At 41.7% G+C, this 144,179-nt stretch overlaps 4 protein-coding genes across 6 annotated transcripts in view; 2 read left to right on the top strand and 2 right to left on the bottom strand.

Moving 5' to 3' along the window:
• Positions 1 to 8,230, bottom strand: part of akt3a (v-akt murine thymoma viral oncogene homolog 3a) — a 14,226-nt gene extending 5,996 nt beyond the window's left edge. Inside the window, exons 1-7 of the mRNA XM_030770702.1 lie at positions 8,119 to 8,230; positions 5,451 to 5,598; positions 4,974 to 5,105; positions 4,461 to 4,526; positions 3,812 to 3,880; positions 1,864 to 1,986; positions 1,069 to 1,197 (exon numbers count right to left, since the gene is read on the bottom strand). Coding sequence (XP_030626562.1) covers positions 1,069 to 1,197; positions 1,864 to 1,986; positions 3,812 to 3,880; positions 4,461 to 4,526; positions 4,974 to 5,105; positions 5,451 to 5,598; positions 8,119 to 8,219 — 768 coding nt within the window. The 5' untranslated portion in view covers positions 8,220 to 8,230. The remainder of the gene's footprint in view (positions 1 to 1,068; positions 1,198 to 1,863; positions 1,987 to 3,811; positions 3,881 to 4,460; positions 4,527 to 4,973; positions 5,106 to 5,450; positions 5,599 to 8,118) is intronic.
• Positions 8,231 to 82,740: 74,510 nt separating this feature from the next.
• On the top strand, positions 82,741 to 88,739 carry zbtb18 (zinc finger and BTB domain containing 18). 3 transcript variants are annotated; one of them, XM_030772498.1, is made up of 2 exons: positions 82,741 to 82,839; positions 87,103 to 88,739. In XM_030772498.1, the coding sequence occupies exon 2, from the start codon at positions 87,117 to 87,119 to the stop codon at positions 88,737 to 88,739; it is 1,623 nt and encodes a 540-aa protein (XP_030628358.1). In that variant the 5' UTR covers positions 82,741 to 82,839; positions 87,103 to 87,116. The 3 variants fall into 3 exon arrangements, with proteins under 3 accessions (XP_030628358.1, XP_030628359.1, XP_030628357.1); XM_030772499.1 differs by lacking the exon at positions 82,741 to 82,839 and adding an exon at positions 84,797 to 84,818; XM_030772497.1 differs by lacking the exon at positions 82,741 to 82,839 and adding an exon at positions 86,077 to 86,125.
• A 19,843-nt stretch (positions 88,740 to 108,582) lies between these two features.
• Positions 108,583 to 122,347, bottom strand: adss2 (adenylosuccinate synthase 2). Its single transcript, XM_030771369.1, has 13 exons — positions 122,150 to 122,347; positions 116,958 to 117,060; positions 115,932 to 116,000; positions 115,797 to 115,847; positions 115,373 to 115,439; positions 113,872 to 113,979; positions 113,573 to 113,654; positions 113,101 to 113,227; positions 110,625 to 110,779; positions 109,845 to 109,969; positions 109,315 to 109,412; positions 108,965 to 109,114; positions 108,583 to 108,644 (listed from the first exon to the last, which is right to left on the bottom strand). The coding sequence occupies exons 1-13, from the start codon at positions 122,345 to 122,347 to the stop codon at positions 108,592 to 108,594; spliced, it is 1,386 nt and encodes a 461-aa protein (XP_030627229.1). The 3' UTR covers positions 108,583 to 108,591.
• Positions 122,348 to 132,674: 10,327 nt separating this feature from the next.
• Positions 132,675 to 140,485, top strand: desi2 (desumoylating isopeptidase 2). Its single transcript, XM_030770719.1, has 5 exons — positions 132,675 to 132,713; positions 138,551 to 138,623; positions 139,393 to 139,486; positions 139,663 to 139,804; positions 140,161 to 140,485. The coding sequence occupies exons 1-5, from the start codon at positions 132,675 to 132,677 to the stop codon at positions 140,401 to 140,403; spliced, it is 591 nt and encodes a 196-aa protein (XP_030626579.1). The 3' UTR covers positions 140,404 to 140,485.
• The last annotated feature ends 3,694 nt before the right edge of the window (positions 140,486 to 144,179 follow it).

The following is a 144,179-nucleotide window of genomic DNA, read 5'->3' as shown; positions in this document are numbered from 1 at the left end:
TTAAGCGCTTACAATATACATCGCACACCGAAAATGTCAAGCAGACCAAAAAAAATAAATTAATGAATTAATTAAATTTGGAAGCACGACGCTCTGAAGACTCGAAGGCAAGGCCATTAAGTAAGCAGTGGCTTTTACTGTGTATTTGTATTGTATGCGTGCGTCTGACTGAAGTGATTCCTGTGGTGACTGATGCTACATGGGGGGTTTTTCACTGCATGCTCCCTGTGAGTCACAAAAGCGTCATTTCAAGAGCTATTTTGCCACGGAGAAATGATGCACCAATGCTGTCATTGTCACATTCCTACTTTCCTCACTGTGAAAGCAAAGGTGGCAATAAATACATCTGTCATGCATGATTTTTCACTTATTTCAAAATATCTTAAAAAAGGATCCCTAACCCCCAGACAGGAGAGGAATCTTGGTGACAAACCCACGTATGCGCTTCCACCACTGGTCCACATTCTTAAACTGGAAAACAATGAGTCCATCGAGCGTTATGCTCTAGAAGGATCCGAGGTTGACCTCGAGGTATTTTCTCATTTTCACCTTTTCACAAATTCGTGCATGAACTAATAACCATGTGCTTAAGCTGCTTTAGCGCTGACGTCAATTAATACGATGCAACAAAAGTGTCAGTGTCCAGTTTCCTTCCCCAGGAATTGACTTTTGGAGCCCTCGTACCAGATTGCTTCAGAAAAATCTGACTACAGCATATTTACAAGGGCTGAGAACATTATTTCACATTGTCCTTTTCAAGATGAGTATGTGTGACCTGATAACTTCTGTACATTTTTGCTTTGAAGCGCTGTGGTGTCTGGAGTCTTTTAGCGTGACTGCGTATCCAATAAAAACATGGTATCACTTTTTTAATACTGAGGGGAAAAAAGCTGTTTTCAAACTAAATTAAAAAATGAATAAACTTTTGATGACAGGAGTGAATGAGTTCTTGATAAAAAAAAGAAAAAAAAATGGTTGGTTGTTATACAGATATGTAAAGTTAATTAGCTCCTTTTAACATATTTTAGTTGTAGGCGGAAAAGATTTTTTTTTTTTTTTTTTTTTTACCTCAGGTGCCAAGTACTCTGGTGTACCACAGAACGTCTTCATGGTAGCAGCGTCAGTTATTCCTTCTTTGCAGAGACCAAAGTCTGTTATTTTGATGTGACCATCTTTGTCAAGCATTAGATTCTCCAGCTGGAGGAGACAGAGAGAACAGAAGAACTTGTGTGGTCAGTGACATCATCCTTACTGAAGAAAACAGCTATGCTGTTACCAATAGGCGAGGTAACACACACAAAAAAAAAGATTCAAACTCTTTTTTGTGCAAATTAATATAACATATAAGCTCATTATTTTTCCCCTACACATAGTGGGCTTCTTTTTTCTCTGGATGTTTTGTGTTGGGTTTTGCAAATTCTCCTTGGCTACTTGCAGCATATTAGTGAATAAGTCAACAGCGTTATAAATAAACTATTCAACCCATCTACATTTCTTATACCGAGGCGCTGGAAAGTAACTTCGAGCTATTCAACCTTTCAATTTTAATGGCTGTGTCTTTTTTTTTTTTTTTCCCCATGTTTCTTGGCTCTTTCGTGAGTGGCTCGGTCCAAGGCTGCGAGCGACACACTGTGTCATCTTCTACAGCCGCAAGAGTTTGATGTTTTCCAAAAAAAAAAAAACGCAAGAAACTCGGAAAAGAAAAAACTCAAGAGCATTTCATTACATTCTCCCAAGCCTTTTCCCAGACTGTATGCATATGATAAAAGGAGCACACAGGACTTTTAAAGAAGCTCTCCAAATATCTGATTACTTTTCTCTCACCCCCTCTCACCCCCGCCCCCCCTTTTTTTTTTCGTTTACCTTGAGATCTCGGTACACAATCTTGGCGGAGTGCAGGTAGTCCAAGGCGGAGACTATCTCTGCGCCGTAGAAGCGCGTGCGGTCTTCCGAGAACACCCGTTCTCTCGACAAATGGAAAAACAGCTGCAGGAGAAACAGCAGGGACAGGATTGCAATAATTACTGATTTATTGGAGGAAATTAACACAACACAAACTGCCTCCCATCGCCATATTGAGATGATAGATGGCGAGGCCCTCGGAGGACGCCCGGCGAACCCAGACAGCAGCTGGCACATCATTCCCGGCTTTCCAGAGAGTAGCCGGCGCGGCCTGTTAAATCACCGTTTTAATCAATACACCAATCTTGTTAAAGGCAGCACAGCACTCGCACACACACACACACACACACACACACACACACACACACACTAGGCCAACGTCCCAGCAAAGTGGCACGAACACCCTCCCCCTACCCCCACAATCATCTTTCGGGGTTTTTTAGGTTTTTGGGTTTTTTTTTAAATAGTGCATTTCTCTCTCTCCCTCTGCTCCCTCCATCATCCTCTCTCTCTCTCTCTCTCTCTCTCTCTCTCTCTCTCTCTCTCTCTCTCTCTCGTCCCTGTCAGATGTCAAGGGTTTCTGTCAACAGTTTGGACCTCCTCTCCACTAGAACCCATCCTGTAGAAATTACACAGGGGCGCCTCACGGAAGCGTCTTCCATTAATTGCTGTGGGAGAGGTTTGACTGCAGCTGCCCGGGGAAGGGTGACGGCAGGGGAGGGGACGGCTGATACGCGGAGAGGAACCCGCGGTGGAGGACAGGTGTACCTTCATCAGCATACTGGCAGCTGTGAATGCGGCTCATCTGAAAAGAGGGTGTCAGCGGACAGATCGGGCGTGCGGAGGTTAGGCGGTCTGGCTGGACCCAGCGAAGGGAGCAGGTGACAGTTTAGGAGGAGGGAATGAGACGGAGATTGCCGCCTCTCTCATTAAGGAGCAGTCGGTCGGTGCCGAACTTTCATCTATCCAAACCAGAGCTCCTCAAGTCCAAAGCGCTCTGATTTAAATGGTCTTTGCCACACGCCATCAAAAGCAGAGTGTCTCTCCCTCTCTCTCTCTCTGTCTCTCTCTCTCTCTCCATTAGCCATTCATATGTAGTCATCCATAAACCCACATAACATGTAATTACACCACAAGTGGCTCTTCAACAGGCGTCATAAACGGGCACATATGGGCCATGAAAAGTACTGTAACTGCAGTGTTACCACACCATTACACATAACCTTCATCAGAGAGGGAAAACACTGGAAAGAAAGATGGAAAGAAAAGGACTCTTGACAGTGGGAGACTGTGGTTTCTTTAAAAACATTCAACACAGATTCTGACTTATTGGAATGACTTCAGGATTTTCCATGTTTTTTTTTTCCATAACAGAACAACAAAACACTGTCATGTTTCTTCATCCTACACTTTCTTCATTCAATGTACTGTATCTCCAGAGAACAATTTAATCACTCTAATCTAATAGTGTTACAGTGAATCACCACAGCAACTGCAAGTGAGTAAGCTAAGAGACAGCAGGGCTTCAGCTATACACACATACACATACACATACACATACACACACGCACACACACACAAACACAAAGACACACAAACACACAAACACAAGCTCAAACACAAGCTCAAACTCAAACACAAACACGCACGCATACACACACACACACACACACACAGGCACACGCGTGTGCACACACACAGGCACACACACAAGCTCAAACACAAGCTCAAACTCAAACACAAACATGCACACACGCACGCATACACGCACGCATACACACACGCACACGCACCCATACACACACACATACATACGCATACGTACGTACGCACACACACACATACACACACACGCACGCATACACACACACATGCACCCACACGCACACACACACACACACACACTCACCTCTCCTCCATTGACATATTCCATCACAAAGCAGAGACGGTCTTTCGTTTGGAATGAGTACTTCAAAGACTGAAACAGGAGGCAGAAAGACAACCATTAAACAACAGCTGCAGAGAAAAAAAAAATAAGCATGTGTTTTCACAATAAAATCAAAATAATTTACTAATGAATGGCTGAGAGAAACACACTTTTCCCAAGAGCAAATCTACACAAATTTCCCAAGAGCAAGTATATACATACAAACAAACAAACAAAACAAAAAAAACCCCCACTCAATCAGTTACTTTCTTGCAGGCCTTTATGATAGCTTTGAAAACAGGGTGGAGATGGTGATGGTGGAATATAAGAGAGTTGCGCTACTAAATTGTTTTGTGCAGCCTGGTGTGCGTCTTGTGTGACACAAAACAGCATCTGGAGCGTGAGTGAAATTACCTCTCATTGGTGACTTCTCAACAGATGCAGAGCTACACTTGGGCTGCTAATTTATAACAGTTTATTCACTGCATTATAATTAGGCTCTAGGGGATACGTGATCAGTGATCATCCATCAGAAGAAGATTGGGAATGTCTTTCAATGTATGAGTGAGTGTATGTGTGGAATGGGGAGGGATTTTTTTGGGGGGTTTTTTTTGTTTTTAACAGTACTCACAGTTAAGAAAGGGTGCCTGGTGTTCTTCAGAACTCTGCTCTCTGTAAGTGTATGGGCCACTTCATCCTATAGGAAAGACAGAGATAGTGTTTGTCTCCAAAGTCAACTCTCACAAAAAACCTACAAGGGGTCTGTTTCAGCAAACCAGTAACTCTGGCAGTAGCGGACAGCGGTTTATATGAGTTTATATGATACGTGCACACCTAGAACAATTATCTACGGATAGATTTAATGTTTCGCTCGCTGTTTGGCTAAAAGATAGAAGTTGTTGTATGTCAGGGGTTCTAACTTAATATTTGAAAATTTGACAGACAGAGGATGGAACAGAAATATTGACAGTGCTAAATGACTTTGAATACAGCAGGGCTGTTTGACGCTGTGGTTGAGAGAACATGTCTCGTAGAAACATTAACAAAATAATACAGTAAAACTATTTGAAGTTTTACGTCATCTTCCGTAACATCTCTATCACTGACACAAACACAGTAAAAAAAAAAAAAAAAAGTGATGTACCTTTGCGATTATAACTTCTTTCTTCAAAATCTTCATTGCATAATATTTTCCGCTCGCTTTCTCCCTTACAAGAATGACTTTACCAAAAGTGCCTTTGCCAAGTAGTTTTAAGTAGTCAAAGTCATTCATTGTCTGCAAAAGAATTGGAAATTGGTAAATTGTTTAACTTAATGTTATGAAGATCAGTAGTCTTCCAAGATCATCTCCAAGTATGTTCATTAATGATGCACGTTGTTAACGATATTTTCAGGATTTGAAACATCATGGAACTTTTAGGGTCTAGATGGGATGGTTATGCTGAACAAGTCTAGAGGGCAGTACATGCATGATACTATGCAGATTCTGTGCCAGGCTAAAACAGGTCACTTTGTTTCTCTACTTAGGCCTTGTCTTAAGGGTTGATTTGCATTGTAACTGAGTTCAGTTTCGACAGACGTAGAGTTCGTCTGTGTGTATACTGTATATGTGGCTATACACTACCTTCCGTTTATGGTGACTGGTGGAGGTGTCCATCTCCTCCTCCCCAATGTTGTCGATCTGCGATGTGGGGCTACACTGGATCCGCTCCTCCTCCTGTCTTTGGAGCTTATCTGCCACCATCTGAATCGCATCTGTCCACTCATCTCTGAGTCAGGGCACAAACACACACACACACATACACACACACACACACACACACACATCCACACACACACACGCGCGCGCACACACACACACAAACGCGCACACACAAACATACACGCACACGCACACGCACACAAGCACACACACACATGCACACACATACAGAAACACAAAGTGCAAATTTGCGATTTACATTTAGACCAATGTTACCATGTTATAGTGTATGTAGCGATAATGTAATGCATCTTTCAATAAACACATACACATGTTATGGACACTGAGGGAAACCACTGCTGTTCCGTCTCACTTTTACTTATGCACTTACTGTGCACATACAAAAAAAGCACTTACATCTCCATCACAGTGTCATCTAGCGATACTGCATTTTGATTAGGAAGGCTACATTTACCTAAAATTACCATTTTAGTCAACAGTTAGACAAAAATACCTGAGACAACTTTACTTAGTTACAATTTCTCACAATTCACTTCGGCCAAAGTAAAAAAAAAAAAAAAAAATCATTTCATCTTTCAGGGAGGGAAGGAATGCTAACACAGTGTAATCTGATTTGAGTGGGTCAGCCACTCCTTTCATGCTGACACCCTCCACTAAGTTTTTTATTTGTTGTGCTGAATAAACATCTGTTGTGAAAAAAATCAGTGGTGCATTTAGATCAGTGAGCACATGTGCGCATTTAACAATGATGAATTTATCCGAGTGCGTCTTGCAGTTTACTGTGTTCCTTGTGCATGCTTAATTTGCCGTTCTGCTAAAAATACTTCAACAGACAAGTTCAGGCGAGACTTGAGGAAATTCCAATACATAGCACAGACTGTTTCTCAAAACATAACGTACTGTTTTGGGGTGGGGGGGAGAACACACAGCAGTGCACTCAAAGCATCTCTGGGTAGTGGCAACACTACAGTAGGAAAAAAGCTTACATCCATTGACTGATATAATGAGCTGTGATCGTCTGTATTCTGAGGTAATCAATTTCAAAAACAAAATAAATGCAGACTGTGTGAAATAATTAAAACGCCACTTAATTCAGGGTTTTTAGTACAGGCAGAAAAAATATCCTGACAAACGCTATGTTTACAGTTAGCCTGCTTCGGTTAAAAACTTCATGAACTACAATACAAAGCCCGTGCACCAGAAACCAGAATTGAGAGCGAGACACCGTAACTAAAAAGTTAGATAAACAAGCATCGCTGAGTATCAAGGAAATATGTCAACCATTCAAAACATGGGCAAGGAAAGTTTCAACAGCGAAGCAACCACACACCCCCCCACCCCCCCTCCCCAGCTTGAGAATCCAAAACAGCCCAAACTCTGTCAAGGTCGTCTGGATGAATGGGAGCATCCATCCCTCCCTCTCTCTCCCTCCGCCATGCTTTTGTGGAGTATAATGAGCTTTTTTCACTAATGAGAGATAAAGGCTCTGACTACAATCGGGCGACATGCCAGGCAATGCCACCTCTCTCTCTCTCTCTCTCTCTCTCTCTCTCTCTCTCTCTCGCTCTCTCTCTCTCGCTCTCTCCTCCTCACATGTAGGCCTGCAAATTTTGGGTCTCTGCCAGCCCAATGTGTCCTACTCACACTCCCATATACTGTATGTGTGTGTGTGTGTGTGTGTGTGTGAGAAAGAGAGAGAGAAAGGGAGAAAGTATGTATGTGAGAGAAAGAGAGGCACACATGAGCAAGCTACAAAGAGAATATGTGTTAAACCGTGAGCGACTGGGAGACAGAGCAAATGCATCTCGTATCAAAAAGACGTAGAAGTCTACGTAAAAGTTCGCTTTGCTATTCGATGGTGCAAAGACTTACAGTGCTCAACCCCTCATCTAAACAAACTGCTATCATTCTCACTAACCTCTAAAAGGTCTCTAAAAATCACTCATAGTTCCATTTAGCCTCTCCCCTTACCAGCTGTTGAGAGGTCTCTTGCGCTCTCCAAAGTCCTTCACGATAGATACAAGTCAAACAACTGGCCCTTGAGCAGAGTAAAAAGGGCATAATGTTTGTATAACTCTTTAGGTTCCCAGCAGAGACAGTGTTGAGTAGGACAGCATCTGCAGCACTAGCTGGTCTCCCAGCCACTGCTGAATTCCAGAGGTCGCTATCTATCCCTGGCCTGAGTAAGGGAGCAAGTGCTCCAGTGTCTCTGTGCCAGATGCCAGCAGGCATTGGGTATTGTTTTAAATCTTATGGGCCAAGCTGTTTTGTCTAAAAATAGTCCCATCCACTCCTGAAAGGGGAAAACAGCTGGGTAATTTATGCAAGTGCTACTTAAAAGCTAACTTTCTGAGTCAGCTAGAAGTTATATGCTAATCATTGCGTTTGAGTTCCAGTGTCACATATGGCTGAAATGAATCATTTCTGATGGGTCACAAACAAAGTGCCTTTGTGATAGGGACACTGGACTAGAGACTTTGTAGGGGTCTAAGAAGATGACTACTTATGAATTATATTTATGAATTATATCGGTATTTCTGTAATATTGGGGAAGTCTGGGCCTCACCTCTCCTCTGGCGTGTCCACGTGAAAAGTCCTCTCAATGACAGTGGTCCACTGTAGACATCTAATAATAAATGTGTTGGGCTTTGGTCGTTCTGTTTTCATCAGCTGACATTCTGGGAAAGGGAGTGAAAAGGGGAGAGAGAGAGAGAGACAGAGACAGAGAGAGAGATAAAAATTAAATGAAAATATTTCGTAGTTGACGCAACACTCACAAACAGTACTTTACAGAACTGGCAGGCAAAATGTGAGGAATTTGGATGGAAACCTAAAATATCACTGATTTGCCAGGGCATGATAGCCAGCATGAGAGGGTAGAACAATAGTCATTAGCTGATTGGAGGGATGAGCAATGAGAGAGGATCTGTGGGCCACAGACAGATGAATAAGACTAAGAATGATTTGCTGGGATGTGAAACACCTCTCCTTTACATGCTGCTCAACCCAGCGGCAGCATCTGTTTCACTACCAGAAGTGGAGAAAAAAAAAAAAAAAGTTTATTCAGCTCTCTATCTTGGAAATGTATTGTACGGTTGCTGGGAGTGGTAGGTGATTTCTCAGCGTAGTCCACTGTCACCGTGGATATCGGGGACAATGCCCAGACGACAGGTGAAGTGCAGCCGCGGCAACCGTTGCCAGGCCCATAATGAGGGTCCTCAGCTGGCCAATGTCAGTCGCCGTTGAACGGCGGGACAACCTAAATTTAGTCAGGAAGGTTAATGACAACACCGCAAAGGTCGCAAAGTCTTGTACGGTACTGTGCCTCTACCTGGGCTGTCAGAGAGAGAAAAAAAAAAAAGAAAAAGAAAAAGAAAAAGAAAAAAAAACAAGGGGGGGGGGGGGATGGGATGGGGTAACAGCATCTCACAGCAAGTGCTGAAAATGAAGGTCGTGGCAGCCAGTGCACAACACCTCAAGAGGAGGAAGAGGAAAGCTGACAGTATTGTTTGCTTTGCCACTTTGGATCACAGATGACGAGCTTTGCTTGAAGCAAGAGCTGCTAAAGAGAGCTCGCATGCCAATTAAAGAGCCCAGGAGCTGCAGCTTTCACCGATGCGCAGAGTAACGTCGGGCATTCTCAACTTTTCGGGGGGAAAAAAAAAATAAAAGGTTAAGAGGCTATAAAAAGAGAGAAAAAAAAAGATCAGGAGAGAAAATGAGTTAATAGCAATGCACATACAACTTATAACTTTAAGCATGATAAGCTTTCATAGAGTAGTAACCTCAAGTTTGATTGGTTATTATCACAGTGTAAACCCAAGACAGTTAGGACAGCTAAAAAAATTCTCTAAAAAGTCTCTCAAAATAAATAAATAAATTGTAAAACTCCAAGTTTCAAAGAGTCAATAACCCTATTGAGTCTCCAGTTTTTTTGAAGAGGTTACCTCAGGTTTTTTGTTTGTTTGTTTGTTTGGTTTTTGACCTTATGGGATTATGGTGTTGCTGAGATGGAAACACGTCCATAAAGTTTAATGAATAAATGCTAAATGTGTCATAACAGAAATTCTGTGGCCTACGAGAAGTCAAAAGTTAAATGACTTCAAAGTGTGCACGTTCCTGAAGAGGAGAATTCTACGCTTCTGCTTTTCTGTTTTTAGATGTTCTTAATTTAGACAGATAAATGAGAAACATCACGCTTCTGTGATCTCCTGAATCAGTGGGCACCGAAGCATTACCCGTAGACCTGCAAACATGACCCTGACAAAGACATTTATGACTACTACGAATCACTGATCAGTTTTGTTAAAAAAAAAAAAAAAAAAAATCCTAAAAATGTACAAAAAGTAGTTCGATGAAGCGCATTCATTCCAGACTTAATACCCCTTTCGCTCAGTACCTCTTCAATTTCAATTTTACAAAACTATTTTCTCTTTCAGTTCAACAAACAAATGAACCATTTTTGCTCTGATGTAGAACCGTCGTCCTAATCCACGGTCAGCCGTCATTGTGAGAGGGGCTTACTGGCTCATATTGAAGACAGATGTTGTGTGGGTCAGTCTGGTGTAAGATGCTGTGTGACAGAGGTTCGTGGGCAGTTGGTGGCAGCTCCGGGCACCGGGGGGAGACCGGCCGTGCCATTCCGGAAAAGCACATTTCGACCATCAACCCTCAAGCACCACCTGGCCTCCCAGCTTTCTGCAACAGATGTGGCAATCCAGCCCCTCTGCCAAGCAGCCCGGGCCGGATGTATGACCACCCCTCTCTCCTCCAGCCTTTAGATTAAAATCTGGCCTTGCTTCCTGACGGATGGGAGGGAGTGAGCCTGGAGCATCACTGACTCCATGTGCCCCAGCGCCTGGGCAGAGGGGCCCGGATGTCTGTCCAGCTAAGGCGTGAACATATCAAGGGCTTCTATGCTGTCAATACTATGACACTGTGTAAACATCTTGTACTTTTAATGACAGTTACAGCGTATGTCATTTTACAATAGCTATGTTACTGGTCAGTTCAAACCTTGTCACGGATAGACTATTTTTCTTTAGTACCGGTGAATCAGGGAGCTCACTTAAGTTGGAGGTAAAAAAAAACAAAAAAAAATGCTGAGAACTTGCTAATAAGCCATCAAAATGATTGGAGATGTGTATTTTCTCCCTAAAACGATCAATAATTCATTTTAGTGTTCATTCTTAATGTCTTTCAAATACAGTTACATATCCCATCAGAAGCTTTTAGTGAAATACATCATCTAAAGGGTGCTTACATTTTTGATACTTGAAAAATGAAATCCATATTTAACCTCTCATATAACTTATATAACATGAAATGTTTTGCAGTAGTTAATAGAATAAGTATTGCTGTGTATTCAGCATTTGGTAATTAGATGTTCAAGCACTCACTTTAGAATACGACAATAGCTGAAATTAATTGAGGCTATTTTGAGCAAGCAAAAAGCCAGGTGCACAAACACACAGCTAAAGAGGAAAGGATGTCAAATTAGCTCATTCTGACTGTGTAAATAGATCCTGTTTAAGGAGTTAATGGGTCTATGAGTGCCCCACTTTTCCCACTAATTAAACCATAATCTTCCCTTGAATACCTATATTTTACAAGAAGAGAATTTGTATTTTGGTTTTTCAATGTTTTCAGTAAATGTGACTCGAAAAAAATCATCACTCACTTGCGACAGAGAAGTTATTGAGCGGGTAAGGAAGGTCTGCATCCTGCGGTTTTTCCTTGTACCCTATAAAGGAGCCATCCGTTTTCAGCAGGAAGTAGCGAGGTCTCCAATTCTTGATATATTCACCTGTCAAGAGGATACAGAGACAGAGAGCACACTCAGATTTTGGTTAATAAAGACTGACTGACCAGTCTCAAACAGCGCAATATTCTCTAGAAACTGAAAAGATTGTGGAACGTCTCTCAAACTTCGTAAACAACTCAATCGGTAGAGTTTCAAAATGAACTGAGCGAAATTCTTCTATGTGTCATATAAACCTGTTTTAATTCCTTGACCATTTTAAATAAGCATCCATCAGATGAAATACATACTGAATGCCACAAATCACTCAGAGAACTCCAACATGTGTGGGGTTTTTTTTGTTTTTTTTTTTTTAGATGCCTGTTGCATGATTGAAACAGACACTTGCTTACTCAAAAAGTCCCAGTCAGTGAACAGCTTTGATGTAGGCTTTGGTTTCACTGACCAAAACACTTGGATTATGATTTTAACATGTCAAAAACATGTTTACCGCCCCGTAACCGAATGTTGCCTCCAACATCATCTGCCGAAATTCCGAGGCAGGTGTCGGAATCGGGCAGCACTTGGAACGCGCCATCCAGGATTGGGCGAATGAAAAGGGGCAACCACATGGGGGGTCAGAGTGCTCGTAGGGGGCAGTGGAGACACCTTTAACCCTTCCAGGCTGGTGGAACAAAAAACAACATCTGCTGAGCAGCTGGTCGCGCCATATTACCACGCAAAACTTCTGGTGGAACAGCCTGTACAATCTAATAATCAACAGCAGGATTACAAGGGTGTCAACATCACCATGCAGGGGGCTATGCCTAGCACAGACACAGAGCTCGCGAACAGCTACCAGGAACGCCAAGGCACGTCGCGCTGGCACGTAGCGTTATTCACGGCAACTTCAAAATCAAACAAGTTTCTCCAACTTCATTAGCCGTTAATGCGCGCTTGGCATCCATAATAACTTGGGAGTAGAAAAAAAAAAACCCTCATCTAATCTCCATTCTGAAAAAGTCCATGGATCCATTTCCTAAACTGAAAATGCAGACAGAATGTGCCATTCTTGGCTCGTATTAATGGTTGGGTATTCAACTTCACTGACACACAGAGAACAGCACACAGCAAGACAAGATTCTTTGTGTCAATTTCGCAAACACGGTTAATAAGTGGTAACAATGAAAGATATGTATTGAGAAATTGTGTGTGACCATACAAGTGTTATGTTGAACACTTAGGTGTTTGGATAACGTTCACAAAAACATATCTAAATATTTTCAAACCGACACAGAGTACAATCGAGAAATAAACTAGTCAGGAATGAACGGTTCCCAGACACTTTCATCGACAGACACATACCTCTCCCTCTCTAAATGTTAAGTGCCCATTGTGACATCATCCCAAAGTGTGCAATTCAAATTAGACAAATTCTCAAATTCTGACAGCAAGTTTATTTAATAGCCCAGACAATCTGGTGTCCAAACAAATGCAGAAAGAAAAAAAAATTCCCCAAATATGTAATATCTCAATTTTTAACTCATTGCAATTAGCTGCTGTCTCCTCTAAGTGACACGCGAGCCTTGATGACAGTTCTGATCACTTTTTTTTTTTCGTCAGTGGAGAAAATAAACAACATGTTCTATTTGTAACATCCACTTAAAGCATAAGGACACCAGCTTCTCTTAATTAACACATCAGAGAAAAACACCTGCTCATGTTAATTTGAAGAGACGGAGGTCTCCGACGGTAATGCCTCGGTTGAGGCGAGCAGATTCGGGTGGGTAGGAGGGACCAGCTGAACAGAGGCAACCACCTCCCCTCAAAAAAAAAAACAAAAACGGAAGGATGGCGGTGAGGATGGTTGGTGGTGGTGGTGGTTTTGGGGGGGGGGGGGGGGGGGGGGGGGGGGGCGCATGAGAGGTAGCCGGAGGGACACGAGCTGCCGTCAAAAAATGTGGTGTCTCAGCCTAGCAGCTTGTCACAGGAACCAGATCTAACATATCTCAAAGAAAAATACATAAATGAATATATTAATCACTCTAAATATGAAAATATAGGTTGAGCATACATTTGAATTCAGAACGTATGAGCTGTGGAAGGAAGATCTCGGAGATCGATGTCACGAGACCAACTCTTGTGTGGTATTCGAGAGTAGCGTACAGATGGTAAAATGTACAAGATGTACTGGCAAAAAATCGTTCAAAAATTGAAGGTTCAACCAAGGGTATCCTCTTTCGAAATGAAACAGAAATTATTCTGAAAGGAGATTTAAAAATTCACGTTTTATCCACCACAGAGACTGGTCTCCCAAGCTGGTGTACGCGCACCGTGTCGCTGAGGTAGCCAGGGGTTGAACAGACGGGCCTGGATGACTACAGGCTAACGTAGCTCCTGCCCATCCAATGTTGGTCCATCAAACTATTTACACTGGTCTACTCAATCCTGATTTTGCCTTTGCTAATCCAAAACAGTAGGCAAACAGTTGGGCTGGCACCAATACTGGTGAGGCTCTCTCTTTTAAGTTTCCAGTGTGTTTACACAAACTGCAGGATCCAAATCTGTTGTTAAATTACCAACACAACTGCAGAGGCATCACACAGACCCCTTTTGGGGGGATATGTCTGCATCACCTATGCCCCCCCCCCATCCTCCTCCTCCTCCTCCTTCCCCCTGCTTATCAAGCAAAGTGGTACAAGATACAAATCAACCACCACCATGCGCCCAATAAGTTCTGAGCTAAATGCCTCCAATTGTGCAATTAAAATATCATACTGGATGCCATTCAATTACAAGCCCAGATTAATTGTTCATTTGTCTGTGGTCTGTGACAGCCTGACGGCTGCAGAGTGGGAATTGGACAAGCCAGTTCTAGACAGACGCGTTCCTGAGCAAACTTTCCCTCAAACATCCCTGTCACTCCAGAGACCTTTCGAAAACACTCATCTGCCCGTTCTACGCTCATTTAGCCGTGATCAAGTTTCAGCAGACGCACAAAAAAAAAAAAAAAAAAAAAAAAGAAGAGAAAGGGGAAGAAAAAAAAAAAATTACAAAATCATGAAACGCAGAAAAAAAACAAGGCCATTTGTTAATCAGCCCAAACAAGGATTTAATTTAATGCTTTGGCGGGGGCCGTACTGCTTTACAGATGGCTTAAAGATGGGCATGTGATGGGTGCCCTGGGACCGATGGGCTGCCGCGTTCCAGCACACGCTGGGCGCTCCAAGCGGCACCAGCTCGCCTGGGCACGGGTGGGCACAGCCGCTACAGTGCGGACGAGCACCAGCACGTGGACGGAGACGTGGGCAGCATTCGGCCTAAGCAGAAAGAGAGAGAGAGAGAGAGAAAGAGAAAGAAAGAGAGAGGGGGAGAGAGAGAGAGAGAGAGAGAGAGAGAGAGAGAGAGAGAGAGAGAGAGAGAGAGAAAGAAAAGAAAGAGAGAGAGAGAGAGAGAGCTGGCTGTTCTTGGGTCTGGTGCCGTTCCCTCAGCATGGAGCGCAGCAGCTTGCTGAAGGAGAGCGACTGGAGCCACTTTGTCAGTCTGGCAGAGCTGGCTGGAGCGTGGGCTCCGCAGTCTCTGACTCATCCACACATTGCAGAAGAGCACACAAACTCGGACAGGTGTTCGGAGAGTGAGAGAGAACAAACCGGAGTTTACACAGTGTGCGTCTGTGTAAATATGTCCTCGCCGGTACCTTTCAAAGCACACGTAAAGAAACCGAAGATATCGGGCCTCTAAATGAAGGACCCCTCACGAGGTATCAAAAGGGCGCGTAACCGTGAGCAGCACACAGCTGTTACATACATCAGTCGCAGTCTCTGTTCTTTACACTGACTTTCTTTACTCTTTTCTCCTTACTGCACTTCGTGTCAATGTGACCACCTCCGGGGCAGACACAGAGCTGCTAATCAGCTCTGCTGGAAAACAGTTACAGCTGTGAAGTTGTCAGGTGCAATTTCAAGGCTTGGCTAAGATGAGGGGGTAAGGCAAAACTGATAATACTAAAGAGTTGCAAAGCTCTTTGGGATTTGCAGTATTTCTGCGTGAATTGACCACAAAGACTTAAGCTCTGATCCCCTTACAGAGATGAAGGTCATGTCACCAGTTGAGACAGCCAGACACAACAAGACAGACTAGTCAGTGACTCAACATCGTCATGGGAACGAGAGGAAAAGTACACAAGGTGAGACAGTCTCACTGTGACTTCACAATGACGCCCATCCTAACATGCGAATTAGGTTCATGTTAGCATCAACTGGGCTCCATGACTTTCATAATAAGGGTGAATAAAACAGCAAAGGAAAGTGTATGTTTCTCTTACGTTACACAACAAAAGGCCAAAAAACCCTGTAGATTTCTCACCTGTTGTTCTCAAGTGATGTCAAATATGGGTTATAACTACAAACAGATGAATTAGATGTCCCCGAAATGGTTCATAGACTTAAAGAATTCAGTTGAAGTATGTGTGTGTATGACCTCTGTATGCCCTAAGGGGGTGCTGTGTGAGGGGGCAGGGGGGGGTAAGCCAGCGGCACAGCAGCCTTGGGCCCGACACGAGGGCTCTCAGACAAGTTATCCAGAGCTGGCTCAAGCCAATCCACTTACCCTGCATTAGTGTCATTAGCAGGCCTGCAGAGGAGGGGCCTATGTTTATGAGGGTGTGAGCGCATATATGGCTGTCTATAGGAGTGGGCTTGTTTTTCTAGACTAGTGAGTCCTCATAAGAAACATGTGGGGGGGGGGGGGGGTTGTAGGCCTTTGCTTATCTGTACCAACCCTTACATAAGGTTTGCGTGTTGTTTTGGAAACAAAAAGGAACTGAACTGTCTCTTGGTTATAGTTTGCCTCATTGGTCTTTAGTTACGATAAAATGGGTGTCAGTAATGTATCAATATCATGTGTTTGTGTATGTCCATCTGGACATATACAACAGCCCACCGTAATGCTACACATCCGTGTGTGCATGGGTGTGTGTGTGTGTGTGTGTGTGTGTGTGTGTTAGTACGTGTAGGAGAAGTGAAAGTCAGCTGGGAGGTTAAATCCAGAGGGAGAGTATTTTTAAGGTTCTGAAAAGGCTATGTGTGTACATTTCTGTGATTCTCCACATCTGGAGTTAAGTCCCAGAGCAGAGAAGGGAAGAAGAAACCGTGTGTAGAAAGCTCAGTTCAGTGAAAAACACAAGTCAACTATTCCTCTCAACTTGATTTTTCATGTGTTTTGTCAGTGTCGCGGAAGACCTTACAAGGGAGATAAAAACAGAACACAGCTCCTGAACATCCTTACACTACTGAGCAGACCACCTGCTGATTGGGGTTTTCTTGCATGTTATAAAACTATGGTAAAAAAAACCAAAAAAAACACAAAACACAAACTGTGTACGAAAAGATAAATCAGAGAGTGTGTGATCCTTAAGACTGGCCTTCTCCAACTGGCAATCTGTGTAGGTAGACAGTATGGTCAAATGCACCTACAGCAACATACAGCAGAGATCCAGTACACAGTTGTCAATGAGTATCCCATTGCCACTGGAAATTAATCGGGAGAATGAACAAACTTGAAGACCCTTTCTTTGCAATGCAAGATGCAAGTCCTGAACCAAAAAACAGTTTGTCACGCATAACAGAGTCAAATTCTCCCCAGGGCCAGTTTTTCTACGTCACAGACTCATCCGTTAACTGGGCACAGATGCCTGCTGTAATGCTGGCCTGATCCCGGCCGTTGAAGCGTCTGACAATGGGTGGGCACAGTGGGGGCGGCAGCCACAGGCAGACTGGGGTGGGGTTGCTGAGAGAGGTGGGGTGCCCTGGGATCAGGGTGGGGGTGGGGATCTGGAGGGGGGCGAGGGGGGGGGGGGGGGGTCCCACGAGGCCTGTGCAGATTTCAGGCCGCCAGCTGCACACAGCTTGCCCTCCTGGTACTCCTCCAGCCCCCCAGCTGGTGCAGCGAGCTGGCGCAGAGGGCCAGAGCAGAGGGGCCATCGCAGTGACACACACACACACACACACACACACACCCATACACACTCGTACACACTCACAGTCACACACCCATGCAAACACATGCACTTATAGTCAGAAGTGCACGCATGCACACAAACACACCCACTCAGAAGAAAACACGCAAATGCACAAGCACACAAATGTACAGTCATACATTCAGACATTAAACTGAGGATAACCAACACACACTTGGAGGAAACCATGGGGGGGGGGGGGGGGGGGGGGGGGGGTAGTAATATGATGGGATAATAAAGCAACTAATGCCATTGCAATTAGAAGGGGAGAAAAAGTTGCTGCAAGGTGTGAGGATTGGTTTCATACAACAACTTCTATAAATATTAGTTTTTATCATATTTATTTACTTTTCTATCTTTTAGGTGTGTGTGTGTATGTGTGCGTGTGTGTGTGTGTGTGTGCGCGCGCGCGCACGTACACATGTTGTGGGTTTATACAGTCACTCCAGCGTGATGAAAACTTCTTTGTGCATGCATATGTTTAAAATCAGAAAAAAATGTAAAAAAAATTCAAAGATGCAGTCTTGCTACATTTTTCATATTCAACATCTTACAACAGGAGATCTCTCAAACAATAAAGACAATACCAAAAAATCACGACTGTTCTATTTATGGAGCTTTTTAATGTGCATAACACTAATGACTTTATGTAATCTCCCTCTCCCACGCACTCAGTCAAACACTAGATGGCACTGGTCTCCTGATACAGGCCGTCAAGCCAGCACTGGCCCTACAGTGACTTAATGCGCATCTGAGTGAGTAAGTGTGTGCGTGCCTATATGAGCAATGGGGGGGGGGGGGAATCCAGCCGCCAGGAGCTCTGTCTAATCCCCTTCTTTCTCTCTATGGAATGACAGACAGGCAGAGAAGGGTGGGGTAAGAGATGTCTGCCTTGGCACAGGTGGTCCATGGCACCTCCCCTCCAGCTAAGATTCAAACTCTAATCTCGCCTGGAATTACCAGACACGGGTCCTCCCCGTACTGTAGGTCCCAGGGGTGAAGGTTGAATCACGACGCGACAGGAGCGCTCAAGGGGTTAGACAGATAAAGGATGTTCGCCGAAATGGCGGAGTGACACTAGACTGACCTGCGGAAGCTTCCAAGCCTGTCTTACAAGACAGCGAATAACAAGACCGGTCACCGGTCAGTGTTATCACGCTACATACCGTTCATGGGAGGGGGGGGGGTTTTTGCACTTTCTCCCAATTCTTACAAGGACTAATGGCTATAGTAAATCTGACACTTAAAGTTGTCAACTGAATTGTAAGTACCACAAAAAGTGTAAATGACCTTAAGCTGAACTTCCAATTATACGAAATGGCTCTCCGTGTTTACAGTAATATTAAAAGATCACACCAAACTCAAATGGTGTAAATAAGGGTGTGCTACAGTAAATACATCTTCTTTTTTCCGCCTATGTCCAAGAAGGGTGAAAAACTTTGGTAGTCTATATCTTTTTTTTCAATGAAATTTTATATCTCATCACAACTTCAAAAAAAAAAAAAAAAAAAAAAGAAAAGAAAACTTTTAGTTCTTTCCAAGTACAACAATGCTGAAAATGCCAAAAACACTGTTCACTGTTTACAGAATCTCAGAGTTAAGCAGATTAATTATGTTCATGGAAGCGTTACTTACTACACTCAATAACAGTGATAACGATGCTACACCAGTAGCAAAGGTAATATCAAGATGAATTGAGTTTACCTGCCCTCAAGATTAGAGATTGGAGCTGTTCAGTTAATGAGTGTAATTATCGGGGGAGTAAGAGAGTAAAATTTGAGTTGATCAAATATCAACAATTGCTTTTGTTCTTTCTATCTTTCTGGCTATCTAATTAGGTTTCCCTTTGAATTTGCAATAGTCAAATTTGTCGTGTAACCTGAAATAGTCTAAAGTATAAGGTACTATTACAATATACCACAAGAGAGGAAAAACAAAAGGCTCATTTTACATTAGGCATTTACATCAGGCGAGACAAATTTTAAGCAACCTCAAAAGTTCTTCCACAAAGAAAACGTAGTTACTCTTATTAATAATACATAACTGGCATATAATTAGAAGCAACACCCTTGTTTGTATGAGATATTTACAACAGAAAACCTTGAAATAACTCAGGAAGCATCTCGTGGGGTTGCGGTCCAGACATGTCATGTTAACATTTAAACTGCAGTGAAACATCTGTCTCTCGTTTCACCTCATTCAACACTCATAACCCCCTCGTGAGCAGTGTTTGTTGGCAGTGTTGACATCATCGTCATTTTATTCTTCGTGGTTTTCGAACGGGGCGAGGCTTTGAGTCGCTGATCTTTATAAAAAAAAAAAAAAAAAAAAAAAACAGTTGCTGTGGTAAGCGCAAACAGAACATAACTGTTAATGATAAACTGCCCACAGGCTTACGTCAGTCATCCAGAGAGGGAGTGGGAGGAGCCACGGAAAGCTTTTTCAGTTGTTGTTCCCATTGCTACGGTAGCCAGAGGTCAGGGTGCAGACTTGGGGGGGGGGGGGGGGGGGGGAAGGAAGGTGAGTTCAGCGGGAGCTGATTCAGATGACCTTAGGTTGGACCTCTGGAAGGGACCACACTGCGAGCGTGTTTGTTTGTCAGGGGAGGTAACGGGTGTGGGACTGTAATAGCTCTTCGGGGTGCCTGTCTGCGCCCCGGATTACGGGCGCAGTCCTCTGAGGAAGATATTATGTGGAACTGTTCTCTGTCTTCGTTCTTTAGGCTACCGTGACGACCAAGTCCGCACCTCGCTGGAGAGTTTTCACTACATCATGTTCTCTTACATTTTACATCTGAGCATGGCAAGCAGTCAAACAGTACGCTACCGTAGAATGAGTTACACACAACAGTTCTACCATAGATTCATTTACTGAAACAAACAGACACACATACACACACACACACACACAAGGAGCTCTAAATTTCTATCAGCTGGTATTGTCATTGCAGTCATTATTAATTCATCCATCTTGGGCAGTCTCTTACATGTGTGACCATGGCCTCAGCACCATACATAATGAATGTATGTGGAGGAAACAGACGCCACTTCTCTGAAACAGAGTCAGTTGAAAGGACAACTTCTTCCTACACGTTACACATACGACCAGCCCATTATAAAGCTCTGAAAATGAGCCGGTTCAGAAACAGCATCAACATTTCACAAGCACCCTCCCATGATTTGAAATCTTATTGTGATTAAAAAAACAGAAAAAAAAAAACGTTTTAGTGTTGCATTTAGCAGTTTTAGCAATGTTTCTCTAACAGAGTGAGAGCTGAGGGTTTGACATGACTTGTGCTAACTATAGCGAGACAGCATGGTGGAGCAGTAGCAAGGGGAGCTCCAGGACAAAGAGCCTGAAACACAGTAGCTGAGTTAAGCAGGCAGGGACAACAGGCTGCACTGGACTGGGGCCCTCCACCAGCAGGCCAGTGGTGAACAGGTGCGGGGGGGGGGGGGGGGGGGGGGGGGCCTGAACGTGCGCTCTCTGGCCTCGTCTTTCTGAATGGCCATTATAGAGGACTGGCGCTATTATTTATTCAGCAGGACGAGCACCAGAGCAAGCCACTGCCAGGCAGCTGCCGCTGTGGCGGGAGGGACAAAGCCAGAGCTCCTCCGGCCCTATTGTCAGTCCAGCCGCTGCTGCGCCCCATGCAACCCCTCCCTCGCACCCACCCACTCACATACATACACACACACACACACACACACACACTTTTCAAGCATGGCCTTTGTGAAGCATCCTGAGGCCCCCTTCTCTTTCAGTAAACCTAACCCCCACCCCCCCCCACCCCCCACCCAATCTGAATCACCCCCACAGAATAGAAAGTAAACAACAACGTGTTGCCCCCGGAAACCCATTCTACCCCCTTCACCCCCACCCTTCCTGTAAAGACACACAGAGAGCCATGCCACACCCATGTACTCAAGACTAATGAGCAGCGGAGAAGGCAGGCACCAACCCTGGGCCAATCTCATTCTTACAGGCCCATTCAGCGAGGGCAATGAAGCCTAGACAGATATGGCACTTGAGCTCACAAACGGCTGTCCAGGGCTGAGCTGGTGTTTTTGATGTAGTGTGTTTGACTATTCTCTGGGGGGGGGGGTGTCAACATTTTGTAAGTAGCTCAACACTTCAATAAGTGCATTACCTTTTTGAGTGGTTATCTACAATCATTTTGTTGTTGTTGTTGTTGTTGGTGGTGGTGGTGGTGTTGTTTTTTCAGAAAAAAAAATAAGATTTGGAATAAGAAGAAAGATTCAGTTCTACATGACCAGTGAAGTGCTTGTTTTCCTTTAAGCCTTCTCGACAGTGACGTTAAGATTTACTCGCAGATGTTTATCTACCTTCTTCTAAGATCTTTAAAAAATAAATCTTCATAGCCTATTGCTTTCTCTGGGATGGCTAGTGCTCTTAGCCATGGTGTCACTATACAATATTTTCGTAAGCCGGTGTTTGATGAAAGTAGCCCTGCTGTGCAGAAAAGATCAATATAACTGCCAGGGCCAGTGAGAGAGGATTGTTTTGGCACAGATAGGAAAGGCCAGTGTCTTTCACTTAATTGCTGTTGGCAAGCACCAAGAATAGAGTAGAGAAAAACGCTGGTATTCAATTACTTCCTTACTCTCCTGACAACCAAACAATGCCACTTTAGTTCACAAACACTACGAAATATTATATAGAGTAAACAATGAATCGACTCTGTCTGTTAGCTTGTAATGAAAAAATATATGTATGAAGGCCAGTGAGAGAGTGGTGCCCCCCCCCCCCCTCTCTGTTTGATGTCATGTGCATTAAGGAGGAAATTGAATGGGCAGACAAACTCAATAAAACAAAAAAAATTGCTTGAGTCATCAATTACACTCTGAGTGATGGTTTTTATTGCTTTAGATTAATAAGTCATTACAGCGTCCGGGGCTAGGGAAAGCGTCCTCGTTTGACCTCAGTATGTTGAGCCGTGTTCCCTAGAGAGATATGCAAGAGCGTTCGCTTCCCTACTCCCCAGGCCTGAACAAAGGGGTCTAATGGGGGGGGGGGTATGAATTTGGGGTGCAAATGTGATGTGTGTGTGTCTGTGTGTCTGTGTATGTGCGTGTGTGTGTATGTGATGTGTGTGTCTGTGTATGTGCGTGTATGTGAGTGTGTGTGTGTGTGTGTGTGTAGTTGAGCAGTGGGTGTTGGGTGTTTTCTGGGCGAGGCCACAGGCTGTCAACTCTGCTCCACTTATATATGTGTTTGAAGTCCATCAGGACGAACAGGGGGAACGGTGTGTTACCAACAATCTGTCGTAGCAAACTCATACAAACAAGCAGGACGCATGGCAGAGCGGATAGCATCTAAGAGCGATCAGCAGTGTCTCGTCTACTTTAATATAAACACACACTCTCTCTCTCTCTCTCTCTCTCCACTGGTACTAATGGGAGCAGCAGCAGCCTGGCACTGAATCTCAAGTTCCAGTCATTATGCCGTACGACATCTGCACATGTTTATGCGTCTGTCTCTCTCTCAATTCCACTCCCCCATTCACTCATTCCCTCCCACCTCCTCTCCTGCTCTCTCCAATACACAAGCTACTCAATGCTCTGCTATTGCTGTGGCACACACGCATACATACACACACACACACACACACAAACACATGTATACACACGCACATGCACAGACACACACGCATGCACGCTTTTTCTTGATGGCAGATGGTAAGTCAACAATCAGCACCAACAGCATCGGGGACTCATCACCAAATCAGCAGCCTCCCCAAACATACACACACACACACACACGTACACGTACGCGCACACGCACATGCACACATACACACACACACACACATACATACACACACACGCACCTCCTGTTTTTCCCCCCTTCCATCTTTCTCCCCACACCACCATCCCCTCACAGACACAATAATAACCCCTTTTGTTTGTCGCCCGTAATACAGCTGCGCAAGGCGCTGCAGTGCTTGCTGGGCCCCTCTGCTAGAACACATGTGCACTACATACACTGTCTTACACACATGCACAAACACACACACACACACACACACACACACACAGAGAGAGAGAGACAGATCATCGTCGGCTCTGCTTGAGAAAAAAAAAAAGGTGTGTAGTGCAGAGGAGACAGAGGCTGTTGCACAGCTGTGCAGCAGAGCAGAATCTAACAGTTGAACATGAGGTATGAGAAAGAGAGGGAAAAAAGGAGGTTGGGGGGGGGAAGGCGGGTACGGACGGGGGGGCAGAACATCCTTGTAGTATCTGTGGTGTGCTCCGTCTGAATGATGGACGGTTAATAAAACAGTTCATTAGGTCACTAAGGCAACTGTTTGGATGTACTCTACAGCACGGCCTCGTATGCTGAGAACTTCTACTAAAGATAGAGACCTTTTTTTTTTTTTTTTTTGGTACAGTGTGTCAGTTCGTATATTCACGACAAAGAAATCTCCACAAACAAAGATACTGAATGTCCGAGGTCATTCGAGCATATGCGTTGTACGTTCTATGGAGTTTCTAAATAGGCTGTGAATGATATGAGAACACATGTTCCTCAAAGGCAGGGCAACTCAGGACTCATCCTCCAGCTACACTGTCACACTCCAACCATGAGAAGCAGTATGATCCCAGAATGCACTGGTGGCAGGAGGCCACAGCAGCGTGCTGAGGCGCTGATGGATGTGATAGCTAGGCTGCGGTGGGAAGGAGGAGGTTAACACGTGACACCCCCCCCCCCCCCCCCCCCTCGCCCTCCCCTCCCGCAGACTGTGCAGGGTGACACACTCAGCAGTACAGCTGCACTGGCACATAACTGAGCTGAGTGGAGTGTAGCCTGAACATGAGCTTCATTCCAATTAACTTGTGGTTCCATATGAAGTACGCTTCTGAAGACTATGTACAAAATAAAAGTCACCCACGGGTCACAAGAGAAGAGGAAACTACACACGTACACAACAACACTTTCAAACAAACCTTTCTGCAATATTTCCATAAGATGTATGCTGTTCAATGAGCTTATTAATGGGATGAGTTTATATATTAAATCTCTTTTCTCTATCTGCTTATTCCAATTCTAAAATGTTTTTTTCACACCATCTAATGAGTAAGTGAGTAAAAAGTATGTTTTCCTGCTTTTTCTAATCCTCTTTCTGCCGATAATCTGATTCAATCTGACTGTCAAGGGCTCTGTGCAGAAGGGCTCAGAGATATCTGACATCTTCAGACAGGTTTTGGTGTAAGTATGAAAATGTATTACATCTTATTAATAGACCAATCATTTTTGAAAAAGCTTAATTCACCTGTTATATTTCAATTCATTTGTTCACTTGACTGTTGATTAGTCTGCGCGTTGCACTGTTAGGCACTAAACTGGTTTCAGGGGTCACAGAATTTTGACCAAAATTCAAAAATATCCAGCACAAACTGCTGACATTGATATGTTTTGTATTCACACCTGATTTCTAACTCATACTGATGAAACTCGATCCAAATCCCTCTTAAATATGCGCTAAGGCCTAAATTAAACATACACTTTCAAGTCCTCTTAACATGCCAACCATACATTGCATTGAATAAATAACAAGCCCCGTAAAAATCTCATAAAAAAAAAGTGACGAATAGCTTTTCACGAGCGGTGAAGTCGCTGATAACCTTCCGATGGCCAGCGCGAAGCGAGTGGATACTAAACCATAGCTACGCTAGAAATTACAGTAGCGGTTCCACAGCCAGGCTTATTTGTGCTAATGAGCCGGGCATTTTATTTGATTTCAAATGCAGCAGTAAAGCTCATCACTTATGACTGCAATAACTACTACTTTAACAGAAGCCGGCGAGACAGCCGCTGCCAGCCAGAGTCTCTGGAGCTTGCTGTATGAATTAGCGCCAGGGCAGCTTATCTGGTAATTTATGGCTATGTGCTCCACACTCTTTTAGAGCGCCGTCCAGCCGCTACCTTAGCCATGCATTAGACACCATCACCCCCCCACCCCCCTCCCTCCCCATCAGGAACAGCAGTAATGAGGGGGATGAGAGTCGCTAATTTGAAAACTTGGACACGGCCAGTGGACCATATGGCAAGCATTTATCCCTTCTGAAAGCCATGCTAACCGTCACTTACACGATTAGGACAAGATTTTGCCATGGTCTAGCTTTTCTCAATTTCTACCTCTCTCTCTCTCTTTCTCACTCTCTAACTAGGAGTCTAATTAATAACTACTGGGTTACAAGTGAAGATAGAGATAATGCTAGTGGTAAATGGGTCAAAAGGGTCAAATCAACTGCCGGGTGGCCGTGTGGATAATTATTTCTGTTAGCTAGTTCAGTGGCAACAGACCCTCTACCAGATCTGAAAAATGTATTTACTGTTAGTGACACTGAATTACTCCCCATATAAGATCTCTCATGGCAAATGCTAGACTAATACTTACCTATACTTGCTTGTGGCTACAACCACTACTAACAATCAGGCAATGCAGAGTTTGACTTTAATAGAATTTGTTGAGATTCTTACATTTATTGTACTTTCCAGATGTAACGGTCACTGTACAGTTAGTGTGTACGGTGCGGAGGAGAGAGAACTTAACGGATGGGTTCAAACAGTGGGATACACAAGGACATCTGTGAAGGCCACTGGCACACAGAGCACATGCCACAGAAGACAGCAGAGAAGAGTTCTTTAATGTAAATCATTCACTGTGTAGCAGACAGCTGCAGGCATTCCACACAAAGACTTGCTTCTGTTTGCAATCTGGACACAAACATATAAGCCTGGGAAAAAGGAGAACCATGAGGTTACAATCTCGGATTTCTTCGGGAGAGAGAGAAATAATGAAGTGTTTGAAGGTTCACCGAAGGTCTTGCTGCACCTGGTATCAATCTTCAGCAATGTACTATGACGTCTGACTCAACACTCGTGTCTACGTTAGGAGAACAAATATACAGTATACATCATATTACACACCAGAGAAGTGAAACTGTCGAGCATTTATCAAAATCCTCAAAACGACAAGACTGATGTAAATGAGATACTGTGCATGTGTCTCATGTGACATTCACATTCTGTATGTGAAGGAAAAGCCCTGTTGCAAAATCTCTCTCAAGAGCCAATATAGCTTTGTCAGAGAAGAAGAAGCACAGACTTTAAAACCCACATTGAGAGCCATATCACAGCATTAATGACTTCCTTTCCCACTCGAGAGCCATAGCTGTAATGGAGACAGAGATAGATGGCGAGATAGCGAGAGCAGAAAAGAAAACGAGAGAGGAGAGAGAGAATCTCCTGTCCTCATCTAGCTCTTACCGCCAAGGGCTAAAAAAAGAGAGGTCAGAGTGACCGTTACTGTGGCGTTCTGTTGTCACACTCCTCTCTGATAACAAATAATGAAGTGAACAGTGAAAAAGACCATTGTACGTGTCCATGTGACAGGGCGACACAGGGGCAGGAAAGATGAGTCAGAGTGACTTTCTAACAAGCACTGATCCATCTGCGCGTTATGTTCATGTGTGTGCTATATGTACGCGTAAAAGCCCTAAGCTTTTATTGTTCAAAATACTGATAAAGCTTAAGGCATACGCTCGTCTAAAACGTAAGACGTGGCCCCACGGAGACCTCGATAACTGAATCACATAAGACGTTCTGATGTTAGCGATCCAGAGGAAGTGAATGTCTGAGCTAAAGATCCCCAGGCACCAATGTCCTGACCCCTCACCTGGTTGTCCTCTTGTCTGTGGTCTGTCCCACGCAAGCATCACCTCTCTACAAATCACATTACCAGTAATGCCTGTAGCAACCGGTAGGGTCAGTCAACATTATGCTAACACGGAATTAGGGACACACACTGAAAGTGGGCGGTGCTAATCCTGTTCGTTACACTAATGTTCGCAGTGTCTTGTCTGGGCGGGCTGCTAGAGCTCTGGGGTATGTGCCAAATGTAATTGTATTTGTGTCCACAACAGAAGGGTAAGTGGAAAGTCAGCCTTATACAGTGATTACACGCTTTCCTTTTTTTCCTCCTACCCTCGTGTGGATTGCGCCAGCGCTAACACTAGCAAAGCACAGCCTGTGATTCTCTCCATCAGGTAAGCTAGGAGGAAAAACAGTACACACACACACACACACGTACGTGCGCGCACACGCATACACACACACACACACACCAAAGTAAAACCCCTCATCTCCTTCCTCTACAAAAGCCCCTCAATGCCTCTAATCCAAGTGCCCACCCACACTCCCGCCTTCCCCCGCAGCTCACTGCGATTGGCCTCTGTGCTTTCTTCTGCCTCTGTAATTAGCCTGCTCCAACTCGGTCTGGATTACCAACTTCTCCGTGATGTTTGCGCTGGCCACTATTCTGAAGGTTAAAAACAGATTCCATGCTCCTAATCTAGCTCACACAAATTGTGCCTTTTAATCCCCAAGGATTAGTCCAGCTATTCCTTCCTGGTCCACTGATGCAAGTACTCAAAGACTTGCCAGTGAGACCGTCAGCAACTTTCAGCCTTTTTCTGTTGACCCTGGAGGGAGTTCTAATATGTTCTCACCACAGTCATCAATAAGTGACTAACAACGTAATTCATTCGTTGATGGAATTGTGTAATTTTAAGTGGCTAAGATTGGAAATCGGGGAGAATGGACGGACAGGGGCCTGAACCAGGGTCTCCACGATAAAAATAGACCTCCCTAGAAACACGCCAGACTGCTAGTTATACGGCATTACGCCCATGCGTGAGGGACTTTCCATACTACCATAAGTGCATCACCAGGAGTGACTGTCAGTCTTCTATTCAGTGAACCAAGTCTGGATAATGGTGGTTAGCCTGCGTTTACAAGTCCTGATTCATACAGGCAGCTGTATCTTGGTAAAGAGTTTAGTACGGGGGAGGGGTAGGAGGAGAAGGGGGTCCACCAACGCCCTCAACCGCAGCAAGAGGGCAGTGTGAGCTTCCAACTGTGAGGAAACTACAATGATACTTAACACAGTTTAAAACAGCTCAAGAACCAGTCCTATCATTTTAAGCCCCCGCTGTTACAGTGGAACTGTGATACTGTGTTCCAACCCTAAACAGCTGAAGACAGAAAGCAGATGATGATAAATGTAAGACTATAAGGACAGGTCTCGAAGACAGTGGGACCTGTTGGTAAACATTAGTATTGTGTCAATGTCAAGTTGATTAGCATTGTCAGTATTTGCTAAAGATGTCTTGACAAAATCCTCAGTTGATGCCTCTCTGTATTTCCCAGAAAAAAAAAAACTGCCTAGCAAGAGTGCATAGAGTATCAATAATGCTCAAGAGAAAGAAGGCACTACAGAAGATGGGTCTGCAGCAGTGTCTTTGGTGTGAGCGAAACGACCGCCTCTTTCTTTTCAGTAGTCCAGTCGCGAGACACAGCAGCAGGGGGGCTGGCTTAGAACACGCAATGAGAACGAATAAGACCCCCCATCCCACCCCTTCATCCATGGGCTTTGGACAACAGCAGTCATCTGGAGGCCCCAAAACAAACAGGTGTTCTGTTTCACACACATACACACACACACACACACACACACACACACCACATACACACACACCTCACCCATGGTGCAGACTGTTAGGGAGGCCACTCTGTAAGCAGCTGCTGCAGCTATAATTAGCAGGAGGGTTGCAGTGGCTGGCACTCCAGAGGCATTGTGTAAAAGTTGGGTTAAAGACGAGACACCGAGTCTGGGGATGTGCATTATTTATGGGACTCCAGTGTTTCAGGAGTGATACCATACAAAGACATGTAAAATCAGCAGATGTGCACACACACACACACACACATGCGCGCGCGCACATACACACACACGCACGCACGCACAAATGCACGCCCACACGCGCACACACACACACACACACACGCAAGAGTTGACTTTGATAGAAATGGGAATAGGAATGACCTGCCGCATTCAGAAACACATACACACAATACCTAAGCCTGAATCTAAACATTCAGCGATCAAAGTTATAGAGGGAAACATAGCAATTTCTAATATCTTCCTCTGTAAACATCAAAGCCACTGCAGACAGAATTATATAGTCCATAACACACTAATACACATACTTCACTAATATCCGTACTACTTTTCAATGGCATGCCTTGGATGACTATTTTGAAAATAATATTAAGATTTTGCTCATTAAATCTTGATGCTGAAGGCAAAATGTAGACTAGAGTTTTGTGGAGTTTCATATTAGAATTCATTAAAGCAATGTGGATGCCTTCTCTCCTCTGTCTAGCACCTGTTATCGGCACACCGTCTTCTTACAGCTGCGGCCGGCGTAGGAACAGTATTTTCCTGTTCCATTTACAGTAACCAGCACCACCTCTGTGGAACAGAACAGCTCGTTCCTGGTAGTTCCACATCATGAATTACCTGCCCCCCCCCCCCCCCAATCCACTGCGATTAGTGCCTGCCTGACACAGTACACAACATAGCTTGCAGTCAGAGTTTCTAGAAATTGCTTCCATCAACTGAATTGTAAATTATTCAAAATTTTCACATATTTTCTCTAGGCATACTTTTTTGTTTTTTTGGGTTTTTTTATCTGTGCGTTGTCAGTGTCTGTGCACAGAAAGACAATGATTTGACACAGAATTTTCTTGGAAGCATGATACAGCTTCATCAAAAGCACACATTTTACATATTTTTAAAGCTCTGTGTGTAATTATGTAATTATGTTAATGAAACAGACTTACCTATTTACGCAGTCACACATCATTCCAGGAGCCAGAGAAAAAAAAAAGAGAGAAAGACATTAAAGAGAGTTAGTTCATTTAGCAACAAATATCTCAATGTACATATTTTGTGTCCTTTAGGAACACATCAGAACACACACTTATTAACCATGACATTCTGGTTAGTCTATCACACATAAACACATATCTAGACACAATCTATCTATGAAGAGACAGATAAAGAGAGCTGCCCGTACTCTCTGAAGAAACACATAACGTATTAACGGTGTTAGAGTGTGTTTGTGTATGTGCAACGGACTGGATCCCGACCAATTACAGTGGCAACACAAACAAGCATTCCACCATGTCCCACACATACAACCTTTTCAAGAGTTCCCTCAAACACGCGCTGACAAAGACAGGGCGCTTAAAAGGAGTCCGTTATATGGGCCCGCCACTACAATGGCCTGCTTGTCTACGCACACTTAACCGCCATTAAAAGCACATTGACCCTTGAGTGATGATGAAGGGGAGCATGTAGAATCAATAGCAGCGTGAACAGGCGTGGGCTGGGGCCGGGGGCCGGTGCCCGGGGCCGGGGCAAACGTGTTTGCCGAGACTTTCACAGACATTCTCTCCCTGCTGTCTCACTCCTCCACAGTGGACCTTCAATACCCACCAGATGACCCAAACAATATTTGAAGAATTTAAGAAGTTTTTTTTTTTTTTTTTTTTTCTCTGGTTGTTTGTTTTTCTTAAATATTCCAAAACTTTGAGTTTGCTCTTCAGTTTCCTGAACTGCTGCTAAAATTTGTACAATCATTTAAATACTTACAGATAGCAGGGAAGGTATACTGTGGCATACACAGGCACGTACAAACTCGTATTCGAGTAGGCTAAATGTTAACTTACTCTCAATTCCAATTCTGCTTTTGAAAAATGACAGAAGCTGAAGGGGATGTTAGTAAGTTCTGTGTTGGCAGTTCTGTGTTCAAATTAAGCCAAATCCATCTCTCGGTGTTAAGAAAAAATTTTTTTTTTTAATTGACCGCATGCCAGAGCAGCAGAGACCAACTTGCGCAGTTCCTGTTGCCGGGCTGAGGGTGGCGCTGTGGAACACTGAGCTTTACAGCTGTGCGTTCCTGTCTGAGAGCATTACCTCGCTGAAAGTCCCACAGTCAGCTTTATTAGCTCTCGCCCCCTCAGAGCTCTCTGGGCACAGTCAAAAAAAAAAACAAAAAAAAAATGTACCTCTGTGCTCGCTCTCCCTCCTCTCGCTCCTTACTTGCGCCATCGAGTTCGCTTTGACCTCTTTTGCCTTTTAATATCATCAGAATATATATATATATATAAGCTTTATTGCCTAATGAGGTGCAATAGTAAGATTTCAACCGCTGATGTCTGTGGCTGCCTGCCTATGGCAACCTGCCATTCACATTATCCTCAATGGCTTTACAGTTGGATGAGTATTCTGGTGTCATTCAAGGTAGGTGGCCTAAGAAAAGGACTCTGTGTTTGATCCAGTCATACACATCAAGCAAGATTAATCTTACGTGACACTGCAGCGGTTGAGGGCTCTTCTTTACTCTCTGATGGGCTTGAACAAGTTCAGCCCACTTTTTGAGAATCAAAGCAAACTGAGGCCGAGTGTTAAGCATATTGTTGTTTCAACAATATAGTAGTTTGTTGTTTATGATGGTTTATTGTTACCCCTGCCATTGTAGTAAGTCACCATGGCCTTTTAGTGAAGTTGTCTCATTGAAAACAGGAAATTGTGATAGAGGCGTATAAAAGAAATGTTTGTTTTGTCGGGTTAGCGGCACCACAGACTTCCTAATTTGCATCCCAATGGGAAAAAAAAACTTTCATTGGAAACACAAAGCCAGTTGTCTTTTTTTTTTTTTTTAAGGGAGAGGGAGGGAAGGGGGGCGGGATCATGCTAGGAAGACCACTGCTTTGCACCAAACAATTCACGTCTTTGTTTAATCCAGAAGAAATGCTAAGCCTTGTGCTGTTCATGGGCTGAATAACAATTAGCAAGAGTTTATCCTCCTTCTCAGACAATCCAAGACACGGAGGTCACCATAGGGTTAGGGAAACTGTCTTAGCCACTGTCAGATGCGAGGAGTACCGCAGACTACAGCCTACAAAACATCCTTCCGCAACCAGCCACTTTCATGCAAACAGCATTAAAAATAACTGCTTCTCAGTATGTTACTTCTCATCTAAAATGCCATGTTCCTGTTTTTGAATGAAATAGTTCACCGCAGAGAGAGAGAGACAACACATCTCACAGAGGACATCTGCTATCAGTTGTCCCTGACACTGTGTGCAGCGTTCTTTGGACTGATGCAGTAAAGCATTCTCAGTATTGATCCATGTATGAGCCTGACCAGGTAGGCTACCATCCATCAGTGCTTACAAACAGTGTGCAGTATGAAAAGGTCTGATTCAGGATCAGTTTTTGCCTGCTCAGTTCTGACATATGCCCTGATAAGCAAAAACCAGAGGGTTTGCCATTTACAACACGGGTGCTCGGTGCATCTTAAAGTAAATACCATCTCATTCTGTGCACTGACATGCTGTATTACAACGATTCTGAAGGAAGGATACCTTAACGAAATGACTAGGTAGCATTTGAACAGCAATTGGTGGTTTAGTTTTGTTTGGGTTTGTATGGAAAAGCAGCAGAACAATCTCAGCCAATTTGGGATGAGAAAAAAAAAAAAAAAAAAACTTAGGACACTTGTATCACTACTTCTTTTGGGCTGAGTCTTTTAAGGAGTTCTTGTCAGAGAACCCAGTTGTATTCTATTTATACACTACAAACAATAGCCCTGTGTCAAAAGAGATGTCATATGTGATTATTTGGCATGTTTTCAGAAAACACACCGCATCCTCTTTGAGGGTTAACAGTATCTTGCTCACAGGTTCTATTTGGAAGGAGGCGGAGTGCCAATACATGTTTAGCATTTACTTCATCTGTACCGTTCTAGTCTGAAGGAATCCGGAATGAGACACAACAAAAAGTAGGCTGTGCTAAAGCACATTAAAATTGCTTCTGGATCTTTCCTTCATCGTGAAACCAAAGCAGTTCCAAGGTCCAGTTTGCTAGTTGTGGAAGAGGCATTCATTGGCCTTAACAAGTCCCTTGTGCTGGGGGTCTGAGGGGGCGGCAATGGAGGTGGTGACTGTTTTGTTGTTACTACTTAGCCTTGACTTCCTCCAATAAGCCCCTCAAAGGCCGTCCTCTGGCAGTTGCACTTCCTGTCAGCGAGCCAGTGAGGTTTTGTGGTTTCTCAGAGCAGGACTATGGAGCTGGCTCAACGGAGGCTCGTCGAACAGGAAATGAGAAACAATGTTTTGACGAGAACCCCGCTCGTGAAGCAACGTCTTGGCATGCTGGCAGTCACACTGTTAAACATTACCACACTTGCCTGGCCAATTTAGCTTCCGTAGTGGTAAAGGACAACATGAACACGGCCTCCATTTGAGAGAATAAAGAAATAGCCGGGGATGTTCTTGCTCAAAGCTTCAAGATTTTTTTTTTTTTTTTTTTTTTAGCAAGGCTGTTATGGAGGGCTGCAGGTGCCCTCTCTCATTTTAATGAAGACTGTGCTGGAATGTGCAGACTTTGAGAGGTGTTGTCAGCAGCAAAAGCAAGAAAATAGAGACATTTGAGTGTGTATGTAACTGACAATAGTTTTGAAATTAAACATTTAAACATTTAACAATAAAATGTTAAACAGTACACACAACTTTTTACATACCAGGTCATTAATGCACAGTATGTACAATGAAGCTGCAGCTTAAGTGTAATTTTTCATTACTACTGCTTTCTGTTTAGCAGTAGTAAACAGTAAGCTATTGTACTAGCAAAATATAACTGCTATAGCTTCTGCTGTAGGAGAAGAAACTGACATTGAAACAGTTCTCCTTTTCTTATATACATCTTGTTTTCCTTAACGCTAAACAGATAACTGTTCTTGGATCAGTTGTTGTAGGAACAAGCCTGATAGTCAATGAGGTAGGCAGCTGTGCTTCACATGCTCATTAAAGTCAACGACATCCTGCAAGACACAGCTTGCTCAGTAAGAAAAAAAAATCACATCTATTACAGGATTCTCCTTTACTCTCCATCTATTAAAGGATTCTCCTTCAATACATATTTACAGTATGTATTTTTATTTTATTTATTTTATGTGAAATGTGGTTTTGTGTTTGTTTGTTTGTTTACTGTGTATAGGGTTGTGTTTTATCTCCTTCTCTTTTGGATGCTTTGACAGGGAGATCATTATAAAAATAAACTTACGAATTATTAGCGGTGAAAGCAATAGCAGTAACATTGATATTAGTGTTATTAAAATCTACACAGCTGTAACTGCTAAAACTACATCAGACAGCCCTTTAGAAAAGAGTAAAAAAACCTCCAATTAAGTGTCCAGCAGGGCCACACCTGCCACCTGGTCAGCAGTATCCTCTCCTCACGCTATTGTGATGTTTCCCTGTCATAGAAAAACCAGGGCATCTGGCAATCTAAGGACACTCCAAAACAACAAAGACGCATTTCATCTTTGCACCTTTAAGTGGTCAGCGTGTTCATTTTATGCAAAGAGTCTCATCGCATTTTAAACACCGCACCGATTCGGTGTTTCCAAAGTCTTTGAGAAGTCTTATAAACCGAGTCTATGAAATGTGCCCCATAGAATTCCTATAAGTTCTTTGGTATTGGCACCGCAACATTGTGAAGTCAAATCCTCACTCAAATGAATGGAATGGTCTCCCCAAAAGAAAATGATGAAACCGCAACCCGAAACTTAACAATGTACCGATCCAACCGCACACGTCAATAGAGAGCAGCCACTACAGCGAAACAATACAGCTCAACACGGTGCCCGGCGCAACAATTTCCTTGGCAACGTGGTAAGGCACATAATGCAGTAGAATCCCAAACAGTTAATGCACACACACTTGGCACAAGCGCAGTGAGAGAGCAGATGTGCGGTGGAGCACTCAGACACCATCCCTGACGCGCACACTGTACAGGAGTGGAGGGACCCAGGAGTGGCCCTAAGCCTCACAGTGGCACAGCTTTTGTGTCTGTTATCCATTATTATTGATATGGCCCCATCTCTCAGTGCCATCTGTGGGCTTTGTGAGCCCGACGGCCAGCTTTGTTCCCGGACGGACTCGCTTACAAAAGAGGGGGTCCACTCGCGAGCAGCAGCCCGGCCCCTTCGGCGCTGAGGGGGAGCGGCCCCCTCTCTCCCACAGGGATTCCACCCCGCCTTCTCCTGCACTTCTCTCAGGGGCAGCTGCCACTCCAACTCAGACGGGGCAGGGGTGCGATGATGGTGCCGGAGCCCCAGCCTGCCACATCTATACAGCTGGCCCAGCGAAGCAAGGCAGGAGACACAGTATTTTGCATGTAGGTGTTTGATGCTAAAGAGGCCTACTGCAGGAAGACAATGCTAGACTGAATTCAGATTGAACGAGGTGAACATAAAACTTCATGATATTTTTTTCTTATGCCAGCACAGCCTCACGACTGGCCGTTACTCTACAAGATGCTTACGGATTCCCTGATGTTTTCTGAAAAATCCTAAACAACAAGACACTCTCCAGTGTGAGTTGATTTGAACAGTGCAGATGTTGCAGTTTCCTGAATATAGGTAGATAAAGTTTGAGAGGCAGCATAACGCCATGATGTCACAGTCCCGCCTAGCATACACCAACCTAAAGACGGCATAACTTTTTTTTTTATTTATTTTTTTTTTATTTTGCATGGAACCCCAATTAGCATCGAAGTACGTGTTTTATTTCTGCCGTTGTCGTCGGGGCACTGTACGATACGGCTTCTTGCAGAGAAAGCCAAGCCAGCAGGGAAGGAGGAGAGAAAGCGCGTGGGACAGCTCTGACATCTGAAGAAATCCCCCCCCCCCCCCCCCCCCCCCCCCCCCCCCCCCCGCACACCCCCATGTAAATCTATAATGCTGTCTTAGCATCACGGTTCATCGTGTTCCTGCCGAAGACTTCCTGATTCAGGGCTCCAGACGGTAGAGCCGGTAAGAACAAGCCGCCGCCGCGCCTGTGCTGCGCTTCAATCCAGCAGCTGCGGCCGCCGAGGGAAGAGCATGGCATGCATAGTAATAATAATCCCGGCTAAAAATAGCTCAACGCAGACAGCTACTCATACCAAAGAGCTAGCATAGCGCGCTTGATGAAAAACACCTAGACTACTTTTTCCTGCTTTGTACCATCTTCTTTCTCTTCTTTCCTTTTTTTTTCCCTCCTTCTTTCCTTTTTGCGCTTAAGAATGTGGGTGAGAAGCTAAGAGTCTTGTTTTTTTTTTTTGTTTTTTTGCAATAACAGAGGAAATTTCAAGATACTGTGCGAGGAAGTTTTTCTTTCTTTCTTTTTTTTTTTTTTTTTTGATAAGCGATCAAACTTTCAGCCCATTTGGACCACACACACAGAGGACTCGTATCACAGCTCTGTGAGTTAAAGCCTCCCCCTCAGCACCCTCCCAAAAGTAATCTATAATGTCAAAGCTTTCATAGTCTCTCACTCCACACCCACTTAGATAAGCCTGTTAGGCTTAAGTTCTACAGGTGGTTCAGACTATCCATACAAGCCGGGGAGGGACTCCTTCATAGAACATAATGCGCGGTCATACGCAACAGGTTAAGAGGAGTACACGAAAGCAAATGTTTAGACAGGAGCAGTAGTTCAAAAACACGGATGCTTCCATCGCAAGTCAAATGATGAATGACGAGGACTTCTGTCTGTCAAGTCTGTTCTATTTTTAGGAAGACTTGCTTCTGACAAATATGAACGATGTTCATCGCAGATGTTCAGCCAAAAGCCATTCGTGTTTTGCATGAAAAATAGCATGCATGAGACCAAATTTTACTCCAAAAAAACTTGTTTTTAATTAAAAGATGATGTCCTACAATGCATTGTAAATTCGTCTCGAGAAGAACCTGTTTTGCAGAGACAAGCTGGTAATTGTTAGAAATTTCCCATTCACAAGAGCCCTAGTGCACACAGGTTAATGTTTTATGGTTGTGCCACTAAATGTTACCTGATGTTCAAGAGCCATGAGCTCAATGTTCCACCCTCCAGTAATGTAACTCAGGGGCATTCTTCGTGGATCTGACTGACATCAAAAATCTCAGTCGACAAAGCATTGCATTCAAGAGGTGGCACATCAGAAATAATATATACAGTGACGGTGATGTTGAATTGCACCTCAAAAGCACAAGCAGCGTGTTTCTTTAGCGTTGAGAGAAGCAAAAAAAAAGTTCAAAGACAAAGCAAGATTCCACAACAGCACTTCTGAAATGGTCAATTAACAATTTCAGCAAAGATGGGAGATTAATTTATGACTGGCAAGAAAATGAGTTGGGCAGTGAGCTCTCCCTGGTTGGCATCATCAGCGTCTGTAGAAAAGTTATGATGATGAGGATGGGTCCGCAGAGTGATTACTACATCTGAAAGGCTGGCACAGGGCAGGCAACCCAAGTCCTAAAAATGCTGCCCACGCTCCTGCCCTTGGACACTTAAAGGAATACCTCATTTTTTTCACTGCTATCATCACACCTCCAAACAACTCCGTAGATTGGAGTTTGACGCAATCCACTGGCCGTCTAAGTTTCGTCTTAGTTTCAAGATACTGCCTTTAACACACAGTTGTTCGTTATATGGTAAACAGACAAGGATTAAAAAAAAAAAAAAAAAAGGTGAGAAATCGGTCATCCTTTCCTTCCATGCAGTCTCTTAATGGATGACAATATCGTGCTATGGTGGGCGGAGAGAAAAAAGCAGAAATAGACTACCTAAAGCCACGTTCAGTGATTAACCTTCAGCGTAGAGAGATGTATGACACAAAGTGACAGACGTGTTCACCACACCGTGATGGCAGGTGAGTGACCCATCACTGTGCGTGGCTTCAAAGACCTGCTGGGCCGGGCACGCGTTGCAAGGTCAGCTGACCTGAGAGCTGCCTGTAGCTAATATTTCTCCCCCCTCTTTAGCCTGCTTTCTTATGAAAATCAGACTAGATGCTGCGAGGATTTTTTTGAAGCGCAACATAAAAGAGACTATCTATTACAGCAGCGTTCCAAGAGTATGAAACTGAGAAATCATTTAAGTTTATTATTGCGTCTCCATTAGTATGATAACAACAGACAAATGGAGATGCAAGATTAAAAAAAAAAAAAAAATCCCTCGAATTAATTACTCTAACGTGAACTGAAGATGCTGCTTTGAGATGAATCATAGCTCATTAAGCAGAAAAATTAGCTTCATTTAATGACAAGAAAACAGTACATTTACACAAAAGCAGTGGTTACATACATAGTTTTATATGATTAGTGGCAATGTTTGTAAAAATCTCAAGTTTTTTTTTTTTTAAAGCATACACGTTAACTCAATCTGTTAATCTTCCTAAATGGAACATGAAATTGGTCTGCTTATTCGATGATTAAAAGTATGTAGAACTAAAGTATAACTGCGTTCAAACCATGGAACTACAACGTGTCCTTTGGTGTGACATTTAAAAAAAACTGATGACGTGGATGATTTGTTAGAGCACATTTGGGACTCAAGATGTGGCCATGTAATGTTCAGTGCAAAACAATAAATAAATTAACAAGTAAATAAATTTTAGACCCCTCAATCAAATACCTGGTCGAGACTATAAACACCTCACTGAGGAGTCTCTCAAAACGTTCCCATGTGAAAAACTTGATCAAGGGCACTGTTCATCAGACCAGGGGTCTGTCCTACACCTGGTACTCACAATTCAGATCCCCCTCTATGCTCCTGTTGCTGGGTTTGGACAGAACTTCACGGCAACACAACTGGCTGCGTTCCACAGACAGATACGTCACGTGAATAGTGCCCTCCTTGAATTGCAAAAAGTTCCTTGATGATATTTTGGAGCTTGTATTATGGACAGAAATGTGTGATTTGCTTGTGACACGGGGCCGTGCGCTAGCTTCTCTCTTCGGCTGAGGTAACCGTCATGAAAGGGAGGGAACCGCCCGGTTCCAAATGAGAACAAAACGGGCTCTGCGAAATGGCTGAAGAAAATCTCTGCTTTGTCTAAATTTCAGAAAATGCAGAGAGACACCATAAAAACACCGTTCGCAAAGTGCCTCCGTTTCATCTCCGACGCACACAAGGGGGAACAGCTTCTTGATGGCTTTCAAGATGAATGCGTTTCCACTCTCTTTCCCACTCTCCTTCCTTCTTCTCCTTTCTCACTCTCGCTCCATCCTGTCCAGCAAATTAGATCAGTTAAGAGGAGGAGGTGTGGCTCCCCAGAGCATCACCCCATGAGACTCCTGGTTACCACTTTGCTTTTCACAGCTTAATGGACTGCCTTCCGTCTGCTTCACCCCAGATGACTCAAAAAATTTCTGGAAAGAGGGATTTCCCACCAATGCTTTCGCAGCGAGCCAACGTGTCTGTTGGAGGTGAGGCGAGGACGAAGAGAAGGAAGACTAAGACTGTGTGTTTGCTTGACCGTAAGCAAAGTGTTACCTAGGTGACGGGAGATGTCCTGTACTTTTTGTGCCGTGCGTACTCAAATCTACCTGGACACTTCTTTTGTTAGGAGGATTACATATCCTGAGCTTGAAAAACAACTGCGGTCCACAGTATCCTCACGAACTGCTTGTGAAGATTTTCTGTTCATTTTGAGAGACCATACAGTGGCACTACCATGGTAGTCTTACGGTACTTTGTGGTGTTACTGTCGAATTTTCAATTGTGGACCAGACTACAGTTGGTATTGTAAAATATCATGGTCCATGGTGTTTTCCTTTGTACCACTGACTGTACATGATATCTCTCAAAGTACCATGGTTCACAGATGGTACACGGTTCCATGGTATTGGTGGAACCATGTTATATTATGAAGTGCCACTGGTCTACAATAGTACATTTTGCTGCTACCACAGCACCTTCCTGATACCAGTGGATCTTCCTATGCTACTACAGATGCTGCCTTGTAAAATGCTATGGTGCTGTAACTGGTCTGAGTTATAAAAGACACCTATTTCATTTAGTGACACCGATAAATGCTGCAATGAACCTGAAATGTTTTACAAAACTGTTTTACAATGCTTGAAGCAATAATATTTTCCAAAGCACATCAGTTAGTACAATCAATATTACATGTTTATCTCCCTAATGTTAACATAAGGCTACAGTGCTAATGCGGTATACTTCAAGACACTGTAAATTATTGCTTTACCTATTGATTAAGTACAGCTTGCTTGAACTTTTCTAGTGGAACAAAGCTTCTAAAAGCACCTCTATTTGTTGTTTCTGGCACTTGAGAGACAGAAATCAGAAAAGAAAAGCTAACTTTGGCTATTAAAAGAATTACCCCCAATTCTCTAGCTCATCAGGATCTCATCAAGCCCAGCCACTGTATCAAAGTACACTGTGTTTACTGTGTTTTCATTTGATCTTCTAAAGATGTTTGACTACGCCACTGCTGTCATATTAAGTGGAATAATTCATACCACACGAATACAAATTCATATGAATTTGACCATAGCTGGTTTGTTGGTGTTGAAGCACCGCTGATTAGCAACTACGCCCATGTCGACAGAACTCCAGGACACGGAATCCAATCTTACACAACCACACAGTGGGCACTTTGACAATTCAGGTGATGGAACACAACAAAGTCTTCTTGTTCAGATCCAAAATACCCTAAGCACATGATCAGAGGTGCTAAGGGGATGAAGCTGGCAGGTGAGGTGATAGCTGCAAATTCAAGAATGGTAGCTTTTGAAGGCCAAAGCTAGTAAAGTGAGCTTGGCAGGTGAACATGTCCCTGGTCAGTAGAGAGTGACCCAAAACGACACATGATTTAAAAGAGTTGAGGATACGATAAGCCTGCCGTAACTCTCTCAAATGTTTCACAGCCACGTGTGCCAAGCACCTACTATTTAAGCCAGTTAGTTTGTAGATCACACGTAAATACCCAAGTAATTCATCCGTTCCTGATTGTTCTTTTTTGCAAAGAGCTGATTGCAAAGTTCACTGAAAATTCACTTTAAAGGTGAATTGATAAAAAAAAAATCTTCTCATTGATTTTTTTTTTTTGATGCACCATAGAAACAAATGTTTCAACACTGGCCATCAGTATTTTGTAGCTGAGTCCATGTTAAATGTCTCAAAACTTTCAGATGAGAACAGTCCTGATCTAACCCACCGTCACCATTACAAGAGAAAAGTTTGGGTCACCGTGCTTGGTCACGATCACTGAGTGGTACAGCCAATGAAGGTCAGCCTGGGACAGGTATGCAATCCTCTGGCCTCCCTATGAGGGCAATTACAATCAGAGGGAATCTGATCCCTTCCAATAAAGCTCCTAAAGGAATTAAAACTTGGGCATAACAGGGTCTGGTCTATTTCCATGCCTTAATAACTTATGATAGTGGGATTTAACCAGAGCAAAGACAAAGCTTCTCTTGAGCTTTGCCTCTCCGGTGAGGCCATCAGTTAAGCTGGAGTTCCATCTGTAGAGTTAACCCACAATTACAGCAGCCTTTTGGGACAGAGTAGAGGATTTCTATTGTAAGAATTCATGGAAAAAAAAAGAAGGCCTGGGAGTCACAAGGAGGAACAAAGAAAATCATGAGGAGGGAATCAGTGTGTGCAAAATGATTAATGCAAGCTCCAGGTCATGAATCAGTCACATATGACTGCATGATGAGGACTGTGGTGTGCTGCTGAGAGAAGTTCACACACTGAGGCATAACAAGACTTGATTTCCAGGGTATAGCTCCATTTTGAACGTGGTAAGGCTGTTGGAAAGAAACTGCTTTCTTACCAATTCACCAAAGGAAGCGACAGACAGCGCAACAGGGCAGTGCTCTGCACATCCATGTGAAAGTGTATTAAATAATAATTAACAAAAAAAGGGGGTGGGGGTGGGGGGGGGGGGGGGAGTTAAGTAACTCAAACACCTCCAGGGGTTTACTCCTGAATAATGCGTATGTGAATGAGAATAAGAGGCAGAGGGGAGAAACCTACCAGGCAGGAGCTGCTGGGAGTCAAGTTTTGGAGGGAGACTCCTACTGTGCAGCCTCAGCTGGAGCTGAGATAATAAAACCCTAATGTGTGGGTGTCTACACACTGACAGAAACTATGCACAAAACTACAGAGTTTCACTTCACCTGATTCTTAAGTCTGTCAGCTCTGTAAAAAAACAACAAAAAAAAAAACAGGGCGGGGGGGGGGGGTTGTAGTGCTCATCTGCTCCTTATGCAGCTCTGATGTTCTGTTGAATAGAAAAAGGTATCTAACAATTTGAGGCAAAGAGTCTGATAACAAGCCCCCCACCCCCCAAAATGTGATAGAGATGGTTCATGTAAGCAATGTACAGGAGTATGGCATTCTGTCTTGCTCAGTCATTATAAAGGAATATTTCCGCCATGTTCCTATGCTTAATCAGATATACAGCCTAGTGATTGTGCATGTACAGCTCCAATCATTTTCTTGCTGTAGGAAAACAAGGTTTTATAACTAAAGCAAATCCCACAAATGACTTAAACTATGCCACACTTCAGTCACTGCATATACAATACAAACAGTACACGATTTCATTTCAGTCAGAGAAATCCTTACTCGTCCTAAGCAATTCTTTTTATGGTCTCAGTACTGAACCTTGGGAAAAAAAAATCTCAGGTAAAGGCTATAGATTACATATTCATCACAGAATTACCACATCGTTTAAGATCATTTAAATTGCAATTCCTATTCCACCTGAATGACAACTCTATATGCAGATGACAACAGACCATATTACATTTTGAACACAAAGTCCCAATTCCTTTAATACTTTCTGCTAATGAAAGCTCGGTCGTATTGACCTGCCTGCATTCTCTTGAGTTTAGCTGTTATGAGTAAATCAACACAACCGCATCACATCACTCCGGATTATGAAGAACCGTACCGTCCTGCATGGTGAGAGAACTGTCAAAAAATTTTGACAGGTCCTTAAATCTTCTACGACCCCGTATGACTGGTACCAAACAGAACCCGACAGACCCGCAAAATGATGTATGTCTGCCAAACCCAAAACTTCCTGTGTCACATTGGACAGCCGAACTTGTATCAGCTAAAGCCTGCAAGCAGGGCCTGTCCTTGTTCCTCTGGTCATCACTTCAGCTGAAGAGTAAACAAGCTGACAGGCTTGGCCAGTGGGGTGTGGTGAACACAACACACACAACCACTGATTCTACCAGCGCACACACAGACACACACACACACACACACACACACACACACACCAGCAGCTATGGCTGATTTCACCCTTCTGGCTGGCAGCAGCAGCCTCATCAATCGATATGGTCCACACCGTCTGCATGCTGATTATAGGAAGGGTCTGTCCCTCTGTCGCCCTTTAGAGGGAAGCCTGCCCAACACTTTTATGGACCACTAAACTTTTAAAGCTGCAGCCATTGAGATTTATAGCCCGCACTAACATAAAAGAGAGAGCGGATGTACGCAGGAGCAATGTGACCTGAATTCTCCAGTTACGCAGGTACTCTCTACACCTAGAGTCCCTTCCATCCACAAGCGTATCGGGATTGTTAAATTATATGCGCTGGGTGGGACTGAAATACAAGTCGCACTGAAAGTGAAAAAAAAGAAGAGGGTTATTCAGTGCCGCTGAGTTAATCACAAACAGCAGTCAGACAAGCCTGTAGGAGCTGTGACTAGACAATGTGTGTGAGGAGGCATGTTTGAGCTGACAGAACGGAGGCAGAGGACAACCAACAGTGGGGGGGAGGAATTTAAAAAAAAAGAAAAAAAAACAAAAACACAGGACAAATACAAACTCATAGTACCCATCAGAAATTTGATCAGAGGAATTCTTGTGATTTGCACTAAAGCACTATGAGTAATAATTTAAAAGTTCACTTTTGATACGTTCAAGTATCAAAGCAAAATGTAAAACAAACAAACAAACAAATAAATAAATATTGCACAGAATGCTAAAATAGCTCACTGCAGAGCTTTTCTGAGTTTAAAAAACTTTTGGGCAGAAAAGTTCTGTTCAAACAAGACTTCATCCACATCTTGGTTGCCTTAACATTTCTCTCTGGGATCACCTGTCCTGTTTTGTTTTCACTTTAGTGCAAAGCGACTCCAGTTGGTTTGATTAAGTCATGAATGGGGGACAAACATTTCACTATTTGCCTAAATTAACTGAGCCAACACACACACAAAAAAAGGAAACACTGCCATATTTGTAGACCAGTCTCTGAGCTCAGAATGAAATATCTTTCTGTTTCATTCGTACTAGGGGTCTTATGAAAATATCGGGCGTTTGTAACAGTGGTGTTTGGTGACATGGACAGCGGTCAAGAGCTCTGAGAATCTGTCATCTCCTTACTAGTCCTGAGCCCCTAATCCCTTTAACCTTGTGCTCTCTGAGTCCTTTCAGACCAACAAGGTAACGAGGGCTTCCTCTGCTTTGCCTACCCCTCACAGTCCACGGCAGCATCGAAACTAAGCTTCTCTGAAACAACAGAGAGAGAGAGAGAGAGAGAGAGAGAGAGAGAGAGAAAGTATGAGAGAGAGAGAGTGAGACAGACAGACAGAGACAGAGAGATGTATGAAAAAACATGGGATCACCATTACAGGTTTGCCTTTATGCACTTGCTGCTGTTACTGAGGTGGACTTTATGAAGTTTAGTAGGCATCTCTAACTTTTGGAGCACGTCCAAAGGAAACAGTCTTTCTCATTAGAGCTTGTGTAAATAGGTATAAGTTTTACAATGTCCATTCACGGTGAGTGTGGTTACATGTCAAGTGAAAGTCTCAAGTGTGTCCAGGTGAACACCGTTCAATTGGGGTTACATGTTGGCTTAATGCACATATGCTGTTGTAACTATTATGATCCCGCAGTTATACAGGCAAGACATTAATCAAATATAATAGATCCACATGGATTACAATTGGAATGGTCAAAGTTTCCAAGATTCCAAAAATAAACAAAATTATCCAAAAAAAAAAAAAGGGAAAAAAAGAGTTGATTGTTTTCTTGATGCTATTTATAAGTGACTCTACAGAGAGGAAATTATGAAAAGACGAGCCACTGAGAATCTGACACATCCAACTATTCATATGATTCCAGTAATTATTTAGTTATTTTCATTTAAAACTGCCTGCTGACCAATCAGCATTTCCTTTAAAATATCTCATTAACTGAACAGTGACTAAATGTAATTTGTAACTATGCAAGCCTTCTATAATTGTTAATCCCTTAGAAAAGACGATAAAAGATTTTCAAGCAGTGGTGACTGTATCCACAGTTGAAAGTGAGTCACCCCCCTAAACAATGGCTCCAGTTTGTAAAACTCTGCATTGAGTCCCTCTTTCCGGATGTGAACGTGTATGGCAATGCTGTGCAGTACAAAACCGCTAGTGTCTGCAGCATTGGCACAGACAGGCAGAGAGAGAATGTGTGTGTATGTCTGAATATGCGTGCGTGAGTGTGTGTGTGTGTGTGTGTGTGTGTGTGTGTGTGTGCTGAAATATAGCTATGTCATGGCAGCAAGTCATGTAAACACAAACCAGCCAGTTTGGGCGTAAGAGGAAAGGTGGTTGTTGAGGAACAGTAAAAAAAAAAAAAAAAAAAAGAGAGAGAGAGAGAGAGAGAGAGAGAGAAAGCGGCATAGAGGGAACGAAGAGCAAAAGAAAGACAGGCAGTGGCACAGAGCTGCAGCAGTTAGTGAGGAGGAAGAGGACAACACAAAGACAGCGGTGGGGGGATTGATATCAGAGCGCTGTGGCACGGCCACCTGACCGGCGCCAGCCTCAGCAGCGCTGAACCCAGTGAACCCAACCCATGAGAACGGCTGCCTAGCAGCAGGATGGGGGGGGGGGGGTTGTCTCTCGCTTTCATCCACGTCGCCTCAGCACACCGGGGAGTTTTTGTATGCATACACGTACCTACGCACGCGTGCACACACACACCTACACGCACGGATTATATTTACCTCTTTGTAAGTTCTGGATATCTACGGTTAAAACACAATTCAATTACATTGGCTCTGGATACTGGATGAATTTGACAAACTGCAACAAAAGGACTCTCTAGGATCTCACAAAATATGATAAAGAAATACTAAAAACAAAATGTATAACTCATATATATATATATGTGTGTGTGTGTGTGTGTGTGTGTGTGCGCAAACCATCTTAGTCCCTAGATTACAATAAAATGAAATCCATGCATTATATTGAAAAAAATACACGGCAATACACCATACAGTATGAAGTGACAGCCTTGAGTGACTTTGCAAGAGGGGTGACTTTTTTGGAACCCCTTTGGCAGGGGCAAAAGACAACTCTGCTTGCTGATGTTTCATGAGAAATGATAACTGAGCTGATGTTGGCATGGAGGCCTGACGGAAAGATCATCAGCCAGTGCCAAATATGGTCAGAAGCATTTACTTCTCCACTGTGATTCAGCGTGCAAGGCAAAACAGACCCAGCAACTCCACACTAATTGTCTGAACCAAACCCCAACTCCATTCATACATTTATGGGAGATTCTGCAGAAGCGTCTAAGACAGCGCTTTCGCCAGCACCGTTGACAAAACACCAAACGATGGAATTTCTCACGGAAGAGTGGCATCGTAAGCTTTTAGAATCTATGAAAAAAACACATCAAAGCTGTTCTAGCAGCTCGGCCGGGGTACCCGAACGTAAATCTTTATACTGGTGTTTCGGTTATTTCGGCGATCACCTGTCGGATGCAGGTTTTCAATGCTGTCCCCTCCCCCGCAGCAGGAGAGAAGATCCTCTGATTACACTTACATAGAAGCAAAAGCATAATTGGAAACCGCAAATGACTTTCAGTTATTACCAGTCTAAACCACCGCTGACCCTGGACAGCAAAAAAAACTACTTTCATCTTTTCTTGGTTATTGGTCATGAACAGTTATGGATCCTTCTCACTGGAGACTTTTGTAATATAATGCAAAAAATGTCAGTAAACTTATGTGCTGTGTTCAAATTCAAATGAACCCGTAACGTTAAATGAGGGATTAGGTTCTCATTTGGTTTTCCGTCAAAGATCTCAACTGGCTGATTAAAGAAATTAATTAGCTTGAGTGTCCTCTAACCTGATGGACCATACTTAAGTGCATCAAGTCCTGAATGAGAGTTTCAGGAAAAAAAAAAAAACAGAAGCACACAAGTGAAAATGTACTTATCAACCCTCGTTAGTGATGAACCAGCCTATAGCTACAAGTCAGATGTTTAAATAGGCCAATGGACAGGTGGACTTTTCTCCTCATTGCTGATTGGTCTAACAGCTGAATAAATGGCATCTTGAGACATGGAGAGTCTTTGTAAGTTTGCCTGCCTTACACCTGTAACACATCCCTCAGTGGTATATAAATTATTCCCGACAATGGCTGCAGACAGGACAAGTGCGACACGGAGCATTAGCAATATCCATTAATGACATTAGCGTGTATCTAAACCACTCCACGCAGCGACTAACACCTACAACTGCCAAAAATACGCACATTTTACTTCAAATGCATCTGTATTCATCTCCAATATCCATCCTTTCCCAAACACAAATGACTGTTTTGAATGCAAATAAGCACTAAATTCACTTCCACTGAAAGGTTTTTTTTCTTTGCTCTTCTGATGGAGATAACAAGGCAAACAAGCATGAGAACACAAAACTCCTTCAGTTTAGTTATGTAGGAAAGTTCATGTAACAGACAATGTGAAAAACAGTTTAGTTAAAACTCCAGAACCAGCTGATAAAGAGTTACCAGCAGATTCAATGACACGGCCAAGCCTCTTTCACAGGAGAACTTTTGACCTGACAGAGAAACCAACGTGAACTTGAAGCATATAAGAGACAAGACAAACCTGTGGTACAGTTTCACATTAAAGATTTATAGAGCACTTAATAAAGTGAAGAGGAGCCAGGAAGATGTTCCCCAGCTGAAAGCAGGTGCATGTCAACAGCAGAACGGCTGGGCATCCGTCGCGGCCAGTAAGCTGATATGTAGGGCCACTGGGTACCGTGGCACTGGTGTGTGGCTGGCACCATCTATGAACAATTCTGTCATGCTTTCCCAATTTTCCTAATGGCCCCAGGCTCATTACACAGTTATGAGAAAGGCTACCCTGGGATTAACGAGAGGAGAGAACCCCCCTGCAAGTGGATGAAAGCATGGACGGTACATTAATTTACACACACACACAGACACACACACACACACACACACACACACACACACATACACACACATACACACACACATACACACGAAGCAGACATACCTTCAGCATCTTGTCCAAACGTGTAATGAATGACTGACGAATCTAACAAATGGACTGCTGGACTGCATGTAACTCAATATTCGTTATATTTCCACAGTGCCAAGAACATCTTAACCAAATACCATTTCAGGTGACCTCTACCTTTTTTTCTCTCAAAAGTAGCATCTATCATTTTTTGCAATCCTTGACTCATCCCCCGAAATAAAGGCAGTTGTAACCCACTTTTGAACCAAACTTTGTAAACATTACAACCGTGACCCTGTCACCAAGGGCGACGACCTCTGACCTGGCCTGACAGCGGTAGAGAGATATCCTCCATGACCCTCTCACCAAGTACGTTCATTCCACTGCTTAATACCAAAGGGCAACATTCACACTGGTTTGTCCGGCCTGATACAGGCCTCCAGCACAGCCCCACCCACTCTCAGACAGCCGACACGATCATTTCTGAATCACGCACTGTTTATGACATTTCAGCAGTCTACATCCACGCGTCGCCCTCTATCCATGCCCTTGGATACTAAATCAGTGTCTTTTTGTTATTGAAAAAGGACCCATAAAATGCAATTATTCAAGTTTCCACTGTACAGACTGAGAGCCTGGATAGGTGGTTTAAGGCTCTGTGGGAAGTTTATATTCAAACGCGTGCAAGTGGCTTTCTAGCGCTGGGAAATGATTCACTGGATATTTCAATGTTGTTTGATAGAGGGAGATTATTATTATTAACAACAGCTAATCAAAAGGAATAGACTTAACTCTGATATATATAAAAAAAAAAAAAATTCACTTGATCATTGAACATTGTGTCATTTGTCACTCGTAAATGTCTTTCACATTAATTTGGAAATCATGAAATAATTAGGCTAAGCAAGGAATACAATAGGGGAATTAGTTTGCTCATTAAAAACTTTTGAAAAAGTCTCTTCGTGAAGAGCACTGGGCACAAATGAATATCTCTCATTATTCATTTGGAAATGTTTAAATAGTCATTTCCTTTGAAGCAACTCCTGCTGGAAAACAGGAAAGTTCGAAAGATAAACTCAACTTGTCAAAATAACGAAACAGTATGCAGGGGGGGCATCGGATTATTTGCATAAGCACAATTTTTGTGTGTTACGGTAATTTTTTTTTTTTTGGCCAAATAAGCATTCATTCACTTCCTTCAATCTTTGCAATGCAATTCTGCACAAAGACCCTTTGGTTGGGAAACTCATCTGATACGACTATGTGGAACTAACGCTGGTTTCATTTTGACGGCGACTGACGAGAAAGATCAAAATCAACTCGGCATGACGGTAGAATTTCAGCTATAAAGAGCAAAACGCCAGAGATGGAAACAGCTAACACAGCAACAATTATTTGTATTTGTTCCATTAAAAACTCTGTCAGATTCCGATGTTCTCATCCCATTTCTAGCAAACACACGTCAGATAAACAGTCAGCAAGTAAACAAGCTATAGTGAGTAAGACTGAAAACGTATAGCGGTAACTGCTGGGGGTAAGAACCCGATTCTCTATGCATTCTTTCAGAAAATGTCGATGTCATGTAAGTATCAAACGCCCGATCTGACTGTCATCACACGCACATGACTCAGTGCGATGACTAACAATAATGCAGAGTAAACATGAGCAGACAAACATTCATATAGGCTGCGTGCATTTGCACCCTTGAAATTACTCATCCATGCAACATGCACATTCCCTGGCTCTCGCAAACCGTGCCTTGTGGCCTCATCATTAAAACATGCATGGCAAGTGGAAGCCAGATAGATCACTGTGAGGGCTAGGGAACGCGTCACCAAACACAGCCTTCCCCTGGGTGTGCTGAGCACACCATCTCCTATCCCTCACACACTGAGTACACATCTCCCTCTCCCTTTCTCCCTCTCTCTCTCTCTGAGGATATATATTAGACTCCCAACTCTCCCTATCCTCCCGTCTCCACCAAATCCTCCTCCAACCTCCTTTCTCACTCTTCTTCCAAAAGGTTTGAATTTATCATGTACTCAATGAGTCTCTCTCTCTCTCTCTCTCTCTCTTCCTCTCTCGGTAAAGGGTTGGGTCTATGCGAAGAGTGTTTAGAGAGGGATGACTAACTCTGCAGTCAGTCAAGTTCAGGCAGGCTGTGAGTCAGTCAGTGACCCTAAGCCCCGCGGTACATCACATCACCTGACCTCCAAAATCCTCACAGCCCCTTGTTACATATTTTTTGTTGTCCTTGTCCACTAAACACACACACACACACACACACAAATCTAAACTCTAGACACACACCCACACACACATTCTCTGAGTCGTGACTGAGGGAGGCTGTGGGATTCCTCTTAGCATGTGCTGACGCTAGTCTGCGGTACACGCTAGCAGGCAGACAGCCAAGCAGCTGTAAGTATGTCAGTGTGCGTGCGTGTGCCTGGGTTTGTTTGCACGAGAGTGTGTGTGTGTACGTGTGTGTGTGTGTGTGTGTGTGTGTACGTGTGTGTGTGTTGTCTCCAAAAAAGGATGAGGCAGACACATTTGGGCACGATGAGGGAACACATCTCTTCTGTCATCGCTGAAAGATCTGAAGGCCTGAGACGCATAGCAATGCACTAAGCTGACGTGAAATTAAAAAGCATGAGTGTCATAAAGAGTACCAGTCCCAATACGCGGACTCTCAAACGTATTTTTCTAATAGTTCCAAATAAACAGCGAAAAATACTACTTCAATTCTGCATTGATAGATTTGCTCTCCGGGATTGTGAAAAAGTCTGTTCTTTCCACCAGTCAAATGACATACGAAAAGCAGTGTGTGAATGATATGTTTAGGAGGTGGAGAGGGATGGGGGAGAAGGGAACTGATGAGGAGGACGAGGAGAGGGTGCCAGAGGCCACCTTGGAGCAGAGAACTGCAAGATCTCCATTCAGCAAAGGCAGAAGACTGCACGTGATGTGAAGGGTACAGCACATCTAGCAACAGCGGCACCGAAGTCCCAACTCTCTATAGCCGTATGTATGTTAGAGTGAATGAAAGATGATGCTTAAGGGGAAAAAGTATCGCGAAAAGAAAAGAGGAGAAGAAGCAGAGAGTGTGTGTCAGTAAAACAACTATGTGTTTGTATGTATGTGTGTGTGTGTGTGTGTGAGTGTGTATTTCATTCTATGTATATGAAAGAGTGTAAGCATGTACATATGTGTGTGTACACAATGCCCACAACAGCAAGAGAGCAAGTGTGTGTATATGAGTCTGCATATATACGTGTTTGTGTTTGTGTTTGTGTGTGTGTGTGTGTGTGTATGTGAGAGGGAGAGAGAGATAGAGAGAGGAAAACAGAGAGAGAGGGGGCAACCAAGCGAGCAACAGAGAGAGCTTCATTCATGTCTCTCTGCATCCTCTGCTCAGTACACTGTGTTCCAGTAGTCCTGCGGGAGAGAGAGCATGGCAGCCATGTGATTCTCCTGCTCTACTCTTTAGTACAGAAGCCTCTCAGCAAAGCTCTCTCTCTCTCTCTCTCTCTCTCTCTCTTCCTCACACAAACACACATATACACACACACATACACACACACACATGCACACACATACACACACACATACACACACACGTACACACACACGTACACACACACATACACACACACACACACACACACACACACACACACACACACATACACGCATACCTACACAACAGTGGCAGCACACATACTTAGGAAATAATCATGCCAGATTGAGATTTCCCAAATTTGGATTCTGTGTAACATAACTAGGTGTAATCTCTGATTATTTGTCTGTATTTTTTTCTCTACTTGGTTAATAACATATTAGAATGACAAAACGTAAGAGGCTGCGCTGGTTTCTACTAATAGCATTAGGTTTGTAGGAAAGAGATTCAACTAGGTAAGGCTGTAAGTCCCTCCACAAGAGTGTGTTTTGTTAATCAAATGACTCATTGAGAGCGAGCAAAATTACAAAAGTGTGTGGAGTAGAATCACCAGGGACTTTCTCCAAAATCTTTTTTCAGTTGGCCCTTCTCCGCCAGACCCATTCAGCAGTGCTGGTGTAAACAGGAAATTATGTCACCCATGTGCCCCCCCCCACCCACCCACCCGCCCGCTCGCCCACCACCAACACCACCACCACCACCACCATCATTCTCTGTCTAAATCACACAGCTCTATTTTTAAAAGTGGCAGAGAGGACACGGTGGCCAGAGCCGAGACAGGGCCAGAAAAACTTACTGCAGGACCCTGTGTCAATGTCCACCAGAAAGGGGTGTGTGTGAGAGAGAGAGAGAGAGAGAGAGAGAGATGGGAGGAGAATGATGGGAACAAAAAGAAAGAGAGAGAAGGAGGAGAGAAAAGTTAGTACAAAAAGAAGAAGAAGAAAGGAGAGACGAAAGGAATGAGAGGGAAAAAAAAGGTAACAGAAGAAAAGAAGAGTATAAAAACAGGGGAAAACAGTTAAAAACAAATGAACTGGAAAGGCAATGGAAGATACTCAATGAGAGAGAGAGAGAGAGAGTGAGGGAGGGAGGGTGAACCAGGTCGTCCTGGCAGACAGCCAAGCCCAACAGAGTGAAGTCTGTTTCCCAGCCCTGGGCTGCGTCCCCTCAGCCCCCCCCCCCCCCCCCAATCTGCAGGCCCTGCCCAGGCGTGGCCCTCCTCACAAGCAGGAGGGAATTTCAAATGCCACACAGCATGACTCCACACGACGCTGCTCATGGCAGAGAATGGACAACGTGGTTCACACACACACAAACACGCACGCATGCACGCACACACACACACACACACACACACACAGAGTTTGCCCTTAACTGGGAACTCTTCTAAATAACTATTTATAGTACACTTTACTTGTGTATTCTAGGGCACAAACAGTCCATTCTGTAACAGTTGCACTAGGAATAGACTCGCCCACAACCATGTTGACCAAACACAGACACTTGAGATAACAACTGATATCAGATATTCTCTACTGAATATTCTTATGACTTAATGTGTCCCTGCTTGCATGTTTACTGCGCTGTACGTCCGCATCAAAGCGCTCCGCTATGTGCCTCTAAATTTCCTACTGCGGAGATTTCGGAGAAACACAATAAACGGGCACTTGTCAAATTTCCGTATGATCATTTTCGTAGGTTTCACATACAATATACAGGGAACGTCTTCTGAGAAACAACAACCCCTCCGGTCTATCCTCTCCATCTTCGGAATATCTGATCCCTGAGGATGGGGCCCTTAAACGACTGTTGCAGAATGTGATATACAGCTTGTGACATCCAACACACAGAACAGGCTGAATCTGGAGACATGACCTTATGAGGAGGGACACGGTGTGCCTGACTGAAACTGGAGCTTCCCCTCCCTGTCACACCTCTGCAACTAAATATCTGGAAATAGCCAACCTGTGCGAAAGCCCTCGGGTCTAAGAAAGAAGTGGGGGCAAAAAGAAAGAAAGAAAGAAAGAAAGAAAGAAAGAAAGAAAGAAAGAAGGAAAGAACCACAAATCATATCAGGCATTAAGCCCCGTTGACCCTCGACTTTACTGCTTGTATTTTCTCCATAAAAATCAATTTAGGTTCCTGGAGTGAGTGAGCCAGACTGTACCTGGAGTACACTGAATCAATTCACGTGTGTCAGATGTGGACCACTGGCCCATAATTCAGCCAAATGGAGGCGGCGGAGTAGCCTAACACCAAGCGTTGGCGAATGGACACACACACACACACACACACACACACACACACACACACACACACACACACACATATATACATACATACATACACAAATACGCAGATATACGGACACATTTAAACGCACACAAACATGCATACAAAAAGTCTGTAATGTCTTTGAGGTGTGTGTGACAGACAGAAATGAAGAATCTCCACACTAAAGGTTTGTTCAAAAAGACATTTATGGAGGATGAATACATGAGAAAGACATAAAAAGTAGGGAGCCAGAGAGAATGATAGAGATAGAGACAGAGATAGAGAGAGAGAAAGTAGAAAAAGAGGGAAAGAGCACAGATGAGAGAAAGAAGCAGGGAGACAGACAGAGAGAGAGGAGAGGACAGAGAAGAGCAGACAGGCTAGACGGACTGCCTCCCAAAGGCTGCGTGTGGCAGTGGGACAAACCTTTGCCCAATCCAAAGCTGTTCCCTCAGAGACTTGCTCGTTCAGCAGAGACGCACATGAGCTGAGCATGCATGATCCTGACACGCACATCCAACCTCCCACAGAAAATGACATGTCGCTTACATAAGGGAGCAGGCACCTGTATATCACAGCCTAGGCACTCAACACATTACCGATCAGGAGGAAGAACTGAGAAGGCTACATAAACAGGAAGGCAACGCATGGTTTCATAATCAGCACAATCCTGTTTTACAAACATGCACAAACTCAAGACAGATGAAAGAGTATTCCTACTCTATTTCACACACACACACAGCAGGGGTAAGAGAGTCCACTCATACAGGCCATGCCACATCAATAAAAGCTATGTATCCTATTTGTTTGTTTGTTTGTGTGCTTGTGTGTGTGTGTGTGTGTGTGTGTGTGTGCGCGCGCATTAAGAAGCCCCATAAAATTGGCTGTCAGCCACGTTAGACTGGTGTAGCAGGGGACGATGGTGCCGGTTTGGATACAGCAGCAGTGAGACAGACAGACAGACACAAACTCACACACACACATACACACATACAAACACAGACACACACAGACACACACACAAACACACACAAACACACACACAAACACATACACAAACACATACACAAACACATACACACACGCACGCACGCACACAAACACACACGCACACGCACGCACACGCACACACCATGTGTGAGGCAAAGCCACACACAGACAAACATGTGCTTTCACCTTTCATACTTTCTCTTCCTTACAGAAACTGACAAAAATCAAAAGCACACACACACACAAACACACACACACACACATGCATGCACACACACACACAGACACACACACACACACGGGGGGGAAATCTACACACCCTGACTTACTCAGACACATTCAGGCTGGAGCCATGCCGTACTACACGACAGCAGCATAGCCCGCCCATAATATGGGGAGATATCCCTGGAGACGCTCATGCACGCACACACACACACACGCAAACACACAAGTTCCCTTACTTAAAGAAGGCAGAGAGGCGAGGTTATGGCACTTACCCCTTTTCTGCACCCAGCCTTCTTTAACGATGGTGACATCGCTCATGATGCCTCAGTCACGCTGAGCCCGCCGCTCCTACACACCAGCTCCTGAAGGAGTGAGGAGGAGGGGGGGAGGAGGAGAGGAGCAGAGGAAGAGGGGAGGGGGGGGGGGTCAGCTCTCCCAGCCTCAGCGTCTCACTCCCTCCCTTGCTGGTGCTCTCCCTCTCTCTCTCTCTCTCGCTCTCTCTCTCTCTCACTCTCTCTGTCTTTTTCGTTTTGCTCGTTCGATCGTTCTCTTCTCACAGGCGGTGTGCGGCAATCTCTCCTCCTCCCGTTGGTCGTTGCTTCTCTCTCTCTCTCTCCCCCTCCGTGTCGCACTCTCTCTCTCTCTCTCTCACTGTCTGTCTGTCTCTCTCTCCAGACCTTCCCACTCTCCAACAGTGACTCAGCCTGGAAGTAGCAGAAAAAAAAAGGAATGCATGGATTTTTTTTTCCTCTTTTCCCATCTCTCCACTCTCACCCCACCCCAACTCCCCCTTCAGTCTTACACAATCTGACAAGACAAACAGCAGTCATTGTTAAGGCAAAGAAACAAGCCCCTAAGAACTCTCCCCCATTCAATTCATCTCTCTCTCTCTCTCTCTCTCTTATCTGAATCCCTTGTTGATGCTGATGACTGTTAAAATCAACACGTGGCAGCACACATGAAGTACCAGTTCGGTTAATGTTTAAAGGGGAAAAAAAAAAGGAACACCTCACTTTAAGAATATTTCAGAGGTAACAGTTCCAGGTTCTCCAAACATGTTCATTCAAACACAAGACCTTGACAGACTGTTGGAATATCAAGGTGCGAAGAGGCGGATCTTTTTTTTTTTTAAATGTTACTAAGTCCCGTCTGATTCCAGAATCTTCTTTCACACTAATAAGATGAGACAAGAGCGAACATGCTTCAGCCTGCCGTCAAGCGATTAACTGGTTGAAGCTGTGACTGGTTATCGATTCTCATTCTGAAGGGTCATATATATATATATATATATATATAAATATATATATAAAAGCAATTTTGTGAAGTCAAAAATCAATGGTTCAGCTTGTTTGCACATTTACAATGATTAAAGGAAATCACCTATGACTGTCAAACCACAAACCTAATCTTAGTGTCACTGAAAAATATCAAGGCAAAGTGACAAAATGCAGGACGTCCTTTGTCTTACCTTTTGGTAGGACGTTGCATAACAGCTTTCTAAAGCTGGAGCAGGAGAAAACTTCAAAAAAAAAAAAAAAAAAAGGATATGCAGGCAGTTTGTAAAAGCTATACGATGAATTAATTATAGTTTATCATTAGTCATAACATAGTATTAAGGCTTTCCATCCTGCAACGAAAACCAGTTAGCTCGTTAACACGGTGTTCTGGGTAAAAAAAAAAAAAATAATAAAGAGAAATATTAATAAAATGAATAGCGTACAGTAGGTCATGTTATTAGCAACAGTGCCAAAAATCTCAGATCCAGAGCTCTTACCACACTCCGGTCTTTTCTCAACCTAGTTTAGAACACACTGGATTCACTCTCTCATTCATAAACTACAGAGCTCTGTGGACAGGAGCCAAGCTCAATGCTAGCGATGCACCTGCCCGAGAAAAGAGCGCAGTCTGAAACACAGCCTCTGAACGTCTTAAGCTGAACGTTTCTGTTTTCCACACGGCAAGGCTCGCTAGGCGATGAAAACTCAAGCAAATCCACGCCAAAGGGCCTTTCACTAAATGAACTTTCACTAACTTGGTTTTCAAATGAAGCATATCAGATCTAATGAGCTGCATGCTGTATGTATTTGCATTCAGATGGCAAAAACCCACACGGCCGTGCCAAATATGCGATACGGCATGGCTCCCAAAATGATATAGCCCTAAACCAAATGTCATTCAGCTGAATTTGTCAAAGCCATGTGGAAATGTATTAATGAATTAACCCACTGACCTCGGTGACTGCATATCCATTTCAACTATAGACAGGCCTATCATGTGCTAACGCCATGACTGACAACAGTACGCTTTGTGAACATAACTTGTGCTATCACTCTGTTAAAAAGCATTTCAGAGTCCGGAAACACATTGAGTTTGAGGACCTATCCAAACGTAAACACGGCTTGAGTAATACTGTGTAATAACCAGTTCATTCCATGAAGACAGTTAAATTAGATAACTGGCTCCCAGGATGCGCTACAAATGGATCTTCCCATTCTGACATTTCCAAGGAAGTCAAGGTTTAATCGCGTTTCCCATTCTCAGAATACTGGATGCATCTGACTCTTCAAAGTAAATTGTCAGTTCTTTATCTTTATCATTTCCATCGGCTTCTTTATTTCCGCTTAACGATAAAAAGCAGACATCTTCCATTCAACAACTATCTGCCTTCAGTGACTCTATAAAGCAATCAGACAAATGTGTTTTGAGAGCTCCAGAAACTAACAGTTAATTAGTATGTTAGTGAAGCATCACTGTGCGTTCAGCATTTCACGTGTACAGTTAGCCTCTATCCATCTCATATGAAGCGGTCACAGCAGAGTAGCTTACCGGATTACTGCCCTAAAGGCACACTGAAACACTGAACATAGCTTTATGAGAACTACACCGAATAAAGTCAAGGCTTGGTAGAAGGCAGTTTATATTTTTTAAACCTCTTGTTTTCCAAAGAACAGACACAACACGCTGAAGAGACATTTAGTCTGTCAAATATGTGAAAATGAAATAAGTGACGGAGGGAGCTTATGCAATTTTTTTTTTTTTAGTAGGCCACCGTGTTAAGAGTGCAAATGAGGTAAACTTAAAATAGTTCAACTGAGAAGCAAATCCACTTGGCATACTATGAAAGATATCTGATTTAATCTAAAACAGAGGGGAAGAAGAGGCATAATGTCGCACATGTGACGACTGCACTCTTCTCTCCTCAAAGAGGAAACAGTACAAGCAAACAGAAAAGTGTTACGCAGGGTATTTAATCTTAATGAAAGTGTTTACAAAGGTCTTTCTGAAAATAAAAAGAGTTCTTCTGTTTTACAAATGACGGGATTCAACCTTCCGCAATTTCTAGGCCCAGTTGTTTTTTTTTTTTTCTAGCGAAAAAAAAAAAAACACTACAACCACAGTCACACTCATACTTGTGGCATGCTGCGTCTTGCTTTGGTGAGGTTAATGAATTCAGACCATTGACGTGCCACTTTAGAGCGCACGTTGTATTAGAAATGACTTAGGGCTAATGTGCCAACATTCTGTCCTTTCGGACTAAATCACCAGTACTCGAAACAATTTCATCTTAAAGAACGCCCCACAGACCAGCATATGATAAACCACCGTCCAACTGCATGGCACTGGTATGTGTGCAGTGACGTCACCTAAAAGCCCTAAGAGGCGACTCGGTGGCTGCGTTTAATCACTGTGAGATGGCTTAGCATTTTTCCCCTTCTTTTTTTTTTTTTTTTTTCATGATCATCTTTAATGTGCATCCAGTCCTGAGTGCTCTGCATGTGCCTCTAGTTACGAAAACACTAACAAACCTCAGAAAATTGAACGCAGACTGTCCCTGTTATGTTTTATAAAACACTTTCATTTACTTTTAAATTCAATGTCAATCACACCAACTCAAGGAGTCATCAGCGATCCATCTGCACAACCTTAACAGGATCCCCTGCAGACTGAGTCGCATGTACGGCACATTTGGCATCTAAAGGCAAACTATACCCGAAATGACGTCCAGCTTAAAGGTCTATTGGCATTAACTTGTAGGACAGTAAAAGCCACCGAGACAAAAGGAGGATGATTAGAAGGTTATGTTAAGTAGACTCTTTGTAAGACCGTTCCCCAGGTGAGGGCACACAGAGATATTTAAACCATGACCCACAGGAGCTGCATTTAGCTGCAACCTTAATCTGAAGTTAATATCGTAAAGATTGTGAATTGGTCAGGGAGCGAGCGAAGGGAGAGGTTCTTAATCTCTTAATGTAAGCAGGAGACTCCATAATGAGGTCAGTCCAAACACCACAAACCTGGGCTACGACTGATCTGTTTAGAATGGTTTGGTCCACAGCCAAGTGTCAGATATAGGTTTAGTTCAGTCACACATTGCCCTCTGTCATCTTAATTACCATAAGGCCCACGTAGTTTCATATACACTTGATTTGTCATATATGGAAATTACAGTGTCAAGGATTTTAGTAAAGGAGCATACTAAAGAAAGAGTTCTCTAAACCAAACACTTCATATTTTTCATATGCCTATAACACATCTAACCATCCCACAAGATCTAAGAGTACTTCATAACATGCAACAAGCTGAGGTTAAAAAGGTTCAAATTTCAGGTGCAGTGAACTGCCTTTGTGCTCCTGATCAGGTCCCTTCACTCCAACCTGCCAATGGTGCCCATTTTCTACCGTCATGTATAGACTGTTTAGTCATTTATGATAATGCAACCATCATCAAATTCTGAGATAATCATACTATACTAAAATCATACTCATATTCATATTAAGACTTGAGGAATGGAAACAATACTGAGAATCAACATGGTAACATATGGAAGACTAGGCGGAGAGAGACAGCAGTCAATACAGTAATTCAGACTGACAGTGGCGTAAGTCTAGGCTTCATGCATTATACTGGCTCTAAAATAACCAAATAAGTACACACACACACACACACACACACACACACACACATATATATATATATATATATATATATATATATATATATATATATATATATGTGTGTGTATGTGTGTGTGTGTGTGTGTGTGTGTGTGTATGTATGTATGTATTGGGAAAACAGCAGGACAGAAGGACTAAGGAACGCAAAAGAGACGCAAGTGTCAGAGAGTTTGTTATGACTCAGCCTTGTGTACTAACAGGGTTTACGTAAACAGAGGGTCGGGAGTGAAGGGGGGGGGGGGGTTGTGCCATTCTTATACGTCGCCTCCTCCTCCCTCTCTCTCTCTCTCTCTCTCAATCTCTCTCTTTCCTGTGGTAAAAGGCCCCTTCGCCCATTTTGCTCACGCTCACAGAGTGACAGGAAGCTCAATTCCAGTGTGACAAAGCCGCGGGCCTGCAGTAGTAAGCCTGTCACTGCAGAGCCGTTCTGCAGATGTGCCGAAGTAGCCACACTAAATTCAATTTCCTCATGTAGCTGAGGGAAGCACACTTGAGCTAATCATTTAATTCCTAAGCGGGATGAGAGGTGTTGGGAGGGGCTGAGAGGAGCAGAGCACCGGTCTAGACAGGGAGAGTAACATATTATCAGTCAGTCTTGCCATGTCAAAGAGAAGCAGAAATCCCCAAACCGAAGAGAAATTTCAAACTTGACAAGAACAAGTTCTTGTTTTCCCCCGAAGGAATGAAGCCCCAGTCCGTCTTCTAAACAGCGGTGAATACCTTGAGTATTCTATATATAACACCGCAGAACAATCAGCTTAAATAAATAAATTGCGTCCATGTATGGAATTAAGCCCTCTGTAGCATCTATGCTGGCAGTCAACAATTACATTCCAATACAGAAGCAACAGTTATTTATAAAACTCTCCACAACACAACCGGCTTACCTAGAGAGACTGTGCGTCACATATATTTTGCACAAACCTGAAAGTTGAAGAAGTGCTAATATAAGAAGGAAGCCAGCATTTAAATGCATTAAATGTCAGTCCACTGGTATTTGAGGAATATACAGAACACAGTGTTCTGACAGAAACAGTATGAGGAGCCCTCTTGGTGTGACGTGACCTTTTGTGTCACTCACAGGGGGGAGCAATCAGAACAGGCTTTACAGCCGACCACCTGTACAGTGAGGAAAGCAAAGCGCTATTACATTATTAACAATTATGATGCAAATGGATCGTGTTTTTCTAGAAGCTTCATCTAACTGGTCGTATTCAAAGTATAAAATCTCTTTTCCACTGGCTACTCTGTCTGTCATCCAACAGAAGTGATGTTTCATGGATGGAGTATTATTACTGTAAATATTTAACATATAATAGTGAAACCACCCCACGTTACTGTGGCATTGTGACAGATTATTGAAAGTTTATGATTAATGAAGTGTTATGAAATTATTTAACATGAAGGTTGGAACAACCAGAACTATCCCTGTAAAAAATAAAGAAAAAAAAAGTTAATATGTGTGATGTATCATCAGCAAGGACTGAAAGAAGTAAAATGATCAATAACAGTCTTAATCTTTAATTGCTATGTTTTTTAAAGTCATCCTGAAACAATTTCGTACTGAATGTCTCTCTAAATTGCTTCACATTTCTATAGAACACGCACAACACTAACATTTGTTACATGCAAATGACTGGAGAAGATTAAGGAATTACTATAAAGTGACTTTAAGATAAGATAAGAAATACTTTATTAATCCCAACGTAAATTTGAGTGTCACAACAGCACCGTCCAGCACAAATCAAACACAACAACAGAATAAAGGAAAAGAAAAGAAATAGAAAGGTTGCATCTGTCTGCCTGCATTGTGCAGTAATTATATACATTGTGTAAATCTGAATGGAAAACACCTATTCATACTGAGGACAGAAGAAAATCAGTAAAACATGACTAATTAACTAAAGAGCAAACTAATGAAAATAAACATCTATATACCGCAGAAGCAAGAGCTTAATGATTTGAAACATAAACAACAAAACCAAGACTGAATATGTACATCAAGGACTCATCATACAGAGCTACACGCAAGCCAAATAAAAACACACACAAACAATTTTGCATTTGTATAAAACCATTAATTTACCAATTTTTAGTTATTAAAAAACTGTGTCTAACGGCAGATATTTTGCGTTTTCACACCAACACAGCTACGGGGTTGTCATGAGAATTAGTGAGGAGGAAACCAAACCTATTTCAAGCAGTAAATGCTTTCAGTTTACCTAATTAATGTAAATTCTGTTTCAGAACAAAGGAACCCCGCAGCTTCCCATAGAGAGCCAATCCATGGCAGTGTTATCCCTGGAGAGAATATTAAACACACAGAGAGAGAGAGAGAGAGAGAGAGAGAGAGAGAGAGAGAGAGAGGAAAACTCCTCACTATTGCTCCCTTACACTCTCTTGAATGAGCAACTACAATAGTCATTCAAGCTTTGTTATGAATGAATGAATGATTGTTGCTAAAAATGTTACTGTAGAAAGGTCCACTGGACACGTCTTGTTTTGGTATCTCCCTGCGCTGACTAGTGGACCATAGCACCACCACATCCATCCTTCTTCTATGAGCTCTGTGACATGTTCATGTAAAGTACGCATGACTTGATGTGTGGTAATTATCTGAGCTATCTAAACAATCCCGTTTTTATGAAATGCCCCAAGGATGAAGAACACGGTTCGTTTCATAGGACAAAGGCTATCATGTTTCGCAACAATAATCCTGGTACACATTCTGACATTCATATAAACACAAGCATCAGCTCCTGTAATATGAGATGGCTTTAAGGAAGCACTTAGGACATTAGACCCCCAACCCGCACCCCACCCTCTCCACCCTCCATGTTCCAGGGAAATGTTTTAACACTGAGCAATGCATGCATCTGGCAAGAGCAGAGGCCAATCAGCTCATGGCTTTACAATATTTATAGATGATTCTTACAGTGTTGCGTGATTTCATTTCTTAAGTTGCCATACGTTTCTTAAATGATATGTTCATATTAGCCATTACATTATCTATGTCTCGTCATGACCCCTCCAAGCTGTCTGCAAATAACTGCAAGATACAAATAATGTATGATTCCCAGAACGTGACTGATCATAGAATAGAGTTCATTTAGAGTTCATTCAAGTCTTGGTGGCGATCATTAAGTCATGTAAGAAAGAAATATCCATAACTTATTCATCTGCTGAGTTGTTCTTTTTTTTAGAAAGCATTCGGAACAAATAACAGGGAGCTGTATATAAGTTTGAACTTGTAGCCAAAGAGGAGAGTTAGTCATGTGTGTTGAAAAAGAGTACCAAAAATTTTTTTTTAAAAAAAGACTATCATCCACTTAGTGAAAAAGAAACTGTATAAGTACTGTGGTAACACATAAGACATGAAAAGTTCAAATAAGCACTGGGGGAAGAGGAAGTCTGACTCAAAGGAATTCCCCTAATCTGGAGAGTTCATTATTCAACATCTCTCTTTCAATTTTTATGGTCCTCTGGAATGAAACAGGAACTGAAGACTCATGGGAAGTGGAGTAATAGTTAAATGTTTTGCTGACATTCGTGCGCATACAATATTCATACCCAAATATCACAACCACAAACTTTAGCTGAATGACTCATAAAGTCGCAAATCAATGCAAAACATATCGCTTGACTGCCTTGCATTCGGACGGCAGAATTACAGAAGTACTGAATGGCAAAATATAACACATTTGTAATATAACTGAATGGCAAAATATAAGAAAAGTTACACATGCATTGTTTGATATTTTGATGATGATATTACTTGATATTTTATCACTACTATTTATTCACACTTATAATGAGTATTTTCTGTGCCACTTGTTCAAAAAAACAAAAACATATTTAGGGAAGAGTTGAAGTGTTACATTTTAGGCTCTGAGAGAATACACATGACATGACCCAGGGACATTGTTTTATTGATTAAATTTGTTGTTTAGGGACATTTTCAAAGCACTTTCAACACCAGTGTCAAGCATAAAGATTAATACAGCTCACCACTACAGGTATCTGGAAACAAGTTGAAATTATGAGGTAAAATATTTCTTACTTCCCTAAGGAACTGACCACTCATCCTGATGAGATGTTAAGTGAAAAATTAATTCAGATGTTCTATTGTTTTTAGGTAGATAGCTCATAGGTATCATCTATGCTTTTTATGGTTCTACAACTGCTGTTTAACAGAACGCTTTTAAAGTTCCTTACTATTTGACAACTGAATGTGTGAATGTAGATGCTAAACTCTAGATTGTCGTATTCAAAAGGCAGGTCAATACACAGCATTTTGAGGTAGCTGGCAACTGAATTAGTTGGTCTATAAACCACTAAAATACTTCGAAATCATCGGTCAAGTAAACATAAGCGTAGCTCACAGACCATTTCCTTTTTCAAATGAGCTGTCAGTTCTGTATGTTAACACGTAATAGTTTAAGAAGGTTCACAAAAAGAGACTTAACTGTCATGTGCAACATAGTGCCTCGCCGCCTTGAATGAAGTTATTCAAACTAGCATGGTGTCTATGCTGCAGACGCTAATAAAACTGGCGTGCACTCAGCAGCAAATTACCACAGCAACAGCTAACGAACAGCATCGCTAGATATTGTTTGTTTACGTTGCCCGTTTAGCGGTGGCGACTATGGTCGTTGTGGAAAGAATGTGAATACATTGTTTCGTTGTTCAAAGTGGTCACACGCATAAACAAATAATCAGATTGGCGCTATTGTATCAGTGGAGGGGGATACAGTATAAATACAAATAGAACATATGTACAATCATCTTAGACAGGAGTGGCCTTGTTCAAAAAGTAGTCTATTTATTTCAAAACAGTACCAGCACTACACGTAGTGTCACCTGAAAATCTTTACATTACGGTCTGTGATGAGTCTTTTGGTTAATGCTATCAATAGCCGGCTACTAAACGGCATGTCACCGGCAGCCACCAGTTACGCCGTTAAGCCATCTTGTTCGCCCGTTTGACAAACATGCATTCATTTAAACCGTTATGAATTGCCAGGTCTCGTGGTCTAAACGTTTTCAAATGCTCTACTTGTGGGAGATGGAGCTGTCAGTGAGCGTGAATCGGCTAAATGCACGCACTAGGCCATGACCAGCTCCACCTCCTTCTTATGTCTCCCTATCTCGCAGCCTCCAAGCTGCAGCATCAACTTGTAGAAACACACGGTGGAGGGTATTAGTTTTCGGAAAAGAGGCAAGGGTCGACTGTACCACCATAATGCTTTCTATGAAAATAGTACATCATCAATACACAACACTGTCTACACCTCCTTCGCAATGTTCGTGTAAGAAGCTACAGCATTTTACCTGGTGCGAGCAGTGATGGGGAAACCAATAGGTTCCCCTCGCCTGGTAGTTTCCCTGTGTCAATGCGTCTTCTTTAAAAGCTATAAAGGAAAGGAAAATCGGTTCTAACGTAGGATCAGATACGTGGAAAGAAAAGAGACTCGAGTGGTCCCTGGACTTGCTTTAAATGTGAAACGGTCACAGGTGATGGAGCTCGAGTAAACGGAGGTAGTTCCTTACCCCGGGACCCGCTGCTGAGCTTCTGACACTATAGCTAGTTGTTGACTTTCAGGAAAACTGCTGACGTCACGGCCAGCCACTTCTCGGACGGCTTCCCTCTCTTCCCTGTCTCAGTCTACCGTTAACGGCAGACTCGCTTGGTCCCTTCGTTTACCTCGTCTGTGTACATACGCTCTTCGCCGTATTGCGCTCGTCTACGCAAAATCTCGCGAGAGTCCGGCAGAGTTGATGACTAGAGATGTGTCCAGGGCACCTCTGTCTGACAATAACACACACAACACCTGAGGGGTGTACTATCAAACAGGATTTCTGTTTCCTGGTTAACGTTTAGCCAAAAGTCAAGACTATACAATTTGTTCAGTGGGAATGTTTCCACTTCCTTCCCAGTGGGGTAGTCTTGATATTTGCTTTAATATTATCCAATTGCTTTATAGTACACCTCTCAGATATCAGAAGTGGGCATTTGAGATTTTATATTTAGAGAGAAAAATAGCAGGCTGCTGATCTTTTGTGCTAACAGATGACAAGACAGTCTGAGCGCAGTACAGTCCGACAGGCTATTATTTGTGGTTCTCGTGTAGTAATATGAGGGTGTGGTGGAGATGAAGGAATTATGCAGCTGAATAACTCATATTGCCCTAGAGTCAAATAAAGTGATTACCATCTACATACACTTAATCAATGCACGCAGTTACATTGTTTGATGTGCATAACATTTTAATACCAAAAAAGCAAATTCTCAGAATATGATATGGTACGGGCACATTTCCTCTAGTTGGATGATAAAACAATTTAAATTCCTTTAAATTAAGACAGTGATGGGGGGTCACCGCAAGTAATAATAGGGAAAACTTAGCCTGTAACAGTTATTTTGTGACACCAAAATTAAATTCATATCTTCATTTTTCAGACAGTTAAATCACATGCATCAAAACACGAATCCATTTTGAAGTGTGAGGCATTTTTCTCTCTGAATCAAATTCAGAAATGAAACCTGTTTGATTTAATGGGAAAGTCCATAACCTACACTCTGGAGCAGCAAACTTATTTGTTGTCATGGTAATATGGTATATATCATATCACGTATTCTGTGACCTGTCATAATTCATTAACAATGCACATCTTAAAACAGATATGTCCATTTTATGCAGTGTTGTCACAACTGATAATTCAATAATCTGAGTTATAAACTAGAAAAGGACATGATAATGTTCCTTTGCCAGTACGCATGCCAGTGTACAGTGTTTATATATTACTATTTGTTTGAGATTAATACTTCAAAAAGAGGAATTTGTCCCACATACCGCGCTGGGGTGATAGGTCACAGAGCTGTCGTCATAGTAACAGGACTGTCATGGTCTGTGTTAGTGCTACGAAAACATTCTGACCATTATGTTGCTTCTTAGTGTGAGTTTATTATGGTCAGAGCACTAATGTGTATCAATGTTCTGTTTACAAGAGAGGCGTTTTCCTTTGGATAAAGTGAAATGTTTTTCAAGCTTACTTGCATCATAGTTTTACACTGGTCAAACTGCACCACAGATCAGTGTGGTGAGAAAGGGAACTGCACAGAGCACGTTTACAGAGGCACGGACACTGACTCGATCAGATATATGCCAGAGTGTAAGCTGAGGTGTGCTACTACAAGTAAGTCTGTCATTGCTTTACAATATGCAAATGCATTATTATTCTCTTTCTATCTTGTAACCTGTATTGTAACTCAGGACTCTTTGTAATTACAAATTTAAGTGAGTTTTTCTTTTTCTTTTTCTTTCTTTTTCTTTCTTTCTTTCTTTCTTTCTTTCTTTCTTTCTTTCTTTCTTTCTTTCTGTGACAACCTAGATATTTCATTTTTATTTAATTTAACATTTACTCACTTTTCCCAATATTTATCCTCTATTTGCATCTGTGTAATTTTGCTCCTTACAGTTACTTAAGGGTCACAGTGCTCCTGTTTTATTCTCCATAATTCTGTGATATCTAATGCAATTTTAACATCATCTCTAAAAAAGCGATCAGGATAAACAGTATCAGTTCCATATGATGCTTATTGTATAAGATTAAGTTTTGTTGCTTTTTTTTTCTTTATTTCAGCAACTTTAGTTGCACTATTAACCTTTGCTTCAACCTGTGTTGTACATATGGCACATATGTCGTTTGCAGTTTTCACATTACACAGTTCAAAACATGAAAGAGCAGCTGTTCCTAACCTCAGTTTGTGGTCAGGTATCACCTGGGCACCACTGAAATGAATGATTCCATTTGGGCATTTGATCCCTGAGGTGAGAGTGTTGAGCAGCTCAGTGTGAGACTTCCACCTCAGCCCGTCCCAGGCTTGGGCTGGAGCACAGCCCCCCGGCCTGGGCATCCTGCTCCAGATGGCGGAGGGAGGAAGGGCGACGTAGCAGAGGTAAGGGGACTAGGCTGTGACACAGGTGGGGATGGCCTGCCCAAGCCCACAGGACAGCAGGCTCAACAGACGCCCCTGTTCTCTATCTCTCTCCCTCTCTCTCTCTCTCTCTCTCTCTCTCTCTCTCCCATCATCTGTCCATCATCTGTTTTCTGAGGGAAGCTGGACCTGTCCCACAGCACAGAGTCAAAGGTCACAGTGTTACATGAGGTGCTGTGCAGAATATATGAGGATATGTATGTATAAAAGCAGGAATTTAGCCGTATGTGCATAGATAAATGCAAAATTAAGTCTAAGAGATAGAAAGAGACTCTTCAATATCGGTTGACATGTATAAGTGCACAAGTTCAACATGTATACAGGCCACATACATGTATACATACTCTGATTCACAAAAACAGGCAAACTACAAACCAGACTAGACAAACACACCCTATCACAAATATGTGTATATCCAATCATTCAATTGTTCATTTATGCATTTATATTCTTAACATGTACACGAGACAGTTTGCAGAATCAAACATCGAAAAATTGTATTCGTATATCATTAGTATATTACAGTGATGTAGGAAATTGCAGGTCACTTCACCTTCAGAATTTTTTTTTTTTTTTTGTACCATTCACCACTCTGGGACCGGATTAGTCACTTGAATGCAGCTAAATGAACCAGAATGGATAACTCTGACCTTATTTTTTTTTTTTTTCATCTGAAAATATAAAGCAGTCTTGCACACCTTTGGCTGGGGCTACAGCTGCTCCATTCACTCTCATGTGTTCTGTCTGTCTACAGCTGTCCCTCTCTCTCTCTCTCCATCCAGGGCCACATTACCTGGGGCCCCGGTGACCACTCACTTGGACACACATGAAAAAGAGTGGGGCAGACCTCCCCTAGCTTCTCGGGTTGTTACGGAACGTTTCAGGGGTTCAGCTGGCATAGTGCCCCCTTATGCCCATGGGAAGTGTGAGGTAAAGGTGGAGGGGGGGAGAGGAGTCCAGCTTGGTTTATGCACAGGTCAGAGGTCACAGCAGAGAGGCTCGCTCTGCTGTTTTTTTCTGAGAGGGGGTGCTGCCGGGGTGCTGCTCTGTATGTCTGCTCATTTACATGTCCCTCATGAAATCGACTGGGGCTTAAATACTTGGAAGTGTTCGACGACTACATTCCGCTTTCGAAAAAAAGACAAAGACGAATTGTATTTATTCGGGTAGTTTGCTGAGTAGAAGATAAAAATCTGGTATTAAAATAGATTTTTCTTGATTAATTTTAGGACTAAACTGAAATGTAAGAAGTCCCACATGGTGTTAATGTGTGATTTATAACTGACTTTTCTGAACTCAAGTGAAGGAGGCTGATTGCGTCTCATACAGGATTGCGTCTCATTCATGCTGAGGTGAACAGTCAGACAGTACTAGTATTACAGGCTGAGTAATAGACGGTTGATAAAAGTGTTCAAAATACCCGGCGGCATTCATCACCTACTAGTTGCAATCCTTTTCAACTGCTCCCAGATCATTCAGGGGTCACCTGGCACTCCACAGCACCATTCTTTCTGGTATTACCTTACAGTGCCCCCCCCCCCCCCCCCCCCCCCCCACTCCAACTATCAAGACGTGTCTCTGTGGTTTTTGTGACAGTAACACAAAATGACCTTTCTCTGTTGACTCTGGCAACATATTATCTTAATCCAATTATCTTTAATGAGATAAAACAATAAAACAAACAATGATGTCTGCTTGTGAGTGCGTGTGTGCATGCGCGTGTGCGTTAAAATGTGTTCAAACGGCACAGTCGAAATTAAATTGTAGCCCCTTTGGACAGAGAGAGTTTTATGGATGGTTCAGGGTTACGTCATCATCGTAACATAAAGTTAATCACCTTACCGTAATGCTGAAGGTTAAATACTGGTGCAGATCACAGGAGGATGGGTGTAAAACCCATGTTGGACCTTCTCCAAACATGTGTAATCTGGTAAGAATGCAGCTTACCTTTTAAATCCGTGTTCCTGAGGAGCGTATGTCAGACAGGAGAACCCCCCACGACCTTTTAACTCATTAATGAGCTCATTACGGAAGACAGCTGACGCAAGTTTTTCTTCTCTATTTATCAAAATTTACACCTTATTTCCACCCTAAAAATCTGTATGGCGGGGATCCTGTTTTTTTTTCCAAATTTTTGTTTATTTTATTCAAGCAAGTGCAATAGTGATGAAACACATTCAGATATGGGGAGCTTTAGAAGTAATATATTCTGTAAATTTAGATTTCATAAATTACGGTATATACAGTAAATTCAAATTTTAGAAATTATGAGATAAATCATTCAACCTGTGACCATTTTCAGGCTCTGCAGATGTTTCGGGAATGAAATGTTCTTGAATGTGCAGTTCAAGACAGATGTCAGTTTCAACAATTCATGAGCTACTTAGCATTCCTTCCTAATCTTTTAAGTAGCCCTTAGAAAGCAAGCTGCAATGAAAACTGAAAACAAAACCTACAGTCTGCATCTTACATTGCTGTACCTGAAAAACACACTAATGGCCTGAATTGTCTGAGAGAAAACTGAGCCCAGGTGTGTTTGCTCACATGAAAATTTCTCCAAAGACCAGGTCCAGCTGAGAGTGCACTGTAGAGGTGCTACTTGGCAAGTCGAGATCCTGTGTGTGTGTGTGTGTGTGTGTGTGTGTGTGTGTGTGTGTGAGTGTGTGCATGTCCTGTGTGTAGCAAAGCCACGTCTGGCCGGAGCCATCCAGGCGTAAAGGTTCAGGTCTCCGTGGTTGTCAGAGGGGGGCTTTTTTCTTTTTCAAGCTCATCCCATGCCTCTCAACATGGGCCTCCTGCAGCTCCCGCCGTCCCTCCTCTACCCAGACCAATCTGGACTTCAGATGTCAGCTTAGCAGCTGGAGCCTCCACTGTTCCCTCGTTCATTTCATCAAAGTTTAAAAACAGCTAAATGATGGGAACTCAATATGTATTTCCCACTTGTACCTTAGTTGTTTTTTTTTAAATGACATAAAAAAAAGAAACACTGCACTGTAACACATACAAATACCACCCCCCCCCCCCCCCCCCCCCCCCCCCCCCCCCCCCCCCCCCCCACCCCCCCCTTTGCCGTACGTTTGAATTTCAGACCGAACAGTTAACGAACAGGGCATTGCCATGCATTGATGCATTGTACCGACTGTTTTCGCTCTCTGCTGTGTTCCGTGTGTGACACTGCGGCTCCTGGCAGGTCTCCTGGAAGTGGAAGGCAGTGTCTCACTACCCTTAGCCAATGCAGCTGTTACCTGGGGCTGACATCTGGGGCTGACAGACTGTCATGGCGTCAGCAATGCCCAAAACACCCTTGGGCATCACACAGCACAGTCATGCCACGCCCCACGCATATCCCTCATCCTTCCAGATGCATGCTGGGGTGCCATGGTGTGTCATCCAACCTCATCATGGATAGGCCTCGCAGCCAGCACTTCCAGTCTGAGGGCCAAGCCATATGTCAAGGTCACATCTCGATAACAGAAGAGCGCAGAATACCTTCTCTGTGCCGTGGCATGGATTACATCCGCTTCTTCCCCGAAGAACGGGGTTAATATGAACCTTAGCAACTGCAAAACGCATGTATTTGAACCTCACGCAGAATTTATGAAGCTCTCCAAACAAACATATGAAAAATTTCAAATTGCACAATATTTATTCCCAAAAGCTACTAATGCACCTCATCTTGCTAGGTGTGCTAATTTCGTCTGATGATACTATCGTGGGGGAAAAAAAATAAAAATAAAATACAGCATACAGAAATAGTGGCAGAACTTAGCTCCCCTGATTTTTTAATCTAATGTGATTGCATGTAAATGAAGATTTCAGATGTTTTCTCTATCCATGCCATTTTGCAGGCTATTTCATCAAGAACATCAATTGCCCGGAGCCCTTGGTGAGACACTGGGTTGTCTTTTGACTGCTGGGGGGATTCATCTCCAGGGGGAGCACTATTGGGAACAGCTGGATTCTCCACAAAGTTCCTTCAGTGCACTAAACTGTCAAAACACTACATTCATTTTAGAGATGTTGTTGATATTGGAGCTCCTCTGGGGCCACCACACCTCCACTGGGGAATAAGGGGGCTGTAGTGTGCACATCTGGACACCCAGGCTGTATTTGGATTTCAACAACTGGATAACACTGTTCCCTCCCTGTGCTGGGTCTGTATCTCCCTTGTATGTTGTGTGGGAAGTTTATTTTAGCTGTCCCAGAGGGTAAAGATTAAAAAAAATGTGCCTCCTCTGGCAGTGTGAGAATTATCTTCAATGAATCTTACTAGCTTGTGCTTTTCCTAAGAACTGTACTCCTCTTTTGGACAGAAAGTACAGCAAAGAAGTCACAGTGCTGTACACTTGCCAAGTTTCACCGAGTCTTTACTTGACCAATTCAAAATGGCTCAATGAAGTACGCTTCTCATATCCCCAAGCATCTACTTTTTATCCTGGGAAACAAACAACACCCAGTTAATAGCTCAGATATATCTCAATAGAAAAACATTGAATTAGTGAGCACAATCTGCCTTCATATTTTCAATTATCCTTTCAGTTTGTAGCGACCTGTGAGGACATGTCATCAGAAGAACATCTTAAAGCATAAAATTATGAGTTGACTGAAGGGCGCAATATTTACATGAATCTGGGTTACGTTTTCTAAGCTTGGTATGGGAGATGCTATCATGTAATTAGCTGTTGTCATATTGTTTGTACAGTATGATAGCGCAGGCACATTGTGAATATGAAGAACATGTGTGTGTGGTGAGAACGAACAAAGTCCATGTCCACCATATGGCCTTTCCAGGGTCAACAGCTTTCAGGGAATTCACAATGTTAATGCTTGATGTATTCCAATATGGAATGTCCTGGGAGGACCTATACGATAAACTGGGAAATGCTGCAGCATTTTTGAAGTATCGGTTGTTTTAAACAACATACCTTGTTTTCATCCAGACCGTGTATTTCCCTGTTTTGTTTGATGGACACTGGGCTGCGTTGTGCAGTGGCCATCGCTTTTACTGGTCATTGAACATTGGTTGTAATGGACTGCCTTTATGGATACCTGTGTAGGAGGAGATAGGTGTGCAAATTGCATACGTCTGTCGTAATCTTGGTTCATGGAGCATATGCTGTCATATCCTGGCAAATGCCTCCTTGGAAATAAAACCATGGCAAAAACACCTGTATTCCTCCCCACAATGGAAGCTCAATCAAGAGCCTCTGCTCTACAATGTAGATGTATTTATCAAAGTGATAAATTATGTTTATCCAATGTGGACCTGGTCAATAAAGGCATAATCAGAGGAGTAGGCTAAAAGGGCTGAGGAAACAGCGAGGAAAATATTAAAAATAATAATTCACGCGTTAGTAATGTAATCAAACAAATGATTTATGAATGATTACGAAAACGTGGTAGCAGGTACATTTATCACAAAAAAATGGGCAAGGGCAACAACTATGTGAACAGTTGAAATGTTCTCTTTCCCTCTGTTTGATTCTCACGCAAGCTTTTTTTTTTTTTTTAAACCGTGTCTCTGTATGACATTACAACAATTGCACTGAAAGTTTAATTGTAAAATAAATAATAATATTAAAAACTTTACCTCCTTTTTTGGTTCTCACAAATATACATCTCTTTCTAGAGAACAGGAAACCCATAATTTTTTGTAAAAAAAAAACAAAAAAAAAACGCTCCAATGTCTACAAAGCATTTATGAGAGACACATCTGCACGTCACCCCTTGGTGAGACCCACCATCACCACAGCGCATAACTCCTCAAGCTACTCTCGCTGATGGATGGTTTGTCAAGGAACTAGCTGAGGAAAAAAAAAAAAAAAAAAAAAAGAGGAAGAAAAAAAGCAGGCGCTTGCAATTCATCAGGCCCTGGAATAATGAGCGGAGAGCTACATTGATTTAGCCCAGGGCTTACAGCTCGAACATCTGGCCCAGTTGGCAGCTGGCGCCAGTCCCTGGCATTATTGGACGGCTTTCTTTGGAAGGTCCAGATGCAGAGAGGGGAGGATTGGTACAAACGCTACAGATGGAAACACTGGAACAGATGATGCAGTGGGCAGCGCCCACCGCCGTTGGCACAGGTAGCTTGTCTCCAACAGCTGGCGTAGGTTAGGCATTCCTGGGAATTGATGCCACAAGGCAAATGTTCACACTGGCGGAGGTTGCGGTTGTGGTACATACACAGTCCATCGGCACAGGCATCATCAATCAGTGGAAGCGTGGAACAGAGTGGCGATAGCAAAATAATTTGAAATGTTTTCTCCGCGGTTCCAGCGTCTTCTTTTTTTTTCATCTTAGCACTCTCAGAGAATACAGAATACTAAAACCACGACGCAAAATGAACGTCTGAAATCTACTTCAAATGACAAACAAAATGACTGTACACACATACACACCCTATATGTGTTTAAGGGATGATACTGCTTGTGTTTCGTCTTACTTCTTCATAGACATTATATGATTACACTGTTCATTATTGTGCATTATATTGTTCAGCAGTGTGTGTGTGTGTGCGCGTGTGTGTGCGCGCGCGTCTGTACGTTTGCGTGTATGTGAGTCTATGTGTGTGTGACATAGTGTGTGTTTGTATGTGTAAAAATCTGGCCCAGATGTATTGGTCTGAGCTGCAGAGAGTGGCACAGTGCTGGCCATTGCTCGCTGATGGACATCTGGAAGGCAAATTGGTTAATGGCGCCTCCAAGCCAAAAGGTAGTCAGCCATCTCTTCCTCCAGCAATGCAAAGGCTGCCGCTGCATCTGTGCTCCACCTACCCCATCAAAACATCCCCCACGGATCAGAGCTACAGCCTCGCCCGGGAGAGTGAGAGGGGCGTGTGGCCTGATTCAGAGCCATGTCTTTGGGAGAGGGCATTCATGAAGCCTGGCGTGAGGACCGGCATATCAGTGACAGTATTGAAAAAATGATAAAAGACAAGATGGTCTCATTCATCAGCTCTGGAGAAGAGAGCAGTAGAATGACAGGGGTGGGGAGTCCAATCTGGGTACCGAGACAGTGAAAGGGACAAATAACAGAAAGTATACTGGCAAATGATATTTCACGGCAACTGAATTAGGCGCTGATCAAAATGGAAATAGTCGTTTGCTAGAGGTGAGTTCACAGAATCTCGAACGAATTATTATTATAAGAAAAATTCACATGAGGCATTTCCTCGAATGTTGCGGTCAAAATCTCACTTCAGGCATCAGCTAACGGGAGACGGTTGATTGACAGATGTGCGTGACATCATAGATCCAAAACAAAGCTGCTGTTTTCTTCGTAGTTTGATCTTTGCCATCTGTAGATAAACGAGTTAAACATACAGCGTTTTCCTCCCGATACTTTTACCCCGCAGAATGTCCCCCTTCCAACCCCCCCCCCCCCCCCCCACCCCAAACAGATGCTGCACCTCAAGAGGCCTGTACTGTGCTCTGGGAAAGAACAGCTGTTCTCCAGACCAATAAGAAGGGTGCGTGCAAGACAGATAGTTCATGAATTATTCAGAGGTTACTATGTTGTTCTTAAATGATGTTAATCAAGCTACCAGATCGTTCCACAGACTTGATAAATAGTTAAAAGTAAGAAGTGGATAGTGGAAGTTAATATATACACAATCCATGTAAGAAGAAGAATTGTAAATGTGCAGTCATTTTTCAGCAGTGAGTGACAATTATTGCATATCTCTGTGGGCGTAGTGTAATTCTTGCAGTTCACAGTCTTGTTTTACTGATCTAATTCTTTCCCATGTGCATCGATGTAACTGCCTCTTCTCTCAGTTAAACTGGACAGAAGAACTTCAGTGTGAAATCTGTGGTCAATAAGAGACAAAGCAGAATACACAGATCACAGATCAATATTTCAAACTCAACATTGCCAGCTAGTACAGAGCCTCATTCAGATCAGTCAGCCCTTCTATATTGTGCGGAGACTGTGAATTTAAGAAAAGTCAGTGGACGGAACTGATCTAAATTACAGGGTACCAACCTATCATAGCTACCGTAGGTGTCGAACTACAGATACAAATATGTCTTAATCGGAATACACACTAGAGAGGAATCAAGAGACTGTGTCAGTGTGACATGACAGCTAAAGAAAATCCACAGAAAGTCTGTCCATGTCAATTTCTGTGTACAGTGTATGCTTCTAGTGAAGGAAAAGCCTCTCAGTCTGTCTGTCTGTCTGTCTGTCTCCTTCTCTCTCTCTGTCTCTCTCTCTCTATCTCTCTCTCTCTCTCTCCACTGCATAGTAACTGCAAATTTGTGGATACAGCCACATTCTGTAGAATGAAAATACACTGACAGTTAATATAGTGCACTTGTTTTGTCATAACAATCTCTAATTCCAGTTATTCAAGGTTGACACATTTTACGGTAGTTTAGAGGCTTTTGAAAAAAAAAAAGAAAACGTGTTTTCCTGGGTACAGAGATGAGACCGAGACACAGGAGGTTCTTTCAGGTTCTCAGGTTTTTAAACCAGTTGTTTAATGAACTGCCTTTTAAACACCTGTACATTGATGTTACCAGCTCTTTTACCATGATCATGGTCTCACTTTGGGCAACGGTGTCCCTGCCCTTCCTTCTTGCTTTGCTTTTTATCCAGATCACTGTATATCTTAAACGGAAACGTTCTCACTTGTGAGAGAGCACTCCATGTCAACGGATCAACTGTCGACAGTCCAACGAAATTTTTCTCTCTTTTTCAAGATATTTTACTCTCTTCTACAGGACGTTTCAAGCGAATGATAGCCCTCCCAAAAAGCGCTTCAGTCCCCCAAAAAAAGTAAAGATCGCAAGACGCCAGGAACCTCAGGAAAAGCACTGGAGTGGTTTTACAGGTTTAGAAGAAAGTGTGAAACAAAATGAGAGTGAAGAAAATAATTATTGTGAGCAATGTACATTGAAAAGGCACAGGAATGCAGATCATTAACTACTTGTAAATGGCTCATGCTGTCATACTATAGGAACCCTTGTCTCTGTCACTACACATTAGAAAAATTAGCATGATAACAGTACTAGACACTGGTTGAGCCCCTGTCATCAGCATTTTTCCTGCTGTTTATGAATATCATGTGAAATATAAGAAATTATAGAGCGTATCTCCATCCTCATTCATCATGTGCACAACGAAAGACAAGAAGTGTGAGCCACAGCGTGAACTGGAATGTTCGTCGCAGGAGTGGTAACCTTAATTCATCAACATGTACTCTCTGAGTGAAAGCGGATTCCTCCATATGGCTGGGTGCTTAATGGCATGTTAATTGTTATGAGTTATAATAATTGTGGGATTGCCCGTTGCATGGAGCGCCGCGCTGCTGCCGAATCCCCAGAGAAGGAGGCTAAGGCTCAGCTCCAGATAAACAATCCTCATATTCCCCTCCAGAGACTCTGTGATCGGCCATCTGATGAAAGGGCCCTCCCCGCTCCCCTCTCCCAGGAGTGGCACTTTCTCTGTAGTCAGCTGAATGCGCCAGGCGTAGAGAAGTGAGGAGTGTAAGCGAAAATGTCTCGTGCTACTTCTTTGATTTTCGTTTAGTGTTTCGTTCAGTGTATGATAGTTAATGAACAACCCTAAGGAATTTCCCTTGCTCCGCACTCTGTGGTAATCTGTTTGAGGAACCGGTTCGTTTTGCCCTTTTTTTTCCCTTCTTCTTCTTCTTCTTCTTTTTTTTTTTTTTTACTTTTGCGTGGTGCAAACCTATGGCAACTGTTTTGTAGATATTTTAAAAGTTGAATTAGTAATCAATTATCTAACAGTTTAATTAGTACCACGTTAACACATTCTTCCCCATAACTGAGTCGCAGCTGAAGATAAGAAGAAGCAAGTAGCTTTCGCACAACGGGACAATGTATATAAAACACAGCCGTGTAATGACAACACATATTACTCTGTAATTAAACAACAGGTTAAAAGAGAATTGTTCTGCAGAAGAACAAAGTGAAGAATGCCTTTCAAAACTTGATGTCTAAAAATAATGAAAAATGGTAATGAAAGAGAAGTGAGAGAAACAATACAGTGACCACAGAATTGTCCTGCATATGAATATCAGCTAAATCAACATGTGATTTGAGGTTGCATGGTAAAGTACCATTTATAAAGTGCTGCCACGCAGTATATGCTGTTTATTCTATTCAAGTTCACTTCTAAATAGATGTTTGTGTTATTCAAACATTTAATCAGAACACATGTGGTTTGAATAGAATATTTAGTGTTTAACTCAACCATCAAGTATGATTGTTTTGACTGACAAACACACAAAAACAGCGGCGAGTACATTTTTCAATATTGGAGTACTCAAAACTAAAAACAAAAAAAACCCGTTCCTTTTTCATGTGTGTATGTATATATATATATATATATAGAGAGAGAGAGAGAGAGAGAGAGAGAGAGAGAGCGAGTGAGGGACAGATAGCTGTAACTACTGGTAAAACTGTCTGACCCTTGCTTTGGTACGTTGGTTCAATATAACCAACATATTTCATGATTGTTTTCATAGACCTTGATTTATGCATCTAAACAAACAGCTTCCTCACCAGACAGTCCCTGGTAGTGAAAATCATTCAGTGGAACCTTTCTCTGTCAGGTTTTCACAAACCTGGTTTATGACTGTCCAGCATACAAAGTCCCTGTCCAGATGTTGAGAGAGAAAACAGACCACATGGTGTTAAGTGGGACACCTCCCTTTGGTCTGCACAGGAATACAGGGAGTCCATAAAAAGAGAGTAGTGAGTTGCACACATTACCTTTATTAGCAGGTTTTATTAGATTACATACATGTTGTAACAATGATTCGTATTTAATTTAGGAAAATGCTGTGGTTCAAGCATGAAAGTGTAATCCACACATAGTTATTCTCCATGGTGGGTTTTGTATGCATAATGTGTAGCGGCTATGAATGCTTGTTTCTGTCTGGGTTCTGACTGGTCTTGGTATAGCTTTAGGTATTCTCATTACCTGACACACAGACCCTGATTGTGCAGCTGTGTGACTGGATGTTACCATTCCTCTGTGCTGTGGAGCGTGATTAATCCCATCAAAAGGGCAGTGTATCAACATCTGCCTAATCCTGTCTAATGGCAGACACCACCCATAAAATTCATACCTCCCAGCTACATTTATTAGCATAATCCTGGAACACAGATTTCAGTCTCTCTTGTACCATGATGAAAAGGTCTTGGAGAGACACAGTACCAGTAATACCCTTGTGTTTTTCAGACTCTCTCTTTCTCTTTCTCTCTCTCTCTTTCTCTTTCACTCTCTCTATCTCTGTCTATCTATCTATCTGGGAAAGACAAACACAAGTCTACTTCAGACACATCAATTAAGAAAAATCAAAAATACAATTAAGTCCTGATACCATGATAAGCGGCGACTATGTGCAAAAAAAGAACTAATTAGGTCTTTGGTAATCACGGATGCTCCCTGAGCATTTGCGTTGTGTAATGAGAATGTACCGCTCTGCAACGTGGATTCCACAGTGACCTCAAGAGGAAGGAATGCAAAAGCACCTGCTGTAATTTTTCACCATGGAAATAAACTGCTCTCCTTTCCACAATGCCAGAACCCTCTAGAGAACACTCAGCTGAACCAGTTTTAAAACGAGTATATGTTAGATTCTTATTACACTGAAGGCAATAGATTTAACTATCTATCTATCTGTCTATCTATCTATCTATCTATCTATCTATCTATCTATCTATCTGCCTGCCTGCCTGCCTGTCTATCTATCTATCTATCTATTTTTCGTCAGTTAATTTATTCATTCATTGGTGATTCAAAATGAAATGATACTGAAGGGACATTGATCAACCACAGTGTATACACTTAAATTGAATACATGACTGAGGATAACAGCCTAAAGGTTTAGCAAAAAAATCGTGAGACAGCAAGAGTGGACATATTAGGATTTCTAATAGGATTTTTCCACTCTTCATGGTGCCCTAGTTATCATTTTATTCATGTATAATACAAAATAAATCAATAAACTAAAGTCACAGTACACACACACACACACACAAAACAAGTCAGTCCTGTTTGGTTTTTGTTATCTGTTTCTCATGGGCAAACCATTCAAATATGGGTACAAACACAACATTTTTTGAGGGTTTTTTTTTAATATAAATATTCCTGTAATAAAGGTGAAATAATAAAAATGACTTTTCATAGTCCTTCACCACTTTCCAAAAACAGAGCTTTCAGTGGCAAAGGAGGCAAGTCTTAACATCTTTCACTTCAGTCTGAACAGATGGAGAGAATCGCAGTAAATATCGTTTCAAACATCAGGCTGGCTATGCTGACGGCACAGCCTCATTCAAGGGACTGTCATCTCCAGAAAAACATTTGGGATCAAAACGGGCTGTTGGTTACAGTGCAGGGCTAGTAGACTTAAAAGGTTTGGGCTCATCATGGGAGACTTTTAATTGTGAAGTGCACATATACAGGCACAAACACACACACACACAAACACACACATACACACTCACACACACACACACACACACACACACGTCGCACAAAAATGAAAGTGATGTTTGTCATGTATATTAAAGCCACCACACACTGACAGAGAGGTTGAACCAAATTCCTTGAGAACACATCATGTCACATACTGGTGAAAATCAGGTGCATTAAAAGCTGCATAATCACGTATCCTCTAATAATTATTATGGCGCATGTACAAGACAGAAATGTAAAAACTCTATCTGGTATACTTCAAAAAAGACTCATGAAATATTTTGAATACTCTTTAACATCTTGAGGAATAGACTAGTTAGGCAGCACGGAGACTACAATAGATGGAATGAAAAAAACCCCAAAAAAACAGGGGCCTGTGAGTGTGTGTAAACCCATTTGGCACATTAGCCTAATGAGGCCATTATTTGCATTAAATCATAATGTCATTATGTTAAGATTCCAGACCTGGTAGGACAGTGGTTTGTTTTGAAATGTATTAGTAACGCCAATTAGTTTACTGGGACGAATTCGACAGAGTGAATGTGGGAGCGTAAATGCTCTGGGCAGGCTTGCGTTTCACAGCCACATATGAGCAACACGTGATTGTATTCATGACTGAGTGAACTTGCCTTGGCGCATCTGTGAGGCCACGGCTCATCCACTTCATAGCAAATATTCACCTGTTGACGTATTCTTTTCAGAGGGGTGTTTGCTGAGTAGTGATATATTAGCAGAATCAGATATTTGTTTGAAATAGCTTATTCCCTTTGAGCGTTCGTCTTAAACAACAGTTTTTTCCTTGTTTTTAAAACATTTATTTTCTTTTCTTGATTGCTGTAAATATTTTATAAGATTACTAACACACCAGTAAATTCAAGTGGCGTATTTAATACGCCGTTGAACTGTCTATGTGTTAAGTGCAATTTGACCACTAATTGAATGCACTAAACGTATTTGTTTATCATCCACCGCATGACTCATACGTCTGATTTTACTGTGGTGTTCACAAAAAATACCGCTCAACTAATTTATCATTCTGTCTGTCTATAGAAAGCATGTTTTGCTGATCTTAGCTTTTGCATACATAAACTGATTTAGACTAAGCATTTAGGTTGAATTATTTACAAACAAATGTTGCTATTTACATACGATCTCAGCGTACAATTGCTGTTTTACAGGCTGTAAACACATTTCATGAGCATAATAACTTGTGTGTCTCGTGAGTAACTGTATATAACCTAGATATAAATATATTACCACTGACAGCTACAACTGAAAAAACAAAAGGCCATTAAAGGTCAATTTTTTTTCTTTCTAATTATATGAGACCTCGAAATCAAACAGGTATAATTTAATTTGCTATGATAAGCAAGTCATTGAATAAATGATGGGAAAATATGCTACATTTGAACGTTCGACATGCAGCTGGTAACTATAATGAATGGAGTAGCTTACCGTGCTTTGTCCTTTTACAATACGTCTCGCAAGATATACCGTATTTAAACAGTCATCTGCTGTGAATATGTTACGAAACTTTTTTGACGGTTTTCGAGCTGTTTTAATGAGGGTGGTCTAAAAGAATTCGCATAACAACCGAACAAAAGCACAAAACATTTCTAATACAGCCCCCTCCGATCTTTGTTTAATATTATTACTGTTCTTCCAGGCTTCATAAATGATCGCCGGTTTCTGAGGAACAGTAAGGGAAGTTAAGAGATGCACCTGTTCTGCCTCCCCCGTTGGTCGCCCCATGACTACAGTACCCACGTAACATTGCGCAATCTCCCTTGCTCTGTGCTCTGCGCTAGTCTGTTCGAGGAACCAGTTCGTTTGGCCTTTTTTCTGCTTTCTCACTGTTGCCTGGTGTCAACCTACGCCGAGAAGAGACAGCCCTCCCTCTCCCCCCCTTAGCGGCTGCTTCCAATTTGCCTTCGCTTCTCTTATCGCCTCTTCGATTGGCTTTTACGCTGCCAGTCAACTGCTTCCTCTTTGCAGGAGAGTTGAGTAGCAACAGCTCGGAAACATCTGGCTGCCGCAGCTCTTCTCTCTCCGCTCGCCTGCCCTGTCTTTCCTGCCACTGCAGGTTGTTATGGAAAGCTGTTGAAAGTCAATCTAGTTATTTTTCAGCCGAGAGGATTTGACAGGGGAAACAGGAAGACGCAGGACCTTGTTGTCTGTAAGTGCCTTTATTATTGGGTTCTGTTTAAGGAGATGAAAGGGGTTAAACAAGGGGTGGCTTGTAAGGAGAAAAAGTACCGACCCTTTTCGAGCGACTGTTGTCTTCACACATAAAATAGTTGCTAGCGACCGTGTCGCGTGATTGGCTTAAGCATCTGGGCCTGCTAGAGAAATGTTATATTGCAGGTTGATCGGTTACTTTTTGTTAGCTGGAGCTAGCTTTTCCTCAATGTGCGGGGTCAGGGTGTGCGAGAAACATTGTCGCCAGTGTTGTGAATGTTGTGTTATGTCGTCTGTTGTTTTACGCGACTGTAGCCGTCTCAGTTTCTAGGATCAGCTTAGAGTACGTGCATTTTCCCTGAAGTGGAGCAGTAGGCAATAGACATTAATCAGATGATTAACATATCGCAAATCGGTAGGTTTTTTTTAAGTTTCGAGAGAAGTAACACAGCTAACTTAGCACTAATTCGTAGCATCTAACGAAAGCGGTTTCAGGTTCGCGCTCGTGTTATATGTAAGTTTACATTCCATATTTTAATAAAATCAAAGTGCGAGGACGTAGATGTAAACACATTGTACAGCCGTTACTTCATCTCTGCAAGTTTATCTCAAAGGTTCTAAAATTTTTCTAGATACCTTACAGTTAGTTAAACACGAAATAAACACGAATAAATGTGATACTCTTTTGCGACTAATCATTTGAAGTTTGAATTTGAGGCAAGTTCCCGAAACAGGGGTTCTCTTGTGTGTTTTCAGCCAGGAGTTTAATTTACATGGTATTCGTTTGTGCCCCTGTACCCAAACCGATTCCTCAAAAAATGTTGATTGCTTTCTCGTAAAATGCTTCAATTACTTCTAATTAGAAACTGTGGTATTTTTAAAACTACATACTGACATTAAAACACAATAAAGAGTGCGGCTTGAATGTTTAAAATATAACGCATGCAACTTAGACAACACAGGAGTCCAAGTAAACTAAATAAACCGTAGGTTTATTGTTCTGTTAGTGTACGATACCACGAACAAGGGGATACACAGATCATATTTAGCTTCTGCTGCATGACTCTGTTGGGAATATCGTTTCGCAAAACCATGGAACTACTGCAGCATTACAAACCCGACTTCGACTTGTAAGTCTAAGTTGGTTAATGAAGAAATACAGTATCTTTTGTTAGAATCCCACTCATGAGGTCTATACGATTGTTCCCATTGTTCCTTATTTCATTTTTTTCCTCTGTCAGATGTCCAAAGGGTTAGTTAAATGAATGACGGTAATGGCGCGGCCACTGAACCATAAAGAAGTCGAAAACAATATCAGCTGCGTGGATCTGTCAGTTGCAAATGTGCTGTGCTGGCCTTTGTTTATGGTTACTGGAAGGAGAGCAACGAGCGAGAGAGAGAAAACTGGAGGGTATTTAAATTCTCTGTGCAGGAAACTAGGTTAGAAAAAAAGTGTCGGCTTTCACGCAGACCTATTTTCTAAAGTTCTCCTTTGCTTGGAGATTACAAGTAGGAGGAGTTGGCTAGTTTTCTACAGAATCACCTCACCACACTTCTCTTCCCCTCTCTTTTTTTTTTAAGGGAGAGAAAGAGAAACAAAGTTGTATAAAGGAGAGGCTGGTGGCAAGAGTGTAGAGGAGTAGCATATGGCACTAAAAGGAGCACAGCTGGAGGTAGCATTTCCATCTGAACATGATGTCAGAGCAGCTGACAGGCTGCCATCCCCCAGTCTTTTCTTCTAACGCACAGACTGGGAGTTAGTGTGTGTGCGGATCTGTGTGCAGGAGGAGGCATCGCATTCCCCTCCAACATCTCCTCCACTTTGCATCTGTCCCTCGCAGTTTGATTTTTTTCTCTCTCTCTCTCTCTCTCTCTCTCTCCCTCTCTCTCTCTCTCCTCCTCCTTCTACCCCTTCATTGATTCTGCAAGGGAGCTCTGCCACAACAGCGGACTTAATCAAGTCGATGCATACTGCAGGTACTGTACTAGGGAGGGGGGTCCAGTTTAGAAGGCTGTTTTTGAGGTTTTTTTGCTGGCTTGTATTGAGGCGTCTTGTGCGTTTTGACATTGAACGTAAGCTGGGTGAAGTGAAGGATTTTATCTTGGTTTAGTGTAACTAGTCAGTCAACCGGTGACAGTTTCTGTTGTCAGGAAGAGGTTTCCAGGCAAGCTTTTGTTTAATCCATTTGTTTGTTGGTTCAGTTTTCAGTCGCGTTGTGGTGATAGTAGTTGTTCAGTTGTGGTTTCCGTTGCTTTAACAATATTTGGGAATATGAGAGATGTAAGACATTGTTTATGACATGTAAAAACTTTTTTTTTTTTTTTGTTCTTGAGTATTCAGAATTTTTTTAAAAAAATGGTTTTTATTTGTATATTATAATCCAAAAATGATTTACTTGTGAAGTTTTACTTTATGACTTTAAGTCCTCACAGGACATACCCATTCCACTCAAATTTTCTTCCTTTCTTTTTTCCTTTCCTTTCTGTCATTTTATGTAAGCGACTTCTTGTATTTTCTTTTTGACAGTGGGATTGAAAATGGCATCAGCATGTGGAGTCAAGAGAAAACATGAACTAAACTATTTCGACGTGTTTTAATACAACTGTAAAATTACTTTTTCTGCGTCCCTCTGTCAGTCTTTCCCACTTGTCCTCTTTTTTTTTTTTTTTTTTCTGTTGGTAGTGACTAATTTAGAACTTGCAGATTTGAGCTGCCTGAATTGGCTAGACAGCTGTAATCGCACTCCTCCTAGTCTTAATCTCTTTATCTGGGCAGCAGCTGCCATATGGCCCCAGTCAGCTGGATCAGATGTTCATAAGCCTACTTCTCCGTCCCTCTCCGTCCTCGCAGTCTCCTAATTTGATCGCTGCTACCTTGCGAGCTGTCCTGCAATCTTTATTTTTAGCCATCTTAAGGATTAGGATAGATGTAGACTACAGGGCACTTAAAGTGATTGTATTGTAAATCTGCTGAGAAGCTGCCACTTTGGGGAGGATGTTCCATTTCTCGAAAGATTTGGGGAAGGGGAGGGCAGAGGACAAGGGGGCTGGCTAGGGGTTGGTTGTCCCCCGGTCCCCCCCTGTAAGCCCCTCATTAAGGAAGATCTGAACGCTGTTAAAAGGAGGGGTATGGGGGGGGTGGTAGTGGTGGTGAAAAGGGGGTGGTTTTGGCGTGGTATTCCAATCAGATTTAAATGAAGATTCAAATGAGTTTGTCTAAGTGCGCTGGTTGAATATGGTGCCAATGCATTTTTTGAGGCAGAAGCTATTTCCGCGGGTAACAGGTGTGACTTATATTTTATAAATGTTCCTGTGAGTGGTTTATATCAGTTTGGAAAAACGTACAGCTAACTGTATTGCGGGCTTTAAAAGTTAGAAGTCAGGCATGTTTGGGTGACTCTCTTGCCACTTTCATGGTGCGCAGCTATATCGACGTGCCACTGTCCTGGATGTCTTTACCTTAAAGATCGCCGTAATTAGTTTTCTTCACGTATACGGGGTGAGCATGTTCAGGAGCTGTTTGTGTACCTGTAATCCTGTTACCTAAACGTAACGTCCCAGCCGAAGTGGGTTATTAAAAATAACTACACTGGGAGTGTTGAAAGTAAAGACGGGGAGCCCGACTCTTAAGTAGAAATCTGTGTGATCAGGACTCTAAGCTTCTCTGTCTTTGTCATGTTCATATCAAGTTCAAACTCATCATGGATACTACCATTTTTTTTATAAGGGAATGTTAAAAGGGTTTTATTTTTATATTATTATTCTTTAAGATTAAGTTTGGCTTAGTTTTAAATTACTTAAACGATTCGGTGTTAAATTCCTTCACAGCCTTTATCAACTTAAAAGATGAAGACACGTACGAAATCAAGGGTGAACGCATGTAGTATTTCGAGAGCGTTGAAAGAAGATAAGCACAGCAAAATAATCCAGAAATGACGATTCTGAGGTTCAGATGTTATTAATTTGAACTTGAATGGTTGTAATCCTTTTGTGGAGGCTTTGTGGTGAACATTTTTCCGATGTTCCCACAGGGATGGAGGGATGGAGGGATGGGGGGGGGGGGGGAGAGAGAGGGAGGGAGGGTGGAAAGAAAGAATTAGTGTGAGCGAGTGAGTGAGTGTGTGTGTGTGTGTGTCTGTCTGTGTGCACGGAGCGAGAGCGGGACTAACACTGGTGGGAAAAGAGAAGTTCCACACACAGCGCTGCAAACAAAACAATTGTTGTTCTGAGGGGCCTCACTAACATCTGCGCTCTGTTGCAGGTTATGAAGACAGCATGGAGTTTCCAGACCACAGCAGACATTTGTTACAGTGTCTGAGCGAGCAGAGGCATCAGGGTTTCCTCTGTGACTCCACTGTTCTGGTTGGCGATGCCCAGTTTCGAGCCCATCGTGCCGTGCTGGCTTCGTGCAGCATGTACTTCCATCTCTTTTACAAGGACCAGCTGGACAAAAGGGACATTGTTCATCTGAACAGTGACATCGTCACAGCCCCGGCGTTCGCTCTCCTGCTCGAGTTCATGTACGAGGGGAAGCTCCAGTTCAAAGCCCTCCCCGTGGAGGACGTGCTGGCTGCTGCCAGCTACCTCCACATGTACGACATTGTCAAAGTCTGCAAGAAGAAGCTCAAACAGAAAGCCACGGCGGAGGCCGACAGCACCAAGAGGGAGGAGGACGCTTCCAGCTGCTCCGACAAGGTGGAGAGCTTCTCCGAGGGTGGCAGCACGGGCCGGCCGGCGACCGCTGACCTGCTGCACAGCGACGACGAGGACCTGGAGGCCAAGCGCGATTGTCTCCAGGAGCCTGGCAGCATGTGGATGCACCTTCCCTCCGACAGGGCCGCCTCTCCGGCCACCAGCCCGAGGGAGGCTGACCGGCACAGCAACGACGCTGGCAAGTCCCCGGCTGGCAGTCCCAGCAGCTCCACGGGCTCCCTCTCCCGCCGCTCGGTGGCATCCAGGAGGGTGTCAGCCGACGCCGACTGCGTTCTCGACCTGTCTGTCAAGTCAGGATTGTCGGGCGGTCCCGGTGAAGCCGTGGCCGGGGGCAACCCCTACTTCTGCGGCTCAGCGACGCCAGACAGCCTGCAGAACACTCTGGTACAGGTGAAGGTGGAGAAAGACACTGGCTCAGACGACGAGGAGCTGGTTAGCGGCGACTACGAGATGGAGCACAGCGGCGTCAAGGAGACTCCCAGCACCAACGGCAACCACAGCAGCCACACGGTGCAGCGACGGCTGGGCCTGGAAGCTCACCTGTCGGCCTTGCGCGAGGCCTCGTTGGCCGGAGAACTGGAGCGGGAGGAGAAGGCCGGCGAGGACGACAACGACGTCCTGGGCGCGGAAAGCGAGCGGGCGCAGGTGGAGGCAGGAGGCGGAGTGGACAGTTCACTCCTGCCCTACGTCTCCAGCATGCTGGGTCCACCTCACACGCAGATCTTTATGTGCCCGTTATGCAACAAGGTCTTCCCCAGCCCACACATTCTGCAGATCCACCTCAGCACGCACTTCCGCGAGCAGGAGGGAGTCCGGGCCAAGCCGGCCGGCGACGTGAACGTGCCTACCTGTTCCATCTGCGGCAAGACCTTCTCTTGCATGTACACGCTCAAGCGCCACGAGCGGACACACTCGGGCGAGAAGCCCTACACTTGTACCACTTGCGGCAAGAGCTTCCAGTACTCGCACAACCTGAGCCGGCACGCCGTCGTGCACACGCGCGAGAAGCCGCACGCTTGTAAGTGGTGCGAGCGCCGTTTCACGCAGTCAGGAGACCTGTACCGACACATCCGCAAGTTTCACTGCGAACTGGTCAATTCGCTGTCGGTCAAGAGCGAGGCTCTCAACCTGCCTACAGTCAGAGACTGGGCGCTAGAGGATAGTTCGCAAGAACTCTGGAAATGAAAGCTACGAAATACCAATTTTTTTTTTTTTTTTTTTTTTTTTGAACTGCTTTTAAGTTAAACAGAGAGATCTGAAAGGCATTGTTGGGCAGAGAGGTAAGAAAAGAATTGGGCAGAGCTATGGGTGTTGACAGAGGGGTCTGAATCAGTCATGTTTCTTGTGTGTACATTGCGAATCTTGTTAAATTGCACTTTACTAGCACATGAAAATGTTACTACTGATTTTTATTTTATTTTCTGGTCCTTTTTTAGTTTATTCTCTGATTTTCTTTCCTTCAGCTTTCGTATTAAACGTGGGTGCTGGTTGTGGTAGCCACATGTTTTCTCGTGACATGCGTGTCTACTTTTGATTTTTTTTTTTCCTCTCAAAATATGTGTATATACACACTTCTGTACACTCCAGGATTTCAAGGAACACCTGCCATGGAAACCATATGAAGATTTCAGGTAATACACTGAGGAAGTGAAATACTTATACACTAAACGGGTACTACGATCATATATATACCTGTACACATAACAGCTCATGAGTATGTGTATATACAGTGCACTACTTTACTTTAATTTGCAAATATCATACCTGGTGTGTGTGTGTGTGTGTGTGTGTGTGTGTGTGTGTGTGTGTGTGTTTGTTTGTGTGAGTCTGTGCCTGAGAGAGAAGGAGAGACAGAGCGTAAGTTGGTCTTAAAACCCTCAGAAGAAGTCCACTCTAAGTTCCAAGATCCTGTTACTTAAGCCCCTGTACATTTTTTTTTTTGACTTGTGATAGGAAACTTGACTGATTGAAGACAAAAAAAAAAGCATTCATGCAATGTACAGCCTCCTTTTTTCATATCAGTTGACCCATTTTTACATCCTTTCTAAACAACCCTCATCTTAAGTTAAGTCTCTCAATGTCACTTGTTTTTTAGTGTGTGTGTGTGTGTGTGTGTGTACAAGGGTTTTGGTTTTTGTTTGTTTGGTTTTTTTTTTTTGCCTTTTTTTAAAACTCAGATAGGTTTTCAATTGGCTGAATTCTGGGGTTTCCGATGTGCTTAAGGAGTTCTGTTTCAAAAGGGGATCTGTTATTGCATGAAGTCCAACCTGTATATTTAAAAAGATGTGAATTGCTGTATTACTGTACACTGTAATTGATCAATACGTAACAGTCAGGGCACTTTTCTCACAGGCTCTGTCAGTTCGAAAGAAAGAAAAAAAAAAAAAACCTGAACATTACAACTTTAGAAATTGCATGAATTTTATTTAACTTACTCTTTTTTTTGTTGTTGTTTTTTTGCATTGGAAAGTGTATTTTTTAATTAACCCATTTGATTTTTTTTGTTTTAAAGTAGTTTTAATTTCCTCCTCTGGTTAGAGGGATTTCTGTTGAATTGTTCTGCTGGCTGTGAAAGACTGTGGATGCACTGATGTTTGGTTGCAGTATGTGTGTGTGTGTGTGCTTAAGGTGTCTAAGTTAAGACTTCTTCACTAAACTGTGAAGAGTTCGCAAAAATATGGGTGGCAAATGAGACATAGCTATTTTTCCTCAAGATCTTTAACAATGCTAACGTGGCTTTTTTTTTTTTTTTTTAAATCAACATTTCTTCACTCACGACTGTTTTACGAGTGCTTGTTTCTCAAACTATTTTCTAATCTTAGTACTGTGTCTCTTCCCACTGCTTTCCTTCAAAGAAACAATCTGCTTTGTCGGTAATTTATTTATTTATGTTTTTCAGTTGGCACTTGCTTCAGTTCATTCTTTTTTCTTTTCTTTTTTTTTTGTTTTTTATTGCGACCGTTGTGACTTTGTAGCTGTGGTATGTTGCAGCTCTTATAGTGATGTGCTTATTGACTCAGTTCTGTATACCAGAGGAGGTTAAATTTGCTAACAGCTCAGCGCACACCCTGCTCTGATCTGTGTGTGTGTGTGTGTGTGTGTATATGTGTGTGTATGTATGTTCTGCACTCAAAGCATAATCCTTCCTTTTTTGACGGAAGAAAAGTGTTTGGCATGCTTGGGTGCACCTTTAAAGCTAAATGAAATTAGATTCCTGCTGAAAAAAAAAGATGCCTTTATGAAAATTATTAAGCAAACTCTTAATTGATTTGAACTGACACTATTTTGAAAGATTTGATTTATAAATTCTGGAAATTATAGGAAAAAAAAAACAAAATGGTCACATTTATTATGGAATTGTCATTCTCACTATTGTTTTTTGTGATTTGATTTTTTTAAATGTATTGGTTTGAGGGTGGGGGAGGGGGGGGGGCAAATTAGTTGACATTCAGCATTTCATATTTTTTAAATGAATGTGAAAAGAAATTGATCAATGAAAAAAAAAAAAAATGTTACGTTTATCTATCTCTTAGTCATTAAACAGTCCCGAATACACTGTAAAACGAGAAAAAATAGCATACAAAACCCCGAGTCCGTCGGGAATCGTTGTCTTTTAGGAGCAACCCCATATAGCTGCAGTGCGCTAACAACACAGAGATAACTTAAGCAAGTGAGAGACATTGTGAGGGTCTGCACCTGTTACAAGGGAGATGGTTGTTCCACTCTGGATCTGTTGACAAACCTCCTGCTATTTAAAAAAAAAAAAAAAAAAAAAAAAGTTGAGCTTTGACAACAGCACACACACCCTTGAACGCATTTTGCACGGTGGTACTTTCTACCTTTTGCACTCACACATGTGACAGAAAAAAAAAAATCAACTGTGGGTTGTTTCTTGTTGAAGTTGTTGGGGTTTTTTTTTTGTTTTGTTTTGTTTTGTTTTGTTTTTTTAATATTCTTTTCCTCATTTTTATGCTGGCTTCTATTATTGTACTTGACCGCCTTAAACTACTGTAAGCAGCTCATTTTTGCTCAGAGGGTGATAACTGGAAGTGGTGCATTACTGGATATTTTGATTTTGATTTTTTTGTTTGTTTGGTGGAGATGAAGCTGTTAAATGGCCTGTGAAGCATGTCCATGAAGCAGAGAGACCTTTTTAGTTTTACTTGAAAACCGGTAGCACCCAGCGTGAACAACGAAAAAACAGCAACAACAACAACAACAACGTTCAAAAAAGAAAAAAAAAAAAGTTCAAATGTAGTGGGTAATGTTTAGCAGGAGGAGGGGAAGAATTAATAGAAAGAGATGACTGTTGAGGGGGGGAATAGAAGGACAATCGCTGTCTGAAAAAAAAAAAAAGAAAAAAAAAAAGGAAAAAAAAAAAAGAAAAAAAATGAAGCAGACTGAATTCACATGTAATTGCTTCCCTTTTGAGATTTTTTTTTTTTTTTTTTGCTATGTTGACATTGTTCTTTTCATGGATTTAGACATTTAGCTTTGACAATCATAGTATGTTTCATTTTCTCAAGGGAAGTAAATTATGAGGCTGTTTAGTTTTGTACCTTTTGCTGTGCTGTTGGTGAAATTTTTAAATTGTGTGCAAACTGCAATAAATTATAAGAACCCAAATTTGAAATGGTGCAAAGTGTCTTTTTTTGTTTGTTTGTTTGTTTTTAAATTCATTGATATTTTAGATGCTGAAAAGAATGCTTCATATAATTGAGACTGGCAAAGGATAGTGTAGCTTCTTTTTCTCAGTTTAATAATCTTATCTACTGTAGATGTTGTGTGGGTGGTAACATGTTTACCAGTGAAGTCTGTAGATTGGGTACTGTCCGGATGGTGTGTGTGTGTGTGTGTGTGTGTGTGTGTGCGCGATTGGCCTTACATGGCCTATGTGTATGCAATGCTTAAAGATCTGGCTGGTGCTCTAGCAAAGGCGTGGGTTGGACCTGGGAAAAAATGCAGCAGCTTGACGAAGACCAACCCCTCCCTCTTAGTGCCCCCCCCCCCCAAACAGCACCACCACCACCGCCACACACAAACATGCACACACACACACACACACACACGCAGAGCGCAGAGCCTCCAGCCAAAGCTCCTCAAGTACAGTTTCCCAGCAAACAAATCAGCTTTATCTCATGTCTCGCAGCTCCGTAAACCTGGCCCTTACAGATGCGCTATAGGCTGACCACATTTAAGTCTGCAAACGGTATTTCAGTGGTCACCACCACAGATGGTCGTAAGCTGTAAGCGCCTCCCCACCCCCCCCCCCTACTACACACACACGCACGCACGCACACACGCATGCACGCTAAAAACATATCCCACCGTCTTCCAATCGCTCATACGTCTCCAACCCCCCCTTCCCAAACCCCTTGTTTTGTGGAAGGGTTTACATTGCCATTGTTTTGACTCCCAAATGGAAGAAAGTTTCTCAGGTCTCCTTGTTTTGCTTTGTGATTGTGCAATTTAAAAACAATGTTCAGTTCAGTTTTATTGCAGTTAATGTTTTTTGCTTTCCATGCCCTATAAGATTGAAATTGTCATGTGATTTCAGGTTAAATTTGTTCAGTGATTGGGCAGTTGTTTTTTTTTCTTTGTCTTTTTTCACATATTGTTATTATGAGTAAAACAATTCTAGTATAAAACTGAACGCTGCAAACCTTCAGATGGTTCGTTAATATGTTGATTATAGATTACACAGTTAAGATTTTACTTTTTCTGTTCGAGAACAACATCCTATTACGGAAGACTGCGTGAGAAACTTTCACGAGAAACTAGCGACGAGGGCCAAACATTATTATTTACGTCGCAGAAATCCTCCCGTTGCAATAGCTTCTTCACAGGCAATCGTATGCAAACTTTTATTACTTAACATCTGGTTCGATAGCCTGGTATTCTTTCGGATGCAGCAGAAGGCAGTCTTTTTTTTTTTTGCTTGCTATGAATTTAGGTCATTAATTTGTATCTGTCCTTTGTTTACTGAAGGAGCGGGGACAAAAGGGCAGCTGCAGAAACATTTGGCTGTGCCGAAGGGTAGTAGGCTCAACATGTTGAGAGTGCGACCAGCTTGGGCTCCTATCTGTAGCTACAACACAGAAGTTTGTGAGTGCTGTGCCAAGCTGCTGGGGAAAAGGGAGGCAGAGATGAGCACACACTGTCTAAAATGAGGGGCAGGAGGGGTGGAGGGGTGGGGAGGAGGAGGAGGAGGAGGAGGAGGGGGTGGGGATATGGGGGGGTGCGGGGGGGGGGGGGGGGGGGGGTTGTGGCTCTGAGGTACGATTAGAAATTCTGCTTACGCTGATAACTACCGAACATCACAGAGTTAACATTTTGTCATGAAGAACTTATGTTCTCAAACGAGATCTCGTGTCGATCGAGCGGAAAACAAATTAAGTGAATGATGAGCGTGTAATCGCATGGGGCGTCATTTTTAAACAGGATATCTTTTAGCGTCTGGTGTCTGATGGTATAACTTTCTTTTTAAAAAAAACAACCCAAAAAAAAGTAATGATTAAAAAAAAAGAAAAAAATAAACAGTTGAAGAATTTGCATGCAGTTTGAACTTGCTGACACTTCAGTGTCAACGTTGGGAAATCAAAAAAAGCCCACTGAGAATTCTGGGGAGGCCTGCCAGTAGTTAAGCTGTTAAGAACCAAAAGGGGATTGAAAGAGGCATTAAGTTTAAGTGAAAGAGCAAGAGAAAAGAAAAAAAAATATATACAAGAGCAGAGCAGATAAAAGGTGAGAAAAACAGGCAGGAGGGAAGACTTGGTCTTTTTTTTCCATTGTCTGCTTGGTTTAAAAGGCAGCCATTGTCAGACACCCGGTGCACGCAGACAGAAGGCAAGCAACAAGCTCCCTGTCTCGCTCCTCCAGACAATGCAGTTGTGCTGCTAGCTGTCAGGCGTGAGGGGGAGAGGGGTGTATGAGGTTGCGACTGTGAGAGGGATTTTTGAGTGGGGGGTGGGGGGTGGATGGGGGGGGGGTGCACATGGTCCCAGAAAGCTCTCCGTTCACCCTGCGTCCCCAAACAAAAGGAGACGCAACTTCAGCTTTGACGTGTGAGTGTGCGAGTGTGTGTGTGTGTGTGTGTGTGTGTGTGTGTGTGTATGTGTGGGTGTGGGTGTGCGGCTTTTTGTGTGAGAGTAAGAGGCATGGACCAAGGCCCCCTTCCTTCTTCAGACAGACACACACACACACACACACGCACACACACAAAGGCCCTCAGAAAGTCTATGGGGCTCTCATGGTCGGAGATAAAATGCCCCTCTTTTCTTTTGTGTGATTCTCTCATTGAGTAGGGAAAGAAGTTGTCCAGGGGGGAGAGGAAGGTGATGGAAGTCTGTCATCTGAATTACATGGTAACAAAACAAACATAAAACCTGTTAACCAACATAAACATGACATATGAAACGCGTAAATTATAATTCCCGCTACTCTACATGTACAATTACATGTACATAACTCTTGGGAACATAGAAGACTTTTTTGATATCTGATACTCATAATGACAAGGTCTTTTGATATCTTCATTGAATAGTGTTGCCGAGGGTCCGTCCTTTTGGTCCCCAGGACAGGATTTGAAAATCACTGATCTGATATTCTCAACGAGATTTAATGCTTATTCACAGGATTTAATAAGCAGTCCTCAACTGTAATTTCTTACAGTGACAGTTGAGTACTAACTTCATTTGTTTTGTAAATAAATTTGATAATAGAAGATATAGTAAATGTTCGGAAAAGAAATTGAACGAAATAAAATTTAAGATATAAGTTATTGCGGGAATAGGAGCAGACAAAGAAAACGAACGGGCTAAGTTAAAAAAAAAAAAAAAAGAAAGAAAGAAAAAAATCCCCGACAGTTTGATGATATAAGATAAGCCCAGTCAGCTGTGATATTCACAACTGTGTGTACAAACTAAGTGTGAAAAAGTTTGTTGCAAAGCAGGGAAGTGGGTGTTGCAAACTCATTTCACACTTGCACCACTGGTTTTTATAGTGTTCATGCAGAGTAATGGAGGTTTCTCTCCACATCCCCTCCACTACCACTTTCAAACCTTTTTTTTTCTCTCTCTCTCTTAGTGGTATGCACAGTCCTTTCATGTGGCACATTTGCACTGTCCCCCACTCTCTCTCTCTCTCTCTCTCTCTCTCTCTCTCTCTCTCTCTCTCTCTCTCTCTCTCTCTCTCTGCACCAGCTGTTTGTAGAACTTCTGTCTATTGCAGATAAGTGAGAGGCAGGGCGTGGATGTTGATAGGAGGTCTCGGCAGGATTTGGACAGCGGCGACTCAGCGGGGTTTTTTTTTTTTTTGTGTGTGTGTCCTTAGGACATTGCTGATGACCTTAAGTGTTCAGACACTAGAGTCTTAATGTTAGATAGTGATGTTTACCATTCGGTAAAGCAGAGGAGTTCGCAACTGGCAATTTGACTTATGAATTACCTCGTGTCGCTTTTGCTACGCTTTAAATGTAGTTTCCCAACTCAGCGCTTAGATTAGATACTAGTGAGTTTTGTTTGTTTAGGGGAGTTGAGAGAATTGTTACAGAGACGTCCTGTGAGATTGGAAAAAGAAGAATAAAAAAAAATTATGAGGGAGAAAATGTCATGCGGCCGTTGGTTCTGATATCTCGTAATGAAAGAATAAATGTACATTATTGTTTACTTACTGTGTAAATACAGTCAGCTGCAAATAACAGTTGACCCGGCACACTCAGGCAATATGAATTAATACAGCATTACGACTGAATTATAATTATTATAATTATATTTGATCAAACTTATGCAAATAAATCTCTGTGTCATATGGTATTGCTTAAGTGTCAGTTATAACAAGTGACGCAAAAATCAAAGGAATTGGAATACAGGAAAGGAAACAAAATGTCAGCACAATTACCATAAGTGAATGTAAATATTTTATATTTTGGTAAAGATGAAGGACTCATGAAAGACTCTGTTTGAGAAACAGTGCTTTTCTTTTTTAGTGAAATCTCCACAAGTGGATGTAAATATTCCGTATCTTTGAAACCGTGGGGGTGTAGTGAAATCTAATGATCCAGTCCTACTTTGAAAATACGATAAACAAATGCCTCTGAACAACGCATGCAACACTGTTCATTTGTGTGACAAATGACATATAATGGTTATGTTCAAAAAAGACAACTATGTTGGTTTTTCTGTTTGTCATCGGTTCATTACCGCTGATTTTAAACCAAAGCAATGGAATAAACAAGAGAACATTTCATTAAATGTCAAAATGTGACTCTCATAAAAAAAAAGTAGCTGACCATTTTTACAGGTCTACTGTTTATCTTAAAAGCTGGATTTGACCATCTTTGACAAAAACAGAATGGCAACAAGCTTTGAGAAGATTAGTAAAACGCTGTCAACTCTCCAAATAAACAAACCAAAAAAAATAATTAACTGTCATTTATCTGCAAATAGAGCAAGGTCACATTACCAAATATTGGTGTCATTATAATCTTGTTTTTTGGAAGTCTTCAGGCTGATAAATTGGTACCTAGCACAGCCAAACAAAATTAAAGATCGAGTGAAAATGACATCAAATTCATTAACTATTTTAAATTGTGTTTTGAGGGCTTGGCTTGCAAGAAAACATTAATAGGGCAGTAGATTCTAGAAGATTCTACAGGTATCAATAGGAAATGCCCCATTATGAGTCCAATCACATCTCCAACTTAGTCATTACATTTATATTAAGTCAAAGGAGAGAGGAAAAGTACAGACGAAGTGTAAATAAAATGCCATGTTTCATAATGAAGAACACGATTTTAAGATTTCTACATTTTAGATTTTGAAACGTTTTGGCTGCGTGCGCCACAAACAGAAACGCTCTCAGCTGTTCTCCTCTTCACAGTGAAGAGGCTCTTCTCTCCATCACACAAGTTAGGAACCCTGTCCTCTCTCCAAACATACACAGTCCTCAGAGCAACACGACAAGCTGATTGGCACTGTTTGCCCTTAAGTAGTTTGTATGCGAGTGCGCGCGCATGCGTGCGTGTGTGCGAGCGCGCACACGCGTGTCACTTTCGGCAAGAGGGATGAGGCCCTTGTTCCGACTCGTGTTCTTCAACATACAGTCTGCCACAGTCATCTCCAAGGAGACCCCACACCTGCCTGCTGCAAATGTGTGACTCAGCAGGACTCACACACTTCTCTCACACACGGCTGGAGCTGGGCAACACACCTCAGCTCGCTGCAGATGCACACGTTGGGCCGCGCCAAGACGGAGTGAGAGAGCTAGAAGCTACGCGTTTAGAGGAATGTGCTTAAGCGAATGTGACAGATGAACAAAAAGGACTCATGTGTTCCTTAATTTCTTCTGAAGCTCTGTCCAACACACAATATCATTCACTGTCTTCGCTAATTCGCTGCAATACACCTGTTTACTGTGCGGCGTAATTAGGACGAGCAGCAGGACTGATGAATATTTTGAAGCTTGTTACTACACCAGACGTACCGGTGACGAACGGAAAACAACCACACACAAAAACGACGCGCACGTATATACTGTACATCCTGACTGTCGCTGATCCAACACTCTCGGGAGATGAGTCCATGTCGAGATTTCTGGATTGCTCCCCCCCCCCCTCCCCTCCGCCCCCCCCCTTTTTTTTTTTCTTCTTTTCCTTTTTCTTTTTTTGAAGGCAGGCGAATGACACTGTGTTCCGCGGTCCTGAGATGCCAACCTCGTTGCTCCCCGCGCGCTCCTGCAGCGTGGGCCCCATCTGTCGCCTCCACCGACCTGCAGCAGCGCGGGAACGGGCCCGAGCCGAGCGGCAGGATTAATACATACATCCTGAATTGGGTTAGAGAGAGAGAGAGAGAGAGAGAGAGAGAGAGAGAGAGAGAGAGAGAGAGAGAGAGAGAGAGAAATGTGGGCTCAGCCTGTGGGACCTGGCACGGTCGACCACGCCGCGTTCCCTGCCACACTGCCGAATTACCCACGGCAGCGCGGTACCCTTGGCAGGGTGACGAAAAGGAATCCTGAAGGTTCGAGATGGATGAAGAGCCGCAATGTGGAGAGTTGCAGCGATGGCGCGTCCTCTAAAAAAGAAACGCGGGTTTCGGTCGTCTGCAGATGTGCACGGGTTTTGTTTTTGCCGATTTAAAGCAATTTCTTTTCTATTTGAAATATAGAGAAAAAAAAAATGAGTAAGAATTCTTTGAAGGGTTTGCTCAGATGTTGTAGAGCGTGAGAACCGAGAGCAGAATATCGGTTTCGGTCTGCTGACTAAAAGTGAGTTTCAGGCATTTAAAACAACTGAAACAGCTTCAAAACATTATTTGACTTCTTTTGGAGGGGTTGAGCAGACAAAAGAGGAAATCAGGTGGAGGAAAAAAAAAAACTTTACGTGTTGCATCATCTGAAAGTCAGCTGCCAATAACAGAATAACAAAAACTGAGAAATATCTATTCATATCCATTTCTTTTTTCTCTAATCTAATCTAATCTAATCTAATCTAAGTGAGGGTCATGCTCCTGAGGAATTCAGGTCAAGCATGTCGCCGTTGTTCTAAATACATTTAAAAATCACACCTCAAAAAACGAATGCGCGTATTACTCGCAGGTGTGTACTCAATACCCTCTTCCTGTGTGGCTTCTGTGCAGTGGGGGTCGACTGCACGTGAAATTGGGTTGGAGACTTTTCTGGAGATGAACAGACTGGACAGTATCTATGAGAAGAGGAGGAAGAAGAAGAAGAAGAAGAAGGAGGAGAAGGAGGAGGAGGAGGTCTCGGTTCTTCTCTGTACCGCTGGCGAGTGGCTGAACTCAAAACACATCTGCACACAGCGTTATCATTAACACTCCCACATTGTCGAGGATCGCTGACAAAGTGAACAATACTAACAATCACTCCCCTCAGCTGCAACCATATGGGCGCCATACTTAGATTGCAGAGGGGGAGAGAGAGAGAGAGAGAGAGAGAGAGAGAGAGAGAGAGAGAGAGAGGGAGAAAGAGAGAAAGAGAGAGAGAGAGAGAGGAGGAAAAAAAAGACAGGCAATTGTACTGGCATCTGTTTGGCAGTCCTCAGAAGCGGTATTTCAAGACAAATTCAGTACGCAGGAAAGTTTCTCTCTCTCTCTCTCTCTCTCTCTCTCTCTCCTTCTCTTGCTCTTTCTCTTTTTTCTCTCTCTCTCTCATTTTTGGACAGTCAAATGTATTGCAGGTTACACTCGTGTGAGCTGGCTCTGGTAATTACCTGCACTTTAAAGCAGCATCTTAATAGGCTCGGAGAGTGCTGGCCCAGATGGTGAAACAAGTTGGGTTTTGCCATCCTCTCTCTCTAAGAGTTTCAGTCCAGCTGGATTCACTCTCTCTATCTGAGAGAGCTGTTGTACCCCCCCCCATCCACCCACCCACCCCTCCAATAATGCTCGTCATTTCACCTTACAGGAAACTTCAAAAAATACATATTTTCAAAAAAAAAAAAAAATTCCCCAGCAAGTCCTTTTTGACTCCTTTTAAGACATCTTCAAGAAATCTGATAAGAGGCATCCAGGTGGCATCTGTTTGTTTTTGTTTTTGAGGTCTGCTGTATGTGGGTGCGCAATTCAAAACTTTCCATAATATTTTTGTCTCAATAAAATAAAAATAAATGTAACATCAAGCTATTTTGCTGTATTATTCTTCAAATTTGCAAGGAGATTTCGCTACCGTTGTCCCTTATCGTTCTGAACACAAAATGTCCTTTAAGACTCACGGGAGGTTAAAGAGTTTTCTTAACCCCTGGTTGTGTGGGCCTCTCTGTGTTCTGCAGCCATTAACTCAGTACTGCCTTGTTACGCAGGTCCTGCACTCCTTGGCTAAACAGTGCCATCACTCCTGGACAAATATTTAAAGTCAAAACAGGCTAGGCTCCATAAAAGCTGACTGGGTGGTGTGACTACATCTGTCAGTCAAGAGTGTGTGTGTGTGTGTGTGTGTGTGTGTGTGTGTGTGTGTGTGTGGACACACGCAGCAGCTGCTGAAACAAGTCTGGACACTGCTGACGCCAACACCTGTCCACTCTGGAGACATGGAAGAGCAAATGTCCAGTCTGAGCCTGACTGCAGCCTGTATCTGTCACTGCGAAACAGCGTGGACACTTGAATCACAGAGTGCGACAGTGGAACGGGTCATTGTGTGACTTTAGCTGTCTGCCCATGATGGCAAACTAACTTACAAATCTAATCTAAGTGATTACCGACACGTACAAGTGTATCACCCAGCAATGTTGACAGACAGAGAGGAAAGTGCTAGAGTTGAAGTTTAGCATGTGCTTAAATTAAATATGCCAGAAACGAGTTTGCTGTTCAAAAAACAGATTTTAGGTAATGACGTGTTTGGTGTCGACCTCAACACTCATCGTGTTTGTGTGTGTGTGTGTGTGTGCGTGCGTGAGGGAGAGGGAGAGAGAAAGTGTAGGGGGAAGAGATACAGAGAATAGAACTATTTTTGCAATGTATGAACTTTAAAAGATCAAATTTTTTTTTTTATCCAATTTCTCATACACCCAAGAGAAATGAGGAACTGAGCCTATATTCAAACATAGCTTTCTGGCTAGAATCCAGACCAAGCCCACACACCTCTCCCAAAGACACTTCAACAACTGATCCTGTGTTTTTCCTCCATGCCATGTGTTGTCACTGTTCCAGCTGCTATACCAAACTCTGTTCTACCTAACACACCCACCCCCTGCCTCTCTCTCTCTCTCAACAGACATACACCAACTCCCAACATTTCCACCCCAAAAAAAAAAAACGCAACAGCTAACACTCACTCCAAACTCATAAACATCCCTGCCACCACCACCACCACCACCACCCCCGCCTCCATTCTCCTGGCCAGCCCCATCTGCCAGCCCCCCCCCCCCCCTGCCCCCGCTGAGGAGGGGTGGGGTTGAGGTCAGGGATCAGACAGACGTTGGCCCTTTGCTGAACAGCTGCCCGTGTTCTCAGGCCAGGGGAAGGAAGTGGCAGCCACCGCAGCAGCAGCAGCAATAGTAGAGGCACATCTGCTCTAATGAGCGCTTCACACACACGCTCACAACCACACACACACACGCACACACACACGCACGCACGCACACATTTACGCGTACAGGCACACATACACACTCACGTGCAGACGCATACGAAAACCACACACCCTCTCTTTCTCTTCCCCTCTCTCTTTCTCTTCCTCTCTCTTTAAAACACATGCACCCGCGCGCACGCACACACACACGCGCGCGCGCGCGCATAGACACAACTCAGCAAGACCCTGGAGCCCAGCACAGCACTGGCCTACTCCTGACCCTCTTTATATTCACTGCCCAGACCACCAGGCCAGACAGAGGGCCTTTGTGTATGTGTGTTTTGGGGGGTTTTAGAACAAGGTTGTGTTTCATAAATAAACTGCATTATGTTTTGCTTGAACAATGTTTCTTTCCTCTTACAATATTTCTTTCTTTTGTTTTTGTTTTTTTTCTTTCATATATGACCCACCTGAGTGTCTTACAGCTACAGTGAAAGATTTCTTTCTTTCATCTTTTACAAAACATTTCTTAAAGAGACTCTATGTTTTGTTTTATTTTGTAAAAACAACGTGGTTTATCAACTGCTAACTGTTCTCCCAGATTCTGCTTTTTCAGTAATGAGGTTTAACTTCAGACTCACCCGAATAATGAGCTACTCTCTATGGTTTAAATTAGCAGTTTGCAACTCTAATGTAGAGTGTATAAACAGAATGATATTTATTGCATCGTTATTATCATTATTTTCTCCTCAAATACGAAAGAACTGACTTTAAGCATTCATCCACACGTTTTTTTTTTTCTATTGTTACACCAAGTGCAAAATTTACAACAAAAAAGCTTTACCTTATTCTGTGTCTCAACACACACACACAAACACACACACACACACACACACACACACACACACACATTCTGATCTAAGATGGCTGAAATCAAAAAGCTCCTTGCTGTTTTTTCATTGCTCACTCAAATTGTTTCATAGCAACGAGGTTAAGGAAACTGTTCAGTGCCTCAAAACTTGAGCACAAAAATATGAGTAGTGAAAAGCGATTAATCCGCCTGGCACACTCGGAGAACCATTACGTCTTCCCAGCAAAATCCTACTGACTGTAAACTGTTTGATTATTTAATCTGTCATTTAAAAAAAAAAGGAGAGTAAAACTGTTTACAGTAATCAGTAAGTGAGATGGAATCAATACAGGGAGGTGTTTTACATGCCAGTGACGAGACACCTCCAAAACAGAGAGATACACAGGGAGTACGTTCAGTTCCCCACCTGTAAGTGAGAAGTCAGACATACACACACACACACACACACACACGAACACGCCAAAATACAGAATAACTCAACTCTTACCATTTTTTGCAACCGAGTTTTTGGCATCGACGTTACAAAACCCCTGTCGTGAAAAAGAGAACTTTAACCCAATTAACGGATCGAACAGGTTTCAACAGATGCTTTTTATATTCATAGTTCACGTGCTGCGAAGCGTTCTCTTAGGTAAAGTGCGATTAATACGAAAAGAATTTGACATTTTCGGGAGGTTTGATTGTTTTTTTGCTAACAAACCAACAAACTCCATGTTCTCTGAGCTTTTTTTTTTTTTTTTCCCCCATCAAAACTAAGAGTTGGTTGAGGTTTTCTTTCAAAACAAGTCAATAAGTCAGTCCTGTCGCCTGGAAGTTTTTTGTTTGTCTGTTTGTTTATTATTTTTGTAATATTTTGAAAGATATTTATCATAAATATCCAGTCAGGTACGTAACAGGAGTTAAGAAGCAACAGCAGATGTTGAGGATTTGACTAAAATAATATCCTTCTAAAAATGTCATTTAATGAAAATGAATTAAAAAAAATGTGCTTTTTTGATAAACAAATTGTGAACGCACAGCCTGACAGCAATGTTATAGGATCAGGAAAAAAGAAATGCTTCACTTATTTGAATCTCATTTGAATTTCCAAACATTTTTGGCTTCTGCATTCTTGTAACTCTCCACTTTATAATGACTTCATAATAAAGTTTTACATTTATAAACAAATGTTGAAAGGATCAATTCAGTTTAGCACAAGAGGTTATCAACTAACTTTGCATAATTTTGAAGACTGAACTCTAGTAAATTGCAGTACACATAAAATATCTGAATGATTGTGTTTAATTTGAACATTTTGAAATGGGTTGTATGCTTGCACTGAAATACAGCAGTGACCTATTGACAAGCTCATTCTAAATATGTTAAGAAACCGCAGGAAAGATTCACTTAGCTGATGCTGAACTACTGTGCACCTAACTAAACTGATGTTGTCTTAATAAGTTCATTTATGTAAACGGTGCCTTTTCTGTAATAAATTACATTAAAAGCTAAGAAAATTAAAATTCTCAAATGAAACACACATGATTTTTAATTCCAATTTGATAAGTGGTGTAAATAAATGTTTTAACAATGCAAAGGTTCACTTTTACCATTTTGTGAATAGACTCTCCTTAACCAGGGTTCTCATTGTTATCATCCTTAGGCTTACCTCCTACCTTCTCTCTCATATGTGTGCATTTACTTTTCCTCAAAATATACATTTCCCAACAAGTAACAGACCTGTCTGAGTCATTACAGTCATTTAGATTCCAATTAAATGTGAGGTGTTTTTTAAACGTTGTTTTTAAGGACAAATTACTCTATTAGTCTGACATTAATAACACTAATGTCAGAAAAAGATTTTAAAAAGTCAGCTGTAAGTCCTTTTTATTCATGCTCTTGGTAAATGTAAGGGGGGGGGGGGGGGGCAATTTAAACACTGAAACATTTTCTAAGTCAAGAAAATGACAGCGATGAAACTAGGTGGGGTTGGGGAAGATATGGGAAAGTGTGTGGTTGGGAGTCTGTCAGAGGTCTGTGGAGTAGCACTGTAAATTCCAACCAGAGCAAATGGTCAAAATCCCCCCTCAAGAAGGCCAACAATCTCACCATACGTCAGAGGCACAGTCTTGTCTGCGTCCTTTTAGGATGCGGATGTGCTGTTCACTAATAACATACGTATGAATATGTTTTTATTTTTGTTTATTTTATTTTTTGGGATAAACCTCCACTTAATATCTTACATCTGCTTTTAGAACATTCTGTACTTTAAGAGGGGTGAACAAACAGAGGCGAGACATTATACCAAAGAACTAAACACAAAGCCAAATTAACAGTTGGAATAGACATCTTTGCATCTACTGATAACCAGTAAAATTCCTCTAGGTAGGTGTAAACTGTAGATCCAGTAATGTGAAATTATAAACAGTGAATATTATGAACAACGTCAAACACAGAAAGTTCTGTTATGTTCTTATTCATTATACCCCTGTACATATGCAGCAACATAAATACCAGGGGTATGAGGCTGCGTCGTTATTTTCCAGTAAATGTCTCCCCCTGGTGGCAAAATAATGAAAAGACGTGAAACCCGCAACTAATTTGAAAGGAATTGTATTCATGAATTTCACCTGAACAGCTGGTGCATCTGGTCTATTTTTCTGTTTGCTTTTGTACCTTCTACTTTACAAAACAATCCAATTTTTTTGCCTCTGATCCACAAATCATAAGTAATACAAAGAGGTAGATCTGAGTGTACTTCCTCCCCACTTTGGAATTTGATGCTTATGTTGAAATACCTACATAACACAATGTTAATTTGTCCATTTATAAACACTTAGTATTTAATCAGCTTTTTTTTTTTTTTAAATCACTATTTGTTCTTATTAAGTTGACTGATGCAAGAGGGTTTTTAAATCTACAAAGTATGTATGATATACGATATGTCAAAATAAATTTAAGTAATCTAATTCAATTTCCTGTGTGCTTCAAAAACACTATGGTCAGACACACTGCTATATAAGAGAGATATCTGATGTAATTCAAATAAAACTAATTTGATCAATATAAACGAATGACCGTCAAGATAAATGAAAATATACACTGGAATGACAAATAGGCAAAAGTTATTTCCATTTAAAAAAAAAAAAAAATGCACAAACGTATTTCTCAAGATGATGTTTAATTGGTTTTGATTATTGTATTGTAGTAATTAACTGATTTATTTTTTTTTGGACATATTAATGTTGATTGTTGTAATTACAAAGAGTGAAACCTGTATCGTACAAATCGCACCGGATAAACATGCACGCCCCCTCCAGAATACATCAACTTAAACAGCAAGGCATATTGAGCACCACTATACAACAAAAACAAGACCGCCCCTCTGTGGATCTCAATATACATATAAGGGAGACACAGAGCGGCAATACAAGATTCAAGATAAAAGGACCTCAGAAACAGAACAGGTTAACATAAGATTTGTGCAAATATGCAGTCATCAGCCCAACAAAGTTGTCATCAACTCCATCCAAGCACTCCCTCCAAAAACGTACTGGTCATGACTCCCTTTCAATTCTGACAGAAAACATGCCACATAACAAAAAAAAATCTGATTTTTTATTTAGTAGTGTGATTTTTTTTTTTTTTTTTACTTTTTTGTTGGAGTCTGTGAAAGAAAAAGATAAATATCTTAAGTAATAAAATAAAATAAAATAAAAATAAAAATGAACTGGTGTTTGGTGTAAACTTAAATATACTGAATATCCCATTTTAAAAAAAAAAAATCGTAAATGAACTGGAAGATGACGCACTAGTTACCACACAAAACACTTTCTTTGGATGCATTCACTCACTTTGGCAAAGTAGATTCTGGGAGACATACAGCCAGGTAATGGCCCTTTAAAGGTTAATGCTGTACACTGCAATCACTGCTTCAACAAGAGAAGCTTCTCTCTCTCACGGTCATGGCAGCATGTTTTTTTTAAACGGGGAGGGGGAGACGCCGAAATCATTTCACGCGAACCTGTACGATATAAACATGGTTTCTGAGACACAAAGCAATTCATATTTTACATCTAATACACGTGAAAGACTTTGAGCATTTGAAGGCAATTTTTTTTTAATGTTACCCGGGACTGACTTCAAGTTTCACTGAAAACTAATTCTATGCTAAGAAGGCACAGTCTTACTCTACACAGCAGTTATGAAGCGGGACAATGTGCTGCCCGATTGTTTTTTCTGACTCTTAACAAAGCAATGCAATGACAAGTTTCCTCTGTTTTAATGGGATATTCTTACTCATTTCCTATATTCTCCTATAGTGTACCGAAATCAGTGCCAGAAGAAACAGCAGACGTTACGCTGTACGTATGACTGAGTAAAGAGGATGACATTGACATAGTTTGTCGCTAGCAAGAAAATGTGCTAATGCTAATGCTCTACGTTTTACTTGCTGGCTTGTACATAATAACATTTCTGTTTGTCAACATCTATACTATAACTGCAAAAAAAAAAAAAAAGAATAAAGAAATAAAAATCTCTGTGTGACCAAATTTTACCAATCATCAACATCCAACAGAGAGAGGGGTGTACTATTCCTTTATACAGACCAGTGTCTTGTTTGAGTGGGATGTTTAAATGGCCGTATAAAATGTCTAACGGACAAAATTTGGATACAACATTACCAAAAGTGATTGGTACCAGCAATAGTAAGGAAACTCCCAGTGCCTCTTATCAGACTTCATTCACAAGCGTACGCGTTTTGATCAAATAAATGTTCCCTTCATGTTCTGAAGATTTTAAAAGTTTATGGTACCCATGGGTCACCTCTTTCCATTACAACAAGGTCATACAAATTTGTATCTGCAACTGTGTAATTCAACATATTATATATATTCATGCTGATAACTGCTTTGTTATCATGCTATGATGCAACCAAAGACTTCTGTTAAATAAAGTGAAATACAATCTGTTTGATCAACGACACAGCCTTCCACATTCAAGGGTCCCACCGCAGTCAAATGCATCTATAACCCAAATCAGAAGTAAAATATGTACAGTGTTCTGATCACTGGAGAATCCTGAGACATAAGTTAAAACAAAAAGATATTAAATTATGAACATGTGTGCACCTATTGTCCTTTCTACATTTAGTGAGTACATTCTTGAGGCATTGCTCAAGTTCATTTTTGGTGACCTTTCTCTTTTTTTTCGTTTTCAGATGGTTGTTTCATTTATAGCAATACTGCTATTATTATTATTATTATTATTATTATTATTATTATTATTATTATTATTAAGTACAAAATTTACATGCATTCGTAGAGGTGAAAATGTCGGTTTGAGCATTAAATATTGATAAAATCTGAAGAAGTCAGAAGGATCAATGTGCACAAATGACTCAGTACACATCACAACACTGAACTTATGACGTCATTACATCCATACACTGAAATGGCAGAAGGTACATCTCTGTTTTCATACTCGCCAGCATCATTTCAGTCAGCATAAAAGCGAGCTAAATGTTTGAATTTAGGAGCAGACAGTGTGTGTTTACCACATAAAAAGTACTGGGGTCAAAAAGATGATAACTGACATAGAAAGTCAGGTCTATCCATTGTTAGGTACTAATGCACAACAAATTATGGGACTTTTGAACCATTCAGGAATAGTCAACAAACAGAAACCTGTTTTTTTTCTGAACCCCAACACAAGTTGTAAATTAAAACAAGATCCAACGTGCACTGGGAAGCAAAACTGATCCATAATGGCAGATTATCTATATCAGTTTCTCAAAACAAAGTGGCAAATCTAAAGAAACTGCAACTGAATGTCAGAGCGCAGCTGTGGTGTTATCTCTCTTCTTTTAGCATATCGAAGGCAACCATTTTGTGACGTACCGTTCAAGCTCTCATGGAAAAGGAAACCGAAGGTGTTATTTGGAAAAAGGATAAGAGAAATGGAGAGGCCATCCTTTTGTATTTTGTTTTTTTTTTTTTCTTGTTTTTTTTTTTTCTGTCTTGTCATCAAGAAAGTGCGACATGGTGGAACAGAAGAGGAGCGGCATCCTACTCCTGTTGGACCTGGGATCTCCCTGATGAGGCCACAGTCTGGGCTGAAGACAGAGGGGTCAGCCAGTACAACATACAGACCAATCTCTTCACCTCAAAAGAGCTGAATCATAGACTCCCGAGACTTGCCAACGCCAATCCACTTCACTGGATAAAAAAGAAAAAAAAGAGAGAGAGAACCAATTAAATGCTATTTACTCATATGACCTGCGGTAAGATTCAAATTCTCATGGTAATCTTTCATTCTTTAAAAGTACTTATGTGCATTTGTTAACTCTTTGGCAGTGCCTAAGGCTATCAGCAGTCGTATGAAACTTTATACTTTAATCTTAATGCAACTTTCACATTTTTTCAAAGCTGAGAAATTGAATATGTATATTTCTAATACATGATTACTACTATAAATCTAGAGAGGACAAAGAACATTCCTATTTTACAATGCATGCGTTTGTAAAGACAGGTCTTACCAGGCACTCCCAAGTAGTTCTCGATGAAACGGACATACTTCTGAGCATTTTCTGGAAGCTCGTCGAAGGTTCTTGCGGCAGAAGTGTCACTGTTCCAGCCAGGAAGAGTTTCATATTGGACCTCTACCCTCTGCAAGACCTCTTGGTTTGCTGTGTACGGTTTTGGGGGTGTCATTAGTCCATTTTGTTTTTGACAGAAACCATGAGAATTATATTTGTAGAAAGGCAAGTAATTGTTTCTGTACGTAACCAGGAAATGCGTATTGCATGCTTTGTCAGTTGTGCACCATATAACAAGCACATCATTCATTAAGACTTGGTTTAGTGATTTGTGTAGATGGGGTACTTGCCAGGGAAATATGGTATAGATTCATTGTCCACCTTGTATGCCACCCCAACCTTGATCTCAGGGAATACATCCAAGATGTCTAGTTTGGTAAGAGCAATCCTAGAGGAAATGATACAGATTTATATGAGCATCTCTCTCTTTATTTGATGCGCATGCACAAACTGTCAACACGAAAAGAGGCTGAGATCTGTTCCCATACAGTTCTGAGAGGAAAATAGGACTGATGTGTTGGGATGTTCTTTTGCATTGTCATGAACTGTTACACAGTAAATATGTGAGTGTGTTCATATATATGCACATTTCACAATAATTTTAGGACTTTATAAATAGAAAGCACAAATAGACAGATAGACAGATAGATAGATAGATAGATAGATAGATAGATAGATAGATAGATAGATAGATAGAGAGGAAGAGAGAGAGAGAGAGACAGAGAGCAGGAGACCAGGAGAAAAGGAGAGGACGAGAGAAAGTGAGACGCAACCAGTGAATGTCAAGTGAACCCAGATGGGGAGGAACCTGAGCACTCACGCAGTGAAACCATTGATCATATGTGCATATTTGACAAGCACCAGATCCAGCCAGCCACATCTTCTCTTGCGGCCAGTGGTCACACCCACCTCCTTGCCTCGTGTCTGGAGGAGGTCACCTATTTCCTGAACGGAAAGAGACAGTAATCAAAAACACAGAGGACAATGTGTACATATCAGTGTGCTCCACTAGAGGGAGCTCTTTCACATTTACTTGCATATGTCTCACTGACAGTTACATATCATCAGTAAGTGTCTCCAAAAAAGACTACCACCCACTCATTGTCTGATAGCCTTTAAGCCTGACTCACTGCCCAGCTATGCAATTCTGTTTTCATAACGTGAGCCTCATAACACACCAGTATTCCCTATGTCCTTAAAGGGAAGAAACCTACCATTCAGGTAAATTACAGACATAAAAACACACTGTTCTCCAGTACATTATAATAGTAACAACATTATAGTAGTAACTCTTCTACATACAGTGGGCTGAAGTGTGGGGAGATGATCATGTAACGCAGCATTACCAATACCATGACGATTCCTACATATGTATTCATTCACATACTTCACATGACAGTAAGTACTGTAATTCATGTAATGATCTGCAAACAACTCCTTGAATTACGCCCACCACGAACCATGCTTCTTTGGAAGGTTCCTACAGCCAGTATCATGTAACACCGGGTTATATTCCAATATTTCTACACCGTATTGAAGCAATAACAAAACAAGGACTATATTTAGGACTTTTTTGGTCTCAGAGGTGGAGTGTTCTTACATTGGTCTGTTCAGAGGGGAACGCTCCGATGCCAACGCGCGTCGTGTATGCCTTGACCACGCCGTACACCTCGCCCACGTTCTGGGGCGGCATGCCCAGACCCGTGCACACGCCTCCCACGGTGCAGTTTGACGACGTCACGAAGGGGTACGTCCCTGTAACGACGACGAAAACATCACCTCAGGAATGCAGCCCCCGCAACGGATATCAGTAAACACGCCTGTGAGGATAACTCGACGACGAGGAGGCATGCGTTATCAAATGAGGCTAGTCCTAAGGCAAAGAGTCTCTCTTTCAGTGTAAATTCGGTGCAATTCTGTAAGGCGTACAGAGAAAGAGAGAGAGGAGTGTGATACTGTAAACGACTTTCAGCGAACCAGTATCAGGGGTGTACGTGCACGTTTCACAAACACACAGTTTGAGGTATCTGTAATTTTGCATTTATATTTCGTTACAAATGCATTATAGAATCATATCTTTATGTGTTTAAGGTAAAACTGTACTCATCTCGAATAATTTAACACATCAGCATCAAAACAAATTGAAACAAACATCCAAAAAACAAAACCCTGAGTTCTCTGCACCAGTGATATCTTTTCTGATAAGTGATAAAATGTTATAAAATACCATTTTCACCCCCGCGGTCACAGGAAATCAGTTTAACAGACCAGGTCTAGACCTGAATAGCAGCACAACTGTTGCTGTATCTGTTCTAATGCAGACTTGTGCTCTAGACTGCTGATCGTCATCACATTGTGACAAAGCTGTGGATTCTTGTTAACAAATTTAATGAGTGTTTTGACCCTTTCAGCAGCTGAAATGAACAGTTATAGCGGGATAGCAAGTTTCCGCGAACTGATTTCAAACCAGGTGTCGACGCCTGGTTTTTTAACAGGCAAAGATGTTGACAATTAAACCTAAAATTATTACCATTATTTTTTGAAAATGAATGTTACTGCAGTCAGGGCTCCTGACTAACTTTTTCCACTGGTGGCACTGGCGCTCCTTACTGAAAATTTTAGGAGCACCAGCACAAAATTTAGGCGCACCACCTAAATCGACATGCAACGCAACACATTCATATTTTTTCCATTTTAACTGTATTACTGATAAATGCTTTGGTAATAAAAGGACAGTTTACGGAAATAACAATGTGCTGTTGTTATTTCAAAGGAAAAGTCGCAAAGTAAGCTAGTGCTTTAAGAGAAAAAATCATTAAGTTAAAAAGGTGCTTTTTGAACATAAACACCAAACAGAGGCGCCGTTATTCCATCAGCGCATCTGTCCCTGCATAGTTTATCCTTCACGCTACTGCCCTACTTTACGAGTGTTTCACGTTTGAAGTTTGCGGTCGAGTCGGCAAACTTAGCTTTCCCGCAAACGTTAGGCCACGTCGAGAGCGGTACATGGGCTTATTAATACATGGCGCTCCTTTCCTTGCAATACCTCAGCCTCGTAAACTGCGTGAGCCACTCCTGTCGGAAAGAGCATGTTTTATGCCTTTTTCAACACCTAGTTATAAAATTTAGTCGCATTGTCTCCAAAAAGGGTTGCAAAATGCGACTAAATGGTCGCAGTCTGGAGCCCTGTGCGGTGCAAGATTTTTATTCATACTCACTATTGTGTGATAAAATTTGAACTTTTATCGCTTAAATATCACTGAGAGAGAACGTGAGAGTTTAGGTACATAAGAAAGAAAATTGTAATAATTTCAATGCATTTTTAATGTGGTAATGTTTTCTTAACCCTCTCTGCACAAAAAGAATTCTGCAAACAACTCAAAATAACTTTGGAGCCAAATTTCACTTCACTAATTGATACTGTAGATTAATTTTGTGGAGTCACGTGTATAAATAAAGCTACCTACTTCTGTTCCCATTAGCCAACCAACATCGCAAGAAATACTCATTTTCCAGATTCCGCCACAGATACGAATACTACCCATAAATTTTTACAAGGACAAAAGTCAATGCCTGTTTTCGTGTGCACCTATTCTAATTGGGAACATCCACAGCAGTGAAGGTAAATGACTCACGGGGGCGGTTCTCCTTTGGGAGCATTTTTGTGTTTGTCTTTCCATCACCTTGAGGAATGAGGGAGTATTGTGACATTGTATACGAGAAACTCACTAACAGGTAAGGGATCTTTCGATTTCATTTGAAATGAACCGTAAAAGGGGGAAAAAAAAGGTAGAGAGTAAAGTGCAAGTGTTTAAAAAAAAGTTCATGCACAGTGACACAGTTGTAGTGGGTGCCACCATACGTGCGTGTGAATCTGTGTGTGAGCTGCTATTTCAATGACGTCAACTCACCAGACAGAGTGAGGTGACTTTGCAGCAAGCTTTTAAAAAGGCATCAGTTTGTTAGTATGGTTTTCACTGCCATTTTTTTTTTTAGATTATGCAATGTACCTACCATAGCGCACTGAAAAGTTTTCCTAACATCACAGAGTACTACCAAGACCACAAAAAACTTACCAAAGTCAATGTCCAGCAGGGCAGCATTGGCACCTTCCACCAGGATCTTTTTAGGAGCTCCATGAAGTGCCTCATACATGAAGTAGACACCATCTCTAACCATGGGCTTTATCCTGTCCCCATAAGCCTAATAAACCAGATCCACAAACACAGAGTCTGACTCAAACCAACCAGTAAAACAAACCAGTAAAACAGGTCACCTTTTGTTTCAGAGGGGTTATTTCTTATCTTTTTTTTTTTTTTTTAACTATCGAAATACATTCTATTGTGATTGCTCAAACCCGCGAGATTTTATGTGCCTGTAGTAAACTGAACAGATTGTGTTCTTGGCACGTTAAGTCAAATATGGAACGCAAATAAATGAAGAAATGCCACCAAGATACAGACGGTGTACAGGTGTGTGTAGATGATTACGGTGTGTGAGGGCGAGTAGAAGGTTCCTGTGGTAAAGGTCTAATGGTAAGCAGTTCACCTTAAGTTTTCCCAGCTCTCCATCTATATCAATCTCCAAGGTCGGGTACATAGATTTGTACTGCTGGGCTAAGACTTTATACCTGTGAAAGAGCGAAGAGACATATGAAATGGTCACGCCAGCATTCTTCGAGTCGTTCTAAGGAGTGGTGTCCACATACCATTCCTCCAGGGACGTGTTGAAACAGATTTTCAATGGTTGTACCTACATCAAGTGACCAGAAAATACGCTATGGCGGGTTTAGACCAGGAAATAGGATTTGCATGGGGAAACAACATGCAAAGTCAATACATCCTCACCTTTCAGAGAACTGCTGAAAGTCAGACAAAAGGTCACATATCCTGAGGCCGCTGCGGGCAGCTTTGGCTGAGTACACGGGCCCGATGCCTTTTTTCGTTGTGCCCAAGCTGTGGAGAGAACGAGGTTCTTGGTTTGGATGCATATGTACTGAACACGACAGACTGCTGTCATGGCCCATTCTTATTTGGGACAGTTACTATAGCAACTGACAATTAATAAGGTTTTACTGCTCTTTCAATCAGTTAATGATTGAATGATGGCTTCTCTCAAAGCTGGCAAAATGCAGGTGCAGCATGCCTCTCTACTTCAGGTCTATCAGTTCCGAGAAAAAAAGGATGATCAATGGCCCTTAAATAAATAACCAAAAAGTAATAAGAATGCACTAACGCATTTATGACTTACTTAACTTGATATGGCTTCCTAGTGCTGATGTACTTTGACAAACTTGCAATCGACAAATCCAAAAAGCACCACTCATCTAAATGAACTACGCATGAGTAGGCTGTCAGAATAATGAATCTATTTTTCGCTTTTTATCAAAATTACATGTAAATTACACACATCACGGTCACGCTACCATTCTCCGTGAATCTGCCAACCACCGACTCTTCAGAGAGTCGACTATCTGTGCTACACTGTATGTGTCGATGATAACAGACCTTCAAAGGGTGGTTTATCGAACTGGATCTTCAAAAAGAGACCGCCAGCCTAACTTCAGACTATTTTCTGTCATAATGAAGGTGATTGACAGTAAACTGGCGACAAATTTCAGAGTCCCAGATAAGATAAGAGCTGTGTAAGATCTATAATAGATTAGGATTAGCACATTACACTACCATTCTCATACTGAGTGAGCATAAACTTGTACAGTTCATTCCCCGCTGAAGAACCAGAAAACGAATCTGTCTATGTGATAACTACTCGTAACAACCGTGTTTAGTTTCAGCTTCTGTGGAAGTAATTTACTCCAACACAGGCTGTCATGCCCTTCCTTAACACATTTTACAACTTGCACCTGTGCTAAGACGTATATAGGGTGACATCTCTGTGCTATTCTGAGAATCTAAAGCCCATGGCCTCTTCGTAGCCTTCCCAGCTGCTCAGAGATAAGGAAGACAAGCAATTCAAAGATAAGGCAGAATGCAAGCTGCTACCATAGATTGTGCTGTAGTCTGTACATATTGCTGGCTAAAGTCTATCCATTTTAAATTATATTTTCCACAGCCTGCTGGGGACAGATAGGAGCAAACACAGATTATGTAACCTCACCTCTCCATAAGAAGCAGAGTGTATGTGTACCGGGGCCAAGGATTATGGCAAAAACAGTTTGTGGTGATACCCTTGAAATGTGTTTTCAAAAAATGATGTCTTTGACAATGCTTCTCGGAGTAAATGTGCTGAATACAAATGGTTTTTAGCTAAAAATCAGGTTAAGCTCTGTCTAGGGAAAAAAAAGGCATGATTAGAAAAGGTAAGAGATTTGGATTTGAAGGTTTTTACTTTTTGCCAGCTTGTTGTTGCCTCTCCAGCTCCTGAACTCCATCAACAGCTTGATGGAAATCAAATACTGCAAACACGAACACACACACACACACACACACACAAATTAGTTACAAATATTTCCACCCTACTGGAACCGATCCACAAGTGTTTTCAACAAAACATGCTGGTGAAGATCTGTGAAGATCAACATCTCACTCGTTGTACGGACACTTATCAATATCAAGGTTTAAAACTTAGCCACATTCCCCTGAAAAGACAGCAGATAACTAAATGGGAAAAAAAAAAAAAAACAATCTTTAAGTAAAGCATCAGGCACCAAGTCATTCCCAAAGCCTTGCAGTTGTGTGTAGTCATCAGAGAAATAAAACGCCTACAGAGATTAACATTTAACACAAGTTTACACAGAGAGCTTGCAGCTTACCGATGTGAGCACGGTCAGAGATGATGAGCCTCTTATCCCAGCCCTCCAGACCTGGGAAGACAAGCTGTGTTATTTCAGAACACATTCCCTGTTTGTGTTTTGGAGTCAAATTAATGTAGAAGACATGAGAACCACCTTTTCCTTTAAGGGTATTCTTCTCAGCTTCCTCAAAAAGCCCAGGGAGATGGATGACAACACCATTACCTGTGGTGGAGCACAGAGACACGATGGGATAAAAGAAAAGCATTATGATGCTATTCCCAGCAAACTTAAAACCCACCATTACCTTCCATCTTTTATGCAAACCAAACTTTTTGTCAAATGAGAATTTTTAACACATAATCAATGGAAGACAGATGTGATTACACTCTAGAAGGGTTGTAACTGATTGTATTATCAGCATTTGTGGTGAAAGTCTTATCGCATTAATGAAAATGCCAGTGAGCAGAACTATTAATAGTATCAAAAACAGTCAGGACCATTAGCAAAATAAAGTCCCTGCAGATAAAGCTCATATACCACACTCCATTGTGTCATGACTGGCCCATATCCAGAGTCAGAGTGTAGTAGTGGCTGTTAGTGTATTAAACTGATAAGGTTGGTTTGGCTCTGGATCAATGAATAAATCATTTCCTAAGGGACCTTTTTGTTTTATCCTTTGACATATTTCATTTTGTCCATGCGTAAAGCTTCTTTCCACATGTCTGTGCTCAGGGCCAAATCGATAATGAGATATGGTCTCAGTCGAGTCTCTCAGTTTAGTGAAAGAATAACAATAACGTTTCAATCCACGGTGCTAAAGGCTGAAACTTCTCACAGCGCCGAACTATTCCACAAAGCATAACCAAGCTGAACGCAACGTTCATACAATGGGTACGAGACAGAAGGCTCGGCTATTAAAACATTCTCTAGTGCGTAATTATTAAAGGTCCCCCTAAAGCCAAATTTACAGTTAAAGCCAACAATTTACAGTCAAGTGTTTCAGATGAACGTTTTTTATGTGTTTCAGGGAGAAGGAGGAGACCCGAGAGAGAGAGAGAAAGAGAGAGAGAGAAGGAGCCCAGAGAGAGAGAGAGAGAGAGAGAGAGAGAGAGAGAGAGAGAGAGAAACAGATGAGCAGCGCTAATTCATTCTAAAAGGTGTGAAAGTACTCATACTCACCGATAAAGGCCGTGACCTTGGGGTTGATAATGCCACTTGGTAGAAGGTGGAAGTCATATTCCACAGAGTCCACGACAACCGTGTGTCCCGCGTTGTTCCCTCCCTACAAAAAGAAAAAATATTCATGTCTGTTTTTTGTTTTGTTTTTTTTACACAAAAGGAAATATGAAATGCAAAAAAAAAAACCCTAACTAAAATTACACTGTAAAAGATGATGGTGAGATGTGAGGTCCACAAGTCTGAAGATGGCATTGTTCTTCAGGAAAGCTGAAATGTCCCTGGACTATAGTAATAACACCATGGACTGCAAAGAATGAGGTTTCACAGGCCAAACAACAACAACAAAAAAACACCACTGTTGTAACTGTTGCAGAGTACTGCAATAAACTACCACTTCCTACACAGACTGCAATAAAAAAAACAATAAAAACAGGCTGACAGTGTCAATACTCTAGTTATCATTTCAACTTAACCTGAAGTGCACTTGATTTCTGGTTTAACTCACAGAATCTACCTGAATCTGGTCATTCAAACTCTGTATACTATCACAAAAGTCTTGCTATAGTAGTCTTGCTTTAATCTTTCCCTCCAGCCACTTGACACAAGAGTGTAAGAGGGACCTGGGGTTATTTAGCAAGTTACCTCAAAAACTCTGTTATAGAGCTGTACAGGTCCAATGAAGATAACATTTTCTACTAGGTTCATTAAAACACCTCAAGAAAATTCAGGGCAGTTCATGATATGTCTACCTCAATGGAGACTAATGCCTGGTAGAAGTTGTTTACACGGCAAATATTAGCATCTTGGCAAGAGGAGGTAGTAAGACGTATTTGTTGTTTGGAGAAAACATCTAACAAAGGATTAAAAGCAGGTTTTCAACTGGAAGTCACAGGGACAGACACTGAAAGCGAAAATGCTACTGTTGTGCCAAACCCACTGGGAATTAATGACATGGTCTTTCCAAAACACGCTATGATGGATTTAAAGTTCCACAAACGCAAAAAGCCATTCCACAAAGAGGAGATTCCATGTCTGGTAAGCTTGTGTGCCTAAAGAGAAGGGACATCGTGGAAAATCTAGGGGAAGGTTTATATTGGGGCAGCTCCAATCAGTCAGTCTGTGTTTTGCTGTGCTTTGACCAGCAAGCAGCAGCGACAAGCTATTCCTGGACAAATGCAGTCCGTGGACCATGTGTGCAAATGCCTGTCCTTTTTAGTGGCATTTACTATGTGTCCATTCCCACAGTGTTCAAGAGAGGACATATATAATGACTAGATTTACAAGCTTGCGTTTCATACAAGCTTTTCACTGAAATGCGTGTGACGAAACTCGACAGTTTGGACCGTTCAAAACATGATTTTCATCTCTAGCAACATTGGATCCTCATATAATGTGACCTTAGACGAATCTTAATCACTATTTTTTTAGGAACTTTGGAATCCGGCAAATTTTAGTAAGTTCCCACAGTAATTTCCCAATTGCAAACTGCCTTACGATCCTACCTACTTGTCCACAGATGGATAGCTCAGAGGTACAAACTGATAAGATGACGAATGGAGCGGTGCCAGTTTCTTTCCAAAGTAAGAATAAAACAAATTGGTAACTTCTACCCCAGGGATACTGCTGAATGGTAACTGCTGCCCCCCCCCCACCCCCAACAGTCCCATAACAGAGACACTGCTCACAGCCAAGTCGTGAATCCTTTCTAAAGAGTACAACTTGTACCCCTGGAAATGAAAATACATGCATAAGCCAGCGTCGTCACAACTTAAATTATGTGACAACTTCCAGCTTCAGAGTCCCTCAAGACATTATATTCACACATTAAATCAGGTAATACTATTGGTTGTGGTGTGAAACTTGATGCTACGAAGGATAATGTTATTGCGTCCTCTACAAGACATTTAGCCTAACTCATTAAAACATTAGCCTAACTGTTAGGGGATAACTCAGACCAGCTGCATCATAATGACCAGCAATAGCTTGGAACAATTTTTTCGCACCGTGCGTTGTGCGTCATGCTCTTGTGATTGCAGAATGACTTTCCATGCTCCAAACTTGTCAGGCTAAAAGTGTCTGGTATGATCAATCTCATGCAGCCCACACAGCCCTTGGGGCAACAAGGGCAGCAGCCCTGGGTGCTATGGAATTAGTGTCAGACTTGCCACCTTATCACCAACAAAGGCAAAGCTATACATCAAATCCTTGTGAAACCTGCTTTAAGCCAGTGGAAGGGTACCGCATCACGCTATGAACTGATTTGCCCTTAGATATTCACTTAGAGCTCTCATGTTTCAGTCCAGTCCATGGTTTAAAAGACTGGCACGGTTCAGTGTATACAACAGGTTTAATGAGTGAGAAAATGAGTGGTTAAGTACAAGGCTGCTCCATACAAAGCTGCTTTCCATATTGTTCTGGGTTGTTTTGTGTGTGCGTGTGCGCGGTTTGACATGTTGGTATACCCTGTCAATGCAAATATACCAAGACATTCATTAAATCCACTAATGCTTAGCAACAACCCAAAACAGCAGGATCAGCCAACAACCTGTACTTGGTTTTGCAAAAGAACACCGTAGACCTCTTTCAAACAGAAACTTTGCCATAGTTATACTGTTCATCAACAGGGCAGTGTAACTCTACACTAGATTTCATCATGGGGTTTTACAGAAGAGAGCCTTTTGGTTGAAAAAGAGATCTTTGTTAAGTTGGAACAATAAAAAAAAAAAAAACAATAAAAATCAATTTACAAGGATATGTTGAAGCAACAGGGAAATCAAAAGCATAACATTAAAATTAAATTTGATTGAAAGTACACTGAAAAATTGTTGCAGAACACACAATCAGGGAAGACAAGTAGGGACTTCTGAATAAGAAAAAGTACTTCAGACAAGTATGTTACTATGGGGTGGAGAAACAGAGAACCTGTTTTTCCTCACTGCAACAGGTGGTCTTGCATCTCTTCACATGGTGAGAAGAGCAGCTGTCTCCTGATTAGAAATGTGCAAACCATAGTACGAAACCTTTCAAATATCAAATTGCCAAGTCACTTTTATCTCACCAGGTCACTGCTATCGAAGACCACGCATCCACTCACATCATAAAAAAACACAGCATCACTCACTAGTACTGTCCGACATGTAGGCCTAGTCATTAAAGCTTAAAAACCATTGTCAAAGTAACTATTTCAAGTCGCAGGGTGAAAGACAAGACATTTATTGTCTGTGACAAAGGGCAAAATCAGCCTTCCATGTCCACTAGCACACCATCTTTTATATCTCCTTTTGAGAGGTGTGTTTAAGTTAGTTCAGTTAAGTTTTTTTTTTTTTTAGAAACACACTGAGGAAAACCATGCTGCAGCTGTCAAAAGGAATTTGTGCGGACTCACTAAGGGTCTGCGGTTTTCACTTAAGTTTATATTACAAGGGAAATTCTCATTTCAACACGTACAACATTCCCTGAACAGCACTAAAATATATATATATATATATGTGGGTCAAAATGGATGAGCAAAATTTAATCTTTTGACACAGACTTCTGATATCATATCAATTTAATGTAATCTGGAAAGACATGACAAGAGCAAGTCACCCCTCTTTCCATCTTACCCTCCCACAAGGAAAACTAGACTGCTGGTGCAGCTCTTTTTATAAAAAGCTGAACACTATCACCTTCCACACACGCAACCACATGCGCAAACACATGCATGGACACGGATATGGATATAGTATACACACACGCCCCCAAGCCTTTCATTATGGTGTTTTTTTTTTCTTATAGCAACAGGCTTGGCAAGGCATGAGCCCTAACGAGAAGAATCCATGCTATGTGAACCTGTTATCAATACCACACATAGTGCCAGAAGCAAATACAACTGCCAAAAGCCTGTCCTTCTGCCACAGCCTAGCAACTACGTGTCCAGCAGTTTAAGAAACAACAACACATCGGCTGGAGCAAGAACACTGTAACGATTATACAAATCTTCATCGAGTAGTTTGGGAACTTTTGCGAGACCTTTAATCGTTTATAGCTACAGAAGCAATTTGTGTGTCATGACAAAAAACTTTTTGCAGCTTAAAGGAAGCACAAACACAAAGTCACCAGATCCAGCAGGACTATTTGAAAGAACCAGAGTTACAGTAAATTGTGGTTTCCGGACTCCAATACAATTTCCTGTATGTGGAAGACTAGCTTTGTGTAAAGCGTTTACTAAATGTAACGGCTGGTTTAAGCAACAATTAAGCAACAATAAGTGTGCGTTTAAAACACTGATGATGCCTCACTCGAACGAGCAGGTTTCCAGCCGGTGAAAGCAAATGAAGAATCGATATTTCTGGAAACATCAAGTAATGAATACTAGGCCACAGCCATATCCCATCAATAAACATAAACTGTCAAAGTACAAGGTTTCAACAATCATAATTCCTTAACTATTGATAATCACCCAGTCTCAGTAGCGAGGCGATGTGAAAAGACGTGTGTAAAATCCCATACCAGGGAAGACTAGATGGACCCCTTCGCTACCCACCGACCTGGCTAAATAATGCAATTCAATGATTGCTGTGATCACGGAACGCACAATAACAGAGACACTGGCCCTTTGCAAACGTTGGCGACCACCACTGACAATTTAATAATTCAGTGACTTACGTGACGACCAAACAACTACAACAAATATATCTATCTCTCCTGCATCACTGTACTCAAGGTGACATTAGCTAGCTAGCAAGGTTAGGTTATGACTGGGAGTACTCTCCAGCTAGTTCGGCCTGAAACGACTAAGTTAACTGTCTAGTGCACTAAAGTATACCTTTTCTTTTACGGGCGAAATTAGAGCCTGATTGGCATATTGCCAGTAATTTGCCTCAGTCGTATAAAACTGGTAAACAGGCTTACTGGGAATGTACCTGCTTGGCCACTACCCTTAGCTTGCTACGTGACCAGCTAAAGAGAGACCAAACCAATAGAACTTCCCATACACTTGCTTCCTGCTTAGCTATTGTTTGCTAAAGTGATGGACCTCAAGAAACCGTAATAATGAAATAATTTGGGGCGGCCGACGTGAAATTCAACATGAGTTAAACAGGCGAACAGTTTGTCTGCCGACCCTCGGTGGGGATGTACGGCAGTTATTTCAACTCACACATCGAGACATACCGCACTGTCCTAGGGGCTAACGTTATCGAGAGACTCACCTGACATCTGCAAACTATGTCAGCGTCCTGGGCGAGTAAATCCACAACCTTTCCTTTCCCTTCATCGCCCCATTGTGCTCCGAGCACTACTGTCACTTTGTTGCCCACGTTTGGGCTCTCCACACGCAAAGAGTTGTTGATGCTGTGGGACCCACCATTTTGCTCCCCAGCAGCTTCGGCACTCCCGCTCCCTGACATAACCGTTTGTTCCCTTTTAGAGTATGTATCTCCGTGAAGCAACTTCAGTTGGCCTGCTGACTGGAGAGTGTCTGCGAGCCATGAGAATCACAACTTGCGTATTGAATTTAGACACGCCCCCACATGGTGTACTCTCCAGAGGATTCGTTACTAGAGTTGTTTTTATCAGTAGTAAAACTCATTTATTTTATTTAAACTGCTCCTTAAAATTATATTTTATATTGCAGAGACCTGGGAACATGTTAATGGAATATATGCACTTGTCACTAATATAATAGAAACTCAAACTGTGTCTCTAGCATGTTTTTTCGGGGGTGAAGAGTTGTACAACACAGGTGGAAGTGCTTCATCAAAGCCGATACCTTAATGACATCCTTAGGAGGCTCGTGAATGTAGTATTATAATTTCATTTTCTTTAAAGTGAAAATAGTCCACAGAAGCAGGGACTAAGGGTCAACTGACTCAAAGTGCTTGAAGTTAACCATTTATATTTTTATTTTTCTAAATCTTCTACTAACTTAAAATACTGATTCATTTGGTGTGGCTTGAAAAGTGGGAACTAGCGATCTCACGCGGAATCAACGGGTAAAATCTATTCGCTTTTGCCTCAGTCTAAAGGCCGTCAGTGTGATATCAAGATAATTTCATAATGAGCCACCTATCATTAGTTATAGTAACATTTTTACTTCTCTCAAAGATTCAAATTAGCGATGGAACTTGGAGGTAGCAACTTTTCCTTTGTTTTTCAACCCATTAGCTTGTCAGTCACAGACAGCAGGCTTTAGATGAAACAAATGCTAAATTTGCCCTTGAAGTGTGAAGCAGACGTGTACATTTCAAATTAAGGTTATAATATACAAATGTGTTTTACAGGTATAAGAATATTCTGGAAGACGAGCGCTTATTTACCTTAAATAATGCAGTAAGTACTCATAACTGGCAAGTTTTTTCATCGAATATGTTTACGTTACCTCTTGTGAAACTTTAGCCGTGTGAGCCATCATACAAGCTAACAAATAACATCCTCGAAGGGATAAGGAGAGTGTGTTTTTTCCTATTTGTAAATTGTCGGTAGAAAACAATAGGAAGCATGGCCACTACATACAGGTAAACGTTTTGTACTACTGCCATATATTTTTCATATGCGAAATGTTACATTTTGCTCAGATATTTCTAGAGTATGAGGGATCCTCTTTTACTGAATGGCAGTATCCTAAAACATGTGAGGTCAAAAACAAGAGGTAAAAAAAGTCATCTCTTAGGTGTCATCACTTTCACAGGTACCACTTTTCTCATTTCCTACTTTAACTGATGTGTCGGCTGTTTCTTTTTATCATTCCTCCAGTTCACCCCATGCAATTATGAAATGTAAATCTTCTGGTTTTCAGGCTGTGAGGCCACTAATATCTGTAAGTGCTTTGACAAAATCGCACATCACATGTTTTTATTCCTTATTATTATTATACTTTAAAAGAATTTGTGTTTTGTACAACGTTATTATCGTTTTTGGATAAGGACACATCTATACAGGAAGAGGAACGATACCTTTATGTCAGAGATTCGCTCTTCAGTTTTGCATGGTATACTGTCACTTCATTGGAGAGGTATTCAAAACAAACATTATGTAATTTGAATTTGTGCATACTTCGTTATGCATTTGACAAAAGCATGTTATAGTATATATGAAATAGTATATTGTTTCTCAACAGAAATGCAAATGAAACTGACTCACAGGTAAGACACTGATCACTGGATACTGACTGAATCAAAGGTTTGAAGTATTGAATGGGACATTCAATGTTTATTTTAACATTGCCAACACATATCTACACTTCCCTTGCTAACTTAACATTTAACATAATAGGCTGTCGTCTTGCGCAAACTAAAAATAATTTACAACCAACCAAGAAAAAGTGCCCCAGCCCAAGTTGACTTGTATGATAAGAGCCAACCTTAGAAGTCAATGGCTAGTACTTTAAGTCCTGGTGTTTTGGGCAGACGTTGCATTTTGAATGGAGACCTTGGAGCTGCAAATGATAGAAACATTTTTTTAAACACAGAAGTGCGTGGCGTGGCTTTTGTCAAAAATGACATGTCCACAGCAAAGTAAAACACAGAAAAGCTGTCAAAAACTTGCACAAATTTCTCCAAGAAATTATCTCTGACCTGTGTGACTGATATACAAATGTACCTAAAAAAAAGGAAAAGCATTAGCAGTTTGAACAAAAGTGAAGCATTTATGATATAAGTTATTACATTTATATACATATTATTGTCTGAACTACCATAACTTCCCTGTCTGCATCAGGTGGTGAGAATATGGATCATTGATCCAGACCAAGCAGAGCAGGCTGAAATCAACAATACTGCACTGGTGCCTTCCAGGGTGAGAACCTGTTTTGAAATCTTCATTATATCCAAGTTTGTTCATCACTGACAAAATTAAGGGTCCACCTTTGGTCAGTTTATTATCTGTTGAAAGTGATACTACAAGCCGCTGATATATCAGTACTAATATGATCATAACATGTATTTCATTAATAGCTCGTTAATTTTAGTCAGATTCTGTAAATTTACCATCTTCTCCCTCCTCACCAGCAATCTCTACTTGTCAGTAAGCAGTTCTTCAACATGGGACAGTCCCCAATGATCAAGTTGTTGTCATCGACACAATCACTTCAGGGTGTTTTCACAACTGAAGGGTATGCTATTTTCTGCATTAGTTTGACCCTATTGCTATTTCTTGACTGTTGAATAATTTCGTGTATATGGGGTATTGGTTAATTGTCCCTTTATTTTGATAAATTAAACACACTATATTTGGAAAAAAATTAAACTAAACACAATGCTTACATATTTAAATGCAATGCTTAAAAGCTTGATCGGCGTTTTATTGGGAATTAATACATCTATCATAAATTTCATACATATTTGTTAAAATGGAGTTGTTGGCTGCTTGTAAGCTAAAATAGCTATGAAAATTGCTAGTAAGAATGTTGTGGCTTAGAATCCTCTGTACCTCCATTTTACAGGTACTGGGAAGCTGTCCTCCCTGGAAATCAGATGTGCCAAAATTTTTACATTGATGGTCAGCCAGTCAGTTTCCAAAACCGCTTTGTCATGCCTAATCAGTTCACATTTTTTGATGTGGCCCAAGAGGACCCATACACAGGCACAGAAATATCTTTGCATTTGTCTGCTGGCAGTCAGGTCTCTGTCGTACAGACCACTTGTGCCTCTTACCAAAGCTTACTTCTATCTGATAAAGGCAGTTTCATGACCAAGAATGACTTTCACACCTATGAGGAGATAAAAGTTAAACCAGGCAATATACCTGTGCCGCCTGAGGGCTATTTTACTGTCAGTGGAGCTGCCATGTTGGAGGATGGCATCATCTTCCACATTGGAGATACCCTCCTCTGGAGGGGCAAAGACAAGAGACTGCAGGAGGTGCAAGAGAAAGGGCAGTTGGTGCAAGGAGTGCGGGGTTTGACTCAGAGAGTGAGCTGTGTGGACTACTATCCTGTGCAGGTGAGCATATAAGGCTGCATCACAAGATTAACTTTTAAAGCAGTAGCACACTTAAAAAAACACACAATAGTCGTCATCAGTAATACTGATAACAGTACTGTTTTTTTTTTGTATACGGCATTCTCATCAGTTATGGTAAAAATGGTAGAAATACTCCTTTTAATTTAATGTTCACAGAATGTAGAACTAGCTACTGTCATTGTTTGGAGAGACCATGACCTGTTTGTAGGAGGGAGGTGTTTCAATAAGGCAGACAACAGCAGTTACCTGCACCCTGTGGTGTCCCTGCCATCCGACATGACATTCCTCACAGCCTCATTCAGTTCACACCCAGCCTGTCTGACTGCCCTGGTCATGCAGACCCACACAGGTGTTCACGCACGCCCCCTCCTACTTACTTTAAATGAGTTGGAAGGTGTTTGGTGGACCAACACCTCTCTGACAAAATTCAACGAGGAAGACTTTCCTCAAGGACCTTTTAAGATCCACTCCGTCATGTCTGCCGTGGAGACTCTGATGATCTGGAACAGGGAAATTATTCTCTACAACTTCCACGGTGACAGTGGATGGGATTATCTACAGGCACTGGAAACTTCCAACCTCAGCTTGGCAGCCAATGGCAGCCACGTTCACCAGGTGGCCATAGGTGTGTGGAATATGTATATTTACCGTATTTGTTCTTGTACGTATGTAAGTTATATGTTCTCTTATTTGTCCCGTTCATCCCTGTGGCTGTAGATCACAGATGGAACATGCTGGTGAAGATGGAAAACAACGTTCTGCTCTACTGCAAGGCTGGCATGCATAGTCTCGTACGTCTGCACAAGTGGATGGAGCCCGGTAACTTGGTCGCTCTCTACCTTGACCAAAAAGACCAGATCTCTATGCTGACGTTGACAGAACAGGGCCTGAGTGTGCTAAAGTATCCCATGTTCATGGAGGCTATGAGCGCCATGCATGGTGGATCTCATCAATGTCCTTTCAGAGCCTTTAGCCACAGCATGAACACGCTGGTCTACTACCTGGACAAGAGCGATCATTTAGAGTTTTGGGCTCAGGTGGGTCATGAGAGAGTGCAGTCTGGTTTAAAGAAGATTTTGAGGTTGATAAAAGATATTACAAGTGTCAATAATGCAGATAATAAGCAGATACTACACAGGTTTACAGCAGTCTTTCACTGAAATGATTATAATTCATAAAGAGGAACAAACACTTCCAGCTAAAAAATAACCAAGTTATGTGTGTCTAAACTGCAAGCAGGTATGTCCCTCTAAGCCTATTTTATCAGGGTATTTTTTCACTAAATATGACTGCATTCATAACTTTTTCTGGTAGGGACTTACACATTCACTGTCTCCAGCAAGGCAGATGGGTTAGGCCCATACAGATACAGACTAATAACAATAACTAATTTATTAAGTACAGTAAGCTTGCTGATGATAAGGGTTGTTGCTCAAACAATTCTATTTTTAACTTCTCTTGCAGATATAAATCTAAAAAGTAATTTGTGTTTTAGTTCTCTTGTACTAAATGTCTCCTGCCTCTACCAGGTAGTGTACCCAGAGGGCAGGGTTGTACAGGTGCAGCTACATAGCAACCAAATGAACCTTGTTCATATTATGGAGAGAAACCATTTTGAGACTGTGGAGGGTGTGGTTCGCATGAACAAGGTGAAATTCGTTTTAAAAAAATCATAACCTCCTATCGATAAAGATATAGGTGAGAGTAAGAGAAAAATAAGCCACTCTGTAGGCACGTTCTGTTCTTGGTTAAAATGTTTTTTATGCAATGTTTCTATTTGAAAGACATATCTTGCCCTTTTTTCCCATCAGAGTTTTACTGTTATCCATCAGTTGGATTATAGGGAGAACATGAGTTACTCAGATATGCAGTGAGTTATGTTATCGTTTCTAACAGTAATTATATTTGAATGAAATTAGATAAACATAAATCTTTAAACCTGAAATTACTCCAACCCAAGTCCTAAGGAAGGCTGGCCACAGCAAATGAATGAACTTACCTATGATACACTAGTAACATACTAATAATACTAATTATACTAATTATATTTTGCTGCAATAGACAACAAAATTGTAAATTTAAAGCATGTGTAATCATTTTGTGTTCCTGAAAAGTCTGAAATCAAGTGGCACTGTTACTTTGGAACTGATGCCAGACCAGATTGGCAACACTTGTAATTTACCACAGAATCGGGTGAGTGTGTATTGTACTTAACAGTGTTGTGCCATGAAGTGATGTCAGTGAATACACAAAGTTATGCACTATGTAGGTTTTTGATTTGTTGGATGGTTTAATGGTCTCCAGATTTCCTATTTTCATGCCGGATGCCCACCCAACAGACACATCCGTGTTGCCAGGTAAGAGGGGGTTAATTGTAGCAAACATCAATGTAATTCCTCATCTGTACATTTGCTTAATGTTTACAGTGAATGTGTACATGCTGAATATGGATTACATCATAATTAAGCACCTGCTGGCCCTCCCTGTTTCATGTCATGTTTTAGACCATGGGGAGTGCCTTGCAAGATGCACACTCTCGAAAACTACAAGATTCCCGGGTAATTCACAAAGCTAGAACCCTATTGTTTTGCTAATGAAAGAAATAACCTGAAACTGATTTTGTTCAAATTCTCTTTCTATTTATCATAGGTTTGTGCTGAGAAATCCACAAAAGGAGGATCTAGTGAGTTTGTCTGATGGTCAGGTCACCTGCCCAAGCTTTTAGCAGTGATGACCCTCTTGAACACATATTCACAAATCATCTCAGTTCCCACAATAACTCCTAATAAGCAAAAGAAATACCTGGAGATTCTCATTTTCTGTGACACTGGTTCACAAAGCATTTAAGTCATTAAAAGTATACATAAATTGTGAAAACTACACACATGGGACTTCTAACAAGCCAAGAGAGCTTTAAGGCCTTGTAACAGTTTTAAAACCGTTAAAGACCTGTAATAGACTGTTCCACAGCCAAACACATTTAAGTTTAAGATTGACTTTAAGAAAGTTAAAGAAAATGTACAGGCCTTTGTGAGGAACTTCTGTCTGTTTCAGATGTATAATGAATGAAACAGTTGACAAATATAACATATGAACTCTGTCGGCGTAAATCTGCTGACATTGCATTTTCTCCATGCATACTTCACCATGAAATCACTGACTGGAACATTATCAACAATGCATAAAACACTCCACCCCACCCATGGTTCCTCCCACTAGAATTCAAAATAAGAGACACTGTTCACAAATGCACCCTCATAAGTTCCCAGTTGCTTATTCTGCCACACATCTGACATTTCTTTGCTCTTCTTTACTGACATTGCCCTAAGCACTGCTGAGTGTGCCCTCTTTTACCCTTTAATAAGAATTTCTTAGAATCATCTCATATTTTTTTGAGTATGGCACCTAGAGGCTTATTTGGCTAAGATGAACAATCGTGTCTCAATCCATTTATTTGTTACAGAGGTTATAGTTGTGCAATAGCATCTGTATCTAGTGTTATTTTTCAGCGAAACATAGTTACTGTAGAGTAGAAAAGCTGAAATGGATGTTTTGAAAACATATCTTAAATGGCAGCCGTCTAACTTATTGGTACTCTATACTCATGACATCCTGTGTCCATCACTACGGTGCGTTGCAGCATGTGGATTACGACTGGGAAAAATTTGGCTGTGTGCTGAAAATTCACTATAAAGCTGCCTTTCGACCAGATCTTGACCTGTGAGTATGATAACAAAGGAAGTCTTCAAGCACATAGCCAGGACAAACTGAGCCTCCCAATTAGTATTATGCAGAGAATAAGGACAAATTCACTCATCATTACTTGTATTTCTAATAGAGTGGAACAGTCTGTATTTAGAGCTGTACAGATAGCTATCGATCAATAAAGTTTTCACTCTCCCTCCACCTAAAGATATGATGGAGACACATTTGTTCAAAGTGTTGATGCAAACTTCATTGTCTGGGAAAGGTTCGGTCGAAGTGACTACTCCTTTAATGCCACCATGCATCAGGTACGGTGACCTCCCTCTGTGTGTGTGTGTGTGTATATATTTGTGCCTTTGAGTGTGTTGTGCAGCATCATGATTATGGGAGATTTCCTCAGGAATGAATGGAGGTGGGTCTGGGCAGAGAGAGGGGAATGATTATCCCTGTTTTTTGGGGCGATTTCATAGGTGGGCTGTCTCCATGAGGCACAGTCATGGACATCAATGCTGACTGGGGACAAACCTCTGGAAGAAGCCTGGGGCCCTGAGGTAAAAATGTGAAACACTGCTCTAATCAGACATTATGGAGAGTTCTGTGGCCACAGTTTTGTTAGACATCCAAACACCCTATTCTGGACCAGTTACATAACAGAATTCAGATCACTGCCCTCTTTGTTTAAGGGGTGCATGTGTCCATGTATACAGTGCCCTGGAAATTTTGATTGAGTCTGAAATATGTGACATAACTTAAGACTGTTCACAGTCCATGACTGCTTTTTTTCATTTAGAGGACAGTGCAAAACAGTGGTTTGTTTCATAATTTAGCTTTGACAGAAACACATTCATAGAGGCTTGTAGATGTAATTGTTGTAATTTTTTTTTACACTTCCACCAAGTTATCAGGGTAAATATATCACGTTGTATTAAATGTATACACGAGTAAAAACATTACATTGTCATAATGCTGATTGTGTTCATTGATTTGCTGAGTGCTAATGGGTGTTGTTTTTCTTCCCATACTTTAGAATTACAGGAGCTGTTTTGACATCATCCCAGGAGAGTCAGGGAATCTGAACCAGCCATACGAAATACTGAACAGAAGCTCTTCCAACCACCTCACCTTTTCTCAAGAGGACAGTGCCATCTACATCTTTAATGTCAAAATAGTTGAGCCAGTTTACAGGTAGGAATTTTCAGTACACTTCAGTTTCAGTATATCAGAGCAACAGCCCAATCACTGATGTGGGCCTCTACCTCGACTTTAAAGTACGTTGTCTCATGCTACTTAATTATAAATTTCAGAATCCATCTAACTGCTGTACTTATACTGTATGCCATATGACCTCAGTAGGCTTTTTGCCATCCAATTTTGTAGTATGTGATGTAGTCCACTAGGTGGTAGCATATTAACACTTTAGAATTTGGGTCATAACAATAATGATGTTAATGAATTCTTTTTTTCCACAGTTTTTGTGATTTGCATACTGTGTTTGCTGTTCAGACATTTGGAATCAAGAAAGAGTAAGAAATTTAAAAAGTCATACTTTACAACCTAGACAGAGGTAGCATGCAGAGAGATCACTCTCTATGCAATTTTGTTACTGAATTTATATTAATAATCACAGTCATCATTATCATCATCATCATCATTAGAATCAGAATCAGAATGCATCATTGTTTGGTTACAAAAATAGACTGAAACCATAGTGAGAAGAAATGAACATTTTAATGCTGTTAACATTGTACTGTAATATTCTGTGATCATATCTGATATGAGTGGTATCCAGTGTGTTTTCTTTCTGTCTCCACAGATCATCTTATCAGGACCTGTATACATATTTGGTTTTGTGTTTTATCTTCATTGTACAATGTATACTGAGCTACAAATACTGGAGCTTCGTGATCATTTTTCGTAAAGTACTGGCATACAGACAACAAACCTGATGGGCTAGCTATTGTCTTCACTACTGAAGGGTTTACATTTGACCAGTTTCGGCTCACACCACATGCAATCACATACTTTTGCTGTGTCTCATTTGTTTATCGCCTTATTGAGTGAAACATGTAATCAATATAAACTGTGCCCATGCAAAGATATCCTAATGTGTTTTACTTCTTTGTTTATTTTTTTTCCTTGCTTCAACAGTTAAGTAATTGATGTATCCAGAAAGTGAATTCACCACAGGGTAAAGATTAAAATAAAGTTCTTTTCTTCATTACTGAATTCCAGACCTTTTCATGGAAAATGACAGCAATGACTCTGGAAATGCACAGTAAATATCATGACTTTGCATTTGAGAGCCAGTTTAATGACATAATGATTATGGGGTATTGAATTGCGAGAATACGGTTCTTTAAATTCAGGCCAGATTAGTGGATAACCGATGGCAGCGTTCAGTAGGTTGATTAAGCTGTAGTCGATTTCGCTAGGTTTTCAGAGAAAGTACGCTCCTCTCGGTATCACTGCTCACAAGAGTGAACGACGGAACCGATAGGGTTGTAATGAAAAGTGCGATTAAAGATTCTTTGTCATAGCACCTCGTGTATGACTTCATCCTCATACACCGCAGCCGTTATTTGGGCTCTGAATGGCAGTAGTATGCCAAAAACGCTTACTTTTGTGGCCGAAGCAGTCTCGTTTTTCCGCTCATTGTCAGCGATAACGTTAGTAATAGTCTCTGTAGATAGCTAGCTGGATGGATGTGTCGAAAGCTAAGAGAAGCTGGCCAGCTTGCTACTTCTAGTAGCTAGTGGCCTGCCGTTAGAGTATTATTTCTTTTCAGAACAAACACTTGAAGACGGCGTTTGGATGCAAATACCACTGGAAAACTCTAGAATTTGAGAAGAGATTTCTTGTTATTATTTGGCAGCTAGTAGCGATAGCTAGCGTTTAGTTACCAAACGGTCTTAATACTGAATTATTGTTTTCTACGCTGATAGATTTACAAGAAACTAATAATGCAATAAGATTCATGTGAACACCAGGGAAGCACAGGAAATAGCCAAGTTAACATTAAGCCACGGACTGAGCGTAAAAGTTGAGATTCGAGGGAGAACGGAAACTTGTGATGGCAAACGAGCCGATTATTCTGAATGTGTATGACATGGTAAGTGAAAATTTATTGAAGCTAATATAACAAATACTGGTTTACGAGATGCCATTGAAGAGATATCGATGCATACCCCCTTAGCTAATGTAATGCGTTAGTTGGGAGAATTCGTTATTTTCTGACGAGACGGAGTTCTCTTTCTTTATGGAGACCCTGAGGTGGTTTCGTTTGGTGGGTGGCTATATTTGGCTCATAGCGTGCGACAGCTCACAGCAAATACATTACACTGTATAATTTGCAAGATAAATTGCTTTCCCGTCTGATAAACAGTGACATTACGTTGCCCAGGTCCCCACTCCTCACCCGACAACTGTAGTTTAAATAGCTTAACTGGTATTTGACACTACTTGAAAATGGTGTAAAGTGACACCAGAGTAGATGATGACCACTGAGGTGGCCTAGTCACAGCTTGGTTGTGTCCATCCAGGAATCTGAAACTCTTGATCTTGTTAAATCAATACCCAAGGTCATAAGCAATAGCAGACACCTACACATCACAAGTAGAAAACGTACTGTTCGTTTACTTTAGCGAATGAACCTATCTTTTAGGTGGACGTCTGTGTTAAACTGCACTGAAAAACAGATAGCCCTTATTTCAGCTGCACAGATGTTCATACAAAACCTAACGGTAGTCCACATTGGACATAATCCGTGGTTAATCAGTAAATCAGATTTGCACATGTGTCACAGTAAGACTTGAAGTCAAAATAATCTTGAGTGTAGGAAGGCTTGCTGTTGTCAACCGCTGTTTCTTAACTGCTGAACGAGAAAAGGAAAGTTTGGTAATTAGAGCAAGGAGTCTTCTTAATGCAGCAGAGCCTAAGGAATAATGTGACCTGAACACATGATCGTGGCCCTAGCTCCAAAGAAACACACCGCTCGTTCCGATAAACAAGAATCTGAGAGTAGATATAAGATTGCTAACCCAAGAGAAGTTGACCGTCAATAGAACTGGGCATTTAGTTGTGGAAAGGCTCTGTAAAGTAGCCCAAAGATACTTTTCTACCAACTCATGCTATTGAGAAGGTGTTAAATAATAAGACAGAAGGCCTATTATAGTTGCTTCAGTCTTAATCAAACACTGAAAATAATTAGACCTGTTTTGTACTGAATCAATGAAGCTCAGTAATTCCTTGCTGCAGAAGTCTAGGTCTGTTATTGTCCAGTAGCTGAGTTTAATCATGATACAACCTTAATATGATTCATGTAAAAATTGAATCAGGAAAATGAGTGAGTCAGAGATATATTTTTTTTTAAATCATTTTCTAGCACCCGTATGTATCATAATTAATTTACTGGGTCAGCTTTAATTGCTTGTCTGCTCTTTTTAGCCCATTACTTGCATTGTTAGTGATGACAGCTGCGTACTTGTTATGTTGGTTGTATAATCCTGGAATAAAAGCCACTGCATTACCACATGGTTGGAAATTAGCCTCAGGATAGTTCCTTTTTTAATGCTTATCAGTGCGTCTCTATTTATATATAAGAGAAAGAAATCTTGATTTAGAAGTGACTAGGTGTGCAGGACTGAAACGTGTGGAGTTCATAACACAGACATTATGAACACGACTGACTCGGTTTTTGGAAAAATCAGCAGTCCTAATTTCATCTTAACTTCAGGGAAGGGACGGGGGATTGTCGCACAGTTTCAGAGGTTTGGACGGAGGTTTAGAGGACATCGCGCCGGTCATGTGTAAATAATTTGTGTTTAGTGGAATGGGTGTCCATTAGATGTCTGTCTCACATATCTGCCGGACAACTCCGGCTCCCTCGGGAGACCAGACGCACAACGAAACATGTTCATTTAAACTGTGGAGAGAGGCAAGACCAAAGAATGTTCACATTTTTCATAGGGTGTAGTTTTTAAAATCCAGCAGGGACATACTTACACGGTTTAAAGGTAAAATGGTTAACTACTTACTTGTACGATTTAATTCAAATTATTTCTTCGCAGACAAAGCTGTTTTATTATTATTATTATTATTATTATTATTATTAATAATAAATACTTTCCAGATATGCCCTTTCCTGCTGAAGGAACATTATGCAATTTATGAGTTAGTCATGACGCTTATTAAACAGTAGTAGAAATATTGGTTTATTTGGATGATACCACAGCTCCTATTGAACGTGTCTATTTCTGAATCTTCCTTTTGTCTCTCTTAACTTTTTTTTTTTTTCAATGGGAAGTTACTGCAATAGGCATGCATACGGTTGCCCCATACTGGCTTGACTCACTGATTGACTTGTCTCTTTTGCAAGCAGATCTCATTCCCTCAGTTAAGCCAATAAACTGTAAGGATGAGACTTGAACAGTACAGTAGAGCCATAATTGCATAACTGGATATCCGGTGAGAGAAAATTCTTTTTCAGAATACATGTGCCTGTTGCGATTTTTTTATTTTTTTAGGGTCTGCATTTACTGATTAGTTATTCAGCCACAAAGTCTTACCAAACCCTAAGGATAAATGTTTTCAAGCTATAACCAACTCACCATTACATTTTTCACTGAAATCTTTTTTCAAGTTTTGATTCAAAATGACCACCACTGTGGTTGACTTAAAGTTTAAGAAAAACCCTGAGGCTTAAACTGTAGGGTCAAAGACAGCCGTGTAAGTATCTGTGAAAAGTGCCTTACTGAAGTGTCGGGACGGCTCTGGAAGGCCAGTCTCTGGCTCAGTGCTGAGGGATGTCTTTAATAAGCTTTAAAGTGATTGGGGGCAAATGGATAAGGATCTTAATTCACTGCCCAGTTGGACGGGGTTAAAGAGGGAGATATATTAAGCTTATTCACAGACTATTATGAGTGTATACAAATGACTAACTGGATGGAATCAGGCCCAGAAAAGAGTAGCCTATGTTTTAATAACAAAACAAGGATGGCATGACGCAAGGTTTTTGGATAAAGTGTTCCTCTTGTATAGGTAAAATACAGAGAGGCAAACAATGATAAAGATCAGTCTCCTTTCACTTTGCCTCTGCTTGTTTCCTGTTACTCATTCACCTGTTAACAATCCAATGCCACACATCAGTGAGAAGAGTGATGGTGTGCATGGCCCCGGAGTATGACAGAGCTGTTTGTTATGTATCACTGTCGTAGTCATTAAACCTTTGTGTCTGTCACTGGCGTGTCATGTCTGGCCACAGGTATGAGTCATCGAGAGCCTCTTGTTTTATCTTTGTTAAATTCAAAGCATTATGATAAGCCCAGATCCTGTCAATGGAAATAAAGAAATTGAGGAAAAATAGTGTCATGGAACAAAGATTTGTGTAGTACTTGGCTAGTGATCCGATTAAGTTTGTCAGAGTTTTGAAAATATACCAGCTAACAAACGGTTCAGTACATATTGGGAAATTTTGCTCTCTGCGTTCTTTCAATCCGTAGGTTTACGGTACACGAGTATCTTCGAAAGGTACAGGGACATATGTAGGTACAAAGACCATAAAGCCCTGTGTTTGAAACGTCCTGGCTTTTCATCCTGGAGCCAGTGAAGGTCTCTTCCTCTCTGTAAATCATAATGCTTCTGAGGAGTAAAAATGAAAAAACGCTCTGTATGTGAGGTCAGAGTGACGACCAAGAGCGTGGGGCAGATTCTGCTTCTTTCAGCGCGTCCACGTGAGTGATGGGGGGAAAAAAAAAAAAAGAAGAAGAAGAGAGATACAATCTGGTCTAGACCTAATCCATTATTTGGTCGTGACATTAGCATCCATTCTCTAAAGAATGAAATGAAAGAGATGCTCAGCAATGCAAATGTTAAATTATCGGTAACATTTTCGGCTGGGGTCTGTCTGCATGGTGATTTGCATGAAAAAAAAAAAAAAGATCAAACTATTGGAGCTGCATAATGCTGTTATCTAGCTCAGTATGTTTGCTTCAAGTGGAGTTTAACAATTCAAATATGGATTTGTTTGAAGTAGTCTGTGTTGTGAACTGTTCTTAGGGATTCTCGGATGAGTGCTCTGTTGGAAAAGGGCACACACACTGTTTTTCAATACAATCCTAAACTAGCCTGTAAAACAACCTTTTCATCAAACAACAGCTTGGCAATCATCACACACTCGTTCTGTCTTTTAGAGGGCGTTGTAGTACTCCATCCGTTTTTCACTTGCAGTAGTGAGAGGCATTGTTTAAACCGGTTGTGTGAATAATTTGTAACGTCCGTAAAGTCAGCCTTGGGATTCTTTATTTGCATTGTTCGCGCCTTGCTAAGGAAAAGAGTGGACTAAACATTAGGAATGGGGAAAAATGACCGTGATAGTCGTGTCATAGTTTATACAAGTATTGTCTGTGAGGGAGCTCATGCAGAAAGGAACAACCAGGAAGGAATGTGAAGAACGTCATTTCATTGGATTTTTTTTTAATAGCCTAACAGGCTCGACCAAAGTATTACTGTTTTGTACTGTAGAGAAGATTAGGATATGAAGACAGCGATGACAGTTCACATTACAATATGGGAATCGTATCAAAGACATCAAAATGACTGTAGTTTTGCATGGTCTTATATTGTCAACTGTATAGTTCTTTAGTTTTATATTGTCAGCTGTATAGTTTTATTCAGTTGTGTGTGTGTGTGTGTGTGTGTGTGTGTGTAGTCATGCATAGCCTGCTTTCATTATGGCTTTGGTGATAACAGTGGTGAAAAATGACTAAGCACAAAGGGCTTTTTTTTTATGAAACTTTATTATGATTTGTGAAATGTTATGTCATTTTTATCACACTTTATCACACAACAGAAGTATGACATTGTAAACCAAATACACCATTATTAACACAGGATCATTATTTTGTCATTAGGATGATTCACATCAGTAAAATAACATCTTAAGTATGGAAGTATAATCGTGCCAAAAGTCCTCAGCGCAAAGTGGCATGTTGAATTACGGGAATCGAATAAAAACATATTGTAATTACAATGCTTGAATTTTTCTGCATTGCAATTTGACACAAATAGAAAAAAAAAAATCCTACAGCATTTAGGTGGAAAAATACTGGGTTGAATATTACCTGCCGAATAATGAAGATTGTATTTTAACAACAGAATATTTTAGAACTATTTTAGGAAGGTGAATATTTGAGCATTGAATTTTAAATCCTGGAATTTTGTCTTCAATCGAAATATACAACCCCAATGAATTGGACTGCAGAAAAATTTCAGCATCATAAATGCTGTGGAATTTTTTTTCAGTTTGTGTCAAATTGCAATACAGAAAAAAAAAGCAAGCATTGTTACCGCGATATGTTTTTATTCAGTCTACAGAATTCAACATGCCATTTTGCATCGAGGACTTTTAGCATTATTATAGTTCCATACTAAAGCAATTAGGTTCCATTAACGTGAATGAAACAAACAGCTTCAGTAGAAAAACACAGGTATGAGAGATATTTGGTGCCTTGTTGTCAGAATTTTGAAGCTTTCGGTAATAAACACGCAAAAAGAAAATTCAAATGTTACTATCGACACATAATGTTTGATAAAATACAATCAAACCTCAAAAGACAAGCTTTCTCCTTCCATATGATGTACGGAACTGTTCAAATGGTGTGGCAAACTGGGTCAGTTGTCTCTACCATATCTTCTGAATGACTTGCTATCGAGGCCAAACAGCCGAACAACAGACACAGTTTCCATATCAGCAAAAAAACACCCACAGAAAGTAGAATTTGCATATAGGTAATATAGTACCTTGTCAGTAGTCATATAACAGTTGATCAGTCTTTGGTTGGCCTCACATTCTTACGAATCGTATTTATTATACACAGAGAGTAGATCACCTTTCACCTTTTCATTTTAAACAGACCAGAACTGAACTGACTTTGCTGTTCTTCTTTTTAGTACTGGATCAATGAATTCACTACCTCTCTGGGAATTGGAGTTTTTCACTCAGGCATTGAGGTCTACGGCAGAGGTAAGGCCAAGTCACGTGACTACAGCTCGTCTGCGATTCATCAGTTGTGCCTTCCACCGCTGTCCGGGGTGCAGTGCAATGCAAACGTTGACTAAGTCACATGACTACACCCACAACAGCCTGCTCTGATAAAAACATCAGGCTAATTTTGTAAGCCATCTCGTCTTTCGTTGCTAGGCAGACGCGACACCCCTTTTGACTGGAAGAATTGCTGACTGGAATTTCTTATGAAAATGATTTGAAACTGTTTCCTACTGAATCCGTTCTACTAACCGGCCACGATTGTAACCGCGACCGTAAAAATGAAATGCAAAGTGATGATGGAAGCACTAGGGCGAAAGCACCGCGGTTGATTTGGCAAAGCTCACGGTCTGACTCGCAGCACCGCGGTTTCTCTGCGTGGCCTCTCAGTGAGATCATGTTTTATGAAAAATATATAAACTGCCGTTAATCTCTAAGGTCCAGTTTTATGCATCATCCCCCCTTCCACAACTTCAATCGTCACAAATTACGCCTTAATGCTTCCTTCTGTACAACCACACAAATGTCAAGTACTCATTCCTCTGGTTTGGAAACACTTAGTTTAAACCTGTTGACTGAATGATACGTAGCAACTTTTAACTTAAATCTGCATTGGCTTTGTGAACAATGGATCCAAATCAGCATTCTTCTCTCCTCTCCTCTACCTGGCTTCCACCTTTCTTTCTCACAATTCTCTGGTGCTGCTCTTTATTTTATTTATTTATTTATTTATTCTCTTTTCTTACAGAGTTTGCCTATGGCGGACATCCTTATCCATTTTCAGGTATCTTTGAGATAACTCCAGGCGATGCCACAGAACTCGGGGAGACATTCAAATTCAAGTAAGTGTCAGACTTAGCAAGACCAGTTGGATCTCTCTCATTCATACCTTTAGTGCAAGTTACCAGGTGCAGGCAAAAACAATAACAATGGTGTGTGAAACCTATGGCTCTTCAGCTGTTTCAGTGGTCTTGCCTCCTTTGTTTTTTTTTTTTGTTTTTTTTTTTATGGCCTTTAGAGAGGCTATTGTTCTTGGGAGCACGGACTTCACGGAGGAGGATGTGGAGCGTATCGTGGAAGAAATGGGGAAGGAGTACAAGGGGAACGCCTACCACCTCATGCACAAGAACTGCAACCACTTCTCCTCAGCACTGTCAGAGGTACAGGACGTCTGCGCATGCGCATATCAAAACAGTCATGCTCTTTTCTTCTGTCATATCAGCAGAGAGCGTCATGGTCTTTACTGTGGCTCAGCTAATCCAGAGGTAATTTGTGCCTTAATTGGCTGGGTTGTTTTGAATGTTGGTCAGGATTGAAGTTTGCCGTAAACAGATTTGAATAGGTTTTGAGTCTGGTTAAAAAAAAAAAAAAAAAGTTCATGTACTGATTGTCATCATAAATACAGCTGTATTTAAACAGGAGCAGAGACACACAAACACATCCTGTACACACACACACACACACACACACACACACACACGGTGTCCCTCAAACTTCTCCGTTCCGTGTCGTGCAGATTTTGTGTGGTCGAGAGATCCCGCGCTGGGTGAACCGACTGGCTTACTTCAGCTCCTGCGTTCCCTTCCTTCAAAGCTGCCTGCCCAAGGAGTGGTTGACTCCTGCCGCCCTCCAGTCCAGTGTGAGCCACGAGCTCCAGGAAGAGCTGGAGGAGGCTGAAGACGCTGCTGCTTCGGCCTCAACCCCCACGCAGTCCGTCTCGCCCCTGCCCAGGGCCAACCGCCATCAGCCGCGCCGATAAGACCCTCCCCACTCTGCCTTCTGTGGCCTGGGCTCTGCTCCACAGAGACTGGCCTAAAGCTCCCGCTGCCAAGAGACCACACCCTTTTCCTCACGGACATGCCACACTCACACACACACCAGCTGAATAGAGAGCCCCTGCCCTCCGGCGACTGATCTGTTCTTTAGCCCAGTTCACTGACTTTGGCTGAAGGTTAGGACTGAAGTTTCCCCATTTACAGACAAAAATGGTTTCAAGTGGAACTGTTTAGTCATTTTATTATTATTGATGTTTTTAAATTTTGTTTACTGAACTCAGGACTCTAGTAGACAATTGAAACAGTGCTGTGTTTAAACACAGTGGGGTTTTTTTTTTTCCTTCGTTTTTTGTTTTTTTTATGTTTTACTGATTTTCTAATTCTGTTGTTATTAACCAGCTTTTTACTCTCCTTTAAAGAAAGCCCAGCTCTTTCGTTTTGTTTTGTTTATTTTTTCCAGAAAGAGCATTTGTTTACAACTGTTAAGTGTGTTTTTGTGTATTCTGCTTACAGAAAAAACTGCCATCTGGGCCAATTTTGACCACTCTTTTTTTTTTTTTTTTTTTTTTTTTTTGTAACGAGACAGAGTTCGTATCCCATTTTCGGTGACTGTGCCTGAAGTTTTTTACTGTTACCTGCTCAAAGAGCTCTGCACTCATGCTCTACAGTTTACCTGTTTTGTCTGCTCAGAGAAAGCAGACTCTTTTATTCTGCAGAACTGACTTCAGATCTTTTACACTCTTTTAAGCATTCTTTACAGTCTTCTATGTATATGAGATAACGTTTTTATTCTGTTTAAACTTATTAAAGAAACTTTATAAGTTGTGGCCTGAAGGATTTTAAATATTGTCGTGTTAAAACTAAATTGGAAAGAGGATAGATTATACGTAAGGAGTGTCAAAAATCCAGTGGTGGAGGACCGTGGTCCTGCTGCTTTCCTTTGGCAGCCAGCCACATGTGGTCTCTGATTGGCTGAAGAGCACACATACCTGTTTTCCAGGTACAAATCAGTGTGTAATTAAGAGGTCAAAACATAGAGCAGCAATACCTTGGACCTCCATGACCAGATCTTGACACTCCAGCCCTACATGCATGCTCGTGCTCTGTGCGGGGTAAATAACTAAATAGAACTACCGCCATGAGCAGGTCAGTTTCTTTGACTTGCACTGCGTAACAGAAATGTGTGTACAAATAATATAAAAAAAAGACCTAGAGACATTGCAGTGTTGACATATTCGGCGTCAAACTGGCAAACCCACTAAACCACAGTCATGTCACCAGGAGAGAGCTTCAGAGTTTAGTCACATACCCAGACACTGTGGAAACAGTGTCCTCTTCCCTTTGGGTTTTTCTCTTACAGCAACACAAAACATCCAAAACGTCTTTAAATCGTTTCGTCAAAAACATGGAGAGGAACGGGTCCACGAGAGGGCCGAGATACAGCAGAAGATTAGCAATTACTCCCAAATACAGCGCGTAGCTACTGAGGTCTAGAGAATAAAGCAGTGTGTTCACGATGAAAGGCAGGTACAGAATGCAGTAATTACAGAGAATAAGTGCCTGCGCACCTATAATCCTTTTCTTTTCGACCACAGCCACTGATGGTGAGCATAACAGAGCCCTCCCAGAGTCTATGAAGAAAAACAGGAGGAGGGGGAGTGGAACAAGTAGACTGACGGAGAAATAAAAAAAGTAACCGTAGTATGCCAAAACGACAATGCCAACGGGGAGCGCCCAAACCCCCAGAGATATTAGAGCAGACTGTTTAACCTTGCTGCAAAAAATACTGCACTGTGGAAAAGCCACCAAAAGATGGCGCTCTTGAGCAACGCACACCAAGAACACTATGTTGCTTATGATTCCAAAATAAAATATCAAAGAGGGAATATCTTTTTTTAATGCTTCGCCACTTGTGTCGCCTAAAGTGCCGCCAAGCGAGTTGCCATTTGCGTTAGCAATAGGTCGTCCAAAAATATTCAGAATGTCTGATATAAGTAGACTTATCACATAGAGCGGTGGAGGTTTTCCAGCCTTCACGAGTTTTATTATGACAAACAAAGCCAGGCCGATCGCAGGCAGACCGACTGAGAAACTGACCCAGCCAAGGATGTTGGCGACGCGGTCAGTCGTTGTAGTTGTGCTGTTGTCACCGTTGGTTGTGTTGTTCATGTCAACTTGTGTGATCCCAGTCAACTCATGAAAAGAAAAGTTTCACGATGCATATCCCGCTGTACCACTGTGAAAAAGACAACCCCCACATCAGACTCAGCATCCGACATTCCCAATCTTGTGAGTATTTTTCGTGTAGAGTATTTTGTTATCTATTAATTTCCAGCACAGAGAAAAGTGACTGACCTTGTTCAGTAAGAAGTGCAAGATGTAGAAAAGGTGTCATTCCTACATATGCACCAAGGAAAAAAAAAATCACCAGGATGTTCTTTGTCAAATGGTGTCCACTCTTCCACAGAAAGCAATGTAGAACATATGCTTTAATCCACATCGTTATAATAGGAAGGTTTAAAGGAAGTAAGGCACTAGGTTTATATATGATAATCTCCTGACTTGTTATTGAGCCTCCCATAGAAAATTGGTTGACGTGATAATCTTTATGATGCTGTCTTTTCAAAAGACTTCGTTCACTGTCCTATTTTTAACAGATTGTTTAAAGTGAACTATGCAAATTACTTCACATGTAACCTGATTGCTTTTATCTATGGAAATGTAATTTGTGTTGGGGGAAAAACAGTAGACATGAGCCAGTTCTAGAAACATGCTAGATGAATTTGCCAGAGTATACTGAATTTAATTTGTCTTCTTTATGTCAGTGGTGCAAAATTTAATTTTGTGAATACCACTAAATCTTTGTGAAGGATAATTGTTTTGGGGACTTTCCAGGCAAATTCTTGTTTTACATTATGAGCTCAGCACTACACAAATATCCCGTACAATCCAAAAAAAAAACAAAAACAACCTTTTGATTTGGATAAATATGATATATTATGTCAAGCACATTCTTCACAGTTAATAACACATTATATTAAGCAACAGTATGCACTGAGCAATTTTTCTTTGAACAATCAGTGACATAACATTATAAGTAACAACATCTCCCTGTATACAATAAATATATTAATAACTTACACTAGACAATGCTCAGTAACAAACCCACTAAACTCTCTCTCTCTATCTCTTCGCTCGCTCACACACACCCAATCATTCACTACTATTCAAGATTTGACATCTTAACAGTGCAACAGGAGAGTCCAGTTATGTCTCCACACAAACATTCAGTTTCATCTATTCCATCGACTCACAACTGGCCAAATTTAGGAAAAGCACACTGCAGCGGTATGGTCTTCATTCACACAGCATAGTTAAGTGTGTTTAATGTGGCGTCAGAGAAACTATAAGCAAGTCTGATCACTCTTCACCGCATCTCCATCAACCTTATCCTCTAATGAATGGATATATGAACTGTCTGCCTCCTCAAGCAATGATTACATGAACTACCGATAGCTTCTTACAATGAATAAGGGTCTGATTCAGTTACACCAAAGGACAAAGTACTGCAGAACATCAGCTGATAAAATGTATCGTTTGCGATTGGTTCACAGATGAATGTATACTCATACCATTCATCTGTCCTTTCTTATACAGACAGATATGGAGGAGAGTTTATGATGGGAACAGGAGGGGATGTAAGGGAGTGTATGGTGGGAATGGGATGGGTTTGTTGGGATGGGTTTGTTGGTTACTGTCA

The sequence above is a fragment of the Chanos chanos genome, chromosome 4, assembly GCF_902362185.1.
Source record: "Chanos chanos chromosome 4, fChaCha1.1, whole genome shotgun sequence".
NCBI lineage: Eukaryota > Metazoa > Chordata > Actinopteri > Gonorynchiformes > Chanidae > Chanos > Chanos chanos.
This window is presented reverse-complemented; position numbering and strand designations above follow the sequence as displayed.

Coding starts and splice junctions, on each gene's coding strand:
- zbtb18 (XM_030772497.1), top strand. CDS start 86,077: ATGGTGCCAATGCATTTTTTGAGGCAGAAGCTATTTCCGCGGGTAACA. Junction 86,126..87,102: donor GCTATTTCCGCGGGTAACAG/GTGTGACTTATA, acceptor GCTCTGTTGCAG/GTTATGAAGACAGCATGGAG.
- adss2 (XM_030771369.1), bottom strand. CDS start 122,347: ATGTCAGGGAGCGGGAGTGCCGAAGCTGCTGGGGAGCAAAATGGTGGG. Junction 115,848..115,931: donor GAATACCCTTAAAGGAAAAG/GTGGTTCTCATG, acceptor TTGTCTTCCCAG/GTCTGGAGGGCTGGGATAAG. Junction 115,440..115,796: donor CTCTGACCGTGCTCACATCG/GTAAGCTGCAAG, acceptor TCGTGTTTGCAG/TATTTGATTTCCATCAAGCT.
- desi2 (XM_030770719.1), top strand. CDS start 132,675: ATGGCAAACGAGCCGATTATTCTGAATGTGTATGACATG. Junction 132,714..138,550: donor TTCTGAATGTGTATGACATG/GTAAGTGAAAAT, acceptor TCTTCTTTTTAG/TACTGGATCAATGAATTCAC. Junction 139,805..140,160: donor TCTCCTCAGCACTGTCAGAG/GTACAGGACGTC, acceptor CGTGTCGTGCAG/ATTTTGTGTGGTCGAGAGAT.